This window comes from Leucopleurus acutus, assembly GCF_964270905.1.
Source record: "Leucopleurus acutus genome assembly, chromosome: 17".
In the NCBI taxonomy this organism is placed as follows: Eukaryota; Metazoa; Chordata; class Mammalia; order Artiodactyla; family Delphinidae; genus Leucopleurus; species Leucopleurus acutus.
Genome location: NC_139159.1, coordinates 41,824,451 through 41,968,629, shown reverse-complemented (window position 1 = coordinate 41,968,629; position 144,179 = coordinate 41,824,451). Strand labels below are relative to the sequence as shown.

Below are 144,179 nucleotides of genomic sequence, written 5' to 3'. Positions count from 1 at the left end.
ATGTAGTTTCACATTCTTACTTGTTAGGTGTAGTGGGTTGAATTGTGCTCCCCCAAAATGCATGTCTACCTCAAAATGTGACCTTATTTGGAAATAGAGTCTTTGTAGGTGTACTTAGTTAAGGATCTTGAGATGAAATAATTCCGGATTTGTGGTGGGCCCTAAACCCAATGAATGATGCCTTTATAAGAGAAAAGAGAGGGAGACCGATTTGGACACAGAAGAGACACGTAGGGACGAAGGCCACGTGAAGATGAAAGCAGGGAGTGGAGTGACGCAATTGCAAGCAAGCAACACCAAGCAATGTCTGGCACAACCAGAAGCTGCAGAGGGAAGGAAGGATTCTCCCCTAAAGCATTCTGAGGAACTATGGCTCTGCTGACATCATGATTTTAGATTTTTAGCCTCCAGAACTGCAAGAGAATACATTTCAAGTTTATGGTAACATCAGTAACCCTAGGAAATGAAATACACTGGGTTATTTAGGGCAATTTAGCCTCTATAAGCCTCAATTTCTTCATCTGAAAAACAAGGATGATACCCATCTCAAAGGATTATCACGAGGATTAAATGTAAAGCGCGAGAGTGACTAACCAGGAAGATAAGAGGGGAGCAGTCATAGACTACGTCAATTTTTCAGGCTGAGAAGTTTGGACTTGGTTCAGAAGGCAATGCAGTTTTTGAATATTGACAAATAGGGTGTGACAGATGAGTGGCGCCGCTTCAGTACGTGCCCCAGGAGAGCTGACCTGGCAGGAACCAAGAGGCACAAGACCATCCCCTCCCCGCAAGGAGACCGTGAGGAAGCCTCAGGAACATCTGGCCTAGCGTACCGAGTACTGTGCCCTGGCCAGAGGGAAGGAAGCCGTCCAGCAGGAGAAGCATCGATTTGTCCCTTGGATTTATGAGTACACATATCTGGCAGGGTTCAAAGTTTTGTACAAGGAGTGCTCCCAACGCGATCAGGCCTGATACCTAAATAGCCAGACAGCAATGCAAATGAGAGAGAGAGAAAGATAGAAGAACGGGGCGGGCCCAGGTGTCAGCTGAGGCCCTGGGTTACAAGATTATACCGGAGTAAGGGGGAGGATTCTGACTTTGTGACTGCCTAGGAAACAGCCACAGTACAAGAGACCCGAGACCATCAGTAATGGTCCAGTTTAACTCCTGAAGCTCTGAGGAAGTAAATATTATACACCTGCTTGCCCTGTCATGTGACTAGGGAGAAGGATGGAAACCAAGGGCTTGAGGAGTGCCGTTGCACATGCACGTGACTCTGCATGAGTGTGCGTGTGTGTGCGTGTACGTGTGCTGGTGCGTAAGTGTATGTGTGTGTGTTGAGGGGCAGAGGTGGGAAGGAGAGGGCTCACAGCTAAGAGAGTAGAGCACTGCAAGTAGAATAATTTCAAAAGTCAACTAGAGGGCTTCCCTGGTGGCGCAGTGGTTGAGAACCTGCCTGCTAATGCAGGGGACACGGGTTCGAGCCCTGGTCTTGGAGGATCCAACATGCCGCGGAGCAACTGGGCCCGTGAGCCACAACTACTGAGCCTGCGCGTCCGGAGCCTGTGCTCCGCCACAAGAGAGGCCGCGACAGTGAGAGGCCCGCACGCCGCGATGAAGAGTGGCCCCCGCTCGCCACAACTAGAGAAAGCCCTAGCACAGAAATGAAGACCCAACACAGCCAAAAATAAATAAACAATTAATTAAAAAACAAAAAACAAACAAAAACAAAGATATACTTGAAAGCAGTACTTTCTTTTTTTTGTAAGCATCAGGTTGGACAAGGCAATGAGGTAGAAGTGGAAATCCTATTAAAACAAAATCCAAAGGAAATTGCCTGTGATTCATCTGTTTGATTGTAAGATGGAGCTGGTGGCTGGCCATAATGTGTTACAGTATTTGGAAACAGCACTGTGAGGAACTTGGATTATTTGGGGAATGATTGGGCAAAAGGAATTCTGAGCTGAGGTGGAAAAAATAAGTGAAAACAGGACCTCCAGAGGTCTTTCAGACAAGACCTGCCACACTGTGAATGTGCCACCTGGGGAAGCAGGCCGGCAGCTGGGTGGTCGTCCCACGTGCACCTTCACCCAGCATTGCAGGAGGGCACATTTTAACTGTCCTGCATGCATTACCGGAGACGTGGCCAAGACGATGTTGTCCATAAGGATGGTGGTAGCAAATTGTTGTGACTTTGCTAACTTAACATTTGTTAATGCGACACAGAGTGCTGGATGGTGAACCCCAGTCAACAACGGACCACAAGACGAAGTGAAGTAGAGAAGTTTATTACTCACAGGTCCTGGAGGAAGCACAGCGTGCCTTGAGGGGCCACACAGGGAGGTCCAGGCAGGGTGCAGACAGAGTGGCTGGACCTGCACACACGCCTTTATTAAGATTCCAGGATGGAGGGCTCTGGGGTTCTTGGGGCAAGGCTGGATGGGTCAATTCAAACAAAAGAGCGGGAGTTTTGGTAAGCTCCATGGCGGTCTTATCTAATGGCTGCGGGGAGACTGTGCTCACAGGGCTACTGGGAAAGCCACATCAGGGACTTACATTTGCTTATGACTCTGTGGGCTATCTAGGGCATGCACTTGCATGAGGGGGGTCGTGCCAGTTTAAGACCTCCCACAGGTCACTTGGCCAAATAAAATGGGTGCAGAGGCAGCAATACCCTGGAGTAGAGTAGCTTAGCCAAACTCTGGACACGAATGTTTACTGAGCTCTCTTGGTCCCACGGCAGTACACGCAGACCTTTTGCCTCCAAAAGATGACTCCAGGTTAGAGCTTGAGATGGCCTAAGATGGCAGAGGGCCTCCTTTTTGCTCAGAGAGAAAATGAGACCCCGATAAGTGCGATTTTCTCGGTGACCCAGTTGGGCCAGCACTCAGGGTTCCTGATCCCAGTTCAATGCTCTTTCCACAAGAGTAACTGCCCTGCCACCTTAGTTGAAAGACTTAGATACAGGTCCTGGCTTTGCTAATTATTAGGGAGCCTCAAAATTCTCATACATAAAATAAGAAAAATGATACCAACCTCAGTGTTTTTAAGATGACAGAATGAGATAAGTAAAAGTGCTTTGCAATCTCTAAAAGGTCTTAAAATCTCTACAGGGTTATTAAAGTGCTTTGCACGTATGAGGTGGCCTTAGGGCTTGTTTGCCCATCCATGGCTTCAACAGTGTTTGAGGGAAAATCACTGGTGTCAGTCTGACTGGCACGTGGAGAAGATCTTCCAGAGTAGGTGGGTCTCTCGGTGCCCACCCACAGCGGATTGCCCACCCCCGGTGTAGACACTCACCTACTTTGCTGACATATTGGACTGGCCTTGATCACTGTCCCTTGGAATGTCTAAAGCCAGTTTAAAAACATTAGCAGTTGGGGAAATGCCAATGCTATCTCTTCTGGCAGCAAAAGGAGAGAACTTGTAATTTGATTTTCTTTATTGTGTCTTTGAGAGTCTCTGTACAGACTGGGAAATGAGAAATGTTATTTTAGGTGTGGAAGATGAGGATGACTGACTCGTAAAAACAATCAGATTGATAGTGACCTTGTCCATTTACCCGCTTTTGGGTGGAACAGTGTTCCACCCAACAGATAATTGAAACCCTAGGGTTTCATAGGTGCTTCGGGTTCTAACTGTGAGTATAGGGAAGAAGACAGAAGTGGACACAGGGAATCCACCCCCTTTATGAGAAGGAAGATGCAGACTGTGCAGCCGTGTGAGAGGGTGGCTGAAAAGATGAGATGAACCGAGAGGAAGCTGGGTTCTGAGTCCATCTGCCTGGGTTTGAATCCTGGTTCCACCTGTCCCAGCTCGGTAACTTGGGCGAGTAACAATCTTTCTCAGGTTCAGTTTTGTCATCTGAAGCAAGAAATTGAGTAAATGAATTAAGATTATCTACTTCTCAGGTTTTCGCAGGGAATAGTGGGAAAGTGCATAAAAAGTGCAGCTCCTGACACATGATGAAAGCTTTTAGTGATGTTTAATTATTTTCTTTATTCAAACAAAAACCAAGAGCCTTCAGAGACTAGTCTTAGGAGGGAAGCCTGGAAGTAGGGAGGGGCTGTTTAACAAGAGACTGTCCTACTCTGTTATTGTAAATTCTCATTTTCCCATTGGGCATTCAGTACAATTCTGATGGATAATCCAGCCTGAATGCCCTGCCCAAAAGGTGCCAAAAGAGTTCCCCTTAGCAGCTGAGAACAGGCTAAAAATTTCAAAGAGCCTTTAGTAAGTTCTGAGGTTGCTAAGTAGACTGTGTTCTGCATGTAAGCAGAGGCGGAGGGAATTAGCTCGCAGTCCCTGAGGATGTATGTGGGGGGCATATTGTCTCAGCCCTCTTGCCTGGATTTCTTGTTTCCAAGCTTCCGATCCTCCAAAAGAGGATTCCCTAAGTTCCCAGACTCAGGAACTACCGCCTAGGTATCTTGACATCAAGCTCCGGGGAAGCAGATACCTCCTCTGCTCCCTGCTGTTTAGTGTTTTCCATCTTAATCCTAGTTTACTGAGTGAGATACAGGCATCTTCCCTCCCTAGATGCCTGGCCCGATGTGTCTCTTCCTCATGTTAGGTGAGATTCTTGCCCTACTGCGATGCGGGGTTTTATCCTTGAAGGTCCAGCCTCCACGCCACATGCCAGCGTTTCCCATAGTGTGATCTCTGGTCCCTTGCACTCTGTGGTATTCAAGTGAGTTACGGTGAAAAGGGAGAATTCCACGGTCAAATGTATTCAGGGAAAATTAAGCTATAGAAAGTAAAATAGGCTTCTTTTTAAAAAATTGTAGTAAAATATACAGACCATACATTTACCATTCTATCCATTTTTAAGTGTAGATTTCAGTGGCATTAAGCACATTCATGTTGTTGTGTAACCATCACTGCTATTCATCTCCAGAACTTTTTTATCTTTCCCAATTATCCATTAAACACTAACATCCATTCCCCTTCCCCCAAGCTCCTGGCAACCACAATTCTGCTTTCTCTCTCTATGAATTTGATTATTCCAGGTGCCTCAGATAAGTGGAATCATATAGTATTCGTCCTTTTGTGACTGGCTTGTTTCACTTAGCATAAGGTTTTCAGGATTCATTCACACTGCAGCATGTGTCAGATTCACATTCCTTTTTAAGGCTGAATAATATTCCATTGAATGTATCCACAAATGTATTCCACATTTTTTTATCCATTCATCTATCAAGACACTTGGATTGCTTGTACCTTTTGATTATAATGAAAAATACCGTCATGAACATGGGTGTACAAATATCTGTTAGAGTCTCTGTTTTCAATTCTTTTGAGAATATACCCAGAAATGGAATTGCTCAATCTTTTAGGATTTCTATTTTTAATTTTTTGAGGAATCTCTATACCATTTTCCACAGCGGCTGCACCATTTTACATTCCCACCAGCAATGAATGTACAAGTGTTCTGATTTCTCCACATTCTTCCCAACACTTCCTCTATTCTGTTTTTTTTTTTTGATAACAGTCATCCTACTGGATATGAAGCAATATATCAATGTGGTTTTGATTTGCATTTCCCTAATGATTAGTGATGTTGAGTGTCTTTTCATATGCTTATTGGCCACTTATATATTGTCTTTGGAGGAATGTATATTCAAGTCCTTTGCTGATTTTTTTTTTTTTTTTTTTTTTTTTTTTGCGGTACGCGGGCCTCTCACTGCTGTGGCCTCTCCCGTTGTGGAGCACAGGCTCCGGACGCGCAGGTTCAGCGGCCATGGCTCACGGGCCCAGCCGCTCCACGGCATGTGGCATCTTCCCGGACCGGGGCACGAACCTGTGTCTCCTGCATCGGCAGGCGGACTCTCAACCACTGCGCCACCAGGGAAGCCCCTTTGCTGATTTTTTATTGGGTTTTTTTGTTGTTGTTGAGCTGTGGGAGTTCTTTATATATTCTGGGTATTAATCCCTCGTTAGACATATGATTTGCAAATATTTTCTCCCATTCCATGAGTTGTCTTTTTACTTTGCTTATAGTGTCCTTTGATGCACAAACATTTTAAATTTTGATGAAGTCCAATTTACCTATTTTTTCTTTTGTTGCCTATGCTTTTGGTGTCATATCCAAGAAATTGTTACCAAGCCAGTTTCATTTGCCTGACATGCAGCCAGCCAAATGCTGAAATAGAGAGGTTTGCAGCAGAGAAAGGGTTTATTCACAAGGCAGCCAAGTGAGGAGATGGGAGAACAAGTCTCAAATCCACGTCCCCAAAGGTGAGGGCCTTGGGATATTTATGGTGTAAGGAAGTGAGGTGGTCTGAGGAATGGGGAAAGATGATTGGAGGCAAGAAAAAGGTAAAGTAACTGGTGTTCTGTGGCGTATCTGAGTTACATGCTTCCTCATGGGATGCACGTTCAGGAAATGGCAGCATTAGCATGATCTAAGGGTGGAGTTTGGGGCCCTCTAACATCAAAAGTCATCCATCAAACACTCACGCAGTCCCAGCTGGATGGCTGGTAATCAAAATCGGTTTGATCTGGGCAAGACTAGCTCCATGTTCCTGAAAAACAACTTCAACAGCTGTTACTGTTGAGAACCATACATCAGAGGCGTTATTTATAGGGGACAGTTAAAGGAGTCTTGTGATATATTGTCTAAGCTCCATGAAGCTTGGAGGGTATGCAATTTGCAAGAACAGTTAAGGTGAGCTTGATCAGTGAAGGCAGGTTACAGCATATGATTTATTAAGCAAGTTATGGTTTAAGAGTTCTGACGACTGCCTTTGGTTTCAAAATCCTTGCGGAATCCAATGTTATGAAACTTTTCTTCTATGTTTTCTTCTAAGAGTTTTATAGTTTTAACTCTTATGTTTGGGTCTTTGATCTATTTTGAGTTAAGTTTTGTATGTGGTATAAGGTAAGGGTACAACTTCATATATATATATATTTTTGCATGTGGGAAATAGGCTTCTTGCATCATCTAGAATTCATTGGTTGCAAGCAACTGAAACTGAGAGGCTGATTATTGGTATAATTCTAGAGAGTTCACAGGAATTAAGGGAAGCTCTGAATGGTAAAATCTCTGGAAGTACAGAATATGGCAATGATTTAGGAATCTTAGTAACAGGAACTCATGGACTGTTTCTAATGATGCTGTGATATGAGAGACTTAGCTCCAAAAATCTTGTGTGTGTCATATTTGGCTGGGAGGCCTGTAAGTGGAAGTGTGTGTGTGTGTGTGTGTGTGTGTGTGTTTGTGTGTGTGTGTGTGTATTGAGGATGAGGCAGCATTGTTACTGAATTATCTCAACAAACAAGCCCAGATGAAATGCAGGGTTTGGGTGGGTGGAAGGGAGAGAGGGAGTGATTCCCCAAAGGAAAACCAGAATGCGGTTACAAAAGGAAGTGGGAAGGGGTACTGGCTAGGCCAAACAATAAATACTTGCTACTTTACCTCACTGAAAACTTTCTCAGAAGTTGACTGATAAGGAATACATTGTGAATCTCAAGTAGGCAGGAATAGAATATGGAACGTCTCCCATATCTATTTGTCTAAGATACTCTTAAGTGCATCTTACAGGATTGATGTTCCATAGAACATGTTTTGGGAAATGCTCTCATATGCTAGTAAAAATAGCTCTGTACTTGTACAATAGCCAGTTCAATCCAGGTTGACTCTTTTCTTCAGTGGGTAAATTAGACACAGCTTACATAAAGAGCAAGGACACATTCATGTCACATACATCCAAGCACTGAGCTGAAGTGGGTCTGGACTTCCCAAGTTCATGCTGGGAAGCTAGGGGTCAGATTCAAGTAATCCTCTTTCATAAACTCACAGATTTAATGATGACTTCACATAAGCCAAGCAGAAAAACAGTTCACAAAATTTTTTTGGTGTACGTATTATCTATGGGATGGAAATACGTTTCTCTGTGACACTGAGATGTGAGAAATGATACGTTTCTTTATTTTTTTAAATAAAATTAAATCTTAGTTCAGTACTTTCTCAGCAGGGCTGGTCTTTTTTGGGAGACCACCACTCCTTTGGCTTATTCATGATACTATGGGACTTATTCAAGGCCCAAACAGCTGGTCTCTAGGGAATGGTTATCTTCATCACTGTTCTGCTTTCTGATACACAGTACCTCCACTACGTGTTGATCCCCCATGTATTGGGCACTGACGCTCTAGGTGGGCTCCTGAGATGCCCCCACCACAGTGCTCTTCACCCCTGACCTCATACGTGGCATGGGGCTCTCAGTGTGGCTTCCCAAATCTCTTAGCACTGGCTTTTGCAGGCACCCATGAAGCCAAACCCAAACTCAAGTCCTCTTGTGTGTGGAGTGGCACAGTGGAATGCTGGGGTAGACCTGCAGAAGCCCCCTCCCCTCCCCAGGGTCTGGGATTCCAATCCCATTTGACACTGAGTCATTTCTCTTTCTTACTTCAAAGCATGAACACCTCCGTCTCCTCCTCCTCTGGCATTTAGTGATCCAGCACTTGGGGTAAGGGGAGTGCAGCCCAGTAATCAAATTTCAGTCTCCTGGGACTTTTGAAGATCCCAGGGCTCTGTCCCCAGAGGTTCTGATTCAGTTCCAGAGCGGTGGGACCCAGAACAAACTCCCAGGAGAGTCTGATTCAGCAGGTCTTCTGACCATACTTTATGAGCACTGGCCTAGATCTGGAGACAAAAGCCTGACAAGACTCCTGGTGGTGGAAAACGCTCAGTCTTTTGAGATGCCATAATTGGTCTCCTAGTTTCCAAAAATGGACAGCATGCTTCTAAAGTAGCAACATACAACCAATATGGTTCAATTTCCACATTCTCATTGAATTTGCCATGACTCACCTCTGTAGAGCTGTATTTGAAATCCCTGTGAACAGAGAGAAGAGAGTCTCGCTATTGTGGCCTGGCAGGACCTTGGCCAGGTGTCTGGTTTGCTAAGTCTTGATGTCTGACAGGCTGTGGGCTTGAAGTGATAGGAAGCAGATCAATGTGGGGGATGGACAGGGGCCTGTGTTCACGGGCATGGCTTGTCTTCCCCAGGGCACAATTGTGAATCCGCCATTAATCTGGGGATTCTTTGTGACTTTCAGAATGGTCAGAATGGGTGCCTTTTTATTTTGTTGCCAGCGCCTCTGCCTCTTCTTCCTGCTTCTCCAAATTCCATGCAGACATCCGTATATCTATTGTTTCACAAATCCTGGTGTTTGAGAAATGAATGGCTGTCCAGCAGGACTGCAGTAACCTCCTCAGCTCAGGGAAGGAGGGACTGATGTTTTCTTTTGGTGTTGTTTGTTTTTTGCATTAGTAGTTTTGTATTTTTTTTCTGTTTTTAAAAATTTGTTATCTATTTTATACATATTAGAATATACATGTCAATCCCAATATCCCAATTCATCCCACCACCACCCCCCACTTTCTTCCCTTGGAGTCCATACATTTGTTCTCTACATCTGTGTCTCTATTTCTGCCTTGCAAATCAGTTCATCTGTACCATCTTTGTAGATTCCACATATATGTGTTAATATATGATATTTGTTTTTCTCTTTCTGACTTACTTCACTCTGTATGACAGTCTCTAGGTCCATCCACGTCTCTACAAATGACCCATCTTCATTCCTTTTTATGGCTGAGTAATATTCCATTGTATATATGTACCACATCTTCTTTATCCATTCAACTGTCGATGGGCATTTAGGTTGCTTCCATGACCGTGCTATTGTAAATAGTGCTGCAATGAACAATGGGGTGCATGTGTCTTTTTGAGTTATGGTTTTCTCAGGGTATATGCCCAGTAGTGGGATTGCTGGGTCATATAGTAATTCTATTTTTAGTTTTTTGTTTTGTTTTGTTTTGTTTTGCAGTACACAGGCCTCTCTGTTGTGGTCTCTTCTGTCGCGGAGCACAGACTCCAGATGCGCAGGCTCAGCGGCCATGACTCACAGGCCCAGCTGCTCTGCGGCATGTGGGATCCTCCCAGACCAGGGCACGAACCCGTGTCCTCTGCATCGGCAGGCGGACTCTCAACCACTGCACCACCAGGGAAGCCCTATTTTTAGTTTTTTAAGGAACCTCTATACTGTTCTCCATAGTGGCTGTATCAATTTACATTCCCACCAACAGTGCAAAAGGGTTCCCTTTTCTCCACACCCACTCCAGCATTTGTTGTTTGTAGATTTTCTGATGATGCCCATTCTAACTGGTGTGAGGTGATACCTCATTGTAGTTTTGATTTATATTTATTTAATAATTAGCGATCTTTTCATGTGCGTCTTGGCCATCTGTATGTCTTCTTTGGAGAGATGTCTATTTAGGTCTTCTGCCCATTTTTGGATTGGGTTGTTTGTTTTCTTAATATTGAGCTACATGGGCCGTTTATATATTTTGGAGATTAATCCTTTGTCTGTTGATTCTTTTGCAAATTTTTCTCACATTCTGAGGGTTGTCTTTTCGTCTTGTTTATAGTTTCCTTTGCTGTGCAAAAGGTTTTAAGTTTCATGAGGTCCCATTTGTTTATTTTCATTTTTATTTCCATTACTCTAGGAGGTGGATCAAAAAAGATCTTGCTGTGATTTATGCCAAAGAGTGTTCTTCCTATGTTTTCCTCTAAGAGGTACATAGTGTCTGGTCTTACATTATATCTTTAATCCATTTTGAGTTTATTTTTGTGTATGGTGTTAGGGAGTGTTCTAATTTCATTCTTTTACATGTAATTTCATTCCTTTCACATGACCAGGAATGATGTTTGTTAATTCCAAAACTTAAAGCCAGGTGGCAGGTGATTCAGGGCCCTCTGAAGCTCGGTTTTAGAAGGCAGCAATCAGGGCTTTGCTGGGATCCTCTCAAGGCTTGGATCAGCCTTGCTTCTCAGAGGGTCAGGTTTGAGGATTAATGACCCACATGCCACGTGCAGTAAGCTGGGATCAATGAGGATGGGCAGTGGGAATATTCCTGGTAATGAGGATGGTGTTTTCTAGAATGTGAATCAGGAGGCAGGACACTGGAGGCCTGGGACAAGCTTCAGCTGTTCCACAAATGTCTCATCACCTCTATGCTTCAGGATATTTTCCTCTAGAAAGTAAGGAAGGTTGGGCTAAATCTATTAATTCAAAAGTAAATGTTTACTGAGCTTTGATGATGCACCAGGCTGTGTGCTATAGGGATGTGACATTAAATAAAGCCTGATGCATGGTCTTGTGATGATGCTTTCCAAGGTCTCCTGGCGCTCCTGCATTCTGTGAGTCTATAAATGATGCCTGCTCATGGCAGCCCTTGAACACTGTGTTTTCACATGCATTATCATGACTGTACTGTGAGATGTGTCATCCTTCCCACTGTATGGGGGTCAAGTGTCTTGTCTAAGGAGACACAGCTATGAAGCAGCAGAACTGGATTTGAATCCTGATTTTCCAGTGTGTCCCATTGTCCCCTCTCCCCTTACTGCAACCCTGTGATTTTCCTGACTTAAGGGTTCAAAGTAAGGAGGAGTAAACTGGATGTGAGTGAAGCCTGGATGGATCCTTATGGTGGGTGGCTGGTAACTGGAGAACTAATTGCCAATTGATAGCTGACCCTCCAGACCCTGGATTTTAATTATCATGTAAGCAGCCATGATAAGCTTAGACTCATTCATCAGCAAAAGGAAGTGTGTGGGATGTGCAGAGGCTTCAGAGGGACCTTTAAGGTAACCAACAGCTCAAGTGGAGTAAGCAGAACAGTCTAGAGATGAGTCTGCAAGCTGCAGGGCCCTAGGAGAGGGGGCTCTGACAGCCGGTGAAGTCATCATTGCATGACAGATGCTAATGGACAAAGGTCATGGCCTCCGTGGAGATGAGCATGAGGCATGCTCTGTGAGTCACTCACAGGCTTGCCCAGAAACCCAGGGACCCGAACCAAGCTGTCACCAGAGCCGCCCTCCTATAAAATACATGATTAATTATGATAAAAGCTTCTTAAAAATGTAAGGCTCCAAGCTGGGTTTGCAATTAGCATGAAGAGACGGTGCTTCACATTCAATTAATTTTTATCTGACCTGCCTGATCTCCTGCAGCAAAGCTTGGCCGCTGCTGTAAGGATTACATTCTCTGCCAGGGCCAGGGGGAGCTGCAGGTGGGGGTCCTTCCAGACTGGAGAGTGTATTTGTGAGGTATGCAAACCGATCAGATGGGGGAATAATGAGATTCACTGTCCTCTCCCCTCCACCTCCCCACCTCCTGGAAACCTGGGGAAGTGAAATCGAGCCTGTTCTTTTGGAATTTGAAAGAGAAATCAGGTGGCACAGTTTTTTCAAGAAAGCATATTTTTTCAATAGATGCAGAAAAAGCTTTTGACAAAATTCAACACCCATTTATGATAAAAACTCTCCAGAAAGTGGGCATAGAGGGAACCTACCTCAACATAATAAAGGTCATATACAACAAACCCACAACAAACATCATTCTCAATGGTGAAAAACTGAAAGCATTTCCTCTAAGATCAGGAACGAGACAAGGATGTCCACTCTCACCACTATTATTCAACATAGTTTTGGAATTCCTAGCCACAGCAATCAGAGAAGAAAAAGAAATAAAAGGAATACAAATTGGAAAAGAAGAAGTAAAACTGTCACCGTTTGCAGATGACATGATACTATACATAGATAATCCTAAAAATCCCACCAGAAAACTACTAGAGCTAATCAATGAATTTGGTAAAGTAGCAGGATACAAAATTAATGCACAGAAATCTCTTGCATTCCTATACACTAATGATGAAAAATCTGAAAGAGAAATTATGGAAACACTCCCATTTACCATTGCAACACAAAGAATAAACTACCTAGGAATAAACCTACCTAGGGAGACAAAAGACCTGTATGCAGAAAACTATAAGACACTGCTGAAAGAAATTAAAGATGATACCAACAGATGGAGAGATATACCATGTTCTTGGAGTAGAAGAATCAATATTGTGAAAATGGCTATACTACCCAAAGCAATCTACAGATTCAATGCAATCCCTATCAAGTTATCAATGGCATTTCTTATGGAACTAGAACAAATCATCTTAAAATTTGTACGGAAACACAAAAGATCCTGAATAGCCAAAGCAGTCTTGAGGGAAAAAAACGGAGCTGGAGGAATCAGACTCCCTGACTCCAGACTATACTACAAAGCTACAGTAATCAAGACAATATGGTACTGGCACAAAAACAGAAACATAGATCAATGCAACAGGATAGAAAACCCAGAGATAAACCCACACACCTATGGTCAACTAATCTATGACAAAGGAGGCAAAGATATACAATGGAGAAAAGACAGTCTCTTCAATAAGTGGTGCTGGGAAAACTGGACAGCTACATGTAAAAGAATGAAATTAGAAAAACTCCCTAACACCATACACAAAAATAAACTCAAAATAGATTAGAGACCTAAATGTAAGACTGGACACTATAAAACTCTTAGAGGAAAACATAGGAAGAACACTCTTTGACATAAATCACAGCAAGATCTTTTTGATCCACCTCCTAGAGTAATGGAAATAAAAACAAAAATAAACAAATGGGACCTAATGAAACTTCAAAGCTTTTGCACAGCAATGGAAACCATAAACAAGATGAAAAGACAGCCCTCAGGATGGGAGAAGATATTTGCAAAAGAATCAACAGACAAAGGATTAATCTCCAAAATATATAAACAGCTCATGCAGTTCAATAGTAAGGAAACAAACACCCCAGTCCAAAAATGGGCAGAAGACCTAAATAGACATTTCTTCAAAGAAGACATATAGATGGCCAAGAAGCACATGAAAAGTTGCTCAACATCACTAATTATTAGAGAAATGCAAATCAAAATTACAATGAGGTATCATCTCACACCAGTTAGAATGGGTATCATTAGAAAATCTACAAACAACAAATGCTGGAGAGGGTGTGGAGAAAAGGGAACCCTCTTGCACTGTTGGTGGGAATGTAAATTGATACAGCCACTATGGAGAGCAGTATGGAGGTTCCTTAAAAAACTAAAAAGAGAATTACCGTATGATCCAGTAATGCCACTACTGGGCATATACCCTGAGAAAACCATAATTCAAAAAGACACATGCACCCCAATGTTCATTGCAGCACTATTTACAATAGCAAGGTCATGGAAGCAACATAAATGCCCATCGACAATGAATGGATAAAGAAGATGTGGTACATATATACAATGGAATATTACTCAGCCCTAAAAGGAATGAAACTGAGTCATTTGTTGAGATGTGGATGGACCTAGAGACTGTCATACAGAGTGAAGAAAGTCAGAAAGAGAAAAACAAATATCGTATATTAACGCATGTATATGGAACCTAGAGTAATCGTACAGATGAGCCAGTTTGCAGGGCAGAAGTTGAGACACAGATGTAGAGAACAAACGGAGGGACACCAACGGGGGAAAAGTGTGGTGGGGTGGGAATGGTGGTGTGCTGAATTGGGCGATTGGGATTGACATGTATACACTGATGTGTATAAAATTAATGACTAATAATAACCTGCAGTATAAACAAACAAACAAACAAAACAACTAATACTAAACTTTCTTTGGGTTATTTGTATGGAAATATGTTAATATAAATGTTTCAGACATTACATGAAATTTCTAAAAATCTTATATGTTCTGGTATAATGTTATAAGTCATAATTCTAGTTATTACTTTAAAATGTATATCTCAGAAATAACTAAATTTCCTTGTCAATTGCATTATTATGAACTTTCATCAAATCTTTAACCATGGTCATTTTTAAGTCTTTTGTCATTTACAGACAGTTCTGGGTGTACTCTGATGCTTTTGCAAAAATGTTCCTACAAAAGGGTTTCATCTTCAAGGAATTCATGGAAAAGACTCTGACAAGTACAGGTTTCTGGTAACTGACTATACTGCTGAACTGAATGAATAAGCATTTTCAGAACTCTAATGGAAAACTGATGAATTCATAAAAGTGCTAACAAAAGATCAAGATAAAAAAATTAATTACATGGGACTGAGTGAACTGATGAGGATGATTATAATTTTTGTGACTTTCTGTTTGAATAAAAAAAATTGCACAAGGACTCAGAGGCAAAAAATATACAAATCAATTTTCACTGCAAAGTAAAGGAGCTGTTACAGTGGAGGATTACTGGACTGAATGTCAATATTATGACATAGTATGAGTGTGTTTCATGTTTGGTAATTGCAATCATTGTTGCTTTTGTTGTGGTCAACCATTTACAATGCTTGGTGTCAGTTTATTTATCTCTTGTAAAAATAAAATACAGTGTGTGTGTGAGAAAAACACACAAACAACAACAAAACAAACAAACAAGAACGCATTTTTTAGGGGAAAACTTCTAGTATCCAGAGATGATGTTGACCCTGCACTGGCAGAGGGAGAGGGGCAGGAACACAAGCCATGGGTTCCTGATGTTTTCTGTGATGCCCCAGCTTTAACTTGCCCATGTCTTGATTTTCCCCTCCCCTGCGCCACGCAGACGGTCGGTGCACATGCTGGAGTGGGTGAGGCTTTCTCCGGGCTGCACAGCCAAGCACAGGCTCTGGCGAGAAGTGCCGCATCTTGGGGCAGAATTGGACCACTGGGTTGAGCAGGGAATGCTAATGTGACCCCCGGGCTGGTCTCCTGATCTGAGGGCCCAGTCCTACCACAGGGGGGAGGACGGGGTGGTCACAGGAACCCGGAAGCACTGACTTTGGTTGAAAGCCGGGCGGATGGGATGGGGGAAGCCAATGGAATTGTTCACCAGAGAGAAAAGTCCGAGGCGGCTGGTTGGGATGGCACTTGAATGGGATGGGAGGATTTGGATCTCGGGATTTAGGGTCACTTTATTCAACCTTTACATAAGGCTGGGGTACAGTGGAATGCCACATTCTGGGAAGCCCGGAAGTTTTGAGTTTCAGGAAGAAGTGTTCAGAACTCCTACCTCCTCATCAGATTTGCTCAGAAAGCTTGAGTCAGACGCAGTTCCGCCTCCTCCCTGTTGAGTCATCTTCGGGAGGTTATTTAACTTTCTAATCCTTACCTTTATAACATGAGAGTAATAAATATCTCCCTGTTAGGGCTGATGTGAGGGTCAAATGGAATAATACCAGCATACCCATGGGTCAGCTGCTGGGGTGTCCTGAGCCCTCTAGCCTGAGAGACTCACCTTTTCCTTGATACCCTGAAAGTCTTACCTGAGGCCTACTCCACACACTGTGGCTTGTCCCATCTCCCCTCCTTCAGGGCTCTCAGAATTCTTGGGGTGATTTTGTTTTCCTCCTGATGGTTTCTCACTCTGATTTCCTGCCTCCAAAGAATTTTCAGGCCCCTTCTGCATCTTTCCTGCTGTAACTGCCCTCCTGTGACTCCCTGACCCCTGTCCCTTTTATTTACTAGGAAAAGCATCATTACCATGGTGGTTGTGTTTACTGAAGATCTGGGTCTAGTTGGGGGTGGTTCAAGAGGGTTTACAGCACAGACCAGACAACAACCTAAAGCTGAGTGTTAGGTATTACCCTTCTAATGTCTCTCAGCCATTCCACAGGCTGTCTCACTAGTCATCTGTATCAGTTAGCTATTGCTGCATAACAAACTACCCACAATTTTTGGTCACAATTCTGTGCATTAGCAATTGATGATCAGCAATGTGGTTCTTCTGGTTTCAGCTGGTCTCTCATATGGATCGTCAGTTAGCTGTGGTCAGTTTGCTGATCTTGGCTGAACTCTCACATGTCCGGGGGCTTGGTTGGGACAGGTAAGCTCTATTTCATGTGGTCTCTCAACTTGTAGCAGTTAAGCCCAGGTTTGTTCACATGGCAAGTGAATGGAAGCATGCAAGGTCTCCAAGATGTAGGCCTACAATTGGCAGTCTAGTACTTTTACTGTATTCTGTTGGTCAAAGCAACTCATAGAATCAGCCCCGATTCAAGAGGAGACAAAAAGGAATCTCCTTTTGGATACAAGGAGCTGCAAAGCCACATGGCAAAGGTGTGGATACAGGGCAGAGTGAAGTACTGTATCTATGTTTTGTAACCTATGGCTCTATCATTTCCCCTCAGGGTCTCTCCTATTGTCTTATTGTTGGATCTCCAGTCTCTCCTCCTGGACTGTCTGGATCTCTTTCCAAAGAGACCTCTTCTCCCTCTTCTAGGTTCCCCAACTCTTCTTCCTACTTGAAGAAGACTCCAACTTCTTGTAACTTTATTATGCAAAATGTTTATTTTTCTTTGTTGACAATGTTTTCCTTTCCAATCATGTTCTCACCAAAAATAGTCCTAAGTGTGTTGATGAAAGTATACCAGTGGTTCTCAACCTGGGCATTGGAGTCACCTGCAAAACTTTAAAAAATTACTGATGCCTGGATCCCACCCCCAGATGTGGGGTAGGCTTTGATGTTGGTATTTTAAAAAAATCTCTCCAGGTGGTTCTGATATGTAGCTAAGGTTGAAAACCAGTGGAATAAACAAAAACACCGTGTATCTCTGAGATGAATTTTGCTCCTTTTTTAAAATGTGGACATCTTAGAAGCTGGATTTTTTTTTTAATGAGCAAATTCCCTTTTCATACTAAGCTTGAGTAGTGTCCAGTGCATTGCAGATAGCTCACTAAATATGAGCCATCATCAGTGTTACTGTTGTCATCAAGGATAGGACAGTGTGTTGGTGAGGAACGTGGGCTCTGAAGTCAGACCATTTCACCTCTCTCTGCCTCAGTTTCCTCATCTATAAAATGTGGATAATTAAAATTCTTACTTCATAAATATCTACTTACCTCATAGGACTGTTGTGGGGATTGTCTTAATGGTTGAACTTAGACACAGAGTAAGTGTTCAATAAATGGTGGGTACTATGTAATTATTGTTTTATTCTTTCAGCACCCCATTTTTTTTTTTAACTGAGCTCAGTTTCCTTTCTCTTTGGACAAGTTTCCAAATCAAATGTGATGACAATGGATGGGGAGAGGTGGTGGTGCAGTTACACTGGAGCGTGCTGGGGCTGGAGGATGCGGAAGAGAGACATTTCCATTGCTTGGGGGAGCCCTCAGCTCTGCCAAGTCTAGATTAGTCACAGCATTAAGAAAATTCTTTCACAAACTTGGGAATTGTCTTTCTTTTCCAAGTTGAAGTTTTCTTCAGCCCAAACATTCATGTTAATGGAGGGAGCTTCAAACTTGTGCAATTACTTGAGTAGTGCATAGTTGGCACATTTAGCTAATTCAGATGTCCTGAAGATAATACATGTGAACTAGGATAGGAAAATCTGCCAGGAGCCTGGGCCGGGTCTGAGTGCCCGCCTGGGTGGTGGGGTACAGTCAGCATACTATGGGGTGGTGGGTAGGACAGAGGACATCTTGGAATCACAGAGAGAGTCAGCGGGACCCTTTGATGTCTAGACCCACATATAGGGTAACAGGGTCTTAGAAGAATTAAGCATATCCAAATCATAACTGTGACTGGTAGAGCTCAGACTAGGGGAATCATGCGGATGTTAACTGTCATTGTGTCCTTCCTTGTGCCAGGCTTGTGTTGGGTCTCTATCTTTACTACCTCAGTTACATCTCACAATTCCAGGAAGTAGAGATTATTGGCTACATTTTGTAGCTGAGAAAACTGAGGCTTCAAGTTATGATGCAGCAGCAACTAAATGAAGAGTTAGGTCACCACACAGTAAGCCTGTGACACAACAAGGACTGTTTAAAGCATTGGAATGACTTAAAAAAAACACAAGCTCCTATAAAAATTCTGTTCACCCAGAAACAAATTGCTCACCTATCTGTAGATGCAGAATGGAATTAGCTCCATGGTATGATTATAGGAAGACCATAAGTTAAAAAAAAATCCTTTCCAAAAACTGAAAATCAGAAAACCCAAATCTCACTTCAATTTCCTCTCACCTTACACATTGATATTGGAAAATAAATTAGAGCTCAACTTAAGGCTTTAATTTCTGATACAATGAAATCATTCTTGAAAGAAGCTAAAACTCAGTGTGACCTGAAAGAGGCAACATGGTATAGGGTAATGAGCAGTGTGATCTCATATTTTAAAGAACCCATTTGGGTTAAAACTTGGTCAGCCCAGAACAAGTCACATATATGGAAAATTCTGGAGGAAAGGGCATGGACAAGATCTTATTTGTTGGAAAAAAAAGTCCAAATTATAAAATATTTAGAAAATATACAATTTTATTATTATTATTTATAAACAAATGTATGTGGATAAGATGGGGATAAGGAAAAGATAAATCTCAACAGCCCTATTAATATCTCACGGGCATAAAAAAATTACAAAATTAGGATGCCGTATAGTAGAGTGGCTAAGTTTTTAGACTTGGGAGTCACACTTCCTGGTTTCATATCCTGCTTGTATCATGTTTCTAGTTATGTTACTTTGTGTAAGTTTACTTAACTTCTCTGGGGTTGGGGACCCCTGAGTTAATGTATTATTATCTTCTTCCCAGTGCAGGATTCTCTTAATAGAAATCCTCTCTGAATTGTTACCTTATTGCTAGTAATATGTTTTTTTGATTTTAGGCAACCACTTTCCTGGGTTCTGGTCATTATCTTTGCATCGGAATGTCTGGGATTACCTCTTGTCAACTTTAATTTACCACTTGCCCATGGTTTCCTTGGCTTAGACCAGCTGCTCTTGCATTGTTTTTCACATTAGTCATGATTTGCAGAGCTTTGGCAAATGTACACTGGCCCATTGTTTGCAGCAAGAGGCACTGTGGAGGGGAAGGCAGTTTCTCCTGTGTCAGTCCCACCAGAAGGTGGCCATGGCATATCTGCTTGCTCTGGATGTGTCTGTTGGGTGTGTAACTCATGGATGGGTGTGTTATTTTCATGTCTGCACCCAGTGGCTTTGCCAAGCACTCAACCTCTTACCTACTCCAGGTCCTCCTGGAGATAAGGCACTGTACTAAGGCAGGAATAGGGTTATCTGGGGGCCATACGGAGAAGAAAGAGATAGACTGCTTTCCTAGCCAAAATACCACCACAGACTTTTTATTAAATTAATTTTTTTTGGAGTAGAGTTGATTTACAATGTTGTGTTAGTTTCTGCTGTACAGCAAAGTGAAATCAATTATACATATACATATATCCACTCTTTTTTAGATTCTTTTCCCATATAGGTCATTATAGAGTATTGAGTAGAGTTCTCTGTGCTATACAGTAGGTCCTTATTAGTTATCTACTTTATTTATAATAGTGTGTATATGTCAATCCCAATCTCCCAATTTATCTCCCTCCCCAATCCCCCTTGGTCCAACACAAACTTTTAAAAGCAAACAGCACAAATGTTTCTATTACCATGTTCTTGGATTGGAAGAATCAATACTGTGAAAATGACTATACTACCCAAAGCAATCTATAGATTCAATGCAATCCCTATCAAATTACCAATGGCATTTTTTACAGAACTAGAACAAAAAATCTTAAAATTTGTATGGAGACACAAAAGACCACAAGTAGCCAAAGCAATCTTGAGGGAAAAAAATGGAGCTGGAGGAATCAGACTCCCTGACTTCAGATTATATTACAAAACTACAGTAATCAACAATAAGGTTCTGGCACAAAAACAGAAATATAGATCAATGCAACAGGATAGAAAGCCCAGAGATAAACCCACACACCTATGGTCAACTAATCTATGACAAAGGAGGCAAAGATATACAATGGAGAGAAGGCAGTCTCTTCAATAAGTGGTGCTGGAAAAACTGGACAGCTACATGTAAAAGAATGAAATTACAACACTCCCTAACACCACACACAAAAATAAACTCAAAATGGATTAAAGACCTAAATGTAAGATTGGACTCTATAAAACTCCCAGAGGAAAACATAGGAAGAACACTCTTTGACATAAATCACAGCAAGATCTTTTTTGACCCACCTCTTAGAATAATGGAGATAAAAACAAAAATAAACAAATGGTACCTAATTAAACTTTAAAGCTTTTTCACAGCAAGAAAACTATAAATAAGACAAAAAGACAACCCTCAGAATGGGAGAAAATGTTTGCAAATGGATCAGCAGACAAAGGATTAATCTCCAAAATATATAAACAGCTCATGCAGCTCAATATTAAAAAAATGAAAAACCCAATTAAAAAATAGGCAGAAGACCTAAAAAGACATTTCTGCAAAGAAGACATACAGATGGCCAAGAGGCACATGAAAAGATGCTCAACATCACTAATTATTAGAGAAATGCAAATCAAAACTACAATGAGGTATCACCTCACATGGGTCAGAATGAGCATCATCAAAAAATCTACAAACAGTAAATGCCGGAGAGGGTGTGGAGAAAAGGGAACCCTCTTGCACTGTTGGTGGGGATGTAAATTGATACAACCACTATGGAGAGCTGTATGGAGGTTCCTTACAAAACTAAAAATAGAATTACCATATGACCGAACAATCCCATTACTGGACATATACCCTGAGAAAACCATAATTCAAAAAGACACATGCACCCCAATGTTCATTGCAGCACTATTTACAATAGCCAGGTCATGGAAGCAACCTAAATGCCCATTGACAGATGAATGGATAAAGAAGATGTGGTACATATATACAATGGAATATTAGGAATGAAAAGGATTCTTGAAAAAGGAATGAAAAGGATTCCTTAAAAAGGAATGAAAGCCATAAAAAAGAACGAAATCGGGTCATTTGTAGAGACGTGGATGGACCTAAAGACTGTCATACAGAGTGAAGTAAGTCAGAAAGAGAAAAACAAATATCATATATTAATGCATATATGTGGAATCTAGAAAAATGGTACAGATGGACTGGTTTGCAAGGCAGAAATAGAGACACAGATATAGAGAACAAACGTATGAACATCAAAGGGGAAAAGCGGGGCAGGGGGTGATGGTGGTGGGATGAACTGGGAGATTTGAATTGACATATATACACTAATATGTATAAAATAGATAACTAATAAGAACCTGCTGTATAAAAAATGAATAAATAAGAAAAACAAGTTATGCAAGTGAAAAAAAAAGAAGAAGAAATAAAATAATAGTACCTTGAAATTGGTATGATGATGCTCTCATCAGGCAAGTGACCTCTTGGGAGGGCTCCAGAAGACCCCTGGTGCTTGGCATTATGATGTAGATACTTCCTTCCTCACTTTGTAATGAATCTTGATCAAGTGTGTGTGTGTGTGTGTGTGTGTGTGTGTAAAAGAGAGAGAGTGATTGTGACAGTTAAGGGACAACTTGGCTGGGCCATGCTGCCCAGATATGTTGTCAAACATATGTGTTTCTGTGAGAGTGTTTTTGGATGTGATTAAAATTTAAATTGGTGGGCTCAAAGAAAGCAGATTGCTCTCCCTAGTGTGGTGAGCCTTACCCAATAAGTTGAAGGCCTGAACAGAACAAGACTGATTTTCCCCTGGGCAAGAATTCTGTCAGTCGATGGCCTTTGGACTTGAACTGCTCTTCCTGGTTCTCCAGCCTGCTGGCCCACCCTGAAGATTTTGGATTTGCCAGCTTCCATAATTGCATGAGCCAATTCCTTAAAAGAAATCTCTTGCTGTTGGTTCTGCTTCCCTGGAGAACCCTGACTAATTCTGGTGAGACAATAGGAGTATCAGTGTTCTCTGCTGCCTTGTATCAGCTGAGGGACTTCACTTGACAACCCTGCTCATAGCACTTTTTTCACAAAGATTCTGCATTTTAGAAATACTGTAGTCTTTTTCTCTTGTGCCTGCTTTTCAGTATTTCCTTACTTGGGATAAATTAAAAGCATAAAGCAGGGAATAATATTATAATAATAATATAATATAATAATAATTATTATTATAATAATAATTATAATAAAAATATAATAATAATTATAATAATAATTATAATAATAATTATTATTAGATTGTACTATGTTCAAGGGAATCTTAATTCAAACTAAGACCAAAGACACACACCCACTCCTCTTCTGATGACAAAATAAAAGACAATATAAGCCAGTTTCCATCAATGTAGTTCTATTATAAGGATCTACAAGGATCTATAATTATTTAAATAATTATAATATGATAGTAATAACAATAGCTGCCACTTAGGAGCCCTTACCAATTATTGGGCATATACAGGACTTTACATATATTATTTCCTTAAACATGATAATAGATTTGAGCAGCCTCCCCAAATATACCGGGGAATCACTGCAGGCTCCCAAGTTGTAGTGTTTAGTATCTCCCTAGGAATGATACATTTTGAAAGGACTATCTCCAGATGATTTTCTACCAGATTCTTTCCAGTTTAGTTTTATGTATCTTCAACTCTTCATGTGGTAGAGTAAATATGTACGGTGGAGGTTTTGTTTACCTAGATCCAATGACAGAAAAGCCAGCATCATCAGAGAATATGTTTATTCTGGGTAATCAAGTATTCTGGTTACATAGATTTGACATAACCATGCAGCTGAACAGTTGTCAGATAAATTTAATTCAATAAGATATATTTAATGCTCTGCCTCTGGAATGTAATTGCATTTTGATGGGTCATAAACCTCTTTAGGATATCTCACTGCCTTTGGGTCATCTTCACAGTCTTCAATTCTCACTGTATTGTACCACTACTTTTTTTTGCAGGGGTATAAACTTTATTCCTAATATTTTATGTCATAAGCTGGGCAATAGTAACATGGGAGTTTAATATATAACTTACATCCTTCATGTCTAAACTGTTTTAAACAAAAAACAAGAACAAAGATTCATGCAGTCTCTGCTTCCAGAGAGACCTGGTTTTGAATCCTGGGTCTGTTACTTACAAGCTGTGCAATGCTGAGTAAATCACTGAACTCCCCTAAATGTTAGTTTGCTTTTCTGTGATTGGGGATAAAAATAGAAGCTATCACATAGGAATGCTATAGAATATTGAAATAACAGGATACTTAAAGCTCTTAGCATACTGCCCTGTTCTAGAATAAGTGCCAAAGAAGAATAACCTCTGTTTAAACATGCTTTAAATAGTCTCCTTGATTTTTTTTATGCTCTTTTTTTTTTGACATCTTTATTGGAGTATAATTGCTTTATAATGTTGTGTTAGTTTCTGCTGTATAACAAAGTGAATCAGCTATACGTACACATATATCCCCATATCTCCTCCCTTTTGTGTCTTCCTCCCACCCTCCCTATCCCACCCCTCTAGGTGGTCACAAAGCACTGAGTTGATCTCCCTGTGCTATGCGGCTGCTTCCCACTAGCTATCTATTTTACATTTGGTAGAGTATATATGTCCATGCTACTCTCTCATTTCGTCCCAGCTTACCCTTTCCCCTCCCCACATTCTCAAGTCCATTCTCTATGTCTACATCTTTATTCCTGTCCTGTCCCTAGGTTCTTCAGAACCATTTTTTTTAGATTCCATATATATGTGCTAGCATACGGTATTTGTTTTTCTCTTTCTGACTTACTTCACTCTGTATGACAGACTCTAGGTCCATCCACCTCACTACAAATAACTCAATTTCATTTCTTTTTATGGCTGAGTAATATTCCATTGTATATATGTGCCACATCTTCTTTATCCATTCATCTGTCGATGGACACTTAGGTGGCTTCCATGTCCTGGCTACTGTAAATAGACCTGCAATGAACATTGTCATACATGACTCTTTTTGAATTATGGTTTTCTCAGGGTATATGCCCAGTAGTGGGTTTGCTGGGTCGTATGGTAGTTCTATTCTTAGTTTCTTAAGGGACATCCATACTGTTCTCCATAGTGGCTGTACCAATTTACATTCCCACCAACAGTGCGAGAGGGTTCCCTTTTCTCCATACCCTCTCCAGCATTTATTGTTTCTAGATTTTTTGATGATGGCCATTCTGCCCAGTGTGAGGTGATACCTCACTGTAGTTTTGATTTGCATTTCTCTAATGTGTATCACTACTTTCTAATCAATAGGATGCTAAATAAATGAGCCTTTATTGCATTACTTGCCACAGGGGAAAAGGGGCTGTGTTTGTCTATAAAAATATCATTTGAGGTCTATTTAAAAGTGTTATAAGGTAATGGGAAAAAGGATCTGTGAAATATACTTTCTCCTTACTCACTGCCCACCAGCACCTGTTGGGCTTTCTGGATGTTTTTGTCCTGGATTTGCTGCCCGGATAGGCGACAGAGGCATACATTGTCTTCTGAACTCACTTAACTTCTGTAACAGGTATTTATCCTTTCCCTGATGGTGCTGTTGCCCTTATTTCAAGGGGTAGGATTTTCACCCAGGAAATGCTGTGTGCATGGTGCCTGCAGGGACACCAATCACTGGTGTCCACAAAGTGCTGCCCAAGGCCTACCAAACCCAGACAGTGGAGAAAGGGTTTTGCAGGCGGACTTCCCTAGGTTCGAGGACAAATGAAGTCACTTGCTGGCTGTGTGACCCTGAGAGGATAATTCGACCTCTCTGAACCTCCTTTTTCTTATCTGTAAAATTGGGGTGATACTTCCTGTGCCATGGGGGAGGGGAAGGACTGTGAAGATTCAGTGAGGTAATTAATATAAAATGCTTAGTACGTGGTCTGGAATGATAATTCATGAACGGCAGTGAGTCTAATTGCTTGTAAACCCGCCATCAGCTCAGATTTCCCTGACCATTGGAGACACAGAATCTCAAATTATGCTGTTAAAGGCTAAAGACATCCCCAAGATGTCTGAAAATTCCTGAGGCTTAATCCCAAGTGGACAGTCTGCCCCTTCCCCCTACACCCCCTTTGATTCCAGGTCTCCAGGTCTTCTGTCTACAAGCACTACTTCTGTTTAGACGCTAACAAAGGAGAACAGTTCTTCTGTTTCAATACTAATATTGTAGTACTTTGACCTCCAAATTTACCTTCCAGTTCAGGAATCTTCATTTACTTTTTCTGAAAGGCCAGATTCAGAATGTGAAATTAGAGGAACAGCACATGGGGTGACGGTGGAACCGTCTCTTCTCCGGCAGCTTTCCAATGAGAATGTGCTCATCACTGTCTCTAAAGAAAGAAATGTCTTGATTGTTTGAACAAAAAAAATCACCACTCACTCATGATTGACCCAGATCCTTTACTCAAAACATGATCAAGAAGGTAGGGAAAGCCAGAGTGTGTGTGTGTGTGTGTGTGTGTGTGTAACAAATTTTTTCGTTTTAAAGTTTTCTAATAGAACATGTCAAAATAAACAAAAGTAGAGAGAATAATGTAATAAACTCCCATGCACCATCATTGCCCAGTTGCTTTGGCAATTATCAGCTCACGCCTAGTCTTGTTTCATTTCTGCTGCCCTCTACTATACTACCCTCCCCAACTGCCGGAAGGGATTCTTTTGAAGCAAATACAAGATAGCAAACCACTTCATCCATAACTCTTCTTATGTGTATTGCTAAATGAGAACCTTTTAAGAACTGAAACCACGTAACCATTTTCACACCTCAAAATGGACAACAAAAGAATTTCCCTATTTATATATATATTTTTCAAAAAAGAATTGGTTTGGGGAATTTCCTGGCAGTCCAGTGGTTAGGACTCTGTGCTCTCACTGCCGAGGCCCTGGGTTTGATCCCTGGTTGGTGAACTAAAATCCCACAAGCCTCAGGGTGTGGCCAAAAAAAAAAAAAAAAAGAAAGAATTGGTTTGTTTCAATCAGGTTCAAATAAGGTCCACACCTCTTAAATTTCTTTTAATCTATAATCTTTTAATCTTTTTTTCCTTTTCAATTTATACATGGAAGAAACAGAGTCATCTGTCCTGTAGTTTCTCACATTTTGTATTTTGCAGCCCTGAGTGTCATTTCAGCTGTAACTTGTTTCTCTGACCAACATTTCCTATAGAGTAATTCTTTAGACCTACAGTCTAGAATGGAAGGTTTGATCTGATTTAAGTATAATTTTCCGTCAAGAATTCTTCGTAAGTGGTATTGCATACTTCTTTCAGGAGGCAAACTGGGCGACCCGTTGTCTGTTTGTTGTAGTTCATCATCTTTGATTAGATCCGATTTTTGAGTAGGGATTGCAAAACGGTAATATTCTAATTCTATCATTCCTTCATTTATTCACTGGAAGACTTCTAGAAAGAGAAACTTTTCCTTAAAACTATTTGGTTACCCTGAGATACAGTTTGTATGGCAAGGGCAGGTTAAATCCTTGATTCTTAACATGTGTTCAGAATAATGAATTGGTTCTCAGGCATCCTCCAAAGGTGATCAATGAGTTTTGTTGTCAAGTATAATTACAACCTCATGGATTTTAACATATTTGATGTGTTTCAGTTCATTGCAGTCATTATTCTTGTTGGTTTTCAAAAATTTCGCCTTTTGCCTCTGAGAACCTCTTTCTGTTTGCTTCTGAATCCTTTGATACAAGCCCAGTATTTTTTGATAACTTCCTTGCTGTCCGTTATGACAAATGTTCTAGGTACATTTTGTACATTTCCTGCTCCAGACCTAGAATCAGCAGTTTCTCCAAGGAGGCTTAGTTCCTTCTGTGAAAAGCAATATTGAAAGATCACAAGCTGGCTTTAGGGCTGCTCAATGCTTATGAGTTGGTCATTGTTTCTAGGATGTTTCAGTGGGCAGAATGATAAAAAATATTTAGGAGAAAATACATCATGAGTTCCTGCTAATATTTTGAATTTGAACTTAGTACTGCAGGACTTTAACTTCTTTGATTTTGTATTTGTATATTTCCACTCTTCTGCCTAAAATCTTGGTTCCAAACAATATTAACATAATTACTTTTGACTTTACTATCTACGTTTCAGAATGATGATATTAATATAATTGCTAGCAGAATGATTTCTGAAAACAGTTCAAGATTTTTAAAGTGATTTTTGTCCTTAGGTTCTAACCCACTAGGGTTCACAGAAATATTACTGTTTGTTTTTTTTCTTCCTTTTTTAAAATTTTATTTCATTTTAATTTATTTTTGCTTGTGTTGGGCTGTGCGCGGGCTTTCTCCTGTTGCAGCAAGCTTGGGCCACTCCTTGCTGCGGTGCGTGGGCTTCTCATTGCGGTGTCCTCTCCTATTGTGGAGCACGGACTCCAGGAGCATGGGATTCAGTAGTGGTGGCTCGCAGGCTTCAGTAGTTGTGGCATGTGGGCTCAGCAGTTGTGGCTTGCAGGCTCTAGAGCCCAGGCTTAATAGTTGTGGTGCATGGGCCTAGCCACTCCACAGCATGGGAGATCCTCCCGGACCAGGGCTTGAACCCATATCCCCTGCATTGGCAGGCGGACTCCTAACCACTGTGCCACCAGGAAACCTGATATTACTGTTTTTAAATTACTTGGATTAGTTCCTCTCAGGTTATGCTTCCGACTCAATACGCAGCAAAGTTCATTTGTTTAATTTGCTTTCTATTTTTAGGAATAGCTTCTTTTCATTTTGATTTAATGTTGTTTTGTAGTTATGTAAAGAATTTACATGGTTCCAGTGTCAAATCTATACAGTCAGTTATATTCAGAGAAGTTCTAGCTTCTGTTTTTATTCTCTCCGCTTTGATCCCTCGCTTCCCCTAAGGTAACTATTAAACAAATATGGTTTATCCTTCTAGTTTCTGAAGTATAAGCAAATGCACACTTACATGTGTTTATATACGTACATAATTTTATATACATACAAATATATAAATTTGTGTCTTCCCCTTCATTATTAAATGGTATCATACTATATATACTTCCTTCAATCCTGCTTTTTTCACTTAATAGCTATCCTAGAGATTGCTCCATAATGGTATATAGAAATCATCCTTGTTCCTTTTAATTGCAAACTGTTCATCGAGTGGGTGCAACACATTTTATTCAACCAGAACCTTATTGTGGGTATTTTGCTTGCTTCTAGGTTTTTTGGTTTTTGGTAATAACTAGTGCTGAAATAAATAACCTTGTACATACATGTTTGGATAATTTTTCCAGTGTATCTGTGGGATATATTCCTAGAAGTGAGATTTCTAAGACAAAGGGTAAATGTAATTTTGCTAATATTGCCAAATTCCCATCCACAGCGTTGTAATACCATTTCGCGTTCCCGCTGCTCCCACTAGCAGTGTACGAGAGTAGTTCTTTCTCCATAGCCTCTCCAACAGGACTTGTATTTTAGGTTTTTATTAATCTGATAGTTAAGAAATAGTCTTTAACTTACAATTGTTTTTTATTTTTAGTGAGGTACAGTGTTTTTCTCATATGTTTTAGGGCTATTTGCATTTCTTTCCTGTAAACTAGTGTTCATATTGCTTGTCCTTTTTTTTTTTTTTTTTTTTTGCGGTACGCGGGCCTCTCACTGTTGTAGCTTCTCCCGTTGTGGAGCACAGGCTCAGTGGCCGTGGCTCACGGGCCCAGCCGCTCCGCGGCATGTGGGATCTTCCCGGACCGGGGCACGAATCCATGTCCCCTGCATCGGCAGGTGGACTCTCAACCACTGCGCCACCAGGGAAGCCTAATTCTTTGAACAATATTGGCTGCTAGGCCTGGTCTGAGCTGAGCTCCAGTAAAGCTAACCACTTCCTCATTAGCTCAGAGAGAGGGTGACCTTCCTCCAGACCAGCTGAGAGACAGACTGGATCCAAGTCAGCCAGGTGATGCTCTTGCTGCATGACAAGGGAGGTCAGGGGGACATCTAAGACGACACAGCTGGGGAAGAGATCTGGGGAGAAAGCGCTCTATGGGATAAAGCGGTTGGTGTTATCAGCGCATGGAAATGACACCCGGGCAGGTTTCACAGCCCGGGCAGGATTCCCAGCGAAGTAACTCTCAGAAAAGGTGGAGTGGAAGGACAGCTGGTGAGAATGCTCCTAGGGTGGAAGTGTTGACGTTTTGGCTGTGGCTCTGTGAGCTGATGCATCTGCCTAGCGGACTGAGCTGCGCATCTGATTGTCGTGCCTGGTAGGTAAGTAGATCTGCGTAGGAGACGCATTCTACAGGAGTTCAGCCCAGGGCAGCTGTGAAGTGCTTTGATTTTTTTTTTTTTTAATTCACACCTGGATTCAAGCCTTGGAGAGTCCATTTTTATCTTCTTTGTTCCTCAGTTTCCTTATTTGTAAAGTAATAAAAATGATGACCTCCCAGTTTCGTTGTGAGGATTAAATGAGATACTATGCTTAGACCAATTAGGAAAGTGCCCGGCAAAGGCCCGCATTAGATCGGTGGGTCTCAACCTGAGCTGTGCCTTTGGTACCAAGAAGAACCTAGAGATGGTTGCTGTCAGGTCACCAATCCTATCAGAATCCCTATGATTCCACGCAGCCAGGGCTAAGAACCTCAGTCCTGAAAATTTATTATTTGTCTTCAGAAAATTCTTTCAGGGGTTAGAAAAGAGTGGTGGGTTTTGGTTAACTTTTAGTCAAGTCCTGTGTTGTTAACTGTTATTAGTTTTCTTTTGTATTTGTAACTTAGAGACGGTACAGCCACCTCTGTCTTGTAAGTCTGTTTGGATATAGTCCTGGTTCTAGGCAATCCCCATTGTTTCTCATGTTCAGGGAGCAGATTTAAAAATAGTCCCTCTGGAGCCCTGCCTCTGTGACACACTGGTCAAGCTCATCAGGTTTAAATTAGGGGCATGGGGGTGAGTGGGATTCTAGCAGTTTAATTCCAGATGCTCTGCAGGGCCTCCCCCATGCTTTGTGAGGGAGACCTGGCGTTTCCTGAGCGTTCATTGGTGACCCCCGAGAATCTCTTCCCAGTGGCCCCCCTCCTCCCCTCCTCTGCACTGTGAGAAGCTCCTGAGGACTGGCAGAGGCAGGGGAACTAAGTGGATCGTAGATGTGAGATTTCAGTTCCTGGATTTTCTCATGTAGCAACTGGGAAATTTCAGGCTTAAGATAACAGAGGTTTTCCAGAAATTCTCCTGGGTTGTTACTGACACTAGGCTTAATATTACCCTGAGTGGAAAGACCAAAGGGAGAAAAAAATTTCTCCATTTTCTTCCGAGTTGCTAGGTGTGGTCATGTAGAAAGAAAATTTTCTTCCCTTTTGGGTGGGCAGTGAGTTTAAAGGATTTCTCTAGTGTTGAACTGCCTGACCTGAAACACTAGGAGAGAGACCGAAGGGCCTGTGGTCGGTCACACTGTCTTCTCCTTCCTTCTTTGCTCAGGGCAAAGATAATCTTCAAGTACTGAAATGTTCTTATTCACATTTTTAAAAGTAAAACATGAAAGAGGAGATCAAATAATAAGTAAACTAAGTAAAACAAGTATATTTAAGTGAAAATAAAATGATTAAAAACCCTCAAAACATCTATGATAATAGAACACAATGAATATGTTCTGAAATGCCTGGTCTGAGGTAACTGCAAATGTTTAGCCTGTGTCTTGTATTTCATATCAGGGTGGGTTTGGCTGCAGGACTTACCTCTTCCTTTTTTCTGTTAACAGCTTTATTGAGATAAAATTAATGCACATAAAATTCACCCATTTAAAGTATAGAATTCAATAGCTTTTAGTATATTTACAGAATTGTGCAACCACCATCACAATGAATTTTAGAACATTTTCACCAGCACAGAAAGAAACCCCAGATCCTTTCACTATAACCCTCTACCCCATCCCCCTACTCCCTGACCTCAGGCAACCATTAATCTACTTTCTAGCTCTATGAACTTCCCTGTCATGGACATTTCACATGAATAGAATCATACAGTACTTGGCCTTTTTTTGTCTGGCTACTTTTGCTTTATCCATGTTGTAGCATATGCCAGTGTTTCATTCCTTTTTACGGCTGAAAACTATCCTATTATGTGGATATACCACATTTTGTTTATCCATTTGGCAGATGAATGGACATTTGGTTGTTTTTACTTTTGGTTATTATGAATAATGCTGCCAGGAACATTCAGGTACAAGTTTTTGTTTGAACATACGTTTTCATTTTTCTTAGATACATACCTAAGAATGAAATTGCTAGGTCCAATGGTTTAAGTTTTTGAGGAAACTTCCAGATTTTTTTCCCAAAGTGTCTGTATCATTTTACATTCCCACAAGAAGTGTAGGAGGATTCTGATTTCTCTACATCCTCTCCAATACTTGTTATTATATGTGTCCTTTTTATTATAGCTATCTTAATGGGTACAAAGTAGTATCTTATTGCGGTTTTGATTTACATTTTGCTGACGCCTAATCACGTGGACCATCTTTTCATATATTTGTTAGCTATTTGTGTACCTTCTTTAATAATGTCTATTCTTACCCTTTGCCTATTTTTATTAGATTTTTATGTATTTATTTTTGAATTGTAAGAGTTTTTTTTATGTCTTCTAGCTACAATTCCCTTCTCAGATATGTGATTTGCAATATTTTCTCCCATCCTGTAGGTTGTCTTTTCATTTTTTCAATAGTATTCTTTGAAGCACAGATTCTTAATTTTGATGAAGTCCAATTTGTTTTTTCTATTGTTTGTGCGTTTGCTGTTATATCTAAGAAACCATTGCCAAATCTAAGGACGTACAGATTTACTACTGTTTTCTTCTAAGGGTTTTACAGAGTTCTTACACTTAAGTCTTTAATCCATTCTGAGTTAATTTTTCTGGATGGTGTGAGGTAGGAGTTTGACTTCATTCCTTTGCATGTGGATATGCAGTTGTTTCAACACCATTTGTCGAAAAGGCTATTTTTTTCCCCAGGAAATACTTCTTAAGGACAACATTTTCAGAGGCAGTCCCAATGTTTTGTTATCTAGTGAGAGACTCATAAGCAGAGAAGGGAAACCAATGTTTATTGAGCCCCCAATATCCAAGTCACAGAGTCCTCCTAGACAAGGTTGGTGATTTCCAGGCATATCCATTGCCAGTCTCCTATTTGTCCCCATGACAGGAATTACTAATCAATCACAGCACACGTGTTACCAGGGCTAGCATGAAGCAGTGGTGTCCCAGGAGGATCTGTTTGGGAGGAATTAAAACCGTGTGGTTAATTTTGGATATGTTGAGTTCGTTTTGTGTTTGGGAAGTGTAGATGGTGCTCTGGCAAAAATTGGTTGGACTAAAAAGACTGAAGCCCAGACCAAGAGAGAGATCTGGGCAGTGAGAGAGACTTGAGACTTTGGTGTACAGATGGGAACAGATCCAACCTCCTAGAATGAGTGATGAGGCCAGACAACTTGGGATTGACCCCAGGAGTCTGGTGAGGCTACAAATAGGACTACCAGGGACTGGCTCGAGAGGTAGAAGAAAAACCAAGACTGAGTACTGGCAAACAAACCAAGGGTAAAGGGCAATTCAGGGAGAGCTGTGGATAGTGTCAGATGTTTTAAGAGGTCTGGTAAGGTGCAGCCCGGAGAGCGTCTCTGATTATCATGAGGAGGTGTTATCACTTTGGCGAGGGCAGTTTCAATGGGGTACAGGAGGTGGAAACAACATGCAATGGTCTGGGCAGTGAACTGGATGTGAGGAATGACCCATGCTGGTGAAATCTGAAAAGAGAGACAGAGATAGGTCTCAGAAAACCAACAAGATTATTGTAATTTCTTGGAATTAAGAAAAAAACTGAGGTCAAATAAAACATTCAGTAGACTGTGAAAAAAAATGTCTGAGGCAAGATGAGCATCTTTGTGTCTGCCAGATTCAGTCTTCATGTACAACATCAAGTCAACTGCAGTGTTGTATGAGACAGATCCTGCAGAAATGGATCCTAAATGATGGGGGAAATTACTATTGAGCACAGGCCTTGCTAAAGAATATTTATTGGTGGATAAAGCAGAGAATCCTTAAGCTGTGTTTCTCAGAGAAGGGTCCATGTGATTACCCACATAAGGAATCCAGAGGGCTTTAAAAATGTTGATCCCTGGGATGCACCCCAGACCTACTGAACCAGGATCTCATGATATAAGGCCCAGTTTTAATAAACTCTCCAGATTTAGAAAGCTCTAGAAGGCATTTGTCCAATGTATGGCTGATGTGGATATTTCCTAACCATTCCAGTCACAGGATTCTCTAGCAGTTTCCTAACATGGGTAACTAGCGCCAGATCAAGGACCTTGTCTAATTGCCGGGAGCAACCATCTATAGATGGAGTAAAAATATTTCTGAAATAAACAACTGCAAACCGGATCTACTTCTGTCAGAATAGAGAGCAGGGGAAAAAACCTCTTGATTAGCCTCAAACTGTCTTTTTTGAATATTTTTAGGTTGAACACAGGTGACTCTTAGCTAAGATTTTGCAACTGCATTATGTATGGTTCGGTGTTTCTTGGCATTAGTGATTTATTTTCTTATCTGACTCTTAAATCATTTAATAATTCCTTCAAGTGTCCTGGTTTGGAAAATTGCCCAAAACAACAAAAGAATCCCAAACTCAAACAAACCCACAGACTAGTATAAGAGCTGTAAAAGTAGGGGGTGTATTGCTTATATTTAAACGCACACTGTCCTGGCCAGTGAAAGGATAGGGAAAATTCTGCTTCAGCCTCAAACATTCACTAGCAGAAAATTAGTTTCACCTCATCCCACTAAATAAATATGGAACAAAAGATGTAAAATATTGGTTTGAGGGGGTACAAAATCGTTCACTTGTCTGGGTTCCCATCAGCCTTGGTTGAGCCTGCCTGCAATCCTATTTGGAAACATGGAATTAAACAACTGAAAGGAGTTCAATTCTAAAAAGTATTTACTGAGTGCTAATGGAAGACAAAGTTTCTGCCATCATTAAGTTAACCTTAAGAGACAGATATCGAGTAATTTAAAAATATTATTGTGACGTATGTATGTATTATCCAACTTCTGTCAGGTGAGGCTGTATGTTGATAGGCTCATGATAAAATGTTCTCAAGACACATGATATGTAATGCAAATAAAGTCCATGTTGAAGTGCAAGTGCATGAAAAATGGAAAACTTCAGCATTCGTAGACTTCGTTTACCATGAGTTTTAAGTAATAGGAATATTAAAAATGTAACATACTTTGAATTTTAAGAATCATTCCAAATTTCATAAAGTTTTTATCTGGGAGGCTTTCCAAACTTTATTCATTGCTGACTAGCACTGTCCATAAATTAAATATTACTTACATATTTTCTAGGGCTAATGTTTGAGGAATGGTTAAAACATTATAGACAGAAGTGCTAATATGTTTTAATACCATGAAGCTGTTCGTCAGAAGTATTTGCCCAAATCTTTCCAATTGTTCACTTGTTTCCATCGTATACATAATTTATGTCTACTTCGCTCTGATACAGGGAATTAGTAATCTTCATCAATTAGATTTTCCTTATTATTCCTGAGTCAGTATTAAACTACTGAACTAGAAATGCCTCAATTTTGTGTGACAATGGGTCCTAAAATGCAGTGGTGTTCACTCTGAAACACAGGGCAAAGCGTGCATGCTCTTAATCTTTGGATTTAATCTAGAATTATAAAATCCAGATAATTTTATAAATTATAAATGCATAATTTAATACATAAACGATGAAACACACAGCTCTGAGCACCATGCTAACCTGTTATCATGGAGAGCACAGGAAAAGCCTTTATAATCCGGAGATGCAATCACCTATTAATTTCTCTGATGGCTTTTTTAGAGTTTAATCAATCTGATGTCCTGACTTGGAAGCCACAGCCTAGAGGTAGCATAAAATATATAGGAAAGCCCAGTTCAGGAACTTGGCCATCTCCTGTCAGTAACGGCCTCACACAGAGGGATTTCTTCCTGTAGATTTTTTTATTACTTGGAGCCAGAAGGAAAATAATCTGGCAAGTTCAACACTTGTGGTGAATAGGTTGGGCTTTGACTCAGACAGACGAGGGCTGGAGTCCTGATTCTGTAATCACAGGCTGTGTGACTTGGGCAAGAGGTAAAACCTCTCTGTGCCTTTGTTTTCTGTTTATAAGATGGAATCCACGTCAGGCCATGTTGTAAAGACTAAACAAGAAAACATCTTTTTTAACATATGCTATGAACATAGCTGTATAATATTGCTAAGAAACAAGGATTAAAAGTGATACATACATCCTTTTACAGAAAACTTTATAGATTTAAACGTACTTTTTGCATACCTTATTAAAAAGTACAAAAAAATTTCCAAAGAAGAAGCAAACTCCTTTCAGAGCAATGCCATGAGATGCTTGTCATTGATTCGGGAAGTGAAACATACAAGAGGAAGCTATTTGATTTTGTGGAACCGGGTCATTTCATTCAGCTCAGGGGAGGGCACAGATGTTAAGAATGTGAGAGCTGCTTAGCCTCACTGACCTCATTTCCCTCAATGTAGTTATCTTGGCTGTGAGACAGAGGAAGAAGGATCTTCCCTGGGCCTGCTGGTCCACTGAGTATGCTAACCACTGGCACGCAACTAGATGGTTTCATGTCACGGTCCCCAAGATAAACGAGGCTTAGAGCAATCACTGAGTCTTCTCAAGGGGGTCTGGGAAGCAAGAAGCCCATCTAGACAGTGGGCTGTGCTCTTGTGCTTTCATTGTGCTCGATGCCCACCTAGCAGATGGAAAACACAACACAGCTCGGGAGAAGCCCAGAAATGAATATCAGAATGGATATCAAATTTGACACAAAGGTGACCTTGATTCTCATCTTTAGTGTAGATTCCAAGAGTGACTGAGGGGTGGGAATCAGGGATCTGTCTATAAGAGCCCTTGCCTTAAGAAATCTGGGGCCATGTTGTTTAATCGGAAACCTCATTCTGAGTGAAAAAAGTAGTAACTTGCTCTCAGGCAAATCCATTCTCAGAGTGGTGAGAAAAAGGACTTGGTTTGTGGTTTGGGGGAAGGCTACTGCTGGTTGTTTCATGCAGACTTTGAAGAGGACCCTTGGGTTTCAGAAGCAGGTGCAGCCCGTTTACGTCATTGACTGTACCTTCTGAGTCATTTCCCATGTCTCTCGTGGCTGGTTATCAATGAACTGAGTCACTGCTCAGACATGGCACCCTGTGCTTGTCTGTGTTTAAGACGGAATCTACACAAATATATGTCAGCTGAGTCTTCTGTGCTAAGTGGTGGGGGAGCAAAATATGGATGAAACTCTTGGATGTCATGGACCTCACACTCTACGATAGTTGAATACACAGAGAGTTTTTCCACTTTAACTTCTTCTTGTCTTCTAATTTATTAAACCTACATTCCAAAATTCAGAAACCTGTTTTGAGATGTATTAGATGTGAATTAACTTCTTTTGGTACAAACGCATTTCTTTCCTGGAGTACAATACCTTTTATGACATCTGATGGTTCCTGAAAATCAATAAAGCCAGTCGACGGTTAATGTTTGACTGAAGGTGAAGGGAGAGGCTGGGGAAGCAGAGCAGAGCAGGAGAGTCCTCTGGGGAAGATACTCAAGTCCCAGCAAGAGTCTCAACAGCTGAATGGAAGAAAATAACTCTTAACAACCATTTTGTTACTTACAGAAAGGTAAGCGTTGACATGTCTTAACTATGTCGATAGCGTATTTCTTTAAGAATGACAGAATAGATGGTGGAGGGGTTACTTAAGTTGCTGGACAAATTGATTCCTTGAGGGGTGCTATGTTATCATTTGCTGGGAAGGAAAGTTTATTCCTAGTGTGATAAGTTTTGTTTACCGAGCATAATTTCTTTCGTGGTTTCTTTTTATTAGTCTATATCTTTTATAAATTCATTGGATGAAGTGGTTTGGCTTGAATCTAGCTTGGTAGTGACATTAAAGAAAAGAATAAACTTTTGGATGTTTAAATGTGGATTACACCCATTCTTTGTAATTAAAATATAAAAAAAGTTCCTAGCCCTGAGATGCCCTGGGGCTCTTATACTCTACAAATCAGGGCTGGAATCTCATTTTCACAAAGTGTCATATCTCAGATGTGGTCTTCAAAAATTAGAGTGAGATTCAATTCAGAATTCTTTTTTTTTTTTGCGGTATGCGGGCCTCTCACTGTTGTGGCCTCTCCCGCCGCGGAGCACAGGCTTCGGACGCGCAGGCTCAGCGACCATGGCTCACGGGTCCAGCTGCTCCGCGGCACGTGGGATCCTCCCGGACCGGGGCACGAACCTGTGTTCCCTGCGTCGGCAGGCGGACTCTCAACCACTGTGCCACCAGGGAAGCCCCCAGTTTAGGATTCTTAGGACTGACTGCCCAGGACACATCAGGGAAGGGGAAAGTCATAGGAGGAAAAACGCCCTTTCTTAAAAGAAGCGGAATAAGATTTGAAAACAGACAGATCTGCCTTCCCAATTGGAAAAGCAAGGCTGGTGTGTATGTTGGTCAGATTCTGGTCCTTCTTTTGGCCACATTGGCAGATGTAACATCAACTAATGTGTGATTATTTTGAGATGTCAAAACGTGTACAGCTTATTGGTGTCTTCAAAGGTCCAGCCCCTGCCTCTGTCTCAGTTTTTTCTTCATTGTGAGTGACTTTCTGGGAACAGATTCCCTCTGTGATGGGGGATACCAAACAGGAGATTGGAAGAGCAATGTATTCTCTAATATTTTCTTGTCTTTATTTTTCTTCAAAAACTTAGATAGCAAGAGAGAAATAATTTGAAAGAAGAAGAAAGCATATGTTTAGGTGACATGGAAAATGGATGGCATTCAGCTCTCACCAGGAAACAAATGAGTCTTACTGAGTGAGGGTTTATCATGGACTGTTGGGTATATAGTTTATGAGTCTTCAGGGTTGGGCAGATGGGTTAGGCCAGTTTCATCATTTACCAGCCAGCAAGCACTGAACAGATTGCTTAAGCTCACTGTACCTTAATTTTCTCATCTACAAAATGGAGATATTTGCCTAACCAAGAGATTGTGAGAGTAAATTAAATCAGCGTGTAAAGAACTCATTACCTTATCTGACACCCAACAGACGTTCAATGAATATTATCTCTTCTTTCCATGAGAAAGTTCAAGCAGGTGATGCAGGTCAAACTGAGAAGTTGCTGTTTCATTCTCTAGGGGAAAAAGCCCAGTAATGCTGCAATAACTACATTATCCATTGTGCAAGGGAGAAACCAATTCTATGCCAAAGAAGTGGGGTCTAATAATATGAGAGGATGAGAAAACACTTGAGTTTTGCTTTTTTTTTTTAATGAGGCATTTTATTTATTTATTTTTGAGGTTTTTTGTTTTTTTTAGCATCTTTATTGGAGTATAATTAAGCAATTATAATGGTGCATTAGTTTCTGCTTTATAACAAAGTGAATCAACTATACATATACATATGTCCCCATATCTCTTCCCTCTTGCATCTCCCTCCCTCCCACCCTCCCTATCCCACCCCTCTAGGTGGTCACAAAGCACCAAGCTGATCTCCCTGTGCTATGCAGCTGCTTCCCACTAGCTAGCTATTTTATCTATTTTGGTAGTGTATATATGTCCATGCCACTCTCTCATTTTGTCCCAGCTTCCCCTTCCCCTTCCCTGTATCCTCAAGTCCATTCTCTAGTAGGTCTGTGTCTTTATTCCCTTCTTGCCCCTAGGTTCTTCATGACCATTTTTTTTTTTTTTTTTTTAGATTCCATATATATGTGTTAGCCTACGGTATTTGTTTTTCTCTTTCTGACTTACTTCACTCTGTATGACAGACTCTAGGTCCATCCACCTCACTACAAATAACCAATTTCGTTTCTTTTTATGACTGAGTAATATTCCATTGTATATATGTGCCACATCTTCTTTATCCATTCATCTGTCGATGGACATTTAGGTGGCTTCCATGTCCTGGCTATTGTAAATAGAGCTGCAATGAACATTATGGTACATGACTCTTTTTGAATTATGGTTTTCTCAGGGTATATGCCCAGTAGTGGGATTGCTGGGTCATATGGTAGTTCTATTTTTAGTTTTTTAAGGAACCTCCATACTGTTCTCCATAGTGGCTGTGCCAGTTCATATTCCTACCAACAGTGCAAGACTGTTCCCTTTTCTCCACACCCTCTCCAATATTGGACCTGCCCACCAGAAAGACAAGATCCAGCCTCAGCCACCAGAACACAGGCACTAGTCCCCTCCACCAGGAAGCCTACACAACCCACTGAACCAACCTTAGCCACTGGGAGCAGACACCAAAAACAACGGGAACCATGAAACCTGCAGCCTGTGAAAAGGAGACCCCAAACACAGTAAGTTAAGCAATATGAGAAGACAGAGAAACACACAGCAGATGAAGGAGCAAGGTAAAAACCCACCAGACCTAACAAATGAAGAGGAAATACCTGAAAAAGAATTCAGAATACTGATAGTAAAGATGATCCAAAATCTTGGAAATAGAATGGAGAAAATACAAGAAACGGTTAACAAGGACCTAGAAGAACTAAAGAGCAAACAAACAATGATGAACAACATAGTAAATGAAATGAAAAATTCTCTAAAAGGGATCAATAGCAGAATAACTGAGGCTGAAGAACAGATAAGTGACCTGGAAGATAAAGTAGCGGAAATAACTACTGCAGAGCAGAATAAAGAAAAAAGAATGAAAAAAATTGAGCACAGTCTCAGAGACCTCTGGGACAACATTAATGAGGCATTTTAAAGCCCCTCTGATGTTTCACTATAAGCCTTCTGGTGAGGTGTGGCCGTGGCATCCTTTGAAACTTGCTAAGATGTCCCCTGGGAAAAGTCACTGTCATTCAAGGTGAAGATTGCATTTCTGGTACCTCCTCCATTCTTTCATGAAAGGCAAAATATATCCTGGCAGCAACTCGACTTCCTATTCCTTTGTCAAAGGAACTCTCTGGAGAGTGTGCTCTCGCTTTTCTTCCAGGTCAAGAGAGATGACTCTGAGAAGGAAAGCTGAGCACTACTGTGTCCCTTTCTCCAAAGGCTGACAAATAAGTGCTTTTATGGTTCTTAGTTTACACAGATAGAAATATACATATTTACTTGTTGGCATACAATTGTATTCCTTCAGAAACCTCTGGTGTTGAATTTAGAAGGAGCTAGTTGTTCTGTGGTCTCCCCAATGATTAAACAAGGAAAGAGTACTGACTTTTGTTAGGGGAATATCTATCTATCTATTTGTTACTTGTGAGAACAAACATGAATGTTTATTTAGGTATAAGAAATATTAACTTAATAAAAGCAGACATTCACCTAGTGGTGGAGGTTTTAACCATACTCAAGATGATTTTTTCACTTATGCATATATGACAGACAAAGCTATCCTTGGCTATTGTGTATGTGACACAAAGAAAACTTAATTTCTCTTAAAATATTCTGTAAGCCTGACACTGAGTTCTCTCATCCATGATATTCTGAATCAATGATTTCTTACCGTATGTTAATTATTTTAAAACATTAGGACTTGTGTTTCTGAGTAAGAGATAAAGAGAAATCAGAAAAGTAGATTTATGCCCTTAAAGAATATTTAAACTAAGGATGAGCACATCTTCCTCACACAGAGGGTCTGTGCTTGGTCTCTGCAGTCAGACTGACACTCTGTCCTCAACCTCACTGAGCTGTTTCCTGTCCTGTGGGATGACAACAGGACCTGCCTATAGGATTGTTGTGAAACTTAAATGAAATAAGTCTTCCAAAGTACTTAGCTTAGTAAATGTTCATTAAATGCTAGTTTTTTAAACTTTCAATTATTAAAAAAAACTAGCTAATGAGTGAGATTTCATAGTGGTATGGCATCCTTTATGAAGATAGAACTAAATTTATTTCCACCTTACTCTCTTCCCCATCCCAGTTGTCAATTATGATTTAATTACAGAAATCAGAAAGTTAGCCTACTACACTTGAGCATGACTGTGCATTTTTGTCATTGGAGTCCTTGCCTCAAGGTCACCTCATAAATGAGCTAGTATTATAGCAAGTCTTTTGTTTTGTTTTGTTTTAAATCTCAGTGTTTAAACCATATGGGATGGGATCTAATTGAGATTTACCTCATACTGAATTTCTAAGGCCAGAATGTGTAGTTTTATTATCTTGACAAAATACTCATCTGTGCACTTTATAATACACAAAGAAATGTTGTATAATGCATGAAGCAACACTTTGTCAAAAATAATTAAGCCACTTTTTTGAGAAATAGTGATTTCTACCCTCCTTTTTAGGCTAGAAAAGACCCTTGTGATGTTGTTCTGCTAGATATGGAAGAAAGAAAGTCCTCCCTCTGTCTCCCTTGTAGAGTTTCTGGGGTGGAAACCTGTGCACCTCAGAGAACTCAACACTGACATCCTTACTGCCAGCCTGCTTAAGATGTCAGAGAAGCACCACGGGGTGGGGGGGTCGCCATCTGTGTCCCCATGTGGGGGGCCTCCCTTCCCTCTGACCTCCTCACCCCTCCTGCCCCTTCCCTTGCTCATGCTGGGGGAGTGACGGGTGGGACAATAGCCGGCTGGGAGTAAGAGTGAGCACACTTCCTAAAATATCCCTTAGAACTCATTATTATTTTCTTTAATAATTATGCTTGTAATTTGTATTTAAGTCAATCATAGAAATTTAAAATATTTTAAGAGGAGCCATCTATCCTCTCATAAGACTATTTACCTGATCATGAACCTATTGATTAAGTAAGAAATCACCCTCAATTTTGCATATGTGTAAGTCCAGGTTTTCATATGCTGAAAGATTGGCATACTTATTGCGAAGTTTAGGGAGAGGACAAAGTGCTTACATTTATGTGTACGTTGGGTGGGGAGGGGGCAATCCACCCTTCCTTTTCCTTCCTTGGTCCTTCCTTCCTCCCTCCTAATCAGTCTGAAGTGCAAGGCAGCAGCCCAGATTTTATGCCTGCCTGTCCGTTTCTAGCTTATTGATGGTCACTTTCATTGGGTCCTTAATTTGCCAAGAGTGCAAATTGGTCAGATCCTCCTGTGATTTTTTTCTAAACCTTAAGTGATATAATTGGTACCAGAGGTTCGTGAGTGAGAACACAAAAGATGGGCATGATTGATCTGAACATTACTTGAGGAACAATGGTGTGAGCAGGTTTTTTATCTGATCTTTATTCATATCTGGCCTTGCTGTATAAGTTATGCTGCTCTTAGCAATATACAGTGCAGAGGTAAAGTAAATGGCACACAGGATTATTTGGTGCTGTTTGGTTCTGGTGATGTTATGAATTCTAGTCACATTCTTTCCTGTCCACATCACCTATGACATTTGAAGACAAATTCTGCAGTCCTCTCCTCTGTACCTTCTTTGTTCTTTGGAAATGTGTGGTTTAGCCTTAGAGCATGGTGAAGTGTTTTAATTCAAAGCCCTTAACATTTTTTTTTTAACAAAAGGGATGAACCATGACTGACTCGATTTAAGGTTTGCCTATCTATCACTTAGCTTTCGTAAGAGGGGGGGAAAACTCAATGCTTATGTATTGATTTACTTGCAGAGTTTGAGAACTGGGACCTAGAAATTTCCTGTCCTTACTCAGATAAATGGCAAAATGACAGGAGTGTCTAAAAATGCCTCTTGGAGTCTCTGGAGCCCAGCAGGAGATTCAATCAAGCTTGGAGTGGACCCCCTGGGATGCCGTGGGCACTGCATGTATAATAACTGGATAAAGCCCCATCCGAGGCCACCCTATCCTGGGACGGCAGTGCCTTTATCAGTCAAAACTAGAGTTCCTTGATATATTCGTTTGCTAGGGCTGCTGTAACAAAGTACCACAGACGGAGTGGCTTAAGCAATAGAAATTTATTGTGTCACAGTTCTGGAGGCTCGAAGTCCAAACTGAAGGTGTCTGCAGGGCTGGTTCCTTCTGAGGACCATAAGAATTGGTCTGAGGCCTTTCTCCTGGGCTCTCAGACGGCTGTCTTCCCCATGTGTCTTCATGTTGTCTTTCCTCTATGTGTGTCTCCACATCCAAGTTTTCCCTTTTGATGAGGACACCAGTCATATGGGATTAGGGCCCACCCTAATGACTTAGTTCTAACTTCATTACCTCTGTAAAGACCCTGTCTCCAAATAAAATCACATTCTGAGGTACTTGGGGGTTAGGCTCCAACATGAATTTTGAGGCAGGGGACACCATTCAACCCATAACGCTTGGCTTGGTTGAAAAATGAGAGACTGCTGAGGTGAAGGTCAGAAGGAAATGAGGAGAGAGGGTACACATCAGAAATAGATGTGCTGTAGGAGCCAAATCTCCTAGACTGATGGCCCTCTGAGAAGACAGACTCATGTCAGCGTCTGAAGAAGAAGGGCAGCTATGGAGTGAAAAAAAACCTTTTTGAATTTTTGGAAAGATGTGTAATAGATTCAGTGCCGCTAGATGTCTTCCTTATCAGGATGCTTGTGCTTTCATAGAGAGAATAATATAGGAATAGAGTACAGGTGTGCAATTAGCCAGGCAGTGTGATCTTGGACAAGTCTGGTAACTGTTCTGACCCTCACCTCTTGATTTTTGATCTTTGAGAGAGAAATTTTAACAGTACCTGCTTCATAGGGTTCTTATGAGAAATCAATAAGATAATTCGTATAAATCTCTCAGCATCTGCTGAGACAAAGGGCTTCTAGTAGATGTTAGCTGCCTCTGTGTTGTTATCCTGGCTGGACACAGATTCAGGATATGGAGGGTTTCAGTGTTTTCTGGGCTATGGTGAATTAAACGAAGGCTTCAGCCCTAATCTGCAAGTCCAGCAGCCCTGATTATGCATTTGTGAGTGGTCCAAGATTAAAGCAAGTGGTGGTGGCTTTTTAAAACTCCCCCTAAACCTTTGACCTCTGTTGCTAAGGATGTACTTGCCATCTCAGATAGTTGCCATAGAAACTGTCTGAATTTAGTCTTTGTACCTGAGGAAACCCTGACGAATAGCAAAAATTCCCAGCAGATGGTTGGATCAACTATTTCAGGTAGTTCAGAAGACATGTCACTGAATTATCTGGAAATCTACTCCAATCCTTTGCCGGGTAGGGTTTGTGAAATAATCTATCAAGTGTGTATGGCTTGGTGATTTTAGGCCATTTGAGTTATAAACCATGGTTTCCCTCCAGCATCATTATGATCCAGGACGTGGTATTCATTAGTGAAATGATGTCTGTAGAAAGAGGAAATATAGGCAAGACTTGTTTGAGAGGCTGAAGTCCTCTTCTGGAATCATCCTAGCAGTGGTGTAGTTTGCCTCGGATCATTCAGACGAAGGCTTTGCCTGGCCACTTCATCTGGCTGTGAGGGTGTTGCTGTGAAGGGTGCTTCTTGAGTATCCTTATGGCCAGGGCCGTTGAAAGCTGGGAATTGTGATAGGAGCTGTCCTGTGGGACAATATTTAATTTCTGACTAAGCAAACTTGGGTGGCAGAAGGAATTTTTATTTGACAAACACTGTTCAAAATATTAACTTATTGAGTCCCATAACTCTCAAAAGTAGATACTATTATTATCCTTGCTTTACAACTTTACAACTTACAATCCTTGCTCAACTGCTTTACAGTTGAGTAGACATTAGTCAGTGAAGGAGCCAGGATCCAAACCAGACAAACTAACAACCACATGGTATGATAGATTTGTCCACAAAGAAATCACGAGACCCTAGGCATGGGAGCAGAAAGCAATTACTTCTGTTTCCCACCAGAAACCCTTCCGTGAAGGATGAAACTGAATGTAAATGACAAAAGAAAGGATGAGTGTAATGCTGCGTTTACTTTTTAGGTTCCATTAAAACACCCAGGACGGTGGCCTGTTTGAGCATCTGACTAAAATAAGGCATTTAATTTATTTTTATTTGCTTTTTATCATTCAACTTACATGTCTTTGGAAGATTGAAAGTGCTAAAAAAATCATTTCAAGTGGAGATGGTATATATATCAACCAGCTCTTAACCTATTTACTGAACAGAAATCTGTTCATGTATTTAAAAGAGAAATAATCCTCTTTGTCAACAATAAAAATGTATTACTTTGCATCAAAATAAATCTTTAGATTTCAAATTAGTTTCCTTTAACATTTTCTGTTTATTCTGAAAGCTCTTATAGCTTGGACAAATTCATAGAATACCAATGTTAGACAATCACAAGTGTTTTAGAAGTTAAGAAACATCTGTTGAGAGCTTAGTATGTGCAAGCCATACTATGAAGAGCCATGAGAGGTTCAAAAAAATATAATTTTAAAATGAGGCCCCTGTCTTGAAGGACTTTGTATTCTAGTAGTGGCAGCAACACAGACATGTAAATACGTGATAAAAAATAAAATGCAGGCAGGAGGGGCCTTGAAAGGAAGATGCTTCTGGCTGGAAATCAGGGAGATTTCATGAAGGATGTAGGTTCCAACTCCATGAAGCAGACCTTGTACCCCTTATTTTGTCACCCCCGTTCTTAGCACAGTATCTGGCACATAATAGAATGATTAAATTCAGTGATTTTAAAATAAATGAATAATTGGTCTTAGATGGTAGGGTATGAGAAGTAAAAGTAGAAGTGAGAAAGGATAATCTCAATCCAGCTTGATTCAGAAAATATCAATTGTCATTTACTCCAGGTGGGGCCCTGTGCCGGGTGGGGAGAACAGCCAGTGACAAATTGTGGAGACAGGGAAGCTCGGTGCAAAGTCCGTGGGGTGCTCAGCATTACTGGGTGTGGTGGGTGTGGGAGATAAGGCCAGACGAGTAAAGTGGAAGCAGCATTTAAAGGATCTTGAGGGACTTCCCTGGTGGCTCAGTGGTTGGGAACCTACCTGCCAATGTAGGGGACACGGGTTCGAGCCCTGGTCCGGGAGGATCCCGTGTGCCGCGGAGCAACTAAGCCCTTGCGCCACCACTGCTGAGCCTGCGCTCGAGAGCCCGCGAGCCACAACTGCTGAAGCCTGTGCGCCCGGAGCCCGTGCTCCGCAACGGGGGTGGGGGGCCACAGCAGTGAGAAGCCCGCGCGCCGCCATGAAGAGTAGCCCCCGCTCACCGCAACTAGAGAAGACCCACGTGCCAGCAAAGACCCAACGCAGCCAAAAAAATAAAAATAAAAGTAAATAAAAGTTCTTGAACGCTGAGGGGTTTGAGGAGAAAGATCCTCCAATGTGTCATTATTGTCTGTATTTTTACTTCTCTTAAGCAAATATTGGTTGACAGCTGATCATGTTTATTTGGCTAATATAAAAAAAGACCAATTAGACTTAAGAATACCAATTTATTCATTTAGATACATTTCATATTGCAATATGCTAGAACCTGCGATTCTTATTGGTTTCTGTGTGTTTCCAAACCCCGTGAGCAGTCTAAAGCAGCAGAAAAATGTCTTGTTTGTGTTTGACAAGGAGCCAATTCTAAAATGATGTTTGGACACAGCGACCAGACTAATTCTGTTGCAAAAGCTCATTTCTAAACATTCACAAAATTTACAGCTCTAATTGCACTGAAGGGTTGTAGTCTTAGCTCTTCCTTAACACAGCTGTAGATCCTTGGGACAAGTTGCTTCATTTATATAGCATATACAAGCAATATGTACATTTTATACGTCTCTACATCTCTACACCTACAGCGATGTCTGTCCAGCTATCACACTGTGTAGGGTATAGCAGAAAGACTCGAAAGGCTCTTTGGACTTCGGCATCTGACAGATCTGGTTGGAAACATGGCAATATCACTTCCTAGCTATGTGTCTTTAGGTGAATGGCTTAACTTTGAACCTCAATTTCCTCATATACAAAATAAGAGTAACATTTCCTAACTCATTATGTCTGTGAGAAACTCATAAGAGCACTCATTTATTACTGAGCAATTGCTATGTATTTTCCATTTGAGGAAACTGAGGCACAGAGAGATTAAGTAATACACCCATGGCCACACAGCTAATGAAAGGCCAAGCTGGGTTTCTGGTCCAGGCTGACGCAGAGTTTACCTTCTGTACCTCTGACATCCTGTTTGTAAAGGTCCCTCCACTAATCTACCCTATAGAATGCTGCTTAATAAATGCTCATTTCTATCTTTATCTCCCAGGGCATTTGTGAAGCTAAAATGTGATAGTACTTTGACCTCTATCAAGTTCAAATATAAGCTATCCAAGAGTAAGGAATTAAACAATTTCAGGGTCTAAATTTTTAGAGTAGTTAGAATTTTATAACCATTTTCCCATGCTGATTATATTGATGATATAAGTTCAATGCAGAAAACTTTAAAAAATAAAGAAATAAACCAAGATCACCCACAATCCCTAGAGGCAATAAAATAATTGGAATTTTAGTGAAGTGAATGCATTCTTCACTTCCCTGGTTTTTGTTTTGTTTTGTTTTAGCAGTCCAATATTATGATAGGCAGCAACACTGCTTTCCAGGCCATGTGGAAAATTTATCTCAGATCTTAAAATCAGTTAGTCATGATGTGTCTTAGGGTGAAAATTATAATTTCTGTGAAATGCAAAGGCACGAGGAAAAAGGAAAAATAACATTGAACAGAATAGAAGAGGGGCAGAGTTTGGATTTTTACTGGGTTGCTTTTGAAGTAATAAGAAGTACATTTTTTCCTTAGATGTATGGCATAGTTAACAGCAAGGTTTAGAAGAGCAAAGAGGCAGCTGGTGAGGTCTTTGAATGAAGGGTTGTGAACATTCTTGGGCTCTTCCTGCTTGAAGAAGCTCATCTATTTGCAGGTTTGAGTCAGCACCACTAACATTTTAGTATCTACTTATTGTGGCATTTGCCAAAACATATCCCCCACGCATATAATGAGTGAAAATTATACTTATTGCCTATCATTTAAGACTCTTAAATGAAGAAGACTAATAAAGTGAAGTGGTTAGTAAAGATGGAATTAGCAACGCTTGTTTCCGGATGTTGACTTGTGGTCGCTGTGGAGGACAAGGTATCAGGAAGCTTCTGGAAGGCCAGGCTGTTCCACAGAGCAGAGGCTGAACTTCAGGGATGCCTTCTACTAGGTTTATAAATGAATATGATCCAATGATCCTTTATGCTTGGAGAAACATGGTTTTAACAGGATCGGCAACTAATCAACTTATCTCCGGTTTATTCACAGGAGTTTGAATAAAGAAAACCATGACGATGCAAGCCCAACTGCACTGCTTGTGTCTCTTTACACTTTACTTGGTAAGAGAAGAGAATGTTCTTTATTTATTTAGTAGAATATTCCCAGTCATCCTTCTACCCCGTACCAGGGAAGCAACGGCTATCATGATTTAAAAAATAGTCTATCAAAATTAACTCATTGTGAGCAAAGGACACTTTGCCCCGATGGACTATTTCTGTTGAAATAGCTACAAGTTGGGCTTCTCTGGTGGCGCAGCGGTTGAGAGTCCGCCTGCCGATGCAGGGGACACGGGTTCGTGCCCCGGTCCGGGAAGATCCCACATGCCGCGTAGCGGCTGGGCCCGTGAGCCATGGCCGCTGAGCCTGCGCGTCCGGAGCCTGTGCTCCGCAACGGGAGAGGACACAACAGTGAGAGGCCCTCGTACCGCAAAAAAACAAAACAAAACAAAACAAAACAAAACAAAAAGAAATAGCTACAAGTCATATGTCCAACCTTTAACCAGAGGTGTGCTTTCTCCTCAGCTCTTAAAGGCCAATGCCACTTCACGGGCAAGGTTTAAGCAAATCCGTCTACTTAGCTTTAGACCATTGCATACAGCTCAGGGAATCTGGAAAGAATAGTATACTGATACATGTGTTAGTCTATGTCCCTTAATCTTGACTTTTTTTTTTTTTTTAACTTTGACCATGAGAAATTACCACCGAAATTAAGAAAAGCATTTTCTCCATTTTTGACCCTGCTCTGCTCTGTACTTTTCTTCCCATATATGGCTTGGAGTTTTCTGACCAAATTTGTGCTTAGTCACTTGTTGAGCTAACCCTATCGACTTGGGCTTCTAGAAGTTGGAGCTGGATGGAACCTGGGGAGACCAGACCTTAACCTCGGGTAGAGACAGGGATGCTGTCTTCGCTTTCCTTATGAAGCTCATAAAGGATGTACACTTGCCAAATCTGTTGCATTATGAAGCAAGATTATGGGGAAGCTTTTGCTTTCTCCTTAGAAGGAAGCTACTAGATCCTCATACCTCTAATCTTGGTTCCTTTCTTCTGAAACCCAAATATACCATATTGAATTTCAAGTTCCAGAGAGCCCCTGAGAACCCACACAGTTCAAAATATTTAGAGTGAAATACAGCCAAACTTGTAAACCTACCAGAGCTCTCCCCTTGGGGGGAAAATCTGCAGTTCCAACCTTACGAGCAAGGTGCATCCTCACAGACCAGGGCTTGAAGCGTGTAGCTAAGACTGCCTAAGGACTGGGTCTAACATCCCCACTTGACTTCTCTCCTCTTCCTACCCTCTCAGGTGTCCTTTGCTATCTGTATTATCTCAGAATGGTGGTGAAGTCAGTGCCTAGTTCAAACTTGGCACTGCTATTGATTGGTGATAAGAACTTGGGTGAGTTACGAAGCTCTGAACCTCAGTTTTCTGCCCTGTGAAATGGGTCTAATAATAGTACTTGCCTTATGTGGCAATTAAATGAGATAATGCATTTATCAAGCCCTTGAATCAATGACTTGCACAGTCTAAGGACTTGATAAATGTTAGCTATTATTATTACTACCATGTTTTAAATATCCAGCGTCTACACTCAGATGGACTCTGACCTCCATGAGGAGAACTGTGTTTTAGTCATCTTTGCAGCCTCAGCACATAGCACAGTGCCCGGAACAAGTTAGAACTTAAATACATAACTATGGATTTATATTAGGAAACATTAGGAAACAACAGTGAGACCTAAGAGAGAGAGAAGATTCTGTCATGATAATTTGACATTAGCAGGCTCATCAGCTTCTTGTCTGAGAAGGGGACATGCATTTTTCTTCCTAGATAAAGGATGAAAGTAAGTTTTCCTTTTTCCCTACTCTCACCCCAGTGGGATTTTTACCTGGAGTAAGAAATACTGCTCAAATTACTGCTGGCAGCAAGAGCCTTGCCCAGGAGACAGCCACATGCACAGCTGTCTCCGGGTGAAGGAGGGAGGCTGAGGCCTGTGTGCTGGGATTTCAGGGGCATTGGGATGGAGCCATTTCTCTTCTGCCTTCACCGACCCCTATGCCCAGACCCTCTCCTGTGAAGGCTGGAAGTTCGGTTGGAGCATCTTTCCTTCAGCATAAGGCTTTATTCAGCAGAGGTAGCCATTTAAAGTGATTGCCAGTCATTTATTCTATACTATGAGTGGCTCTCCTGTTCTTTCCTGAGAACTGGTTCTCATAGGGGGTTAGAAACACTGCACGAATATATTGTAAGGGCACTGATGAGAGGGTTTGGGAGAGAGTGCTGAGTAGGGAGGCAGGGAAATCAAGGAGAAGCCAACTGTTTTGGAGTTTTGCCTGGGACTATGCTTCTTCTGGAAGGAAGAAGAGCTGACATACATACTATATAAACAGAGAACTCTTGCTGGAAAGTACAATGACGGTGGCTACTAGGCAGGCAGATCTGATAACAGCATGCGTCCTTTGCTGGCCCGGAAGGCAGTGGAGCAACGTGGTGTAGAGTTGGGGCTTGGTGGTCCAACAGAGCTGGTACCATCCCACAGCAGCACCAGTTATATGTGCCTCTGCTGTGGGACTCCTCCAGAGCTTTCCTGATATTGTTGAGGATCAGAAGAAATGACATGTGTGGAGGTTCTAGTTCCATAGCTGCCATACAGGAAACACTCAAAAATATCAGTTCCATTCTCTTCCTACTTTTCACCTCCTTATGCAAGATGGTGGGTTTTATTCTTCCAACTCTTTTCACAAATTTCCACCACAGCATTCTTCCCAGTTATGGATGTATGGCTTGATGACTCATGACGTGCCCATGCATTTTGAAATCTTTATAGCTCAGATAGCCAGGTTAATGGGCAGGAAGAGAGATTTGTTGCCCTGATACGAGAACCCAACCCAACTTTGAACATTGCAACAGAGACTTATCCTTTATTTCTCATAGGTGAGCCAGCTCGTCTACCTGGGAAAAATGCAGGCTTATTTGTGAGGTTTGCCTGACTAATGTAGTTTTCCTATAGATGCCGTCACTGGTGTGATCAGCTGAAAGATGGGCTGCTTGCTGATGCGAGCAGAAAGTTGATGAAGACATTTGCTGTTAAGCAGTAGCCCCTCAAAAAGCACTGCCCTCGTCCTGTACAAACCATGGCACCTACTTCTTGTGTCCTGCCTTGCAGAGGAACTGCTGGAGCTGGAGAAGATGTGGAAAGGAGTGGAAGGGAGGAAGAGCCCCCAGAGGAAAATACACTTTGAGAGGAACTGATGAGCTAGAAGTCTGTATAATTATTGTGTCAGTTAAGAATGCTTTTAGCTACAAGCAACTTTAGAGTCTTTCCAGTCAATAGGGATTTATTTTTCTCAGACAATGAGAAGCCTGTCGTGGGCAGTCCCAGGCAGGTTTAGCAGTTCCGTGATGTTATCAGAGATTTGGGCTTCTTTCTCTTTGCTCCACCATTGTTTGAGCTGGTTTATCTCCTTGTGGTTTCATGATGGCGGCCACAGCTACAGACATGAGGTCCATTGCTTGAGCAAGACGAACAGGGCAGAGGCCAGCCACATCTGTCTTTCTTAATCAGGAATACAAAATCTTGACCAGAACCATTCCCTCACCTCCACCTGGGCACAGCAGACTCCACCTTTTGTTTAACAAACCAGAACTGGGTCACTTGGTCACCCTCCTAGCTGCAAGGGAGTCTGGGAAAGAGACCACTTGTCTTCCCAAGGGAGAGAGGCTGGCAATGGCTGGGGACAGCTAACCCAAGGGCCTGACACAACTCTGAGGGAGAGGAGACCAAATTCCAAAGTCCTCAGTGTTCTTTTTGTTTGTTTGTTTGTTTTTTACATCTTTATTGGAGTATAATTGCTTTACAATGATGTGTTAGTTTCTGCTTTATAACAAAGTGAATCAGTTATACATACACATATGTTCCCATATCTCTTCCCTCTTGTGTCTCCCTCCCTCCCACCCTCCCTATCCTAACCCTCTAGGTGGTCACAAAGCACCGAGCTGATCTCCCTGTGCTATGCAGCTGCTTCCCACTAGCTATCTATTTTACGTTTGGTAGTGTATATATGTCCATGCCACTCTCTCATTTTGTCACAGCTTATCCTTCCCCCTCCCCATATCCTCAAGTCCATTCTCTAGTAGGTCTGTGTATTTATTCCTGTCTTACCCCTAGGTTCTTCATGACATTTTTTTCCTTAAATTATATATATATGTGTTAGCATACGCTATATGTCTTTCTCTTTCTGACTTACTTCACTCTGTATGACAGACTCTAGGTCCATCCACCTCATTACAAATAGCTCAATTTCATTTCTTTTTATGGCTGAGTAATATTCCATTGTATATATGTGCCACATCTTCTTTATCCATTCAACCGATGATGAACACTTAGGTTGTTTCCATCTCCGGGCTATTGTAAATAGAGCTGCAATGAACATTTTGGTACATGACTCTTTTTGAATTATGGGTTTCTCAGGGTATATGCCCAGTAGTGGGATTGCTGGGTCATATGGCAATTCTATTTGTAGTTTTTTAAGGAACCTCCATACTGTTCTCCATAGTGGCTGTGCCAGTTCACATTCCCACCAGCAGTGCAGGAGTGTTTCCTTTTATCCATACCCTCTCCAGCATTTATTGTTTCTAGATTTTTTGATAATGGCCATTCTGACTGGTGTGAGATGATATCTCATTGTAGTTTTGATTTGCATTTCTCTAATGATTTGTTATGTTGAGCATTCTTTCATGTATTTGTTGGCAGTCTGTATATCTTCTTTGGAGAAATGTCTATTTAGGTCTTCTGCCCATTTTTGGATTGAGTTGTTTGCTTTTTTGTTATTGAGCCGCATGAGCTGCTTATAAATTTTGGAGATTAATCCTTTGTCATTTGCTTCATTTGCAAATATTTTCTCCCATTCTGAGGGTTGTCTTCTGGTCTTGTTTATGGTTTCCTTTGCTGTGCAAAAGCTTTGAAGTTTCATTAGGTCCCATTTGTTTATTTTTGTTTTTATTTCCATTTCTCTAGGAGGTGGGTCAAAAAGGACCTTGCTGTGATTTATGTCACAGAGTGTTCTGCCTATGTTTTCCTCTAAGAGTTTCATAGTTTCTGGCCTTACATTTAGGTCTTTAACCCATTTTGAGCTTATTTTTGTGTATGGTGTTAGGGAGTGATCTAATCTCATACTTTCACATGTACCTGTCCAGTTTTCCCAGCAGCACTTATTGAAGAGGCCTTCCTTTCTTCACTGTACATTCCTGCCTCCTTTATCAAAGATAAGGTGACCGTAGGTGTGTGGGTTTATCTCTGGGCTTTCTACAGTCTTCCATTGATCTATCTCTCTGTTTTTGTGCCAGTACCATACTGTCTAGATTACTATAGCTTTGTAGTATAGTATGAAGTCAGGGAGCCTGATTCCTCCAGCTCCATTTTTCGTTCTCAAGATTGCTTTGGCTATTTGGGGTCATTTGTGTTTTGATACAAATTGTGAATTTTTTCATTCTAGTTCTGTGAAAAAGGCCAGTGGTAGTTTGATAGGGATTGCATTGAATCTGTAGATTGCTTTGGGTAGTAGAGTCATTTTCACAATGTTGATTCTTCCAATCCAAGAACATGGTATATCTCTCCATCTATTTGTATCATCTTTAATTTCTTTCATCAGTGTCTTATAATTTTCTGCACACAGGTCTTTTGTCTCCTTAGGTAGGTTTATTCCTAGATATTTTATTCTTTTTGTTGCAGCGGTAAATGGGAGTGTTTTCTTGATTTCACTTTCAGATTTTTCATCCTTAGTGTGTAGGAATGCCACAGATTTCTGTGCATTAATTTTGTATCCTGCTACTTTACCAAATTCATTGATTAGCTCTAGTAGTTTTCTAGTAGCATCTTTAGGATTCTCTACGTATAGTATCATGTCATCTGCAAAGAGTGACAGCTTTACTTCTTCTTTTCCAATTTGGATTCCTTTTATTTCCTTTTCTTCTCTGATTGCTGTGGCTAAAACTTCCAAAACTATGTTGAATAATAGTGGTGAGAGTGGGCAACCTCATCTTTTTCCTGATCTTAGTGGAAATGCTTTCAGTTTTTCACCATTGAGGACGATGTTGGCTGTGGGTTTGTCATATATGGCCTTTATTATGTTGAGGAAGTTCCCTCTATGCCTACTTTCTGCAGGGTTTTTATTATAAATGGGTGTTGAATTTTGTCAAAAGCTTTCTCTGCATCTATTGAGATGATCATATGGTTTTTCTCCTTCAGTTGGGTAATATGGTTTATCACATTGATTGATTTGCATATATTGAAGAATCCTTGCATTCCTGGGATAAACCCCAGTGATCATGGTGTATGATCCTTTTAATGTGCTGTTGGATTCTGTTTGCTAGTATTTTGTTGAGGATATTTGCATCTATGTTCATCAGCGATATTGGCCTGTAGTTTTCTTTCTTTGTGACATCCTTGTCTGGTTTTGGAATCAAGGTGATGGTGGCCTCGTAGAGTGAGATTGGGAGTGTTCCTACCTCTGCTATATTTTGGAAGAGTTTGAGAAGGATAAGTGTTAGCTCTTCTCTAAATGTTTGATGGAATTCGCCTGTGAAGCCCTCTGGTCCTGGGCTTTTGTTTGTTGGAAGACTTTTAATCAGAGTTTCAATTTCAGTGCTTGTGATTGGTCTGTTCATATTTTCTATTTCTAACTGATTCAGTCTTGGCAGGTTGTGCCTTTCTAAGAATTTGTCCATTTCTTCCAGGTTGACCATTTTATTGGCATAGAGTTGCTTGTAGTAATCTCTCATGATCTTTTGTAGTTCTGCAGTGTCAGTTGTTACTTCTCCTTTTTCATTTCTAATTCTATGGATTTGAGTCTTCTCCCTTTTTTTTTGATGAGCCTGGCTAGTGGTTTATCAATTTTGTTTATCTTCTCAAAGAACCAGCTTTTAGTTTTATTGATCTTTGCTATTGTTTCCTTCATTTCTTTTTCATTTATTTCTGATCTGATTTTTATGATTTCTTTCCTTCTGCTAACTTTGGGTTTTTTTTGTTCTTCTTTCTCTAATTGCTTTAGGTGCAAGGTTAGGTTGTTTATTCGAGATGTTTCCTGTTTCTTAAGGTAGGATTGTATTGCTATAAACTTCCCTCTTAGAACTGCTTTTGCTGCATCCCATAGGTTTTGGGTCATCGTGTCTTCATTGTAATTTGTTTCTAGGTATTTTTTGATTTCCTCTTTGATTTCTTCAGTGATCACTTCGTTATTAAGTAGTGTATTGTTTAGCCTCCATGTGTTTGTATTTTTTACAGATCTTTTCCTGTAATTGATATCTAGTCTCATAGCGTTGTGGTTGGAAAAGATACTTGATACAATTTCAATTTTCTAAAATTTATCAAGGCTTGATTTGTGACCCAGGATATGATCTATCCTGGAGAATGTTCCATGAGCACTTGAGAAAAATGTGTATTCTGTTGTTTTTGGATGGAATGTCCTATAAATATCAATTAAGTCCATCTTGTTTAATGTATCATTTAAAGCTTGTGTTTCCTTATTAATTTTCATTTTGGATGATCTGTCCATTGGTGAAAGTGGGGTGTTAAAGTCTCCTACTATGAATATGTTACTGTTGCTTTCCCCTTTTATGGCTGTTAGTATTTGCCTTTTGTATTGAGGTGCTCCTATGTTGGGTGCATAAATATTTACAATTGTTATATCTTCTTCTTGGATTGATCCCCTGATCATTATGCAGTGTCCTTCTTTGTCTCTTGTAATAGTCTTTATTTTAAAGTCTATTTTGTCTGATATGAGAATTGCTACTCTAGCTTTCTTTTGGTTTCCATTTGCATGGAATATCTTTTTCCATCCCCTTACTTTCAGTCTGTATGTGTCTCTATGTCTGAAGTGGGTCTTTTGTAGACAGCATATATATGGGTCTTGTTTTTGTATCCATTCAGCCAATCTGTGTCTTTTGGTGGGAGCATTTAGTCCATTTACATTTAAGGTAATTATCGATATGTATGTTCCTATTCCCATTTTCTTTTTTTTTTTTTTTTGCGGTACGCGGGCCTCTCACTGCTGTGGCCTCTCCCATTGCAGAGCACAGGCTCGGGACGCGCAGGCTCAGTAGCCATGGCTCACCGACCCAGCCGCTCCGTGGCATGTGAGATCCTCCCGGACCGGGGCACGAACCCGTGTCCCCTGCATAGGCAGGCGGACTCTCAACCACTGCGCCACCAGGGAAACCCCCCATTTTCTTAATTGTTTTGTGTTTGTTATTGTAGGTCTTTTCCTTCTCTTGTGTTTCTTGCCTAGAGAAGTTCCTTTAACATTTGTTGTAAAGCTGGTTTGGTGGTGCTGAACTCTCTCAGCTTTTGCTTCTCTGTAAAGGTTTTAATTTCTCCATCAAATCTGAATGAGATCCTTGCTGGGTAGAGTAATCTTGGTTGCAGGTTTTTCTCCTTCATCACTTTAAATATGTCCTGCCAGTCCCTTCTGGCTTGCAGAGTTTCTGCTGAAAGATCAGCTGTTAACCTTATGGGGATTCCCTTGTGTGTTATTTGTTGTTTTTCCCTTGCTGCTTTTAATATGTTTTCTTTGTATTTAATTTTTAACAGTTTGATTAATATGTGTCCTGGCATGTTTCTCCTTGGATTTATCCTGTATGGGACTCTCTGTGCTTCCTGGACTTGATTAACTATGTCCTTTCCCATATTAGGGAAGTTTTCAACTCTAACCGCTTCAAATATTTTCTCAGTCCCTTTCTTTTTCTCTTCTTCTTCTAGAACCCCTATAATTCGAATGTTGGTGCATTTCATGTTGTCCCAGAGGTCTCTGAGACTGTCCTCAGTTCTTTTCATTCTTTTATCTTTATTCTGCTCTGCAGTAGTTATTTCCACCATTTTATCTTCCAGGTCACTTATCCGTTCTTCTGCCTCAGTTATTCTGCTATTGATCTCATCTAGAGTATTTTTAATTTCATTTTTTGTGTTGTTCATCACTGCTTGTTTCATCTTTAGTTCTTCTAGGTCCTTGTTAAATGTTTCTTGCATTTTGTCTATTCTATTTCCAAGATTTTGGATCATCTTTAGTATCATTATTCTGAATTCTTTTTCAGGTAGACTGCCTATTTCCTCTTCATTTGTTAGGTCTGGTGGGTTTTTACCTTGCTCCTTCAATTGCTGTGTGTGTTTCTGTCTTCTCATTTTGCTTATCTTACTGTGTTTGGGGTCTCCTTTTTTGCAGGCTGCAGGTTCGTAGTTCCTGTTGTTTTTGGTGTCTGTCCCCAGTGGCTAAGGTTGGTTCAGTGGGTTGTGTAGGTTTCCTGGTGGAGGGGACTGTTGCCCATGTTCTGGTGGATGAGACTGGATCTTGTCTTTCTGGTAGGCAGGTCCACGTCTGGTGGTGTGTTTTGGGGAGTCTGTGGATTTATTATGATTTCAGGCAGCCTCTCTGCTAGTGGGTGGGGTTGTGTTCCTGTCTTGCTAGTTGTTTGGCATAGGGTGTCCAGCACTGTAGCTTGCTGGTCGTTGAGTGAAGCTGGGTGCTGGTGTTGAGATGGAGATCTCTGGGAGATTTTTGCCATTTGATAATATGTGGAGCTGGGAGGTCTCTTGTGGACCAGTGTCCTGAAGTTGGCTCTCCCACCTCAGAGGCACAGCACTGACTTCTGGCTGCAGCACCAAGAGCCTTTCATCCACATAGATTCGAATAAAAGCAAGAAAAAGTAGAAAGAAGGAAAGAAAGAAAGAAAGAAAGAAAGAAAGAAAGAAGGAAGAAAGAAGGAAAGAAAGAAAGAAAGGAGGGAGGAGGGAGGGAGGGAGGGAGGAAGGAAGGAAGGAAGGAGGGAAGGAAGGAAAGGAAGAAAGAAAGAAGATAAAATAAAATAAAGTAAGATAAAATAAAATAAAGTTATTAAAATAATTATTATGAAAAAAAATTTAAAAAAAAAAAGACCAAAAACAAAAAAACAAGCAAAAGCAAAACCAAACCAAAACAAAACAAAAGGACGGATAGAACCCTAGGACAAATGGTGGAAGCAAAGCTATACAGACAAAATCTCACACAGAAGCATACACATACACACTCACAAAAGGAGGAAAAGGGGAAAAAATAATAAATCTTCCTCTCAAAGTCCACCTCCTCAAATTGGGATGATTCATTGTCTATTCATGTATTCCACAGATGCAGGTACATGAAGTTGATTGTGGAGCTTTAATCCGCTGCTTCTGAGGCTGCTGGGAGAGATTTCCCTTTCTCTTCTTTGTTCTCACAGCTCCCGGGGCTCAGCTTTGGATTCGGCCCCACCTCTGTGTGTAGGTCGCCGGTGGGCGTCTGTTCTCCGCTCAGACAGGACGGGGTTAAAGGAGCAGCTGATTCAGGGGCTCTGGCTCACTCAGGTCGGGGGGAGGCAGGGGCACGGAGTGCGGGGCGAGGCTGTGGTGGCAGAGGCCGGTGTGACTTTGCACCAGCCTGAGGCTCGCCGTGCGTTCTCCTGGGGAAGTTGTCCCTGGATCCCGGGACCCTGGCAGTGGTGGGTTGCACAGGCTCCCCGGAAGCGGGGTGTGGATAGTGACCTGTGCTCGCACACGGGCTTCTTGGTGGCAGCAGCAGCAGTCTTAGCGTCTCATGCCCCTCTCTGGGGTCCGCGTTTTTAGCCACGGCTCGCGCCCATCTCTGGAGTTCCTTTAAGCAGTGCTGTTAATCCCCTCTCCTCGCGCACCAGGAAACAAGAGGGAAGAAAAAGTCTCTTGCCTCTTCGGCAGGTCCAGACGTTTCCCCGGACTCCGTCCCGGCTAGCCGTGGTGCACTAACCCCTTCAGGCTATGTTCACGCCGCCAACCCCAGTCCTCTCCCTGCGCTCCGACCAAAGCCCGAGCCTCAGCTTGCAGCCCCCGCCCGCCCCGCCGGGTGAGCAGACAAGCCTCTCGGGCTGGTGAGTGCCGGTCGGCACCAATCCTCTGTGCGGGAATCTCTCTGCTTTGCCCTCTGCACCCCTGTGGCTGTGCTCTCCTCCGCGGCCCCGAAGCTCCCCCCTCCGCCACCCGCAGTCTCCGCCCGCGAAGAGGCTTCCTAGTGTGTGGAAAAGTTTCCTCCTTCACAGCTCCCTCCCACTGGCGCAGGTCCCATCCCTATTCTTTTGTCTCTGTTTTTCCTTTTTTCTTTTGCCCTACCCAGGTACGTGGGGAGTTTCTTGCCTTTTGGGAGGTCTGAGGTCTTCTGCCAGCGTTCAGTAGGTGTTTTGTACGAGTTGTTCCACGTGTAGATCGTCCTCTGTGTTCTTGTTTGTTACTATTTTTTTGTTGGACAACCCAGATCAACTTAATCAAGATTCAATTAACCAAGGGATATAGTACAAGACCTTTTCCCCCATGATTTCATCCTAATTGTTTTTGGGTTATTCCCAGTGTTTCTATACGATAAGAGCGTACTAGCTCCTCATAAAGAAATGGAAAATAAATTCTCTTCTCACTAGTTCTTCTTTCTTTTTTGGTTTTACCTGTCCAGTTCCCCAAACCATTAACTTTCCATATCGTACTTCTAATTCTAACCTATTCCAGCCCTGATTCCCATAACAAGTAGGAGACCTGAAGAACCACTCGGGAAGGAGGGGGCACTGGCATCGGTGTGGGTGCCAGATCCTTCGTTCCAGAGGGTGCTCTCTGTGGTGGGTTTATGGCTGGCTGCCCCTTCCTGCGTTCCGCCTGCTCCGCTCTGCCTCACGACTCCCGTTAGTGACCATTCCTGGTGGGAGACGAAGGGATGGCAGGAACTACTGCTGAATACACCCTCCTGCACATCCCCATGCTGCCAGCTTCCCACCCCCTCCCCCCCCACCCCAGGCTGTCTCGGCTGCTTCTGCTGTTGTGTAGTGGGGGTAGTGGCTAAGAGGGCCGGGTCTGGAGTTGCAGGTTCGAATCCTGCTTCCTGCACTACCTGGGCAAATTATTTAACCTCTCTGCATCTGAGTCTAATCACCGGTGAAACAGAGCTGGCAATAATAATCTACCCTGTAGGGCTGTTGTCGGGATTCAATGTGTTTAGGACAAAGCTCAGCATATACTAATTTAGCAAGTGTGAGCTCTTCTTGTTGGGTGCCAGGCAAGCATTGTACTCAACACGTCTACATATTTTTTCCCCTTAAAAATTCAATTGTCTTTGAGGTGCCTGAACTCTAGCGTGCTGGGAATCTGCCATGGATTTCCTTATAAACTAACAGGAGTGGAATAGAGGGGTTTTAAGAAGCTGGTGTAGGGGCTCCTTGGTGGTGCAGTGGTTAAGAATCCACCAGCCAATGCAGGGGATAGGGGTTCGAGCCCTGGTCCGGGAAGATCCCACATGTTGTGGAGCAGCTAAGCCCGCGAGCCACAACTACTGAGCCCATGTGCTGCAACTACTGAAGCCCATGTGCCTAGAGCCTGTGCTCCGCAACAAGAGAGCCACTGCAGTGAGAAGCCCTGGCACCACAACGAAGAATAGCCCCTGCTCACTGCAACTAGAGAAAGCCTGTGTGCAGCAACGAAGACTCAATGCAGCCAAAAATAAAAAAGTTAAAAAAAAAAGAAGCTTATGTAAAACCATGTAGAATTTAACAGCATAGTGGCATTGTGGGAAGATCATGAACTTTCCTTCAGCTAGAACCCAGTGTGTGTGCCATGTCCACTGCTTATGGGTTTTACTCTGGGCAAGTAGCTAACCTGTGTGAGCTTCATGTATAAACCGGGAGTGTTAATTTCTCCCCACAGGGTGATTGCTTGAATGGTTAAATGAGAAAAGCCGTTTTAGGCTCTAAGCAAACCATTTGACATAGTAGAGCCTCAACAAATATTAGACCCCTTCCTGCCCGTTTTGACTAGATTTCACATTGTTTTGAGCCAGGTTAGAATCTTAGGTTTCATATGTCAGTCCTGGAACCATAAGAAAATCAGCAAGTGACGCCTATACATTCATAGTAGATGGTGATGCTAATTTTTTTTTTTTTTTTGCTAATTTTCTTTTTCTTTCTGTTTTTAACAGACAACTGGATATGGCCAAGAGGGAAAGTTTAGTGGACCCCTGGAGCCCATGACCTTTCCTATTTTTGAAGGCCAAGGACCGAGTCAAATCATTTTCCAGGTAATGGCTACCCTTGATCACTGTCATCTTGATTTTGCAGGCTCTCTCTTTTACTCCTTTATCTACTGTACACCCAGAAATAAAATATAGGCATAGTAGATCTCATTATCAAGAATGATTTCAGAAGCTAAGTTAAACACAGAGATGAGTGGCTTCAGTGTTATAAGACGTTGTACCTAACTTCCTCATTCGGACTTCCTCAGTGGTGTCTAGGGCAAGTACTCCCATCTCTGGGGCGGGGATCTTGGTGCCTGTAGACTCTGCCTCTTCCCCCAGGGTGGGAAGGGAACCTGTCTCTGGAGTGACATGGCCATCTGAGTATCTGTCTGTTCAATGAGCTGGCTGCTTGAAGCATTTGAAGATGCGGGTTCTCTGGATTACTGCTGGAATGGCCTGCTTTCCTCACCGCCTCCTCTGAGCCCATCCCTGGGCCCTCACCCATGGGTTGGACAAGGCACAGTGGGAGGCAGTCATCTCATTTAGTTAGTTAACTGAGAAAGCATCGGGTTGAGGAGTGGACTGCAAGAGACTTTAGCTTTAAGGGCCCTGAGATAATCCCGGAGATGTAATGGAGAGAGGGAGAAAAACATACTACTGCATGGACCAGAAATCCCCTGGGGAAGCCTGCTTGGCCTTGGAGTGGCTGAGGGTGCTTTGATGAGCCTCTGGGTGTGCCCATGATCTCCCATCCCATGCACTGGGGGAGCGACAGAGGGTTGCTAAACTACCATCTAAGGTGGATGCCTTCTGTTAACTGTCCAAGCATTTTTTTCGGCAGTTCCCGTCCACAGAGGAGAGACTGAAAGCTGCCTCATGCCACCTTCTGTCATTTGGTACCAAAGTAGTGCAAAGGGGCTCCATAGTACGAGCTGTTGGGGGTGCACGGGTATCTCTGTGCCCTGCTGTGGGTATTTTAGGGGCTTTGACCTCTCCAGTCAGGGAAGCCGGCACTGAGCGACGAGCAAATGCTTTGAGAGCTGGAGGCTAATAAGAGAAGGGTGTTCCAGCAAAGGCACAGCTTGGACACCTGCCCTGTGCTGGGAGAGGGCAGGGCATGCCCCGAGTTTTGGCAGAAGGCCAGCAGAGAGCCTAAAGAAGAAGGTAGGAGAGGAGGCTGCAGGGACAGGAAGGGCCCTGACTTCTAAGGCTCTTAGATTTTCTCCTCAAAGCAACGGGCCTGAATCAAATTTCCATTCAGGGCTACAAACTGGAGGGGGGCGGGAAACGGAAGAGGTTGCAAAGGAACTGGTTGGGAGTCTATGGCAGGGCTCACACAAGAGGTGATCTTGTTAACTAACTTTCCCTCCCTTGCCAGGGAGCACTTAGTTATAGATATCTTGTTTACATTTAAAAAATTCTGTTCAAGATGTAGAGAACAAACATATGGGCACCAAGGGGGGAAAGGGGGGGTGGGATGAATTGAGAGATTGGGATTGACATGTATACACTGATACGTATAAAATAGATAACTGATGAGAACCTACTGTATAGCATAGGGAACTCCACTTCGCTGTACAGTAGAAACTAACACAACATTGTAGAACAACTATACTCCAATAAAAAAACATTCTGTTCACTTGTGTATTTTTATGCTTCATAAGCTGGTAAGAATGCTGTGGGATAGGCACACGTTCATCTCTTTTTTGGAATTTGATATATTTGTATTTATTTATTTATTTTTATTGGGGTATATTTGCTTTACAATATTGCATTAGTTTCTGCTGTACAACAGAGTGAATCAGCTATACGTATACATATATCCCCTCCCTCTTGGACCTCCCCCTCCCATCTCACCCATCTAGGTCACAACAGAGCACCGAGCTGAGCTCCCTGCGCTATATAGCAGGTTCCCACTAGCTATCTGTTTTACACATGGTAGTGTATATTCCCAATCTCCCAATTCATCCCATCCCCTACGCCCCCGCCCCGTGTCCACACGTCACTTCTCTATGTCTGTGTCTCTATTCCTGTGTTGCGAATAGGTTCATCTGTACCGTTTTTCTAAATTCCACATATATGCGTTAAGATACAATCTGTATTTTTCTCCTTCCGATTTACTTCACTCTGTATGACAGACTCTAGGTCCATCCACGTCTCTACAAATGACCCAATTTTGTTCCTGATGGTGCCTATTGTTATAAGGCACTATGCTGGGTACTGAGGATGCAAGATGACCCCAACACCATCCCTGCCCCCGCTGAGCTCATAGGGTAGTAGAAGGAGGCTAACAAGTAAGCAAACAATGTAGTGAAGGGTTCTGATTGGAGTCTGGTGGGCTGCAGAGGGAACCAAGCGCAGATGGAGAAAGAGTGCTCGATTTTAAGTGTGGGCGGTAGTGGTTGAACAGAAAAGGTTTCACTGACCCCTCAGCTGAGTATTTAAAGTTGAACAGGCACTCACAGACAGAAAGCAGGCCCTGGATACAGTATGGGAAAAAGCACGGGGGTGTGCAAATCAGCAAGAGAATGAAAGATAACAGGTGGTTTAGGGTGTGCAAAGGCGAGGCTGCCGAGGTCGAGGGGTGGGGATGGGTGTCCAGACCGGCCCTTTAACCTGTGGTAGGGTGCAGGGCACCTGTGGAGGGTTAAAGAAGGTGTGACAGAATTAGACTGTGCTTGCACAGACCTACTCTGTGATCACTGTAAGTGTGGGATGAAGGGGGTGAGCCTAGAGGTGGGAAGGCTCTTAGGACAGTTTGCCATAGACCAGTGGCAAGCGGTGGAGGCCTGGTTTAAGTAAGTATAAAGGGGGAGTGGAGGGAAGGAGAGGGGTGGGAGCAATGCAAGGAAGTCACACCTTCTGGGGTTGGTGACTGAATGAGTGCAGTGGGAGAGAGGAGGTGTTTAGGGTAACTCCGAGGCCTCTGGCTTGCTTCACTGGCTGGTTAGTGGTGTCATTCAGAGAGAGAGGAAATGAGAGAGAGAAGGAGGGGAGGGGAGGGAAGATTTATGGGAAAGTCAGTAAATAAGTGTTAGGCCTATTGAATTTAAGGTAATATGTGGCGTTAGCTAGGTGGAGATGTTGAGGAGACAGTGGCCATGTGGGTCTGGAGATACAGACTGGGGAGCCTTCCTCACACAGGTGCTAACCCAGTGCTTGGGTGTGAAAGTCCATCTGTAGTAAGTATCTCAACAGCCCACAAGGGCCAGGTAAGTGATGAATGATGCTATCTTGGGATAAGACAGGCAGTGGCAAAAAACAGATGTAGAAAACCCCCAACTGTGCAAACATGAAATTAACAGTCTTCTGATACTTGGCTCCAGTATGTGGAACACAGGGAATAGTGGGGACTGTGACAAACTGAGGGTACCTCAAAAAGTATAGCCTTAATTCAATTCCAAACGATTTCACAAGTCAGAATTTGTGTACAGTATTACTGGATTCTATAGTTTTTCCACAAAAGTCAGAAATTTTTATATTTATGTAAAATTTCCTGATCTAAGAATATTGGCACAGTAAAAAAAGTCATCTTATAATCTAAGCAAAATGTACTTGTGGGCCAGAGAGTCTGTGGTTACTTCTGCAACCTCTGTTTGAGGAGACTCTTGAGCAGAAGGGAGTAGATGTTCTGTGAGTACAGGTCCACGGGCCACTGAACAGAATCAGAACTGTACCTAGAGGCAATGTCCAGCTAACAAACATCACACACCTGGAAACTGCTTCATAGGATCCTTCTGCAGTCTCTCAGGAGCCCAGCCAGTAAAATCATTCCTTGGGTTACTTCACTTCTTTTTCTGTTCTTTTTCCATTAGCCACACTACAAAGCTTGTCTCTTCTTAACAGAAAATGATAGCCCAACTGCCATGGCTGAATGCTTCTTGTTTATGGGTGTGTGTGTTGGAGTGGAGGAGTGTAGGCAACGAAGGGGATTTCCTTCTAGAATCTCAGAGTCTTTGTTCTAGAAAAGACCTTAGAGACTTTTTGTACCAACTGCTTGTTTTACAGATAGGGAAACTGAGGCTTAAATAAGTTAATGGCATAACTGATATTAGAACACTGATATTCTCATTTTCTAGTCAAGCATATCATGCTACTTAACACCATATACAAAAATTAACTCAAGGGCTTCCCTGGTGGCACAGTGGTTGAGAGTCCGCCTGCTGATGCAGGGGACACGGGTTCGTGCCCCTGTCTGGGAAGATCCCACATGCCGTGGAGCGGCTGGGCCCGTGAGCCATGGCCACTGAGCCTGCGCGTCCAGAGCCTGTGCTCTGCAAAGGGAGAGGCCACAACAGTGAGAGGCCCACGTATGGCAAAAAAAAAAAAAAAAAAAATTGACTCAAAATGGATTAAAGACCCAAATGTAAGACCGAAACCATAAAACTCCTAGAAGAACACATAAAGAGAACACTCTTTGATATAAATCGTAGGAATATTTTTTGGATCTGTCTCCTAAAGCAAAGGAAATAAAAGGAAAAATAAACAAATGGAAACTAATTAAACTCAAAAGCTTTTGCACAGCAAAGGAAACCATTGACAAAATGATAAGACAAACTACTGAATGGGGGAAAATGTTTGCAAATGATATGACTGATAAGAGGTTAATATCAAAAATATAGAAAGAGCTCATACAACTCAACATCAAGAAGCGAACAACCCAATTAAAAAATGGGTAGAGGGCTTCCCTGGTGGTGCAGTTGTTGAGAGTCCACCTGCCAATGCAGGGGACACGGGTTCGTGCCCCGGTCTGGGAAGATCCCACATGCCGCGGAGCGGCTGGGCCCGTGAGCCATGGTCGCTGAGCCTGCGCGTCCGGAGCCTGTGCTCCGCAATGGGAGAGGCCACAACAGTGAGAGGCCCATGTTCCGCCAAAAAAAAAAAAAAAAAAAGGTAGAAGACCTGAATAGACATTTTTCCAAAGAGGACATGTAAAAAGCCAACGGGCACATGAAGAGGTGTTCAACATTGTTAATCATCAGAGAAATGCAAGTTAAAACCGCAATGAGATATCACCTCACACCTGTCAAATGGCTATCACTAAAAAGAACACAAATAATAAATGTTGGTGAGGAGAAAAGGGAACCTTCATGCACTGTTGGTGGGAGTGTAAATTGGTGCAGCCAAGGAAAACAGTGTGGAGCTTTCTCAAAAAACTAGAAACAGAACTACCATATGACCCAGCAATTCCACTCCTGGGGTATATATCTGAAAAAAAGGAAAATACTAATTTGAAAAGATACATTCACCCCAATATTCATAGTAGTATTATTTACAGTTGCCAAGATATGGAAGCAACCTAAGTGTCCATCGGATAAAGAAGATGTAATCTGTCTATCTATCTATCTATCTATCTATGTGCACACACACACACACAATGAAATACTACTCAGCATAAAAAAGAGTGAAATTTTGCCATTTGCAACAACATAGATAGACTTGGAGGGTATTACGCTTAGTGAAATAAGTCAGACAGAGAAAGATAAATACTGTATGATATCACTTACATGTGGAATCTAAAAAATAAAACAAACTAGTGAATATAACAAAAAAGAAAAGACAGATACAGAAAACAAACTGGCTGTTACCAGTGGGGGGAGTGCAGGCGAGAGGGGCAAGTTAGGAGTAGGGGATTAAGAGGTAGAAACCATTATGTATAAAATAAATAAGCTACAAGGATGTCTTGTACAACACAGGGAATACAGCCAGTGTTTTGTAGTAACTATTAGTGGAATATAACCTTTAAACATTGTGAATCACTAAGTTGTACACCTATAATTTATGTAGTATTGTACATCAACTATACTTCAATTTAAAAAAAGGCCAAAATAAAAAGTAGGTTACATAGCAAAAAAATAAAGTAAAACCTGGCATATACAAAAAAAAAAAAATAGAATACTGTGCTCTCTCCATCTTCTTATGTGGAAATGATGTGGAAAACCCAGCGTTGGTAAGATGTACTTTGAGTTCTTTATTACAGTGGTGGGAAGGAGTTGTCCCAGTTCCCTCATCTGTATCCCTTGAAATATTCTTACCTGAAGTCAGGGAGGAACAAAGCAAGCTTTCTGCCCCATGAGGTTGATCCTTGGGTTATTAACATGTCCTCCAAAAAAAAAAAAAAAAAAAAAGAAAGAAAAAAGAACTAAACACCTATAGACTTGTCTCACTGAGGATTTTCAACTATCCCCAGCTCTGTACTCTCAGGGGCTTCTAGATCTAAGGATAGTATGATACATATCTCAGATAGGTAATTACTTTTCTTCTTCTTCTTTTCTTTTTTTGCTTCAAAGGAGTAATGTTATTTTATAATTCTCCCCATTTATTAGTTGCTTAGTACTTGATTTTTAAAAGTGCACATTAAAAGAATGAGAGTTGAATGACTTTGGAATAAAGAGGTCAGGAATACCAAATAAATTGAGTCCGTTTTTAGTTTTGTTCATGATAATTAAAGATGATTCAGCAATGATGGCCATTTTATGCAGCTCATTCAGGAGGGCTTCTAGTACATGCAAGTGCATGCACTTGATACAGAGGAGGATTTCATGAAGTTTCAGTGACGACTAGAAATATCATAAGGTGACTATGGACAATCTATAAACACCTGTTGTTGTCACTGGACAGAGAAGGCGTCCAGTTTTCCAATTCACAGCTGGAACCAAGCTCTCGGATCTTCCACTCGTCTTCACTGGCCAAAAGAAAACTTTGTAATGGCTGATATTTTTTCCTTACAATTTCAATGAAGCCTTAGATTGGATCACATGAAAATGCCTCCGTGTATCTTCCAGAACTCCCCAATACCTTCCTTAATAGTATATTCAGCACAGTTCTTGCACTCTTGGGGTGTAAATCCAATTAATGCTCTCCCTGTAGTACCAATTCCCCGATCACTTGTCAATTTTTTAATTTGAGCTTCTATGTAATAAGGAGATACATAATAAAAATGGTCCCCAAGGACACTGTAAGCCATGTATTGAGAGTCTTCTGAGGTTTCTGTAACTTCTTGATCTTCAAAACTCTCTACATTGCAAGCTATCTCCATTTTCCTTTCGTGAGGAAAAGCCATCGTTTGGACGCCCTTCAGTCCATTCACATTTGAGCCCCGAATGGCACTAGCGATCTCTTTTCCCAGAGCCAAGTCTTGAGATCATCTTTGGTAACATTGCAGTTCATCACATATGGGCTAGCTACGACGCCTGATGTGAAAGTTTGCTTCTCAGTTTGCGGTTTCGCTCAGCTCCTGCCTCCCGCAGATTGGCTCTCGTCTGCTCTAGCGGCAGCATGAATCTCCTCACTGCAAAGCTGAAATTCCAATTTTGTTCCAACGCAACTGTCACAACACCCTGAAGCAAGCTGTTAAACCACATCTTCGGGCAGGTGCAGCTCCCAGGTTAGGTTTAAGAACACTGAAATCCCTCCTTGTGAACCAGCCCAGTTGCTTCCTTCTCTGGACAAGACTGTGCTTCTCAGGCAGGTCAGCCTCACCAAAGAGAAACACACTGCAGCCAGGAACACGTTGGACCAGATTCTCAACAAGGCTTCTAGCCACAGCTCCACACTCTTCCACTCCAACACCAGAGAGAGGGTAAATGGGAATCGGGTCCACTGCTCCCAGGCAAGGATGGATCCCCTCTTGTACCTCCATATCAATTGACTGGAAGGCCTCCAGGCAGGCAGCCAGAATGGAATTGCGTAACTCAGCAAGAGTCTTACGTGTTGCACCTTTTTTTTTTTTTTTTTGCGGTACGCGGACCTCTCACTGTTGTGGCCTCTCCCATTGCGGAGCACAGGCTCCGGACGCGCAGGCTCAGCGGCCATGGCTCACGGGCCCAGCCGCTCCGCGGCATGTGGGATCCTCCCGGACCGGGGCACGAACCCGTGTCCCCTGCATCGGCAGGCGGACTCTCAACCACTGCGCCACCAGGGAAGCCCTGTTGCACTCTTGATCAGAAAATATATTGAGGACTGATACCTCAGGATGTTTCTGTCCATTTTTTTTCAAGAAAATCTGCTTTCGCTGCGTTCTCAACAATGTATTTTCTTCTGGCTTCTGAAATGTTTCATAAACAGGCAGCCAAACGGCGCCCCAGTCCGTGTCCTGAGCACACACCACCGTTAGCACTTTTAGGGCGGCAGAGGCTCTCCGGGGAGGTCGTAGTGCGAGGTCTGGGCAGACACCGGCACTGGGACCCCCTGCGCTGTCCCGCCCAGGTTCTGGTGTGGAGTGGCCCAGACCCACGTGGGCCGAAGGGTAACCAGAGGGACTCGCTGAGGGCCCCGGGAGACTCCAGCAGGCGGATCAGCGTCCGCGGGCGGCGGGGCCCGGAGCGAGGGGCGGCCGGCGGCGGCGCTGCCCCAGGCCCGCCTCCAGCCTGCAACCACGCCGGCCGCTCCGCGGTTTGGGGGGACGCACCTGCGGGCGCGGAGGACGTCGCTGTAGGATGGCCTCTATTTTCTTCGTAATGTGTGAGATATAGCTTATATATCATAAGATCTACCCTTTTGTTTTTGTTTTTTTGTTTGTTTTTTTTGTTTTTGCGTACGCGGGCCTCTCACTGTTGTGGCCTCTCCCGTTGTGGAGCACAGGCTCCGGACGCGCAGGCTCAGTGGCCATGGCTCACGGGCCCAGCCGCTCCGCGGCATGTGGGATCTTCCCGGACCAGGGCACGAACTCGTGTCCCCTGCATCGGCAGGCGGACTCTCAACCACTGCGCCACCAGGGAAGCCCTACCCTTTTAAAATGTCCAATTCAGTGGTTTTTAATATGTCACAAAAATGTACAACCACCACCACTATCTGATCCCAGAACACTTTCACCAGCCTCAAAGAAACCCTGTACCAACCAGCAGTCACCCCCTATTCTCCTCTCCTCCCAGCCCCTGGCAAACACTAATCGACTTGCAGTCTCTAGAGATTTCCTTTATAGACATAAATGGAATCATGTAATATGTGACCTTTTGTGTATAATTTCTTTTACTTAGCATAATGTTTTCAAGGTTCATCCATATTGTAGCAGGCATTAGTACTTTTTTCCCTTTTTATGGCTGATTAATATCCCATTGTATGAATATAATACATTTTGAATATCCAGTTATCATTTAACGGACATTTATAGCTATTATAAATAATGCTATTATGGACATTCATGTACAATTTTTGTGAGGATATGTGTTTTCCATTCTCTTGGATATATACCTAGGAGTAAAATTTCTGGGACATAGTTAATTCACTTTTTAACTTTTTAAATAACTGCAAATCTGTTCTGCAAAACAACTGAACCATTTTACATTCCCACCAGCATTGTATAAGTGTTCTGATTTCTCCACATCCTTGCCAACACTTGTTACTTATCTGTTTCTTTATTGTATTGATAGCTATCCTAGTGGAGTAAAGTGATATTTCTCTGTGGTTTGGGTTTGCATTTCCCTAATGACTAATGTTAATATCTTTTAATGTGCTTATTGGCTATTTGTATATCTTCTTTGGAGAACTGTCTGTTCAAATCCTTTACCTCTTTTTAAATTGAATTATTTGTCTTTTTATTGTTGTAAGAGCTCTTAACATATTCTGCATAAAGTTCCTTATCATACACATGATTTGCAAATATTTTCTCACATTCTATAGGTTACTTTTCACTTTCTTGATAGTTCATTTGAAGCACAAAAACTTTTAATTTTGATGAAGTTCAATTTATTTTCTTTTTTGTTTGTGCTTTTGCTATAACATCTAAAAAATTCTTGCCTCAGCCAGAGTCACAAAGATTTATCTTCTCAGTTTTATAGTATTAACTCTTAACATTTATGCCTTTGGTCTATTTTTAGTTAATTTTTGTGCATGATACGAGAGGTAGGGATCTAACTTCATTCTTTTGCATGTGGATATCCAGTTGTTCCAGCACCATTTGTTGAAAACACTATTTTTTCCCCATTGAATTATCTTAGCACCTTTGTCAGAAATTAATTTGACCATAAATACAAAAGTTTATTTCTGTACTCCTGATTTTGAATCCACTGATCTATATGTCTGTCCTTATGCCAGTGCCACACTCTCTAGAATACTGTAGCTTTGTAGAAAATTTTGAAATCAGGCAGTGTTAAGTCTCCCAACTTTGTTCTTCTTTTTCAAGATTGTTTTGGTTATTCTGGGCCTTATACATTTTTATATAAACTTTAGGATCATCGTGTCAATTCTACAAACAAGACAAAATAATTTTGATAAGGATTGTGTTGAATTAGTATCTCAACTTGGAGAATAGTACTATCTTAACAATATTAAGTTTTTCAAGTTTTGTGCACGGGATGTTTTTTCCATTTATTTAGATCTTCTTTAATTTCTTTCAACAATGTTTCGTAGTTTTCAGTTTACAAATCTTGTATTTCTTTTAAACTTATTCTGAAGTATGTTATTCCTTTTAATCCTATTGTAAATGGAATTGTTTTCTTAACATCATTTTCAGATTTCTTTTTGCTAGTGTATAGAAATACAGTTGATTTTTTTTTTTTGTATATTGATCTTTTATCTTGCAACCTTACTGGACTTGTTTATTTGCTGTAAAACTTTTTTATACTCCTTAGGATTTTCCATATGTAAGATCATGTCATCTGTGAATAGAGATACTTTTACTCATTTCTTTCCAATCTGGATGACTTTTATTTCTTTCTCTTGCCTAGGATTTCAAGTACAATGTTATATAGAAGTGACAAGATTGGGCATCATTATCTTGTTCCTGATCATATAGGGAAAGCTTTCAGTCTTTCACATTATGTATAATATTAGCTGTGGGTTTTTCTTAGATGCCCTTTATTAGGTTGAGGAAGTTACCTTCTATTCCTACTTTGTTGTGTATTTTTTTATCATGAAAGGATGCTGGATTTTGTCAAATGATTTTCTGCCTCTCTAGAGATACTCATCTGGTTTCGTCCTTTATTCTATTAATATGGGGTATTAAATTAATTGATTTTCATATGTTGAACCAGCCTTGTATTCTAAGATAAATTCCACTTGGTCATGATATATAATTCTTTTTATATGTTGCTGGATTCAGTTTGCTAGTATTCTATTGAAAACTTTTGCATCTATATTTATGAGATATTGCTCTGTAGTTTTATTTTGTTATTTTTTTTTCTGTTTTGCATATAAGGATGACACTAGCCTCATAGAATAAGTTGGGAAGTATTCCATACTCTTCTACTTTTTGGAAGCATTTGTGAAGGTGTGATGTTAATTCTCCCATACTTGTTAGGTAGAATTCACCAGTGAGTTACCTGGTCCTGGGCTTTACTTTGTGGGAATTTTTTTGATTACTAACTCAAGCTCTTTAGTTGTTATAGTTCTATTCAGACTTTCTACTTATTCTTTGGTCAATTTTGGTAGTTTTTAATCTAAGAATTCATCCATTTCACTTAGGTTGTCTGATTTGTGGGAACACAATTGCTTATAGTATTCTATTTCATCCTTTTTATCTCTGTAAGTTTGGTAGTACTGTCCCCTCTCACATTCCTGATTTTAGTTGTTTGATTCTTGTGTTTTTTTAAAAAATATTTATTTGTTTATTTTGGCTGCGCTGGGTCTTAGTTTTGGCATGCGGGATCTTTTTTTTTAGTTGCGGTGCGCGGGCTTCTTAGTTGCGGCATGTGGACTTCTTAGTAGTGGTATGCATGCGAGATCTAGTTCCCTGACCAGGGATCAAATCCAGGCCCTCTGCATTGGGAGAAGGGAGTCTTACCCACTGGACCACCCGGGAAGTCCCTCTTGTGTCTATTTTTTTCTTGGTAAATCCAATTGAAGATTTGTCCATTTTGTTGATCTTTTCAAAAGACCAACTTTTGGTTTTGCTGATTTTCTCCTTTGCTTTTGTATTCTCCATTTTATTAATTTCCACTCTAATTTTTATTTCCTTCTGCTTGCTTTGGGTGAGTTTATTCATCTTCTTCTAGTCTCTTAAGGTAGAAAATTATTGATTTGACATTTTCTTCTTTTATAGGCATTTACAGCTATAGATTTGCCTCCATGTACTGCTTAATCTGTATCCCATAAAGTTTGGTATGCTGTGTTTTCATTTTCATTCATCTAAAAGTATGTTCTAATTTCCCTTTTAATTTCCTCTTTGACCTATTGGTTATTAGAGTGTATTGTTATTTCCATATATTTGTGATTTTCCCACATTTCCTGTTATTTGGTTTTAGTTTCTCCATTGTGGTTAGAGAACATATTTTGTATGACTTCAATGATTTAAATTTATTGAAACTTGTTTTGTGATCTATCATATGATCTAGCCTGGAGAATGTTTAATGTATATTTAAGAAGAATGTGTGTTAGGATTTTGTTGGATGGAGTGTTCCATAGATGTCTGTTAGCTTCTGGTTGGTTTACAGTGTTGTACAAGTCTTCTATTTTCTTGTTGATTGTCTGTCTCTTTGTTATATTCATTATTGAAAGTGAAGTTTTCAAGTCACCAACTATTATTGTTGAATTGTATATTTTATCTTCAATTCTGTCAGTTTTTGCTTCATGTATTTTGGGGTCTGTTGGTAGGTGCATGTATGTTTATAATTGTTATAGAATCTTGAGAGATTGACCCTTGTATCAGTATAGAATATCCTTCTTTTCTCTAGTAATAATTTTTATCTTAAAGTTTGTTTGTTCGAATAGTAGTATAGCTTAATTTCACCCTCATTTTGAAGGATAGTTTTGTTGCATATACAATTCTTAGTTGGCAGTCTTTTTCTTTCAGCACTTTGAGTATGTCATTTCACTGTCTTCTGGCCTCCATGAGAAATCAGCTGTTCAGTTTATTGAGGATCCTTTGTATGTGATGAGTCTCTGTACTTCCAAATTCTCTTTTTTTTTTTTTTTTTTTGTGGTACACGGGCCTCTCACTGTTGTGGCCTCTCCCATTGCGGAGCACAGGCTTGGGTCTTGCAGGTTCAGCGGCCATGGCTCACAAGCCTAGCCGCTCCACGGCATGTGGGATCTTCCCAGACCGGGACATGAACCCGTGTCCCATGCATCGGCAGGTGGACTCTCAACCACTGCACCACCAGGGAAGCCCTTTTTGTTTTTTTTAAATAAATTTATATATTTTTATTTATTTATTTTTGGTTGCATTGGGTCTCCATTGCTGCATGCAGGCTTCCTCTGGTTGCGGCGAGTGGGGGCTACTCTTCGTTGCAGTGTGCAGGCTTCTCATTGCAGTGGCTTCTCTTGTTGTGGAGCATGGGCTCTAGGTGCATGGGCTTCAGTAATTGTGTCACACAGCTCAGTAGTTGTGGCTCACAGGTTCTAGAGCACAGGCTCAGTAGTTGTGGCACATGGGCTCCATGGCACATGGGATCTTCCTGGACCAAGGATCGAACCCATGTTCCCTGCATTAGCAGGTGGATTCTTAACCACTGCACCACCAGAAAAGTCCCTGTTTGTTTGTTTTGTGTTTTATTATGATGAGTCTAAGTTTGAGTCTCTTTGAATTTATTGTATTTCAAGTTCAGTGAACTTCTTGGAAGCATAGATTAATGGTATTCTCAAATTTGGGAAGTTTTTGATTAGTATTTCTTCAAATAATCTTTCTGCCCCTTTCACTCTTTCCTTTTCTTCTATGACTCTCATTATGCATGTTTGCTTGATGATGTTCCGTTTGTCTCTAGGGTTCTGTTAATATTTCTTCTTTCTTTCTGTCAGGGTGGATAACCTCAATTGATCTATTATCAAATTCACAAATTCTTCTCCTGCTAGCTAAGACTTACTGTTGGGCCTTTTCTAATGAATTTTTCATTTCAGTTATTATGCTTATCAACTCTAGAATTCTTATTTGTTTTTTTAAAAAATAATTTCCATGTCTTTATTTATATTCTCTATTTGGTGAGACATTGTTATCATACTTTAGTTCTTTAGAGATAGTTTCCTTTTGTTTTTGAACCTGTTTAAAATAGTTAATTTAAAATCCTATTTAGTAAGTCTAACATCTAGACTTCCTTGGGGACAGTTTCTGTTGACTGCTATTTTTCCTTTATATGGGCCTTACTTTTCTTTTATTTGCATGTCTCACAATCATTTGTTGAAAACTGGACTTTATAAATAATATGATGTGGCAACACCAGAAATCATATCCCATTGTCTTCCCAGGATTTGTTGTTGTTGCTGTTTGTTTAATGACTTTCCTGAATTAATTCTGTAAAGTCTGTATTCTTTGCCATATGTAGCCACTGAAGTCTGTTTGGTTAGCTTAGTGTTCAGCTAATGATTGAATTAAGATTTCCTTACAAGCCTAGAATCAATAAGTCTTCCAACCTTTGCCAACAGGCTCTGTGTACTTGTTGGGTACATCTTCGAAGATGTGGCGAACAGTTTACAACTCTGCATTAGCCTTTACTTCCTGCTTGCACAGCGCCTCAAGGTCAGTCAGAGGTGAGAGATTAGGGCCTTCTAAGGTTTTTCCTGGGCATGTGCACAGCTCTACTTATGAATGTGGCCTTTTAGACTCCCAGGAATCTATTGGAGATTTTTGATGTTCCCCTGGCCCCTGCAAGGGACATCTCATTCTCAAGCTTTACCTTTTAAGTGTTTTAGTTAAAGTCTTATTTGCATCAACTGCTATCACTGTCTCAGGCAGCTGCAGTGTTAAGCAACTGCTGATGATTATTTTCAACAAATTCCCCAGGAAGAAAATTGTTTGCAGTGAGTGAGCTCTGAGTTGGGTCAAATAAAGACAAGCTGCATGAATAGGTATTTCCAGGGAACTTCCAGATAGGTTAGATAATATCAGTTCTTTGGGGACAGGACTTCTGGGAAACTCCAAACTCCAAACTCCTTCTACCCCCTACATAGTACCATGGTTGTGAGGCTGTTGGTTTTCAAGGCCACTGCATATCCTGAGAAAGGATGATGGAATTAGGGCAAGTCAAAGCAACTACAAAGCTTGCTTCTAACTGATAGTCAGTAATTTTCTTAAATAAACAATCCTTGGATTTTGCAAGCCACAGTTCTACCCATGTAACACATCAGCTGTTTGTTTTTTTTTTTTAAATTCCATTTCTTGCCAACCGACATGAATACACTTGGTACTGTTACAATCATTATCTAGACTTACTCATGTTCTCCTTTTGTTACTTTACACCATATCATTGTTCTTTTGCTGATTCATAATTTATAGAATGAACATTTTAATGCTTAAAATTCATTAAGTTTATGTGTTATATAATTTTATACCTTTCTTTTTTTGACCATTTAGGAGTTTTCAACTTTACCAGTATTGTAGGCTACTATACTACAAGCATGCAGTTTATTGTTTAAAAAATATTTCCTTAGAATAAATTCTATTTAGTAATATTTGCTATCAAAGGCTACAAACATTTTATGCCTCAAGTTATTTCCAAAAGGATTATACTAATTTATATTTTCATCAATAATATGTGTGTTTATTTACATCCTTTACAACATTGACTATTAGTTTTTATTTTTTAAATATATAAAAATATATTAGGGGCTTCCCTGGTGGTGCAGTGGTTGAGAGTCCGCCTGCCAATGCAGGGGACACGGGTTTGTGCCCCGGTCTGGGAAGATCCCACATGCTGTGGAGCGGCTAGGCCCGTGAGCCATGGCCGCTGAGCCTGCGTGTCCGGAGCCTGTGCTCCGCAACAGGAGAGGCCACAACAGTGAGAGGCTCGTGTACCACACACACAAAATATATATATATATAATTATTAATGAGGTTGAACAACTTTTACATCTGCTTTATTTTATGTGAATTTTCTATTCTTGTGGTCTTAAAAGTATTATAGCTATCCAGCTATCCCATGAATAATCATTGGTATTTTCTTTACTTCTGAAAAAGTGAGATTGTCATATAGAACTTTATCAATTAAAGCCACTTTTAAGTTGTTTTCCTTAATATTAAAATTTCTTTTAATCTTTGTCACAATTTGTAGAAGTACTAAATGACACCTTTTTTATCCTAGCAATGAAGCTACCCTTTTTAGTGTTACTTAAAAGCTAATAGTATTATAGCTTTCCGATATTCCCAGAAAAATCTCATCTAACTTTAGCTACAATTTAAAGCATCTATTGGCTTTCGTCAATGTACTGAATTATGTCACATATTGTTTCTTGAGGAAAATGTATTTTGAATGTACATAGCTAACGTTCAAGCAGACTTTTAGAATGTATCACTTTAAAAGCTTAGAATTTCTTATTTTAGTGAAACGTTACCTGAAATTGGTGACTTACTACAAATTCTACAACATTGTTTTTCCTTACAACCTAATCTAATGTTTGCTTTTCCCCAGTTTAAGGCCAGTCCTCTTGCTGTGACTTTCAAACTCACTGGGGAGACAGATGACATATTTCAGATACAACCAGATGGACTTCTGTATTACAGCAAAGCCCTGGACAGGGAAACAAGAGCTGTTCACAAACTCCAGGTAAACTGAGACCAGACAAAGGACACTAACTCTAATCTCTCTGAGCACTCTTTGTCCTGGAAATATCACTGGCACCTTCTTTCCTAGCACAGAATCCTGTTTCAGCTCTCCTGACACTAATGACATGCTTTGCAAATCTCATTTGTCTTTTTAAATTTTATTTTATTTTTTAACAACTAGAGAGGCGTGTGGCAAAGGTATCCTCTTTTTTAGGCTTTATGACCAGAGTAACCCAATTTATATTGCTAAGGCTCTTAGATGGCATTACTCATCAAAATGAGTGGAAACCTGGATGGCACATGGATCAAAACTAGCCAGTACTTCTCTGCTATTACACTGGTGTCTGCCTATGGCTGTTGGGTGGTCTCTGGACCCACAAAGAAGGTGGCAGTGGTACTAGATGGAGCTCCTTTGGGCCTTGCAAGAAGCAGAAGTAATCAATGACCAAAGTCAGAGGCTGCCTAGAGAGACCCTTCTCTCTCTCTTTCCCCCTTAGTTTTCATGGTTTGTATCTCTATCTGAATGATAGAGAGCTAATTGTGGGGAAAAGAGCAAGCCAAAAGCTTTCTGTTTAAATTTTACTACTGGCTCTGCAGATCAACCACTAAAATGCCTCTGTAACAGGACATATTTTCATACCCTCAAGGGTCAAAGTGTTCTTATTTTACTGATTCCAGCTATTTAGAAAAAAAGCATGTCTAGTGTCCAGCCAACCTCACTGCTGGAAAAACACAGTCATGATTAGATTGATTTAACTGATAGGGCCTCTATTTTAGCAGCTCCCAATTTGGGCTCTTATGGGTGTCTTTCTCCCCTGTTGTGACCAGGTTATTGGTTATTTGGGCTCTAATTTCTTTCAAGTGACTTTTGAGTGTGTGATATGAGGTCCAGACTCACCAAGGAGGTTTCCTTCTCCTGTCAACATCAGGTCTCAGCCCTGGATGCTCACGGCAATACAGTGGAGGGCCCGGTCCCCATCACCATAGAAGTGAAGGACATCAACGACAATCGACCTGTGTTTCTCCAGTCAAAGTATGAAGGCTCAGTAAGGCAGAATTCTCGCCCAGGTAATAGGCAGGAGCCTGGAGATATCTGTGGAAAGATGCAAGTGTAACAGGCAGAGGGGCAGATTTGTGTGGCTAACATGTGTAACTAGCATTCGTTAAGGACTTACCATCTTATTTAAATTTTATTTATCTTATTTAAACTTCACAGCAATCCTCTGGGAGTTGTTTTATTATCCCCACTGCTCTGGGACACAACTTCTCAACGTTGGCACTATGGACATCTTGGGCCTGATAATTCTTTTTTTGTTAGGGGCTGTTCTGTGCATTATAGAATGTTAGGCAGCATCCCTGACATCTATCAATGCACCAGATGCCAGGAGCAACACTTCCCTTTCAAATTGTGACAGCAAAGATGTCTTCAGACATCGCCAAATGTCCCCTGGGGGACAAAATCACCCCTAGTTAAGAATCACCATTTTAGGGTGAGAATTTAGAATACCTTACAGCTTTAGAACACTCTAGAACACTCTGGAAAGGTAAGCTTACTCTCCCACATACTCCCAGAAATCCACATTCTCATGGTCACTGCTGGCTTCCAGTTCTTTTTCTTCTCTGACTTCAGCTCCTAGCTATGACTCATCCCTTCACTCTTTTACTTTTCATTTCTACAAAAGCCCCTCATCAAAGCATAGGTGTGTGTGGCAGGCTTTACTGAAGATTTAGAGGAATGAAGGAGCATCATGTCATAACAGTGCACAAAATAAACATGAATATTAGACTGTGAGTTCTCAGAAAGACTTTTGGCCATTTCCATCAACTCACTGTCAAACTTCCCTCTGTGTCACTTAATCGCTATCTCTCACTCTTCAATGCCCACTTCCAATAACTCAGGAAGAATATTCCTTCCACTTTATTATGTGGAGCAATTTCACGTGTCTCTGTCCCTGAGGTTGCATACCAAAGGCTCACCACTAAACTCTGCCAAGTAATAATCTTCCAGGTCTTATTCTTTACCAATAGGGTTTTCTAATTCAGTGATTCTCAAACTTTTTGGTCTCAGGGCCCTTGTATTCTCATTAGAACTATTGTGGACTCCAAGAAACTTTTGGTTATATCCAGTGGTGTGCTAGTAAATTTTAATAGCTGTCTCTCCGGGGAGAAAAAACCCTGATTTGTAGAATTTGTCAATTTCTGTGGTATAAGTACTCTCACCATAACCTATTTTAAGCTACCACTGGTGTTAATAATTGGCTCACAAAATTTCTGAAAATTCAACTAGGTCTCACGAGTTGACTCCAATACGTCACTGGTTATATCTATCAATATTTATTGTATTTGAAATTAAAACTGAGAAATTAAAAAATATTTATTTAGTGATTGATTTAAAGTAATAAGCATATTTTAATAAAAACAACTATTTTCAAAGACAAAAGGAATGTTAAGAAGAATGGCATTGTTTTAATCTTTGCACCTCTCTTTAATGTCTGGATTAATTGAGAACAGTTGGATTCTCATTTCTGTTTCTGCATTCATTTTGTTGCCATATGCTGTTTTGGCTGAAACATTTAAAGAAAAACTCTCCTTACACAGTGTTAATAGTGTAATAACGCTTCAGATAATTGTGGATATTCTTTGATACTAGACCAAAACTCAACAAGTGGTGGTTTCTTAAATGTTATTTTCAATGTAGAATCCGAAACCATATTAATGCCTTTTTTGGGATACTCCTTTATGCTAAAATCCATCAAATTATGTTTTTTTGTTTTGTTTTGTTTTTTTTGCGGTGCCCGGGCCTCTCACCGCTGTGGCCTCTCCCGTTGTGGAGCACAGGCTCCGGACGCACAGGCTCAGCGGCCATGGCTCACGGGCCCAGCCGCTCCGCGGCATGTGGGATCTTCCCGGACCGGGGCACGAACCCGTGTCCCCCGCAGCGGCAGGCGGACTCTCAACCACTGCGCCACAGGGGAAGCCCTTATGTTGTGATTTGAATGGGTCTTTCACACATGTATGACCCTAAAAACAGTCTCAAAGACCTCTAGAAGTCCCTGGACCATACTTTAAGAAACCTCATCCTAGAGGAAAGGGGCAGAATAAAGAATTATTTCACCACTGATATGAATTATGGCACCTTCCTCCATTCTATTTCTGCCTCTTAGAAGGCAAATGTGTCTGTGGTTGGTTTGGGTTTCAATTAATATCTTTTTTTTCTGGGTACATTTTGTTAAACAGGAAAGCCCTTTATGTATGTCAATGCTACAGACTTGGATGATCCAGCCACACCCAACGGCCAGCTTATTTATAAAATTATCATGCAGCTTCCCAAGGTCAACAATGTCATGTACTTTCAGATCAACAACAAAACGGGGGCAATTTCACTTACTCTAGCAGGTAAGTTAAGTGATGTCCTCATATGACTCTCTGAGGCAGTTAAAAGGACCTAGATCTGTATCACCTTCAGAGACATTTGCTTTTCTTTTCTCTCCTACTTCCCATAGGATCCCAGGACCTGGATCCTTTGAAGAATCCTTCCTACAAGCTAGTGGTCTCAGTGGAGGACATGGGAGGCCAGAATGAGCATTCCTTTAGTGACACCACATCTGTGGATATTATGGTGAAGGAGAATATTTGGAAAACACCAGAACCAGTGGAGATTGAAGAAAATTCAACTAATCCTTACCCCATTAAAATCACTCAGGTAGTGCCCAAGGAATGCCTAGAGCCTACCCAGTCAATCAGCACTCACATTGTAGGGGCCACCCTCATGGTCTTCACTGACATTTCTGCATAGCGTCATTATGAAGCAAACTAAATAGACAAGGTCTCTGGCCCCAAGTCTCTGGAGTTTGCCATCATGGGTAAACTCTGGACTTTACAACTTGGATTCAGATATTATATATATGAGTTTTAAAAGAGAACTTCACTCACCTTCACCTTCCAAGTAGATAATACTGTTGTTCCCTGTCAAGACTGTAGGATATGGCTGCCCTAGAGTGGGCTGTATGTGGTACATGTACATGATTCAAATTTGGGGCTGCAAATTATTTTTGAAAGGCTGTTTCTTATTCCTTTGGGAAAAATCTCTATGCGAAAGACTCAACCCATCACAGGCCGAGGAACAGAGATAAGACTGGTCAAGTGTGAAAGCTGAGTAGATGACCTTTACCTTTGGAGCCCACCCCTGCCAACTCCATCTCCTGTGGGTACCTCTCCCCTCCATTCAAACCCTCCCCCGGTCCCACCTCTATGGCTGGTGTTCATCCTGAGCCCCCTCCTCTTTCTTTAGCTCCTGGAAATCCACTCTGGGGTTCACCCAGATCTGATCTTTTCTGGAAGATCAGGAAGTTTCTTGATGCAAAAGCTGTGAGTTAAGTGGGAGAGCACTGGATTTGGAAGCAGATAAACTCTTATGAGCCCCAACTTCTCACCAGTAAAATGGGGATAATAACAGATCTTTGGGTTGTTGTGGAAATTAATTAGTATCTGTGGAAGTGAATAAAAGGTATTAACATTATGAAGGAGTTGTAGTCTGTAGTAGCCCTAATTTTTTTTAAATGACACTGTTGTTGTTAAGGGGTCCTGGAATGGCCTATCCCACCATATCTATTGTCTAACTTAAAAGGATTTTTATTTATTAAACATTGAATTAATGAATTTCACCTTCAGAGGAAAAAACAAAAAGAATGAAAGCAAGAAATATTCTGCTTTACCAGCTAAGAAACTATGTCAGGACTCTTTACCGTGAGAATTTCAGATTGGGTTCCTTTACTAAAGTCTTCCCGTTTATTGTTTAGGTTACCTTCATAAGGATTTGTAAATGCTAAAAAGAACACATACACTTGTTTTCACTTAGGGCTGCCAAAGAAAAGAAAATCTAAAGAGCCACACCCAATACCTAGGCCTGGGGAAGGTACTTTGTGTGGCTTGAAACTGAATAAGAGTGGAGGGGGACAGCTCAAGAGAGAACTTAGGCTGAATTTTTAGGACATCAAAGGAGCTCGCTTACAACTAAGAACATGGTTTTTGTCTTGGACAGAGGGTGTGCTTAAATTACTAGAAAGGGATACCCTTCCCAAGCTGGTTTGAGAGAATAGTTTAGTGTGGAAATTTCAAATGGCTGTAAGACTAGAGGCAAGTCACTTAAATTTTTGTGCCCTAGTTTCCCCATTTATAAGGTGGGGATAACAATAGTCTCTACCTCATGGGGCTGTTTGAGGATTTAATGAGATAACATATAAACGTGTTTAGAATTATGTCTGGAATGGGGTAAAACCCTCAGTACGTGTTGTTATTAGTACTAGACTATCAGATAGGCCAGGCTCTGTCTGTAGCAAGTAGACAGGTCTTAGTATTGAGTTTACTGATTTTTTTTTCAAACACCTTTATTGGAGTATAATTGCTTTACAATGTCGTGTTAGTTTCTACTGTATAACAAAGTGAATCAGTTATATTCACTTATATCCCCATATCCCCTCCCTCTTACACCTCCCTCCCACCCTCCCTATCCCACCCTTCTACAGTGGTCACAGAGCACCGAGCTGATCTCCCTGTGCTATGTGGCTGCTTCCAACTAGCTGTCTATTTTACATTTGGTAGTGTATATATGTCCATGCCACTCTCTCACTTCGTCCCAGCTTACCCTTCCCCCTCTCCGTGTCCTCAAGTCCATTTTCTATGTCTGTGTCTTTATTCCTGTCCTGCCACTAGGTTCATCAGAACCATTTTTTTTCTTAGATTCCATATACATGTGTTAGCGTATGGGATTTGTTTTTCTCTTTCTGACTTACATCATTCTGTATGACAGTCTCTAGGTCTATCCACCTCACTACAAATAACTCAATTTCGTTTCTTTTATGGCTGAGTAATATTCCATTGTATATATGTGCCACGTCGTCTTTATCCATTCATCTATCAATGGACACTTAGGTTGCTTCCATGTCCTGGCTATTGTAAATAGTGCTTCAATGAATATTGTGGTACATGTCTCTTTTTGAATTATGGTTTTCTCAGGGTATATGCCCAGTAGTGGGATTGCTGGGTCATATGGTAGTTCTATTTTTAGTTTTTTAAGGAACCTCCATACTGTTCTCCATAGTGGCTGTATCAATTTACATTCCCACCAACAATGCAGGAGGGTTCCCTTTTCACCACACCCTTTCCAGCATTTATTGTTTCTAGATATTTTGATGATGGCCATTCCGACCGGTGTGATGTGATACCTCATTGTGGTTTTGATTTACATTTCTCTAATTATTAGTGATATTGAGCATTCTTTCACGTGTTTGTTGGCAATCTGTATGTCTTCTTTGGAGAAATGTCTATTTAGGTCTTCTGCCCATTTTCAGATTGGGTTGTTTATTGTTTTGATATTGAGCTGCATGAGCTGCTTGTATATTTTGGAGATTAATCCTTTGTCAGTTGCTTGGTTTGAAGTATTTTCTCCCATTCTGAGGGTTGTCTTTTCGTCTTGTTTGTGGTTTCCTTTCCCATTTGTTTATTTTTATTTCCATTTCTCTAGGAGGTGGGTCAAAAAGGACCTTGCTGTGATTTATGTCATAGAGTATTCTGCCTATGTTTTCCTCTAAGAGTTTTATAGTGTCTGGCATTACATTTAGGTCTTTAATCCACTTTGAGTTTATTTTTGTGTACGGTGTTAGGAAGTGTTCTAATTTAATTCTTTTACGTGTAGTAAAAGTTTTCCCAGCACCAGTTTATTGATTTTTTTTGCCAAGTTGTTTACAAAACAACTCTAGGAGTTGGCAAATATTCTTTGTTTTAAAAAAGTAATTAATGAGTTAATTTATTTCTTTTTGGCTGCGTTGGGTCTTCGTTGCTGCACGTGGGCTTTTCTCTAGTTGCGGTGAGTGGGGGCTGCTCTTCGTTGCGGTGCGCGGGCTTCACATTGAGGTGGCTTCTATTTTTGTGGAGCATGGGCTCTAGGTGAGTGGGCTTCAGTAGTTGTGGCTTGTGGGCTGTAGAGCGCAGGCTCAGTAGTTGTGGTGCGTGGGCTTTGTTGCTCCACAGCATGTGGGATCTTCCCTCATCAGGGATCGAACCCGTGTCACCTGCATTGGCAGGCGGATTCTTAACCACTGCGCACCCAGGGAAGTCTGTTGGCAAATATTCTTATCCCTGAAGTCTTTAAGACTAAAGACTTAAGGGAGGAATATTCTTTATTTATGTGTCATTTGTCTTGCTTAAATAATAGCATGGTGAAGAACTGAAAGTGTCTCATCATCTTCACTGGTGAGTTCTGGGAGCCTGTTGTCCATCATGGCTTAGTGCTCAGATAATGCCGCTACTAAATACATTGTGTTTCTTAAATTGGTGTTTCGTGACATGAAATCTTCACATTCGGACTTCCAAAAGAACAACCCACAAACTCTCTAGAGGGTTCACAAAGAATTGCTTTAGAGAAGAAAAATACCCCTATATGCTTATTTGGAGCAATATAACAGTACAAAGGAGAAAAAAGCGGAGGGATTATTTTAAGCTGAAAACGAAAAATGTAATTTAGTAGTTATAAGAAACCACAGATATCTAAACAAGGTTGTCAGAAATTTCAAATCGAGAACCAGAAAATTGTTTATTTCCTTTCCAGTTCTCTCTGTCCGGATGTATCTTTCCTAACAATTCACTTTGGGCCCTGTAGGTGCGGTGGAACGAACCAGGTGCACTATATTCATTAGTGGAAGAGGAGAAGCCATCAAAATTCCCATTTTTAATTGACCAGGAAGGAGATATCTATGTGACTCAGCCCTTGGACCGAGAAGAAAAGGATGCGGTGAGTAAAATTAGTAGGAGTTTCACAGGTGATGAGATCCTGGGCCCATGGATATCTGAGAGCAGAAACAATTTTACTTAACACCCAGCCCCCCACCAATATCCCCCAAACTGTGTTCTGAAGCTCAGTGCATTATTGCTCTCAGAGACATGATAATACCCTCACAGATTCAGCCCATTTCATATTTTCTCATTTCCCAATTCTAAGCGAATTGATGATAAGGGGATAAATGAAATAGCATTGAAATCGTTGTTTTCTCTGCCTTTTAAAGGGGATGATGAAGGACTCATGTCTTAACTCTGATCTCGTTGTAGTATGTTTTTTATGCGGTTGCAAGGGATGAGCATAGAAAACCACTCGCATTGCCACTAAAAATTCAAGTGAAAGTTAAAGACATAAATGATAATCCACCTACCTGTCCATCTACAGTGACTGTACTTGAGGTCCAGGAGAATGAACAAATAGGTAAGAAACCGTGTATCTGTCCTCCCTATGTTAACTCTGTAATCCCTTTCTCCTCTTTGTCAAGTAAACGGTGGGCAGGTAAACCTGATTGGGGATCAGTGGTCCATGCCCAGCACAGCATAAAGGTAGACTAGACTTTGGGACTCACATAGGTACAGTATTTAATTTCAAGCAATATCTGGGAAGAGTTTTTCAAAATTGGACATTTTATAACTACTACTCATACTCCTAGCACTGTTACTGCCACTACTATTACTACTACTACTACCACCCTTACCACTACCACTACCACTAGCACTGTAACCATTTACACCAGTATCCTGTATACATGTATAAGGTTATCTCTTTGCAAGGTTTGTTTTTAGATTTTATTTATTTATTTATTTATTTATTGGCTGCGTTGGGTCTTCCATTGCTGTGCGCCAGCTTCCTCTAGTTACAGAGAGCGGGGGCTGGTCTTGGTTGTGGTGCGAGGGCTTTTCATTGCAGTGGCTTTTCTTGTTGTGGAGCACAGGCTCTAGGCACACAGGCTCCAGTAGTTGTGGCACACGGGCCTTAGTAGTTGTGACTCATGGGCTCAAGAGCACAGGCTCAGTAGTTGTGGCGCACGGGCTTAGTTGCTCGGCGGCATGTAGGATCTTCCCGGACCAGGGATCGAACCCGTGTCCCCTGCATTGGCAGGCAGATTCTATTTTTTTTTTTTTTATAATTCATCTATTTTATTTATTTTTGGCTGCAATGGGTCTCCGTTGGTGCGTGCGGGCCCTCTCCAGTTGTGGAGAGCATGGGCCACTCTTCATTGCGGTGCACATGCCTATTGTGGTGGCTTCTCTTGTTGCGGAGCACAGGCTCCAGGCTCACGGGCTTCAGTAGTTGTGGCACGCGGGCTCAGCAGTCGTGGCACACAGGCTCAGTAGCTCCGCGGCACATGGGATCCTCCCAGACCAGGGCCCGAACCTGCGTCTCCCGCACTGGCGGGCGGATTCTTAACCACTGCGCCACCAGGGAAGCCCCTGCAAGGTTTCTCCGTAGATTCTTATTTGCCTTCAACAAACTCAGTGACAGGTAAAATCCCATCAAACTTGCTAAATAATTTAAACAAACATTCACACCCAATGTCAGATATCCTGCAATTGACCCTTGATTGTCCCTCTCTAGGAAGCTGATAATAGCTCATGAGGCTGGAAGATGAAGTTCAAATCCTATCTGTTTTTGACCTTTTGTTCTTGACCTGTTTTGTTTCCTTGTACTGTGCCAGGATAGCTTTAGTTTTGTACAGGGACGACTACTATTACAGCACTGTGATTTCTGGGAGTTTTATGACTTTGCTGGATTTGGGACACCTATTGTCTATTACCCCTTGGTGTTGGGCCCATTGGCTGAGCCGGCTGGCATTGCTTGAAGTGTTTTTGTCTGTTTCGTGTACGTTTCAGGGCTTACGGGGTTAGCAGGCTCTCGTGACTACCATTCCCAGGGCTTGGCTGCCCTTGTAGGCAGATCCTCACCTGCCTCCTGGGCATTCTCATCATTTTCTTTTGATCTCGTCACTCTTCTTGCCACACACTTTCCACACAGCGGGTGCTGTCCTGGTGGACACTGCTCACATGGCCTGCTTGCTCAATGCTCACTTCTTTTCCTTCGTGCTGTCAAGAGTCATATGTAGGCTCTCTATTGTCACTGTGTTCTGCTTAGGTCTTCCGTTTTTCATTTATTCCAGTTATTCTTACAACCGGAAGTATTAAACGACAGTTTGAAGGATTTCAGTTAATTTTAAGGAAGGATCTTCTAAAGTGACAGTGGAGTAACAATGAAATGTGTGACAATAGCCAAGAAACACCTATGGCATCACCCTTTTTGAAAATATGGGATGGTCTGTGATGCTGAATGAAGGCAGAAGATCTTTGAAGACCTTTGTAGATGATACCTCAAGTCTCTTTGCACAGGGCCTAACATTTAGTGTATCAGTCATCCATGTTGCATAACAAATTGTCCCAAAATTTAGCAGCTTAAAACAGCAAACATTTATTATCTCACAGTTTCTGGAAGTCAGGAATCTGGATATGGGGTGCATGCCTTTGATTCAGAATCTGGATGTGAGGTGAGTGCCTTTGATTCAGAGAGAGAGAGAAAGAGAAAGAGAGAGAGCTCAAAAAATGGCAAGTAAGATGGAAGTCAGGGGCTTCCCTGGTGGCGCAGTGGTTGAGAGTCCGCCTGCCGATGGAGGGGACGTGGGTTTGTGCCCCGGTCCGGGAAGATCCCACATGCCGCGGAGCGGCTGGGCCCGTGAGCCATGGCCGCTGAGCCTGCGCGTCCGGAGCCTGTGCTCCACAATGGGAGAGGACACAGTGAGAGGCCTGCGTACCTCAAAAAAAAAAAAAAAAAAAAAAAAAGATGGAAGTCAGTCTTCTTATAACTAATCTTGGAAGTAACATCCCATAACTTTTGCTATATTCATTAGAAATGAGTCACTAGGCCCAGTTCGCGCTCAAAAGGAGGAGTTTACACCAAGGCATCAATATCAGGGTTGGGGAGATTGCTGGGAGCCACCGTAGAGGCTGCCTGCCTTATTTGGGAGGAGGGCAGTACTAGTTTTCTGAAGCTGCTGAGGATGTCATTGTTGGTAAAACAAATTGTTCAGGGATGCTGCACGCTCTTTGCATCTCCAAAAGTGAGAATTTATTTTGTAACAATATTTCACAAAGTCTTGAATTGTGGACTTAATGGACCAGGAATTCTTATAAATCAACACAGATTGAGTCTATTCTCTATATGTAGCCCAAAGGGGTAAAAAAAATGTCCCTGCCTTTTGGGGGCTTACTGTCTAGCTCAATAAAATACTCAATTATTCCTTAGTATATTTATATTCTCCTGTTTGGTGTCTTATATTGGCCAGAATCTTGTGGGACTCATGTCCCCAAGTCTCAGCCATAACAACATTAATTCTGAAATCCCACCTGCTACCAAGACCTTTGTGTTCGTACAGGAATTCATCCTCTTATAAAAGCCCCACCTCCCTAAAGTATTTCCGAGTGCCCCAAGAGTTGCTGTATGTACCTCTGAATCAGTTTGGGCTGCCACTTGTTCCTGGCCTTTGTCACTCAGGGACACTTCTTTGACTCCTGGCTCATTCATAAGTTCTCTGCTCCCACTGAGTGGTGTCTCCTACTGCGATTTCCCTGTCACTGACGTCAACAGTCTTCACGGTGCCTCTGACAGCTGGAGGTTTCCTCCGTGGTGAGAGAAGGGTAGTGTCCTCTGTGTTATGCTCACTTGCTGGGGGGAAAGGTCCAGAGCAGGGCTGCTCAGACACCAAACAATCACAGAAGTTAGCAAGACACTCTTTCATTCCAACACACAGATGCTTTTCTTACAAGGGCAGATGCATGTTCCAAAGGTGACTCGGTTGTGTGTGAAAGCGGAAATGGCAGCAGCTGCAACACTAGATACGTGTTCTCTTCTGCTACCCACGTTGCCCCGCCTCCCCAGCCCATGAGACACGTCTGCACGTGCCAGCTCCATGATAGACATAACATAGGTACTTCCATTCCTCCCCTCACAAACGCTCCAAATCTCCCTGTAAATCAGTAGATGCAAAGTAACATGGGGAGGGGATGAAACCGACCTCCGCAAGTGGGGAATACATATTCAAGTTTTAGCCCTCACGTGGGAATCTGGCTGTGTGTAGAGAAACCCACAATTCTCATTTCACAGAGCAAGATGAGCCAGCACCTATCAGAACTCAGCCAGACCTGGGTGGAGCACTGAGTCAGAGCAGGACTTCTGGAACTCCCTGGACTGAGACGTCAACAGAAATAAAACTCAGGACCATAAACTGCAGCAAGGCAGAGACGGTCCCTGCTCTCCGTCCCGCACCCGTCTTTATCTTTGGGATGGAGTCAGTCTCTGCCATTCTTCCAGGAAGTTACTTAGAAGTAACCACGGTTGGCTTGTCCTTGTTTAGTTTTACCATTTGCCTTGTGTATTAGTGTCTGAGGGTGGCCGTAACAAATTACCACAGACTTGGTGACTTAAAACAACAGAAATTTATTTGCTAAGAGTTCTGGAGACTAGAAGTCTGAAATCAAGGTGCCAGCTAGGGGAGAATTCTTCCTTGCCTCTTCTGGCTCCTTGGCTGCTTGTGGCAGCATCGCTGCGGTCTCTGCGCTCTCTTCACGTTGCCTCCTCCTCCGCGGGCATCTCTGTGTCTTCTCTTCCTCTTACAAGAAAGCCCATCACTGGATTTAAGGCCCACTCCAAATCCAGGATGAGGGACTTCCCTGGTGGTGTAGTGGTTAAGAATCCGCCTGCCAAGGCAGGGGACACATGTTCGATCCCTGGTCTGGGGAGATCCCACATGTCGCGGAGCAATTAAGCCATGTGCCACAACTACTGAGCTTGTGCTCTAGAGCCCGCCAACCACAACTACTGAGCCTATGTGCCATAACTATTGAAGCCCGTGTGCCTAGAACCTGTGCTCTGCAACAAGAGAAGCCACCGCAATGAGAAGCCCACACACTGCAACGAAGAGTAGCCCCCTCTTGCCACAACTAGAGAAAGCCTGTGCACAGCAAGAAGACCTAACATAGCCAAAAGTAAATTAAAAAGAAAAAAGCAAATCCAGGATGATTTCATCTCAAGATCCTGAACTGTGTCCTCCCAAAATTCATATGGTGAAGTCCTAACCTCCAGCAACTTAAAGGGTGACTATTATTTAGAGATAGGGTCTTTAAAGAGGTAATTAAGTTAAAATGATGTCATTAGTGTGGGTCTTAAGCCAATATGACTGGTGTCCTTCTAAGAAGAAAAAATCTGGATAGATACAAGTACGGGGGAAGACCATGTGAAAACACATGCACCAGACAGCTATCTACAAGCCAAGGAGAAAGGTCTCAGAAGAAATCAACCCTGCTGACACCTTGATCTCAGACCTCTAGTGTCCAGAAACTGTGAGAAAATAAGTTTCTGTTGTTAAAGCCATCCAGTTTTTGGTACTTAGTTATGGTGCCCCTAGCAGACAAAGACACTTCTCCACACACTGTACTACTGAAAGGGTTAGAAGAACCAACATCGATCTAAGAACTTTAGTCTGCTACTCAAAGTTACTTCCAGTGCTTTCTAGGAACCTGATTCTTTGGTGAAATCATTTTTTAACAGAGTAAAAAGAGCCTATAATGGATGGGTTTCCTTCTTTTCTTCTCTACAGGGAACAGTATTGGAACACTTATTGCTCATGACATGGATGAAGAAAACACTATCAACAGTGTTTTAGGATACAGAATTGTGGATCAAACCCCCAAAGTTCCTAGAGATGGACTCTTCCTGGTCCAAGCCTACTCAGGAATGTTCCAGTTAGCCTTGCAGTCCTTGCGGAAGCGAGACACTCCGCAGTACAACTTGACAGTAGAGGTGTCTGACAAAGGTTAGTATCACCTTCCCTGTGTCAAGAGTGATAACACTTGTTTTCTTTCTAGTTGTGATTTGCTAGGCTGCTCTGATGCCTGGGTGTATTACAGAAGGATGCTGTTTAAGGGTTCTTGCTTCCTATGTAAAACACAGCACAGAGGCAGCAGGTCCAACATGGTAATGGCCAGAGTGACAGCTTAGGCAACATTATTACGTTGGTTCCCTGAGAAGAAGATGCCCAAGAGGGGATTAAATATATAAGGATTTTATTAGGGGAATTGCCTATGAGAAAAAACGGGGAGGGATACAGAGAAGGCTGGGAGAGCCATCAGACCTCAATACAAGCCGGACGCTGAGTGAAGGAGAGAAGGAAGGACAGTGGTGGGAGCACCATAGACCACTAAGCAGTCAAAGGGAAGCTCAGCAAGGTCATTAGGGGTCCAAAGTTGGCCGTGGAAGGAGTCTGTGATCTCCAAAACAGGCCTACCTTAACCTGCTGGCCTTGCTCTGTCACTGGCTTGGGCCAGCCAATGGGAAGCAAGGCCTTGGTGCAAATGTGGTGATGGGTTTCAGAGCAAGGTGGCATGTTGTCAATTAAGATCCCTGGTGTTAGGGGTTGGCAAGGCACGTTGTTATGGCCACCATGGTCACAAACAATAAAATTAGTTGTATTTCCCAAGTCTCCCTTTCAGACTCAAAGGATTCTACTGTATGACAGTGAAGGAAAAATGTATCGTTTGGGAAGATTTGTCTTCTTATATTAGCTTCTAGGTGGCCATTTGACGATATCTGGAGACATTCTTCCTTAACGCCTTATACAATTTCAAAACAACTGGTTTTTAATCTTTGTTAAGTCATGAGACCCTTTGAGAATCTGATGGAAACTATGAATTCCTCAACAAATGTACACATTATCAACAAATTGCACAGACACACAAACTTACATGAACTCAGGGACAGGCTTATTTTAAGATCATTAATACTACTAGGCTAAGAATCGTTCTTTAACTGGCACTGAATCTTAGATTACCAAATAGTTCAGTAATTGTTATGCTACGAGAGAGAGATTATACAGGTGTGCTGAAGTAAAGAGCACCATCTCATACTGTGCTTCACATTTTTTTTTTCATTCCACAGTTGCTGAGATACTGAAGAGAGCTGGGGTTTAGCAGGCCCCCAAAGCAGAATGTTTGAGACGTAGTGATTAGGCAAATATTGAGGGCCTAACATAATGTCTAGCATGATGTTAAGAGGTACAACAGAAGTGGGTATAATAAATCATCCCTGCCCATGATGAGCTGACAATCTCACACCATTAGCCAGCCATTCTTTCAGCAGTTATTGAGCAGTTACCGTGATTGAGGCACCATTCAAGGTACTGGGGATACACAAATGAATAAGACCCCGTGTCTGTCCTCAAGGAGCATTTGTGGTAGAGGAGATGGACATGGGAATAAATAAATTGTAAGAAATATGTACAAGGTAGCCCATGAAGGCAATGAGGGACTCATTGGAGAGGTAGAGAGCTGATAAAGCTTTCTGGAAGAGGTGTCATTGCTCTGAACTTTGATGGATGAATATGACAAGTTACGAAATAGTGTAAAGGCTTACAGAGGAGAAGAAAGCCCATGTGAAAATGCACGGGGACCTGAAGCAGTTTGAGGCTGCAAGAGCATCAGATTACAAATTGTCTATGTACCTGAGTACATCTATAGACTATATGGACCAGATTATACAGTATATTTATATATAACTATATATGTGTATTGATGGAGTTAAACATCCAGTTGCGTACTGTAGAAAACTAGACTGGTAGGTGGTAATTAACATAGTTTTACCTAAAATCAGGGAAGGTCTGTTAGCCAGGAGGTCCACTGCTGGTCCAAATAAGGTTTGTGCAGAGCAGGGAGCCAGTGAGTTCAGGCCCTGGGACCTCCTGAAATCTTCAGCCATTCTTGCTGTCTACAAATGTTCTGGGGACTGGACCCAACTTGAGTTAACATCCACTTATTTGTAATACTGTTATTATTAGATTACATGCCTGGCTTTGTGTCCAGTGCATCAAGCACAAGCTTTAGAGCTAGGCTGTGTGAGTATATTTGTCAGGACCCCAGCAGGAAACAGACAGCCCCCTCAAAAGAAGTAACAAAAAGTGTTTAGAGAGGGGATTATTTGTAAAGGCTGGGGGTAGGGGTTATGGGAAACCAACAGGGGGTGTGAAGCACAATGGCAGCCTTTCTTACCTGAAGGTGAGAAGGGATGAGGGAAGGTAACATCCCCTGAAGGAACAAAGCCTGTTCCTGTGACTATAGAAGAGGCTGCTGGCAGTGGGGAACTAGACCCTGACCCTGTTCCTCCTGCCCTTCCTTAGATCTCCTGCCAGTGCTACCACTGGTGGAACCCAACTTCTACCCAGAGGGCCAGGATGCCCACTGATGCAGTTCCTAAGGTCAGCCTCCAGGGCACAAAGCAGGGTGAAGGGCGGAGAGTGGACAGAGAGGGAAAAGGAATGCATGGATTTGAATTCTGGCTTGAACACTAGTTAGTTGTATGACCTTGGTCAGGTCACCAACTTCTCTGTCCTTTGGCTTCCTCATTTGTGAACTCAAATGATGTGTGTGAGCTCATCATGTGTGTGAACTCATTTGAGTGTGAACTCAAACTCAAATGAGAATGATAATTGTACCTACATCACGGAGTTAGAATGAAGATGAAATTAGTCATGGAAGCAAAGCACTTAATATGGTGCCTGGTACATAGAGAGTGCTAACAATGTCAGTTAGGATGAGAACCTTGGCTCTGTTGCAATCTACATTTTCTAGATAAACTGACTACTGCACAGAGATTTTGAGTGACATTCCCAAGCTCTCACACGTCTGATAAGTAGCAGAGAAAGAATTTGAACAGTGGGGTTCCAAAGCCCAGAGTCTTAGCCTTTGTATAATATACTACTTCATAGATAGAACAATTGAAACCCCAACAAAAAACCTATCATGTTGGTTCTCACTGTGGATATTTCCCTGGGGATCCCATCCCCACCTGTACTCCATGCTCATCGTGGACCTAGGTTGAACCTGCTGTCTCTGACTAGGTCTCTGAATTGTCAAACCCACCCCTCAAAGCCTATGCCATCTCCTAGAGTTTTATGAGCTACCTCTGCCTCTGTAGGCTGGGCAGCCAGGCCTTTTGAAGGGGGCTAATTATACCTTTCCTCCCTCACTTGGGCCTTCCCTTTAGGGGGTGGTTCAGAAGGGATACAGGACAGTAAGTGCTGGAAGTGTTCAGAGTAGGAAAGGCAACCCTCTGGGATGCTCAAAGAAGTCTTTCTAGAAGGATAGTTTTGTACTGGGCTTTGAAGGCTACATAAGTTTCACTAGCCAGAAAAGAGAGGCTGCTTCACAGAAAAGAAGGCATCTTGCTCGGGGACAAGCCTTACTGAGGAGGGGGCAGGTAGAGGGAGTGGGAAGCCCAGGGGAGCCTCTCGTGGGGTTTTCTTCAGCCCTTGGTGACCTGCTCATGGGTGCAGGTGGGGAGCAGAGAATCCTCTCACCACACAAATTGCATGTCAATAGTAAAATTGTGGCTATGGCTGTCACTTTACTTGCCAACTGTTTTTCTTGCAGATTTCTGATTTTTATGCATAATTTTCAGTGAAAATTTCTGTGATGTGACTTTGATTTTCAGATTTCAAGACCCTCTGCTTTGTGCAGATCAACGTTATTGATATCAATGATCAGATCCCCATCTTTGAAAAATCAGATGTGAGTAGTTATCACCTTGCTTTTTCTTTACTTTGTTCATATTTACCTGACCCCTACTTCTGGAATAAAGACACAAACAGTAGTTCGGGAAAATGCCAGACTTAATATCTTAGTCGATGCACTGGTACCAAACTCAAACACCATCTTCAGTGGAACTCTTCAGGGAACAGTAACATTCACGGTTATAGTATCTGGAAGCATCTGGGTTTTTTATTAAAAACTTTTGCCAACAGCTCATTTATTTCAAGGACTGCTTGGAAGCTACAACCAGTGTGTAGCAGGACAATAAATAGATTACTCCTAGGTCTCAAACAAGCATGTGTAGTCAGAGTTTAAAATTTTGAATATTGCCAATTTAAACTCATTTTGTAATTATTGGATAAGAGAAAAGGGGAAGGAAAAACGAATCTCTGGTTTATGCCAAAAACTGTGCCCAAGACATCTGCAGGAATTAGAATTGGGAAAAAAGAGCAGGAGGAAAATGATCAGTTGAGTATATCAAGAAGAATTCAAGTTAACTTATTATTAATGTGGGGGTAGTTTGATCGATGCTTCCCTTAAAATGGACACCTCTATTTATTTATTCTGGAGAAGAGAGAAGCCCTTTTGGCTAGATTGTTACGTTTGAAGTCAGTTTATGAGGCGGCCCAGAGCCTTGTGACGATGTTCATAAAACACAATAGGGATAAGGCAGGGATAAGGCAGTGACAAAGAACGGGAATTGATTTATGGGAGGGTTTGAGGAGGTAAAAAATGTGACAGTATAACTTGTATAGTAGGCACTGAGGTTAAGCAAACGTGAGAGTAAGAGCCTGTTTCTACTCTGCCTCCATTCTCTTGGGCATTTGATCCTTTCTGTGTGTTGTAGTTTCCTTGCATTACATCTAGACAGTGTTTTTAGATTGAGGGTAAGAGTCCTGCATTGGGAATCTCAGAGCTTGGAAAGGCAAACTGGGCCTTAGAAAGGTGAGTCCACTTCTTTCATTGCCGTGGTCCTTTCCTGGACCCTGCCTGTTACCATCTTCATGATCATCATGCCAGGAGACATGATCTGGGGGGTTTTCAGCGGAGGAGTGGAAGATGGTCTAGGTCAGTGTTAATTAAGAGCACCTGCTTTGGAGTTGGACAGACATTGGTTTGAATCCCAATTCTGTGACCAGCGAGCTGTGTGGTCTTGGGTGGGTTTTACCTCTCCAGTCTTTTGCTCCTCTGTCAAATGGAGATGATAATATAGCTACTCAGTAGGGTGCTTTTTTTTTTTTTTTTTTTGCGGTACGCGGGCCTCTCACTGCTGTGGCCTCTCCCGTTGCGGAGCACAGGCTCCGGATGCGCAGGCTCAGCGGCCATGGCCCACGGGCCCAGCTGCTCCGTGGCATGTGGGATCTTCCCGGACCGGGGCACGAACCCGCGTCCCCTGCATCGGCAGGGGGACTCTCAACCACTGCGCCATCAGGGAAGCCCGGGTGCTTTGTTTTGTTGCTTATCTTTATTGACCACTTATTATGTGCCAGGCATTCAGGGGTTTTATATGCATCGTCTCTGTAAATCACCACAGCACACATGAAGTAGGTTCTGTTTATTATTATTATTATCATCATTATCATCTCCAAGGACAGATGATGAACCTGAGACTTTAAAAAATTAGATAACTTATTTCAGTTCACCCAGGTCATAAGTGACAAGCCTAGGATTCATACCCAGGCCGTTTAACTCTGAAGTTCAGGCTCTTAACCACTATTCCCTGATTGATTTAAGAATTAATTAAAATAACGTAAAGTGCCTGACACATTGTAGGTAGGCAATACATAGTAGCTATCTATTTGTCTCAACTATAATGATAATTACAGTTATTAAACATATTGGATGTGAGTGGAGGGATATGTTTTAGAATCCTATCAGATCTCTGAGACGTTGTGTTTCCTGGTACAATGGATATCAGTCTACAAGTATGACTGATGTCAAAATCAACTGTAACCCACTCATTAATAGAAAAAAACATGCTTGGTAAGTATTGATGCAAACTGTGACTTGTGTCCATTCTGAAACCAAGGAGGCAAGTTTGCCCTTTGACAATTGTACTCGATGACAATGGACATTCTCATTGTTTCCTTCCCCTGTTTCCTTCCTAGTATGGAAACCTAACTCTCCCTGAAGATACAGCCATTGGAACTGTCATCTTAACCATCCAGGCCACCGATGCTGATGAACCGTATACGGGAAGTTCTAAAATCTTGTACCGAATTACACAGGGAGACAGTGAGGGACATTTGGAGATTGAAACAGATCCCGAAACCAATACTGGATATGTCAAGGTTAAAAAGGTAAATAGCACGTTGAATGGAATTTGTCTTTTTCAAAGGTTAATTTACTTAGGACCATTCAAGGACTATAAGCAGAGGTGACATATTAGCAGTGACCTCTCAGGTGTGTGATGGACTCCCGGAACACTCTCAGTCATTCCTGTCCTCCCAAAAGACAGAAGGCAGGATTCTTGTTCTGGGTCTGTCACTAACTGACCAAGTAGCCTTTGCAGAGTGAGGTAGGATTGACAACTAAAATATATAAACTACAAGATAGAAAATTTTTTAGTATAAGTATGTCCCATGAAATACTTGGGACATACTTATACTAAAAAATTGCTTGCTGTTTACCTGCAATTCCAATATAACCAGTTGTTCTATATTTTTATTTGCTAAATCTTGGGCAAGGTGGTGCTCCGGGCTTTATTTCTCTCTTTGCAAATGTGGGGTATTAGACTAGATGAACCCTGTGAGCCCTTTAGGCTGTTAGACTCTTTATTCTAATGGGCCAGCCATTGGCTCCTCTTTAATAATGACTGGAAATTGGTAGGTCTCCTTTAATAGACAAGTTTTAATAAACAAGTTTATTCTTTCATGGCTTCTTCCCTGCCTACCCCTTACTTTCATCTTTTATGGTATTGCTGCATCCACTGGCTCTTGCTTCTTCTCTCCCTTTGTAAGGACTGGGTAGTCTAGAGCCAAAATCTTGATTACCATGATACTTGCTTTTTAATAGAGGGTCTTCCCATCCTTCCCTCAGTCTAATCCCATCCCCTACTGTGTACAGCTGAAGTTTGACCCTTTCCTCCATGGCTGCCTCATTTATGCTTTAGAGCATGTAAACCGTTTACCAGATGACTCAATAGGAAGCAGCGCTTGTCATCCAATGTAGTTAGAATTAAAAGGGGTCAGAGTTACAGCAATTGAGACTTTGCAGACATGGTTGGATGCTGAAGGTTTGTAGGGCAGTGTGTTGGAGGCTGCAAAAGAAAGCTCTGGAGGAAAGTTTTGACCCAGAATAAAGGAAAGCTGAAGTAGAGGCTAAAAATGAAGACAGAATAATTTCACAGAAAATAGATAGAAGCACAGGGAGAAAAGTGCTAATGCTGAAGGAAGCCCTGGGGCAGAATCTCAGAATTCTGATACCATTATGACTATATAACCTACTTCTGACAAAGGGCCTCGCTGAGTTTTAGCTGCGAGGTTTTTGTGTGGACCTACTCAAGACATTAGTATTTTGTGTGAGTCTGACATTTGGAAAAGGTGCCGTAACATCTTCCCCCTCTATTCATGGCTGCCTACATGGAGACAAAGAACCCAGAAGGAAAGGCCAATCTTCAGAGTTTGCAGTGGGTGGTCCAGGCAACATACGTGATCTTTTTGCAGGAGGTAGGGGCAGATAGCTTCTATTCTCCCACAGGCCCAGAGCTCTCTAGGCATCTAAGAGAAGATAAAGCCCTGTCCATCTCAGTATGAATGAGTCCCACATGTCAGTAATTTTTCATGGTGGCTTGTTGTGAATCAAATTAATTGGACCATTTGTGGCTAAAGGGCACCTCTAGGGAAAAATTGGTAACCTTGATGATTAGCGGTAGGTAAGGGCTGGAAGTATCCTCCCACGTGCTCTTGACACGAGGAGGTATGTTACAGTACAGCAGGCCTCTGGCCAAAAACTTTGTCACATCCTTATTTTGTTTGTGGTTATATTCCAAGTGTCCAGAATATCGCCTGGCACATAGTGGAGGTTCAATAAACATTGGTTGAGTTGAATAGATAATTGAATTCTGTGCCATGTACAATTAATAACAAGCTGGGACAAAAAACATCATCCAACTTGTGCTTTAGGCTTGTGACGTCCCAGTTCTCTGTCCCTCAGGCACTGTGGGCACAGTACTCTATTGAGGGGATTCATCTGACTGTCCACAGAAAAGGTGTTGATACACACAACAGAACTGGCGTCCTGGAACTATGAAGGCTATAAGCTGCTGGACTAGCCAGATGCCACACTCTTGTTCATTTAATGACCAAGAGATATACTATATTGTTAACCAAACTGCATGTCTTGAATACCACTAATATCACAAAATCTCTTTGTAGGATCACTTTGCTAATTAACAAACCTTCTAGTGCAGCTTGAGATAGTGTGAGCTCAAAAACTGTAGAAGCTGCCTCTGGAGTGTGGATCTCTGATTAGGATCTGTCAAATGCTAAGTGACAGCCAGCCCAGAGGTGTGGATTCTTGATGAGGATACACTAGATGTTAGCCAACTGCCCCTAGGATGTGTGTACTTACACTGGCAGATGTATGTATTCATACAGTTTTCAGTATTTTAAATAAATTAGACTCTATTATGTGGTTTTTCGCGTGTAGCTTAGCCTTACTTCTAATTCCCTCCCCATTAAGCCATCCATTGCTTCAGGACCATTGTGTTGATCATTTTCTAAAAATTTAAAATCCCAATGTAGACTACTTTTTTTTTTTTTTTGCGGTACGCGGGCCTCTCACTGTTGTGGCCTCGCCCGTTGCGGAGCACAGGCTCCGGACGCGCAGGCTCAGCGGCCATGGCACACGGGCCCAGCCGCTCCGCGCCATGTGGAAACTTCCCGGACCGGGGCACGAACTCATGTCCCCTGCATCAGTAGGTGGACTCTCAACCACTGTGCCACCAGGGAAGCCCCAGACTACTTTTATTTCCTAATATTTTCTTCATTTTTTTTAACGTCTTTATTGGAGTATAATTCCTTTACATTGTTGTATTATTTGCTGCTGTATAACAAAGTGAATCAGCTCTACATATACATACATCCCCATATCTCCTGCCTCTTGCGACTCCCTCCCATCCTCCCTATCCCACCCCTCTAGGTGGTCACAGGGCACCAAACTGATCTCCCTGTGCTATGTGGTTGCTTCCCACTAGCTATCTATTTTACAATTGGTAGTGTATATATGTCCATGCCACTCTCTCACTTTGTCCCAGCTTACCCTACCACTCCCCATGTCCTCAAGCCCATTCTCTACTTCTGCGTCTTTATTCCTGTCCTGCCCCTAGGTTCTTCAGAACTATTGGATTTTTTTCTTTAGATTCCATATATATATGTTAGCATATGGTATTTGTTTTTCTCTTTCTGACTTACTTCACTCTGTATGACAGACTCTAGGTCCATCCACCTCACTACAAATAACTCAATTTCGTTTCTTTTCATGGCTGAGCATTATTCCATTGTATATATGTGCCACATCTTCTTTATCCATTCATCTGTTGATGGACACTTAGGTGGCTTCCATGTCCTGGCTATTGTAAATAATGCTGCAATGAATATTGTGGTACATGACTCTTTTAGAATTATGGTTTTCTCAGGGTATATGCCCAGTAGTGGGATTGCTGAGTCGTATGGTAGTTCTATTTTTAGTTTTTTAAGGAACCTCCATACTGTTCTCCATAGTGGTTATATCAATTTACATTCCCACCAGCAGTGCAAGAGGGTTCTCTTTTCTCCACACCATCTCCAGCATTTATTGTTTGTAGATTTTTTGATGATGGCCATTCTGACCCGTGTGAGGTGATACCTCATTATAGTTTTGATTTGCATTTGTCTAATGATTAGTGATGTTGAGCATCTTTTCATGTGTTTGTTGGCAATCTGTATATCTTCTTTGGAGAAATGTCTATTTAGATCTTCTGCCCATTTTGGGATTGGGTTGTTTGTTTCTTTGATATTGAGCTGCATGAACTGCTTGTATATTTTGGAGATTAATCCTTTGTCTGTTGATTCATTTGCAAATACATTCTCCCATTCTGAGGGTTGTCTTTTTGTCTTGTTTATGGTTTCCTTTGCTGTGCAAAAGCTTTTAAGTTTCATTTGGTTCCATTTCTTTTTTTATTTTTTAAATTTCCATTTCTCTAGGAGGTGGGTCAGAAAGGATCTTGCTGTGATTTATGTGATAGAGTGTTCCTACTATGTTTTTCTCTAAGAGTTTTATAGTGTCTGGCCTTACATTTAGGTCTTTAATCCATTTTGAGTTTATTTTTGTGTATGGTGTTAGGGAGTGTTCTAATTTCATTCTTTTACATGTACCTGTGCAGTTTTCCCAGCACCACTTATTGAAGAGGCTCTCTTTTCTCCATTGTATATTCTTGCATCCTTTATCAAAATAAGGAGACCATATGTGCGTGGGTTTATCTCTGGGCTTTCTATCCTTTTTCATTGATCTATATTTCTGTTTTTGTGCCAGTACCATATTGTCTTCATTACTATAGCTTTGTAGTATAGTCTGTAGTTGGGGAACCTGATTCCTCCAGCTCCATTTTTCTTTCTTGAGATTGCTTTTGCTACTTGGGGTCTTTTATGTTTCCATACAAATTGTGAAATTTTTTGTTCTAGTTCTGTGAAAAATGCCATTGATAGTTTGGTAGGGATTGCATTGAATCTGTAGATTGCTTTGGGTAATAGAGTCATTTTCACAATGTTGATTCTTCCAATCCAAGAACATGGTATATCTCTCCACCTGTTTGTGTCGTCTTTAATTTCTTTCATCAGTGTCTTATAGCTTTCTGCATACAGGTCTTTTGACTCCTTAGGTAGGTTTATTCCTAAGTATTTTATTCTTTTTGCTGAAATGGTAAATGGGAGTGTTTCCTTAATTTCTCTTTCAGATTTTTCATCATTAGTGTACAAGAATGCCAGAGATTTCTGTGTATTAATTTTGTATCCTGCTACTTTACCAAACTCATTGATTAGCTCTAGTAGTTTTCTGGTAGCATCTTTTGGATTCTCTATGTATAGTATCATGTCATCTGCAAACAGTGACAGTCTTATTCCTTCTTTTCCAGTTTGGATTCCTTTTATTTCTTTTTCTTCTCTGATTGCTATGGCTAAAACTTCCAAAACTATGTTGAATAATAATGGTGAGAGTGGGCAACCTTGTCTTGTTCCTGATCTTAGTGGAAATGGTTTCAGTTTTTCACCATTGAGAATGATGTTGGCTGTGGTTTGTCATATATGGCCTTTATTATGTGGAGGAAAGTTCCTTCTATGCCTACTTTCTGGAGGGTTTTTATCATAAATAGGTGTTGAATTTTGTCAAAAGCTTTTTCTGTATGTATTGAGATGATCATATGTTTTTCATCCTTCAATTTGTTACTATGGTGTGTCATATTGATTGATTTGCATATATTGAAGAATCCTTGAATTCCTGGGATAAACCTCTCTTGATCATGGTGTATGATCCTTTTAATGTGCTGTTGGATTGTGTTTGCTAGCATTTTGTTGAGGATATTTGCATCTATGTTCATCAGTGATATTGACCTGTAGTTTTCTTTTTTTTGTAACATCTTTGTCTTGTTTCGGTATCATGATGATGGTGGCCTCGTAGAATGAGTTTGGGAGTATTCCTCCCTTTGCTATATTTTGGAAGAGTTTGAGAAGGATAGGTGTTAGCTCTGCTCTAAATGTTTGTGAATGTTCTAAATGTTTCGCCTGTGAATCAATTGGGTCCCGGGATTTTGTTTGATGAAGATTTTAAATCACAGTTTCAATTTCAGTGCTTGTGATATGTCTGTTCATATTTTTAATTTCTTCCAGTCTCAGTCTTGGAAGGTTGTACTTTTCTAAGAATTTGTCCCTTTTATTGGCATATAGTTGCTTGTAGTAATCTCTCATGATCCTTTGTATTTCTGCAGTATCACTTATTACTTCTCCTTTTTCATTTCTAAGTCTGTTGATTTGAGTCTTCTCCCTTTTCTTCTTGATGAGTCTGGCTAATGGTTTATCAATTTTGTTTATCTTCTCAAAGAACCAGCTTTTAGTTTTATTGAACTTTACTATCATTTCCTTCATTTCTTTTTCATGTATTTTTGATCTCATCTTTATGATTTATTTCCTTCTGCTAACTTAGGGTTTTTTTGTTATTCTTTTTCTAATTGCTATAGATGTAAGGTTACATTGTTTTTTGAGATTTTTCTTGTTTCTTGAGGTAGAATTGTAGTGCTATAAACTTCCCTCTTAGAAATGCTTTTGCTATATCCCACAGGTTTTGGGCCATCGAGTATTCATTGTCATTTGTTTGTAGGTATTTTTTAATTTCCTCTTTGATTTCTTGAGTGATATCTTGGTTATTTAGTAGTGTGTTGTTGAGCTTCCTTGTGTTTGTATTTTTTACAGTTTTTTTTTCCTGTAATTGATATCTAGTCTCATAGCATTGTGGTCAGAACAGATAGTTGATACGATTTCAATTTTCTTAAATTTACCAAGGCTTGATTTGTGACCCAAGATGTGATCTATCCTGGAGAATGTTCCATGAGCACTTGAGAAGAAAGTGTATTCTGTTGTTTTTGGATGGAATATCCTATAAATATCAATTAAGTCCATCTTGTTTAATGTATCATTTAAAGCTTGTGTTTCCTTATTTATTTTCATTTTGGATTATCTGTCCATTGGTGAAAGTGTGGTGTTAAATTCTCCTACTATTATTGTGTTACTGTCACTTTCCCCTTTTATGGCTGTTAGCATTTGCCTTATGTATTGAGGTGCTCCTATGTTGGGTGCATAAATATTTACAATTGTTATATCTTCTTCTTGGATTGATCCCTTGATCATTATGTAGTGTTCTTCTTTGTCTCTTGTAATAGTCTTTATTTTAAAGTCTGTTTTGTCTGATATGACAATTGCTACTCCAGGTTTCTTTTGGTTTCCATTTGCATGGAATATCTTTTTCCATCTCCTCACTTTCAGTCTGTATGTGTCTCTAGGTCTGAAGTGAGTCTCTTGTAGACAGCATATATATGGGTATTGTTTTCATATCCACTCAGCCAGTCTATGTCTTTTGGTTGGAGCTTTTAATCCATATACGTTTAAGGTAATTATTGATATGTATGTTCCTATTACCATTTTCTTAATTGTTTTGTGTTTGTTATTGTAGGTCTTTTCCTTCTCTTGTGTTTCCTGCCTAGAGAAGTTTCTTTAGCATTTGTTGTAAGGCTGGCTTAGTGGTGCTGAATTCTCTTAGCTTTTGCTTGTCTGTAAATGTTTTAATTTCTCAGTGAATCTGAATGAGATTCTTGCTGGGTAGAGTAATCTTGGTTGTAGGTTTTTCCCTCTCATCACTTTAAATATGTCCTGTCACTCCCTTCTGGCTGCAGAGTTTCTGCTGAAAGATCAGCTATTAACCTTATGGGGATTCCCTTGTATGTTATTTGTTGCTTTACCCTTGCTGCTTTTAATATTTTTTCTTTGTATTTAATTGTTGATAGTTTGATTAATATGTCTGTTGGCATGTTTCTCCTTGGATTTATCCTGTATTGGACTCTCTGTGCTTCCTGGACTTGATTAACTATTTCCTTTCCCATATTAGGGAACTTTTCAACTATAATCTCTTCAAATATTTTCTCTGTCCCTTTCTTTTTCTCTTTTTCTTCTGGAACCCCTATAATTCGAATGTTGGTGCATTTTATGTTGTCCCAGAGGTCTCTGAGACTGTCCTCAGTTCTTTTCATTCTTTTTTCTTTATTCTGCTCTGCAGTAGTTATTTCCACTATTTTACCTTCCAGGTCACTTATCCATTCTTCTACCTCAGTTATTCTGCTATTGTTTCCTTCTAGAGAATTTTTAACTTCATTTATTGTGGTGTTTATCATTGTTTGCTCTTTAGTTCTTCTAGGTCCTTGTTAAAGGTTTCTTTATTTTCTCCATTCTGTTTCCATGGTTTTGGATCATCTTTGCTATCATTATTCTGAATTTTTTTTTAGGTAGACTGCCTATTTCCTATTCATTTGTTTGGTCTGGTGGGTTTTTACCTTGCTCCTTCATTTGCTGCATATATCTCTGTCTTCTCACTTTGCTTAACTTACTGTGTTTGGGGTCTCCTTTTCACAGCCCACAGGTTTGTAGTTCCTATTGTTTTTGGTGTCTGCCCCCAGTGGGTAAGATTAGTTCAGTGGGCTGTGTAAGCTTCCTCGTGGAGGGGACTGGTGCCTGTGTTCTGGTGGATGAGGCTGGATCTTGTCTTTCTGTTGGGCAGGACCACGTCCAGTGGTGTATTTTGGGGTGTCTGTGGACTTATGATTTTAGGCAAACTCTCTGGTAATGGGTGGAGTTGTGTTCCTGTCTTGCTAGTTGTTCTGCAGGAGGTATCCAGCACTGGGGCTTGCTGGTCATTGAGTGGAGCTGGGTCTTAGTGTTGAGATGGAGATCTCTGGGAGAGCTCTTGCTGATTGATATTATGTGGGGCCAGGAGGTCTCTGGTGGCCCAATGTCCTGAACTCAGCTCTCCCACCTCAGAGGCTCAGGCCTGACACCTGGCTAGAGCACCAAGACCCTGTCAGCCACACAGCTCAGAAGAAAAGGGAGAAAAAATAGAAAGAAAGAAAAATAAATAAAATTAATAAACTAAAAAGAATTTTTAATTATTAAAATAAAAAAATTTAAAAAAGAAGAGAGCAGCCAAACCAATAAACAAATCCACCCATGATAACAAGTGCTAAAAACTGAACTAAGATAACCATATAAATCAGAAACTAGTCAGTCGCATACAACAAACCCAAAGTCTAGAGTTGCTCCCAAAGGTCACCACCTCAATTTTGGGATGATTCATTATCTAATCAGGTATTCCACAGATGCAGCGTACATCAAGTTGATTGTGGAGATTTAATCTGCTGCTCCTGAGGCTGCACAGAGAAATTTCCCTTTCTCTTCTTTGTTTGCACAGCTCCTGGGGCTCAGCTTTGGATTTGGACCTGCCTCTGCATGTAGGTCATCCTCTGGTGTCTGTTCTTCGCCCAGACAGGAAGGGGTTAAAGGAGCTGCTGAATAGGGGGCTGTGGCTCACTCAGGCCGGGGGGAGGGAGAGGTATGAAATGCAGGGAGAGCCTGTGGCGGCAGAGGCCAGTGTGACGTAGCAACAGCCCAAGGCACGCCGTGTGTTCTACCGCGGAAGTTGTCCCTGGATCACAGGACCCTGGCAGTGGCGGGCTGCATAGGGTCCTGGTAGGGGAGGTGTGGATAGGGACCTGTGCTCGCACACAGGCTTCTTGGTGGCGGCAGCAGCAGCCTTACCATCTCATGCCCGTCTCTGGGGTCTGCACTGATAGCCGAGGCTCGCACCCTTCTCTGAAGCTTGTTTAGACGGTGCTGTGAATCCCCTCTCCTCGTGCACCCTGAAACAATGGTCTCTTGCCTCTTAGGGAGGCCCAGATTTTTTCCTGAACTCCCTCCCGGCTAGGCATGGCGCACTAACCCCTTCAGGTTGTGTTCACGTCACCAACCCCAGTCCTCTCCCTGGGATCCGACCTCCAAAGCCCGAGCCTCAGCTCCCAGCCCCGCCCACCCCGGGCGGGTGAGCAGACAAGCCTCTCGGGCTGGTGAGTGCTGGTCGGCACTGATCCTCTGTGCGGGAATGTCTCCACTTTGCCCTCTGCACCCCCGTTGCTGTGCTCTCCTCCGTGGCTCTGAAGCTTCCCCGCTCCGCCAACCGCAGTCTCCGCCCGCGAAGTGGCTTCCTAGTGTGTGGTAACTTTTCCCCTTTCACAGCTCCCTCCCAGAGGTGCGGGTCCCGTCCCTATTCTTTTGCCTCTGTTTTTTCTTTTTTTTTTTTTTTGCCCTACCCAGGTATGTGGGGAGTTTCTTGCCTTTTGGGAGGTCTGGGGTCTTCTGCCAGTGTTCAGTAGGTGTTCTGTAGGAGTTGTTCCACATGTAGATATATTTCTGATGTATCTGTGGGGAGGAAGGTGATCTCCACGTCTTACTCCTCTGCCATCTTGAAGCTCCTCTCCCTGATATTTTCTTAATCACAATTCTATCAGCACCTGTTCATCTGAATTACAAATGTGCTAACGCAGGTAAAATTCACCGAGGAGCACACACTCCACAACTGAAGCCCCTTGTGCTTCATGAAGCACTTCTGCACAGGCTCCTTTTCTTCTCGCGCTGACTCTGAGGGAGGCGGAAATAGCCCCGCTGTACAGATGAGGTTCAGGCCCACAGCAAGATACAGTCAGTCCCCCAGGGATGGCAGAGTTGGGAACTTGACCCCAGGCTTCTGACTCCCTTCAGGAAATGATTTCTGTTGGGGCCTGGCATTGCCATTTACTAGCTCTGCGACCTTGACCGAATGTTGTAACCTCAGACCTCAGTTTTCTGATCTGAAACATTGGTGAAATGGCAGCACCTTCTTGATAAGCACATTGGAAGATTCAGTGTGAAAATACATATATAGCTCTTAACACAGCCCCCAGCAGGTAGCAGTCAATTTAATGAATGTCCAGCATTATCTTAATTCTAATTAATTAGAGTGAGGGCAGAAGCCAGGATTCCGCCTGTGGATAGATGTGTTTTCACTTCTTGCCAAGGGGACCAAACTTGTCTAATCCAAGAGTCAAATGGTGCCCACTGGGGACTGCTGACTCAGCCTCTCTATGGGAGGACCTGGAAATCAGTAATTTTAGTGCCTGCAAAGTGTTTCTCCTTTACTCTTGCATTACTACCACACTTCACTTTTGACACCAGGTTTGTGGGTTTTCCACACCTCAAGCCATTATCCAACACCAGGCTGATGTCCTACAATTTAACTCAGTTCTGACACTGTCTACCTGGAGATAGCATCAGACCCCACAGGTTAAGGGCTCAGTCCCACAAGACTCCCCCGCACCCCACTTCAAAAGTCAATTGCAAGTCCTAGGTTTTCACCTGTACTTCTGACTGACTGGCTATAAATCAGAGGTTCCCATGACTCTCTCCTTGGGTTGGATCATTTGCTAGAACAGCTCACAGAGCTCAGGGAAACATATTTACCAATTTTTATTTAATAAAAGATATGATAAGGGATATAGATGAGCAGCCAGATGAGGAGATACATAGGGCGAGGTCTGGGAGGGCCCCAAGAGTAGGAGCTTCTGTCCCATGGAGTTAGGGTGTGTATCCACTTTCCCAGCACATGGATGTGTTCACTAACCCACAAGCTCTCTGAAGGCCTTACTTTGGGGATTTTTACTGAGGCTTCATCATGTAGACATGATTGATCATTAACTCAATCTCCAGCCCCTCTCCCCTTCCAGGGGCAGGTGTGTGTGGGGGGGGGGGGCTGAAAGTTCCAAGCTTCTAATCATGGCTTGGTCTTTCTGGTAACCAGCCCCCATCCTGAAACCATCCAAGGAGCCACCAAGAGTCACCTCATTAGAATAAAAGGCACTCCTATCATCCGGGAAATTCCAAGGGATTTAGGAGCTCAGTGTCAGGAGCCAGGGGCAGAGACCAATATATACATTTTTTATCGTTTCACTTGCCCCAAGTGATGCTTAGGATTAAGCAAGTTTTAGAAGCGCTGTCCTCTCTCTGTTTACTGCTGCCCCAAGCTCTCGCCTGTTGTGTGGTAGATCATCATACCCTTGGGACCAAGCAGGTGTCAGGAGCCAGGAAGCCTATTTCTTTGAGCCCTGCCTGGCTCATCAATAACTCTCCTGGCACCCCCTTTCTTGAAATTCAGGGGTTTGTTTTGGCTTTAATTTTTTTTTTATACAAATTTTTGTCACTTCTTCATTATGGCTGATTCTTTTTCATTCTTAGTACGTGACTTATTTTTGACCAGCAAGGGTATCATCTGGAAAACTAATGTGCACTTTTTCCTCATCACTGATGATTGGTGTAAATGTTAAATATCCCCAGTCTCAATTCCTTTCCTTCGGCACTTTATCTCTGCTTCCAGGTTGAATCTAAATCATGGGGTTTGACCTTTTGAGCAGTTGTATGCAGAAGAGCGATGGTGGCATGAGCATGTGTTTTCAGCTTACCTGAGGAGTAAGTTGCCCAGATGGGCCCGAGGTAATCCCAAGAGGCCGTGAGGGTCTCTTGACCTGGCTTTGCAGACCTGCCATGTCATGAAAGACAGTGTACGTGGTTTGACAAGGCTCGTCCTTGATTCAACTCTGCTGATTATCATTTGCAAATTTAGCATCTTCCATTTCTAATTTTATCCCTGGAAAACTTGGTTCAGTGTTTTTCCTGGTGTGAAAGTTAAGCAGACTGATTGATGGCAGGCTGATTCTTCCATTCAGTAAGTGTTTCAGGAGCACTGACACCCTCTCCTAGGAGGGTGACTCCCAAGAGACTGACAGTGGTCTCCCTGCCCAGGTCAGATGAATTCAAATCCATCCCTCCCATGGCTGCTCCCAGAGTTAACTTTCTACAACACAAATCCCCGCCCCTTGTCAGTCTTGTGCTCACCACCTCTCTCTGCTCATCAAGGATAAAGTCCCAACTTCTTAGCTTGATGCATATCTTCTCTGTCATCTCTCTCTTCTCTCAGCTTCACATGTTCTGTTCTGGTAACACAGGCTGCTCCACCTCTGCAGATATACCATCTCATTTCTTTACCCCTCACCTCTGGTGACCACATGAAGGGATGGAAAAGCCAGGGAGGGGCCTTAGGACCTGATGGTAAGAATGGGGGGTGTGCATCCTCTGCCTGAGCACATAGAATGCTGTGCTGCCTGTCTGAGCTTGGGTGTGGCTGGACCCACAAGGAACAGAGTGCTGTGTCCTTTATCCGCACGGCAGGCTTGCTCTGGGGGCCGCTGCCTTCCTGCTCCATCAACCAGATCTTCTCAGTTTGACACCCCTGCCCTTATCCCCTGAGATGATGAATGGGTCCCTGGAAGTCAGATGCTCCAGCTTGCACACACCTCCTCACAAACCCCCAGGTGAGCGGCCCTTTCAGACCACGTGGCAGTGATCAAGAGGTCATCATGGGGTTGTGCCCTGCGGGCAATGGGTGCTTATGTCTATGAAAAACCTCATTTTTACATCGTAGCTAGCTTACAAAATTTTATATCCTGTATTTTAACAAAAGTCAATTGATTCTTATTTTCTATCTCAAATGACCTTGAGTCTTCATACTTAATTCTTTCTCTTCCATATGGGCAAACTTTCTATTATACTTTCTTTTGAACTAGAAATTGGGTTGTGATGTCGTGTGTGTTTGTGTGTACGTGGAGGAGAGGGTTTCTAGAGAGTGGGGATTTTCTCCAGAATCTCTTTCCCACTGGAGTCTGCGAGGGCTTGAGAAGGACCAAGGCCTTCTCATTTTTATCTATCCTAATGGATATACTATGGGCACTGCATGTCAGGGAAGTGATGAGAAGCAAAGAAGAATATAACACAGTTCCTCTCCTCAGAGAGCTCATGGTCAATAAGGATCTAGAATACATAACCAAACAATTAGAATCCTGAGTTAAGTATGATGCGATTACAGACGACATGGAGCTCACCCATTTGTGGATAGAGAGGAAGGTCCAGGGAAGCCAATATGGAGAGGACAGCATTGAGTCAATTTTTGACTGAGTGGGAGAATTTTTTCAGATGTTGGGGAAGGGCAGGCCAAGCTAATGCAATCATGTGTCAATTTTTCTCTTCATGAAAGGATACTACCATTTTTGTTTAACTGATGAGAAACTGATATAAACTCAGGTTAAAGAGCTGACAGCTCACCAGGAGATCCTGGGTCCTCCAGGCCTGGAAGAGTGAATAAAACAGTGCAGTTCCCATAATCTATAATGTGCCTTTTGGGCTTTACTTTGGTTCCTTCATCCTTTTTGAGGTCATGGGTACCTTTGAGACTCTGACAAAAGCTATATATCCTCCCCCTACCAAAAGATTCACATATGAACATATGTATTGTTAAACAACAAAAATTCAATTGAGTAAACTTAAGGATCAAATTGGCTTTATTAAATACTTCATAAATCAAGTGTCATCCCGTTTAGCAATTAGAAAGAAGCTCCACCAAGCTGTAGAAAAGAAAAGATTTTTTAAAGGCAGAAAGGGGGCGGACAAAGGGATTTATTAGCAAAGAATGCATTGTTTCAGACAAGGCTGCCCCCCTAAGGGGAAAAAAAGGGCCTATGGGGTGGATTACCTCACTAGTGCTGACCAGATAATTCAAGACTGACTGGTTAAAGGTTGCATTCCTGGAGCAGGGATTGAAACTGCAATAGGTTAGTTATTAAGTTTTGATTTGCTTACATGGGGTTTAGCACAAGTGACTCCATTTTGGGCCTGCTGTTTCTTTTTAACAATTTTCCCCTTTTGATCAGACTCTCAGCTTAACTGAGAGATGTGATCAAAATGTAAGGCATTAAATGCCACTATCACATACCTCTCTGTAGTTCTCTCAGCTTCTGTCGATCCTCTGTGTGGTACTCACAAGTCATAATGTTTTTTTTGCTTAATCTCTGTGATAGTCACAGGCATCAGCTTCAGGTTCACAATTTTTAAGTTGGTCATTCTCTTTGTCTCTTTTCTGATGCTCTAGTCTTAGGGAGACTTGGTAGTTAGCAGTTGTGAGCATGCATTTAATGCTTTCTTTTTCTTTTTTTTTTTTTTTTTTTGCGGTACGTGGGTCTCTCACTGTTATGGCCTCTCCCGTTGTGGAGCACAGGCTCCGGACGCGCAGGCTCAGCAGCCATGGTTCACGGGTCCAGCCGCTCCGCGGCATGTGGGATCTTCCCAGACCGGGGCACGAACCCGTGTCCCCTGCATCGGCAGGCGAACTCTCAACCACTGCGCCACCAGGGAAGCCCTGCATTTAATGCTTTTGAGAGAATACAGCACATGAGGGCGAGTACTCTGATTCTAACAAGCAGGATAATTCCCAATGTTTGGAGAGCACTTTGGAGCCATGGTCCCCAAGACCCAAACCAATCAAATCAAATAAGTCAAAGAAAGACTCCATGGCAGAAGTAACCCTTTTAAGCCAAGAGGAGTGGCTTGCTCAGTGATCTTATGGAACTGAATTTCAGCTTCCCCAGAAGTGTTACTCCAGGTGCAGCAGGTGGTGTTGGCCACAGTGCAGACACCTCCTTGCTCAGCTAAAAGAGAATCAAGGGCTATATTATTATCAAGAACAACTTGGGCCAGAAAGTCTAAAGATTTTTTTGTTGGACAGCTATTGCTCTAACAGAGGATTTTTCAATATGTTTCAATATTTTCAAGAGTTAAGGAAAGGTTCCTGATCTAGTCTCATTTACATATACTCTTTTTTTTTCTCTCATTTACATATACTCTTAACTGGGGAAGTATGGCCCTGCTAAAGGAAGTGAATCCTGAGTCATGAATACCTCTTGATAATTCCTTTCTAACTCAATGATGTAAATCCAGGGGAGTCAACCAATGAGGTGTCTCAGTTTGTTTGTGAACAGTTAGGGGAGCAGTTAGATAACCTAAGAGACATTGCCTGATATGTACCAGCCGTCTACGTACATAAGAAGAATGACAACCACCACAGACAAAGATAAATCCTGTCGGGACACAAATCACTTCCACCAAGGTGGCACTGTTAATAGATTCACTTGCAGGGATAGTTGCATTTGCCTGTTCAAGCTAGATGTCAGTTAGGTTTTCTCCTAGCCTGAAATAGTAGTTGTTTTAAACTTCAGAGGTTACCTCCCTTAGCAATGGCCTGGAAGATACAGATGATGGTGTTACCTTTCCAGGCTAATGCCAGAGTAAAAGAAAGGGAAAGAAAAAAAAAGTTTCTTGTTCAGTTGAAGTGTGAAGTCTTGACGTGGTGTCTTGGAAGGAAGCATCTACCTCAGGGTCAGCTACTTCTCTTCCCAGTCAATTTGATTTGGAGATTTCCAGCATTTGTATAAGACCAGATGTCAGGTGGAGTCTTCTTCAGCTGTGAGATGTGTATCCAAGGTTTAAGACCCTGAAGTTTGGCTGCCATCAGGGTAGTGAGGAGGACCTGGTATAGTCCCTTCCAAGGAGATTCAAGGGCAGTCTTTGTTCTTAGTGATTCCAATTCAGAAGGGTGGGAGAAAACTGGAAACATTAGTTTGGAAAGTTGTAGCCAGATATTTGAGGAAAGTAGAAAAATTCAGGATCCAGTCCAGTTTACAGGTATATAACAAATCCTTAAAGATAATTAGCAGGATTAGAATCTAATATAGATAAAGATGCAAACATAATTTATTAAGCAGTTAATAAATTTAAGCACTTATTCCTGTTTTTTAAAAAAATTCTTTTTAAGGATAATCTTACTAAAACTTAATTTGTTTGCATTAAATTTGCCTTGATTATTTACATAAGTGCAGCAAGAATAGTGATTGACTATATAAGCTCTTTTTAAGATTGCTTTGCTGGAACCTTGGAAGCAAGGTACTCTCTGAGTCTATGTACATCTCTCTCAAATGTGACAATTCAGTCCAAGCCTTGGTAATATGGTCAATGTTTCCAGTTGTGTTCCATTACAGGAGAACAGATTCTTATTGAACTTATGTGAATGACTACCTATATTGCCATGAAAAGAATACATTAAGAGTTTCTAAATTCTGGAAAGATCATGTAGAAAAAAATGTCATTTTTGTTTACAAAGGTATAGTGTATCAATTGCTGTAAGTCATAGATTGCTTAAGTGAAAAGATTTCTTTAAATCTGGAAAACCAAAGCATTAAGGAACCAGCAGTGTTTTAAAAGTCATACAAATTATAATCAATCATCCTCCTCATTTTATTTAATCCAATGTAATTAATACTTGCTCTGTTTGAATCGAGTTTTTCCACTAGTTCTGGAAATTCTTACTCAGTTTAGTTTTATGATCTTAAAATGATCAGAGGGCTTCCCTGGTGGCGTAGTGGTTGAGAGTCCTCCTGCCAATGCAGGGGACGCGGGTTCGTGCCCCGGTCCGGGAAGATCCCACATGTCACGGAGTGGCTGGGCCTGTGAGCCATGGCTGCTGAGCCTGCGGGTCCGGAGCCTGTGCTCCGCAATGGAAGAGGCCACAACAGTGAGAGGCCCGCGTACCGCAAAAAAAAAACAACAACAAAATGATCAGAAACCTCTATTCTAGAATACCTGTCAGAGTCCTTTTTATGGATTTCTCTGAAGATGAAGCAATTTTATAGGAACGTTTTTTGCAAAAGCATTAGAATAAAAAAATTAACTATCTGTAAATGACAAAATCCTTAAAATGCCCATTATTAAAGATATGATGAGAATTCATTATAATGGAATTGACAAGGAAATTTGGTTATTTTTGTAATATGTAATGTTTAAGATAATAATTACAATTATGACTGATAACATCATACCAGGAAATAATAGATTTCCAGGAATTTTATCCCATTTCTGCAACACTTATAACATGTATCTATACAAATATAACATAAAGAAGGCTCAGTATTACTTGTTTGACGATTTTTCCCATGTAATTTAACATATCAAATAAGCCTAATTAGTGTCACATCTCTCTTTTTATAAGGAGAAAGAAGAAATCTTTTCTGATTTTTCCAAAGGCCCTATGGAAAATCCCAAAGTTATTTCCAGGTCAAAAAGACTTCACTTAGAATTTGATTTGAGGAAGTTTGCCAAAAAATTCAAAAGGTTTTGGACACTTGGCTAAAAAGGATCACAGATCATTATGAAACAATACTTAATTATCCACTTAATTATCCAAAGTGACAATAAAAGATTTCAAGAGCAAATGCAATAAGTTACATACTTCTGAGCCAAACTTTGCTCTTTTAATATTGAGAAGACTCAGTTTACTTAAGTAATCAAAGACCTGATAATAAAGATATAAAACACAAAAAATTATTTTGATAAAACACAAAATCTTTGCTTTCCAGGCAGGTTATTTTAAAGATAAAGAAAATTCTTTGTTTAAATTTCTTATTAAGAGTAGATCTCATTTATTAGTAAATCTAATAAAACTTTGTCCTTTTAACAGAGGAAAGAAAATTAAGTTTTAGTTTTACATAAGTATACTACTGGTATTAAAGCTTATTTTAAAACCCTTATAATAACAATTTAATTTTTAGCCAACTTGGCCACACAAGATTTCCTCATTTTCCCTCTCTTTTTCTGTTTCTCTCTTTCATTCTTCTTAACTTCCTATATCCATAGTTTGTCCTTTTTTTCCTTCCCATTTTGAAATAACTAGTTTTACTTTAGAGCAAAATCACTTTTATTTCCCTCAACAAAATGTATCTCCATACTTCATACCCTTTTAACCAAAAAAAAAAAAAAACTCCAAAACAAAAAACATATCCAATTTTCCTTGCATACAGAGTTGTTTCTTATTATTTTTATATATTGCATATTATATAATATATATAATATATATTATATATTGCATATATTAGAATTCTTAACCCTTAGAAACCTTAATTTATAGTGAAAACTTAGTAAGCAGTTGTGAACTGTTCCACTAGCATTCTTTAGATTAGCAAATTTGTGAATACATTTCATAATTTTTAGAAATACATGCTTCTTCATAGTAAAATTTTTAATGTGGCAAAAACCATATATACTAATAGAGCCAAATGTCTTTAGTTCCTCTGCAAAAGGAAACCAAAAGTAGGTAAAAATCTACGTTCAGTAATTAATGTTTTAGTATTTTATATTATTTAGAAGTGATCTAGATATTCAATGAACTTCTATCATTTAATTTAGCAAAATGCTAAGGGTGTAAGTTATTAAAGAGAGACTAAGTACACATACCATAAAATATAATTATTGCAGAAAAAAGTTTACCTAAAAACTCTTATCCCACTTACATCTATCTAAATCACTTGCTCCCAACTATTATGTTTAGATTACCCATGAAAACTTCATGAGACATTAGACAAAGTCAATCATCACCATAAGCTTTTTTTTTTTAATTTTTTGCTGACAAACTTTGTAACAGAGATAACATGGACTTATTTGACTAATAAACCCATGTAGAATAAAATTTGTGTGCCTGTATTATATTCAGTGTAATTCTAGACACATTCTATTTTAATCAAACCAGCAACTTTAAATTAACTTTGATATAAAATATTTTCCCAGGATATATAAAACTGAAAAACATTTGGATTAGCCTCTATTATATTTTTGAGACTTTCTATGAAGACTAAATTTATATAAATGCTTGTTTGTTTAAGCCAGCTAAATAGAACTCTTTTGTAAATGAGTTTTAGCAATACCATACATCTGCAACACACGTATATGTAGACACACACGAACATACAGATGGATGCAGAGACCTTATCACATCTGTTTTACTAGTTATTAGAAGAGTTGAATTTAAGTTGCTTTTTTTGGTCCTAAATTTCAAATGACCTTTCCCCTTTTTGTTTTTCTTCTGATAAAACTTACCTCCCTGAAGTTTGTACTTTAACATTTACATCTCAGAGGCACAGGGAAAGAATGCAAGTTATAAGCCTTTTAAGATAAAATAGGGGCGGTTTGGAGATTGGTAAAAGGAATAGGTGAACTTTGAATCGCCTCTAGAGCTGCATATCTAGTTTTGCAAAGATTTGTAAGATGAAAAGAATTGCTCTTGATTCCTCAAGGGATTGGTTTGAAACCTAAATGACATCATCAATAGCTTGTCAGTTTCAGCCTGTTTAAATGGTAAATGCTTCTGGCAGTATTAAAGAACTCCATGGACCCAAGAGGTATCCTCAAAGAGGGTGCAAAGGTTACTACCTTTCTAGGATCCAGAGTTACTCCAAAGATAGCGAAAGGAAAAAACTGACAGCCTGCTTGCCCTAGGCAGGCAGAAAGCCAAGCTAAGCTCTTATTTTATTAATAAAAGGTAACTAATTAATAGTTTCTTCAGAGTGGAGAGGCAATTCAGACAGAAGATTACCAGAATGAATATTCAAATAAAGGAGGATGGAGGGGAGCAGTAGGAATTATATCAGTCCTATAGTCTTTTTTGGGCACCTTTTATATCTCTAATTTTTTATTAGCCTTTTGCAATGAAATTTGCAATGACACTATTTTGGAAATTTTAAGTCTTTTGGAGGCTTCTGCATGCCCATTAAAATAGGTATTCCTTGATTTTAAGTGCAATTCTTTTTTTTTTTTTTTTTTTTCGGTACGCGGGCCTCTCACTGTTGTGGCCTCTCCCGTTGCGGGGCACAGGCTCCGGACGTGCAGGCTCAGCGGCCATGGCTCACGGGCCCAGCCGCTCCGCGGCACGTGGGATCTGCCCGGACCAGGGCATGAACCCGTGTCCCCTGCATCGGCAGGTGGACTCTCAACCACTGCGCCACCAGGGAAGCCCTAAGTGCAATTCTTAAATGCTTTTATCTAATTGGAACGTTTGCTAGGACCCTTAGCAGCAAATGGAGTTCAACTTCCATTACTTTCCGTTCAGCCATATTTGGGACCTCAGTCTGATGGTTACCAAGCCAAGTTCTTATGCACAAAATTCTAGGTTGTCTTTAGTAAAATTTTGGCCATTTTTTGGTAGGTATTTATAGCTCCTGAGACATAGTTTTTAGACATAAAATAAGCAGGTATGCTGGAAGGTGGCGCACTTAACTCTTTAGCGTTTATGGATCCCATTAGCTATGCTGAACTAATACCTAAAAGGGCTGTGCCACTGACCTGGGGATTGTGCATTGTTTTACCATGTATTGTACCTTGTTGCACAGAAATTTTCTTTAGGTTGGCAGGTGGTCTGTATCAATCTAACCTGTTCTATGACCAACTTATCCTAATACAGGAGTCTTTGAGTTAGGTGGTGAGCATTCTAACAGCCCTTAAATGCTCCATCTGTACCCACCAAATTTTGCAGCTTTTTTTTTTTTTTTTTTTGGCTTCTGAGATCTCTGCTAGCAATAGCCCTTATCTACACAAAATAAGACAAACAAACATGTACACCTTAACACACCAGAGGTAACCAAGAGAAGGTTGTGCACACCATCAGCAATTCCCAGCATGGATTAAGTCAACAGATTGCAGTAAATGGGGACTGTGGACTGGAACTAGGGAAAGGGATGCTATACAACCGCGGGGAACTTCAGACAGAACCAAGGCCTAGGGACTCAGATTCTGCATGGAACCATCAGCCAGCTCAAGTTGACCCACTGAGCCCTGGACTGGAAAGCCAAGTGGATCAGGAGCTAAACACAAAGAGAGCGGAGCTCAGAGGGGTTTACCCCCAGCTCTTGGAAATGGCAAGAAGGACAGTGAACTTAGAGTTTTTGAGGGGTACCACACCTGTGTCTCTCATTGTCGTCAAAGCTGTTGTAAGTCTCCTTCAATCCCACCACTGCCACCAAATTTGTTAACAAAAATTCAGCTGAGGAAATGTAAGGATCCAATTGACTTTAAATGGATTGGGCATTAGGAATCTAGCACACAGAAGGAACCTCCGCCAAGCTGTAGAAAAGCAGAGGTTATTAAAGGCAGAAAGGAGGCGGAAAAAGGAAATTATTAGCAAAGAATGCATTGTTTCAGGCAAGGCTGCCCTCCTAAAGGGAACAAAAGGGCCTATTGGGCAGATTACCTCACTAGTTCTGATGAGGTAATTCCAGGTTGATTGGTTAAACGTTGCATTTCTGGGCAGGGGTTGAGACTGTAATTAGGTTAGGTATTAAGATTGGGTTTGTTGACATGGGGTTTAGCACAAGTGACCCCATTTGGGGCCTCCTGTTTCTTTTTAACAATGCAATATTTAGATTTTGGTTTCTAGGAGTTCATGGATCCCAGGAAACCCTTTCTTTCCCCTTTAGAAGCCCTACTTTAGGGTCTGTCTCACTCCTCAGCAGGTCTCTAGGATTAGGACTTTTTCCCCATAGAATTATGGATTCTGCCTTGAGAGGAACCTTAAAAGAATGTAAACCAATTGTTTGGGTGATATTTAAAAAAAAGCACAATTGCTTAAATGATACTTAAGTCCTTTTATGCTAGCCTGACATGTATTGTTTAAGCCTATTCTTTTTTTTTTTTTTGCGGTACGTGGGCCTCTCGCTGTTGTGGCCTCTCCCGTTGCGGAGCATAGGCTCCGGACGCGCAGGCTCAGCGGCCATGGCTCACGGGCCTAGCCGCTCCGCGGCATGTGGGATCTTCCCGGACCGGGGCACGAACCCACGTCCCCTGCATCGGCAGGCAGACTCTCAACCACTGCGCCAGCAGGGCAGCCCCTATTCTTTTTTTTTTTTTGCGGTACGCGGGCCTCTCACTGCTGTGGCCTCCCCCATCGTGGAGCACAGGCTCCGGACGCGCAGGCTCAGCGGCCACGGCTCATGGGCCTAACCGCTCCGCGGCATGTGGGATCTTCCCGGACCGGGGCACGAACCCGTGTCCCCTGCATCGACAGGCGGACTCTCAACCACTGCGCCACCAGGGAAGCCCTGTTTAAGCCTATTCTTGAAAGCTTCCAGAGTTAGGAACTTGCTTTTTGAAGCAACTCTTTCTGTCTTGGGTAGCCCTAACCGTTAAATTCTTCCTCAAACTAAACCAAAATTAGTTTCTTGATTTTCATTCCTGGTCCTGTCCCACATGGCTTGAACCAGAGCAGATCATCGATCTCTTGATTGTGTCTGCTAAACTCTCCCACCCTCCATGAGTTTAAAGTCTTTTATTTTGAGGTTTAAGTCCTGAGGTTTCTGGGAAATCATCCTCCACCAATGTGAAAATCTTGCATAAGCACTTCCCAATGACTTCTGAGAACCATCTTGAGAGAATCAGTAAGTTTCTGCTAAATGAATGAATTACTCAAGGGTTAATAAATTTGAGGAGTGCTGCACTGATTTCCTCTTCTAGGAGAGTCTGAACACACATTAGCATATTAAAAGTCCTGAGAAGTCCTGCAGCAAAAACTTTTCCATGGCTCTATTATCCTGAAACGTAAGTTTTTGCTGACACTAGATTAAGAACTGCTGCTCTGTAAGCGTTTTTTCAAGGAACATAGGGAATGAATCTTAAGAGAGCTAATTATCCCCCAATTAATTTTCCTTCTTTTTTTTCCCTACACAGCCTCTTGATTTTGAAGCAGCAGATGTTTACAATATTGTGTTCCAAGCAGAAAACCCAGAGCCTCTGGTGTTTGGTGTACAGTACAATGCCAGCTCTTCTGCTACATTCAGACTTACTGTGACAGATGTGAATGAGGCACCGCAATTTTCCCAACAACTATACCAAGCAAAAGTCAGAGAGGATGTGGCTAAAGGCACCAAAGTGGGCAACGTGACTGCCAAGGATCCGGAAGGTCTGGACATAAGGTAGAGGAGAGCAGTGCTGGGCAGGCCTAGCCGTGCGCTGTGACCACAGATGGTGGGGAGGAGGAAGGGCCGGGAAGGGCAGAGAAGCTGGCCTGACTCCAGGACTCTCCCCTAAGGGAGCAGCCAGCAATCTGAGGCCATGTCCCAGTGTACTTGGTGAATCTGCCCTTGGCTCTGGCAGGTGCCAGTACCCTGGGGGGCATCAGTGAGAATCCAGGCTCGGGCAAGCGGGAAGCGGGTCAGATTCCACCCCAAGCTGCCTACTGCAGGTCCCGGCTGAGAGCTGGTGAGTTCAGGAGGTGGGGTCTAGAGACTGGGCTGTCCAAAGCTAGGCCCTCTGTCTGGACCAGTCGTGGGACCAGGGTCTGGGGAAGAGTTCCAGCCCCTAAGGCGGACTGGAGTTCTAAACAGAAGAATAAAGCAAAAACCTGACTCGGCAGACTCAGCCACCTGATAGGGTGAAGGGAATCTTCTCAAAGGGGGTCGTATAGGATCCTCAGCTTTGCAGAGAGCAAGTCTGGGGCAACAAGACTCATTCCAGAACTCAGCCCTGGAGAGATGAGTACATGGGCTGAGAAGGTTAAACAAGATGTGTAACTCTTTCTACCTTAGCAATTCTCAATCTTTTTTTTTTTTTTCAGTGCAATAGAACCCGCACAGATTTGCCTTAAATATGTGCAATGATAATAATTTTTCTAAGATAACATATGTATGTGTATGTATCCGTATCTGTATTAATATCTATAACCTTTTTAAGATCATCTAGTTAATAAGCACACAGATAGGACTTGAACCCCGATCTTTTGCTTCTATTGTAGAACATCAGTCCTACTGTCCATGGCATGACAAATATTTTAGCATAACTTAAAACCCATGCATGTGGTTATGAATGACAATTCCTTAAGTGCCTCTAAACATTTAAGGAGAGTTTTGCCTCCCATTGAGCGATCATTTAGGCAATTGGAATCAGTTCCAAGACCTTTTTCTTATTGTCTGTCTAAGATCCCACCTACTGTTTTGCTCTGCAAGCACTTGTCAACTTTCATAAAGACAAATATGAGGGCTTCCCTGGTGGCGCAGTGGTTGAGAGTCCGCCTGCCGATGCAGGGCACACGGGTTCGTGCCCCGGTCCGGGAAGATCCCACATACCGCAGAGCGGCTGGGCCCGTGAGCCATGGCCGCTGAGCCTGCGTATCCGGAGCCTGTGCTCCGCAGCGGGAGAGGCCACAACAGTGAGAGGCCCGCATACCGCAAAAAAAAAAAAAAAAAAAAAAGACAAATATGAGAAAGGAAAGAAGACTTGGGTTGTACTGTATGGATAGTGTAGATACTGCTCCGTACATCAGTCACTAATTATGATGGGGCACAAGATGTTCCTAATTTAACAACCATTTATTGTTTAACAAATGCTTCTATCTCCCTTATGAGAATGCTATGAAAGTTATTAGTCAGAGACAAGTGAGTAAAAATTTGAGTTTATGAGTGGAGAAAACAAAGGCATTTAAGATCATTCCTCAGATGGGTCCAGGAAAAGATACAACGTATGTACTATTAAGTTAAAATCAGGAAGATGAGAAAGAAGACTGAGAAAGGGAGTGTCCTGTAAGAGACAAATGAAAAAAGTACTTCATGAATGAGGAATAATCAATAGATCAAATGCTAGTAATGAGTCAGTTAAGAATTAAGGATGACTCAAAAGCTGCCAAAGCCTGAGCAATTTAATTCTTTTCTTTCTTTCAGGTCCACAAACTTAGAATCCATTAGCACCCAGTGGCTCCTAATCCAATGTATCAGTAAATATTAGAGATTCTTTCATCCACCTGCTTCTCACCACTTCTGCAATGGTCCAGGTCACCATAATCATCTCCTCCACCTCCCCCCCCCCCCGAGTCCATTCACTGCAATCAGAGTGTGGGTCTTTAAAAAAGTAAATCAGATCATGTGACTCCTCTGAAAACCTTCCAACGGGTGTCTGTCTCACTCAGAAATCCCGACTACATAGGAATTTTTAATTCACCGACCATACACATAACCTAACACAGTGCTTGGCATATAGAATATTCTAACACTGGGGAAAAATTAATTTGAACTAACACATTATAACTTCTTAATCATTCTCCTACTACTGGACATGTAGGTTGCTTCCAGTATTTTTTTTTAAATTCTAGAAAAGTTTTGAATGTATGTATATAATTCTTTTTCTTAACTTCGATTCAATTGTTTTTTATTTGGAGAACATTTCCAGAGGTGGGATTCTTTGACCTAAAGATATAGACATCCTTATGGCTCCGATGTGTTGTTCCCAAAAGGCTATAGAAATTGGTTTTCCCGTGGTTCTAGGCTTGTCTCTCTCAAATTCACCTTTCATACACCTACCAATGAGTTCCACTGAAGACACAAACATGACTAGGTCACCGTCCTGCTTACCACCATTCCCTGGCTGCCCACTGCTTCTCATGATTCAGCTCTTTCCAATCCCTCTGGCTTCATCTTTTGCCATCCACTGCGTCCTATTGATATTTTATCCCACCACTGCTGGAACGTCTGATGCCTCCACACCCTAAGCTACTCCTTAGCCTCTCAGCCTTAGTTCATACAATTCCTTCTGCTTAAAGCATCCTTCTTTGTCTTGCTTTAGTTAACATCTACTCTTTCAGAAAGACTTCTCTGATTCCCTTTAATTTATTTGGGATTCCACATGGCCTCTTTGTATTCACCACATTTTACTGGAATTATCTGTCTCTGTGTCTGTCTCCTCCACCGGCCTAGAACCCCTTTGTGTAATCTCCTCTCTTGGTCCACAGCATGATATTTGCTAAGCCCTCAATAGATGTCTGCTGAATGAGGAATTCACTGCGCCACCCCCCAGTAGCCTCTGAGTATCCACCCATTCACACATTTCCACCAATGAGTGTTCAAGTTTTCTGAGAGGGGGCGGTTTGCTAATCAATTTTAAAAGATAATTCCAGGTTGTTTTAATTGAAATTCTTTGATTGCCAGAAAAGTTTAACTTTTTTTCTGCTAGAGTTTGTGACGATACCTTTTCTTTTAAAACAAGTACAAAAACCACTTTGTAAGGATGAACAAATCCTCCCTTTGAAGGCAGATGGTTTGCAAATAAAGCAGTAATAATATTAGATCATGTTTCTTTAAATATGTTGTCAGTAATATGCAAGGGATAGTGCTGATATAATAGCATAGTGATGCATGAACTATCTTTACATTTTCCTGCAGAGTAATGTGGGCTTCCTTTTGCTCTTTTCTCTTATTAAAGTTATTCACTAAGAGGTGACAAGAGAGGTTGGCTAAAAATTGACCCCGTCACCGGCGAGATCTTTAGTGTGGCTCCGCTGGACAGGGAAGCTGAAAGTCTGTATCGGGTACAAGTGGTGGCAACAGAAGTAGGTGAGCTGAAATAGATAAATAAATTAAAAAATAATAATCGGGCTTCCCTGGTGGCGCAGTGGTTGAGAGTCCGCCTGCCGATGCAGGAAACAGGGGTTCGTGCCCCAGTCCGGGAAGATCCCACGTGCCGCCGAGCGGCTGGGCCCGTGAGCAATGGCTGCTGAGCCTGCGCGTCCGGAGCCTGTGCTCCGCAACGGGAGAGGCCACAACAGTGAGAGGCCCGCGTACCGAAAAAAAAAAAACAAAAACAAAACAAAACAAAAAATAATAATCAATAAAAGGTAACACAAATGATTAGGGGCTACATCAGTAGAAATGGGAAGGAGGGTGAGGTGGGTGGGAAACTGGGTCAAATTGTCAGAATACCTTACAGTGGAAAAATGAGAAGGGTACAAAAGTGGAGAGGAGTGCTCACACCTTCTTGGCTTTGTTCAGTATGAGAACCCCCGTGCCCGGTAGCAGGGCTCTTTCAGGCAGGGATGCACCCGGAGGCTGGCTAGGCTTCAGGGCTGCTGCTCACTCTGTGGTGTCCTGAAGGGACCACAGCTTCTAGGTAGGTTCCTGTGTCCCCACTGAGCTACCTCCCTTCCTCCAAAGTGGCTGTGGGTTTCTCCAGGGAGCAGGGTCAAACCACTGACCTGCCTACCTAGACTATTACTTGCTCCTTCGGGCTTAAATTGCAGTGACCGAGGTCTCATCCTTTTGAAGCATAAAATGTTTTGTTCAATGTTCTCAACTTTATATATGCCAGAATCACCCGGGAGCTTGTTCCATACAGATAGGAATTCACCTTGCAGATTCTGATTTGGTAGATTTGGGTGGCCCTGGATACCTGTTTTGATGAAACCAGGTGAACTTTTGAAAGGAAAGATTTATTATAAAGATGAGCCAAGGATGTTTGAATCTTATATAGCTATAAAAATAAACTCACAGGAATATTATGCTTACCAGCGATAAGGCTCGTGATTAAAACACTGAGTTTCTTTACGTTTAAATGGAATTTTCCAACTTGGAGTCGGGATTCTGTTGATCTTATGCTGGTCAGAGCCTCGAATTAGACAATAAATATATCTGCCTGGCTTACCAAAAAATTAGAATTGAACAGATTATGACTAAATATAGTTTTATACCAAAGAAGGAAACTTTCAAAACGTGAAGCCCAGGGTTGGGAGCTGGAATGCGGAACATTCCAATAGGTGGGAATCATGAAAATGGTCCCTGTGTGTGAAAAGATGAAGAAAAACAAAAGTGCTGCAGGCATGTTAAACCAGTGAGGGCAGACATGCAGAAGCGTGTGTCGAACTTGGAATGGTGGTGTGTGAGTGGACGGGCCTCGCTGAGGCAGGTTGGGGACTGGCTCTCTCTCTTACTTCTAGTTGATGTGCTTCTTTCTAGCACATACCACTATCACACTCCATAAATTTAACTCTCAATTTAAAAGTTCCTGATTTAATCAGCAGGAAGTTTCTGGCTAAGCCTTTGTGCTGTGCCTTCCGCTAAAATGTACTGTGGGGTCAGCACTTCGCTTTGGATGTGTCCTAAAGGCCTCTCACATTTTAGAAGTTTCATGAATCGAAACCAGGGTTCAAAACCCTGCTCTGTTTGCAGTTGTTGGCCCTGAAATGACACACATTGATGAAATGACTTCCTCCTTTGGTTAAGGAGACAGCCGACAAGAAAAGCAGGCAAGTAGTGTTTACTGGAATTGAAGCAGGTCTGAGTCAGAAATTGTAGAAACATCAGGGAGAATGAGAACAGTAAGTGTTTACGTTGTACTGACCGTCCTGTTCTAAGCACTTACCCCTCATACAACACTGTGGGGTAGGTACTATTATTGACCGTATTTGATGTATGAAGAAACCAAGGTACTGAGAAGTAACTTGCCCATGATCACACAGTTACCAATTGTTCAGGCTACAGAGGTCAAAATTTTCTCCAGGACACCACAGCAAATAACATTTGTACAGCTCTGTACAATTTTCTAAGAATACATGTCAGATCCTCATAAAGTCACGTTTTACAGCTGAAGAAATGAGCCTTAGAAAACTTAACGAACATGCCTTTAGAAAACTTAACGAACATGCCTAAGTCAGTGTTGAGTGATTAAAGGTGTGGGCTCTAGAGTCAGATCCCCTGGGTTGGAAGCCTCTCTACCGCTATGTGACCTTGGGCAAGTCACACAACTTCTCTGAACCTCAGTCTTCTCATCTGTAAATGTACACCAGTGTTGTTTTGAAGTAATGTATATAAAATGTTAGCACATAATCCTTATTATTATCAAGACTTTCTAAGCAGAAAATGAAACTAGGTCTGAATTGTAAATTTTTTTTTTAAAGAAAAGGAAATATCCTTTCTTATTGAGAGGAGAATGAGAAAGCAGATACCATATTTCAATGATTCAATTCCTTAGGCGGATCCTCCTTGAGCTCCGTGGCGCAATTCCACCTGACCCTCATGGATGTGAACGACAACCCCCCGCGGCTGGTCAAGGAGTACACAGGCTTGTTCTTCTGTTATCCCCCGAAAGCACCCGGAAGTCTCATTTTCGAGGCCACCGATGATGATCAGCAGTTATTTCGGGGTCGACACTTTACATTTTCCCTTGGCAGTGAAAGCTTACAAAAAGACTGGGAAGTTTCCACAATCAATGGTGAGTTGTCAAAAGAACATCGAGAAAAACACTGATGGGCGATGGAATGAGTTTTTATTTGCCTTGGTATGCATGCAGCACTCAACACAGAGCTTTCTTCCACGCTCCAGGAAGGAAGTTCATGCTGTGGAAACTTGCACAGGCAAGCTCTCCAGAGGGTTGAAAGCCCCCGGGGTTTGGAGGAAAGAAAGATTGTTAATACACAACATCTCTCTTAGGGTACATGAATAGTTGGACAATCAGAGCAACATTGCCAAATTTCCAATGGCAGCTGAGAAACAGGTTTCATCATGATTATTTTTAAAATAAATTTATTTATTTTATTTATTTTAATTTTTGGCTGTGTTGGGTCTTCCTTGCTGCGCGGGCTTTCTCTAGTTGCGGCGAGGGGGGGCTACTCTTGGGTACGGTGTGTGGGCTTCTCATTGCGGTGGCTTCTCTTGTTGCTGAGCATGGGCTCTAGGCATGAGGGCTTCCGTAGTTGTGGCGCACGGGCTCAGTAGTTGTGGCGCGCGGGCTCTAGAGTGCAGGCTCAGTAGTGTGGCACATGGGCTTAGTTGCTCCACGGCATGTGGGATATTCCTGGACCAGGGCTTGAACCCGTGTCCCCTGCATTGGCAGGTGGATTCTTAACCACTGCACACTAGGGAAACCCGCTCATCATGATTTTGAAAAAGAGATTTATTGAAATATAATTGACTTACAATTAACAGCACATATTTAAAGCATACAATTTTATAAAAATCAATATATGTATATACCATTGAAGCCATCAGCACAATCAGATAAGAAGAGTTCCACTCCCCCCCCACAAAGTTTTATTCATGCTCTGCTGCAATCCCTGTTTTCCACCCCACACTGTCCATCCCTCACCCCAGGTAATCACTGATCTGCTTCCCGTCACTATAGATTCGTTTGCATTTTCAAGAATTTTATCTAAATAAAATAACAGCATGTACTCTTTTTTTGTTTGGTGAATATCACTTAGTATACATATTTGGGGATTTCACCATGTTGTTGCATATATCAACACTTTACTCCTTTATACTGTAGAATAGTATTCCATTGTATGACTATATCATGATTTATTATTCATTAACATATTGATTATTACTTAAATTGCTTCCAATTTTTGCTATTTCAAATAAAATTGCTATGAACATTTGTGAACAAGTGTTTTGTAGGAGCTATGCTTTCATTTTTCTTGGTTAAATACCTACAAGTCATCATATGGTAGCTATACAGTCAAATTTATAAGAGAATATCAAATTGCTTCCCGAATAGTCTGTAACATTTTACATTCCCACCAGTGAATGAGAATTCTAGTTGCTTAATATTCTTCCCAATGCTTGCTATGCTCAGTCTTTTTAATTTTAGCCATTGTAGTGGGAGTGTAGTATTTCATTATGTTTTTTTTTAATATGGTTATATGAGTTGTTAACATATTTATTAACTTGTTTTTTTTTTAACGTCTTTATTGGAGTATAATTGCTTTACAATGGTGTGTTAGGTTCTGCTTTATAACAAAGTGAATCAGTTATACATATACATATGTCCCCATATCTCTTCCCTCTTGGGTCTCCCTCCCTCCCACCCTCCCTATCTCACCCCTCCAGGCGGTCACAAAGCACCGAGCTGATCTCCCTGTACTATGTGGCTGCTTCCCACTAGCTATCTATTTTACGTTTGGTAGTGTATATATGTCCATGCCACTCTCTCACTTTGTCCCAGCTTCCCCTTCCCCTTCCCCGTATCCTCAAGTCCATTCTCTAGTAGGTCTGTGTCTTTATTCCTGTCTTACCCCTAGGTTCTTCATGACCTTTTTTTTTCCTTAGATTCCATATATATGTGTTAGCCTACGGTATTTGTTTTTCGCTTTCTGACTTACTTCACTCTGTATGACAGACTCTAGGTCCATCCACCTCACTACAAGTAACTCAATTTCGCTTCTTTTAATGGCTGAGTAATATTCCGTTGTATATATGTGCCACATCTTCTTTACCCATTCATCTATCGATGGACACTTAGGTTGATTCCATGTCCTGGCTATTGTAAATAGTGCTGCAAGGAACATTGTGGTACATGACTCTTTTTGAATTATGGTTTTCTAAGGGTATATATGCCCAGGAGTGGGATTGCTGGGTCGTTATGGTTTTAATTTATATTTTCTTAATGACTAATGGTGTTGAACATCTTTTCATATGCTTATTTGCCATCCGTATATCTTCACTGGTGTAGTGTCTGGTCAAATATTGTGCCTGCTTAAAATTTTTAGCAGTTTGGCTTCTGGTGTTGAGTCATAAACATTATTTATATAGTCTAGATTCAAGTTCTTTGTCAGATATATGTTTATAAATATTTTTTCCCAGGCCATGGCTTACACTTTTATTTTGTAACAGTGCCTTTTGAAGAGCAAATTAAATTTCTTTCTTTTTTTTTTTTTTTTTTGCGGTACACAGGCCTCTCACTGTTGTGGCCTCTCCCGTTGCGGAGCACAGGCTCCGGACACGCAGGCTCAGCCGCCATGGCTCACGGGCCCAGCCGCTCCGCGGCATGTGGGATCTTCCCGGACCGGGGCACGAACCCGTGTCCCCTGCATCAGCAGGCAGACTCTCAACCACTGCGCCACCAGGGAAGCCCACCCCTAAATTTTTTTGATGACATCTGATTTACTGACTTTTTTCTTCTATAATTTGTGACTATTTTGTGTATTGTTTAAGAAAGTTTTGCCAAGGTCACTAAAGTTTTCTATTTTTTTTTCTCCCAGAGGTCTTATAATTTTAGCTTTTACAGTGACGGCTATCTAATTGTTTAAACACTATTTATTGAAAATATCATTTTCACATTGAATTGTCTTGGCATCTTTGTCAAAAATCAAGTGACCACATATATATGAGTCTATTTCTGGACTTTCTTTTCTGTTTCATTGATCTCTTTGTCTTTATAGCAATACTCTAATGTTTTGATTACCACAGCTCAATAATAAGACTTGAAATCAGGTAGTGTAAATGTCCTTGCTTTGTTCTTTTTCAAAACATTTATTTTGCATTTCTACATAAATTTTAGAATGAACTTGTCTATTTCTACCCAAAAAACCTATGCAGATTGTGATTGAGATTGTGTGAATCTATAGCTGAATTTGGGGGAGAATTTACATCTTAACAAAGTTGAATTTTCCAATCCATGAATATGATTATGTCTCCACTTATTTAGGTCTTCTTTACTTTCTCTGAGCAATGTGTTTTAATTTTCAATGTATAGTTCTTATAGAATTTCCCCTAAGCATTTCATATGTTTGTGCTATTTTAGATGTTTAAAATTTTTAAGTAATTCCAGGATATGGAGATATAATTGATGATTTTTGTATATTGATCTTGTAGCCTTGTAACATTGCTGACCTCACTTGTAAGTTCTCTCTCCCTCTTTTTCTTACGTTTTCATAGATTTTCTACATAGACAGTCATGTTGTCTGTGAATTATAGGTTTTATTTCCTTTCCAGTCTGGATGGCTTTTATATCTTTAGCTTGCTTTCTTAGCGGCTAAAATCTTCAGGACAATGTTGAATGAAGGTAGTGAGAGCAGAAACAACTTGGCTTGTTCCTAATCTTAGGGAGATGGCATTCATAGTCTTTCACCATTAAGTATAAAGTTAGCTATAGGTTTTTTGTAGATACCCTTTATCAGACTAAGGACTCTATCTTCTATTCTTAACTTGCTGAGAGGTGTTTTTGGTTTTTTTTTAATTAGGAATGGGTGCTAAAAATTTCAGGTGTATTTTTCTGCATCTATTGAGATGATTGTATGGTTGATTTGGGGTTTTGGTTGTTGTTGTTATTGTCGTTGTTTTGGGGGGGTACGTGGGCCTCTCACTGTTGTGGCCTCTCCCGTTGCGGAGCACAGGCTCCGGACGCACAGGCTCAGCGGCCATGGCTCATGGGCCCAGCCACTCCGCGGCATGTGGGATCTTCCCGGCCCGGGGCACAAACCCGTGTCCCCTGCATCGGCAGGCGGACTCTCAACCACTGCGCCACCAGGGAAGCCCTGGTTGTTGTTGTTTTTGTCTGTTAATTGGAGAAGTATATCAATCAACTTTTGGATGTTAATTCAGTCTTCTCTTCCTGGGATAAAGCTTACTTGGTGGTGAAATATTAGCATTTTAATATGCGGTTGGATTTGATCTGCTAAAATTATAAGGTTATTTCTATCTATATTCTTAAGGGATATTGGTCTGTATTTTTCTCTTCTTGCAGTGTCTTCGTCTGATTTTGGTATCAGAGTAATGCTGGCTTCATAGAATGAGTTAGGAAGGGTTCTACCTCTTCAATTACCTGGAAGTTTGTGCAAAATTGTTTTTTATTTCTTCCTTAATGTTTGATAGAATTCACCAGTGAAGGCTTCTGGCCCAAAGTTTTCTACAGTAGGACTCAGTGCCTACTGTAGTCCTTACCCTCTTTCAACTGGTGTCCTTACCATGAGTTAACTACAAATTCAATTTCTTTAATAGATATAGGGCTATTCAAGTTATAGATTTATTTTTGGTTGAGCTTGTTAGTTTGTATCTTTCAAATAATTTCTCTATTTCATTTGATTTGTCTAATTTATTGGCACAAAGTTATTCATAACGTTATTTTATTATTCTTTTAATATCTGCAGAATATGTAGTGATATCACCTCATTCTGATATTGGAAAAATTTGCCTCTATTTTGGTCCTGATCAAGCTGGCTAGAGGTTATTAATTTTGTTGATATATTCTCAATGAACCAGCTTTTGGTTTCATTGATTTTGCTCTATTTTTTTTGTTTTGTATTTCATTGTTCAGATCTTTGTTATTTCCTTTATTCTTCTTATGCTGTATTTAGCTTGTTCTTCTTTTTCTATTTTTATTTAGATGGAAGTTGAGGCAATTGAGAACTTTTTCTTTGTTAACATAGGCATTTGGTGCTATAAATTTATCTCTTAGTGTCATGTTAGCTGTATTCTATAAAGTTTGATATGTTTTCATTTTCATTCAGTTCAAAATACTTTCTAATTTCCCTTTAGATTTCTCCTGTGACACATGGGTTATTTAGAAGTGGGCTATTTAGTTCTCATATATGTGGGGATTTCCCACATATTCCTGGTTACTGATTTCTAATTTAATTCTGGGGCTTCCCTGGTGGTGCAGTGGTTGAGAGTCTGCCTGCCGATGCAGGGGACACGGGTTCGTGCCCCAGTATGAGAGGATCCCACATGCCGCAGAGTGGCTGGGCCCGTGAGCCATGGCCGCTGGGCATGCACATCCGGAGGCTGTGCTCCACAACGGGAGAGGCCACAACAGTGAGAGGCCCGCCTACCATAAAAAATTTTAAAAAATACTTTAATTCTGTAGTGACCAGAGAACATTTGACTGGAATACTTTTTTTTTTTTTCTTTTTCTGTATGCGGGCCTCTCACTGTTGTGGCCTCTCTCGTTGTGGAGCACAGGCTCCGGACGTGCAGGCTCAGTGGCCATGGCTCACGGGCCCAGCCACTCTGCGGCATGTGGGATCCTCCCGGACTGGGGCACGAACCCGTGTCCCCTGCATTGGCAGGCGGACTCTCAACCACTGCGCCACCAGGGAAGCCCTGACTGGAATACTTTTAAACTTATTGAGACTTTTTTCTTTCAGTACTTTAAAGATATTTCTCCTTTGTGTTCTGGATTGTATTGTTTCTTCTTCGTTCCTTTGAATGTCATGTGTCTTTTTTCTCTGGATGTCTTTACGATTTTTTTTTTCACTAGTTTTATGTAATCTGAGTATTATGTGCCTTGGTGTAGTTTTGTTCGTTTTTCTTTTTCCTAAGATTTGTCTGTCTTCTTGGATCTGAGGATTTAGACTTTTCATCAAATTTGGAAAAAAAAGTTAGCAGTTATTTCTTCAAATATGTTTTCTCTTTCTAATTCAGTGTTTGCGGCCACTATATGGAACATAACTATCACGAGTAATGACAACCTACTATGTTTAGTATTCATTTCTAAAGAGAAGTCATGAATTGAGAACTTGAAGGATGTTTTAGCATCCTTTTTGACATTTTGGAGGGTACCTGCGAAGTGGTAATACTTTTGGTAGTTTAACTCATACTTATATCTAACTATTTCCTAGTCAACTTTAGTATTATATGATACAGAGATGAACTTTATTCCTGCTCATCCAGGGGCCTGCAGTTGTGTTCTCACATCAGTCATTTTTCCCATATTCTGACAGGAACTCATGGCAGGCTCTCCACCAAGCACATGGGCTTTGAGGAGAGAGTTTACCACATCCCAGTCCGCATCAATGATGGCGGTCGGCCACCCTTGGAAGGAACTGTCTCTTTACCAGGTAGATATTTTGCTGCAGGCAACTTGGGATAATGTCTGTCAATATGGTAGTTTGTAGGAATTCTTGTCTTTGAGATGGGATTCTGCAATTGTTCGCTCAAAAATTTATCTACAAAATATGGTTCTGTTTTTCAGTTACTTTCTGCAAGTGTGTGGAAGATAGGTGTTTCCAGCCAGCAGGTCACATGCCTGGGATACCTACTGTGGGCATAACAGTTGGTGTACTCCTTACCACCTTTTTGGTCATCGGTGAGTATAATTTCTCAGATTCAAGGATTTCTGTTCTGGGCCTTGGAAACATAAGCTCACATCAGGGTGTGACTTCATGGACTGGTGTGGGGCTGCTCAAATGGCAATCTAGGCAATCACCAAGAATATAGATCACCAGTAAACCATATCCAACTTTCCTGATTGGGAGCTACTGCTTTAGTACCACCCTCTACCTATCACTGCCTTGCTGGTTAGGTTGGGAAATACAACATAAGAGACTTTAAAGAATAAATTATTGTATTTTATGCTTAGTTACCAAGCTTTCATGATGAAGGAGAAAGAAATGCAGTCGCTGTGCCTCTGCTATGTGTCAGGCACAGTGCTTGGTGGGGAACACAGTGACAGATATACACAGATCCATCACTCACAGAGCTTATGGTCTAGTCTGCCATTGTTGGAATAGGTAGAAGCTAGCCTTCCAGTGGAGATGCTGGCATACCTGAAATGTTGCAGAACTCCCCTTTTTATGTTTTGTGACTGTGGGCCTTGATTCTTTATTATCTCAGAATAATTCCACTGCATCACAGGCCTCACTCTGCCATGGCCCCTGGCCTGGCTGGATAGCAGAGTTCCCTGTCTTCTTTTTTGTAAACAGCTCAGTACCTACTGTAGTCCTTACCCTCTTTCAACTGGTGTCTTCACTACAAGTTAAGTATTAGAAGTAGATACTTCTTCTGCCCATTTTTTAATTGAGTTGTTTGTTTTTTTGCTGTTGAGCTCCATAAGCTACTTGTATTTCACCAAAGAAGACATATAGGTGGCCAAGAGGCACATGAAAAGATGCTCAAAATCACTAATTATTAGAGAAATGCAAATCAAAACTGCAATGAGGTATCACCTCACACGGGTCAAAATGGCCATCATCAAAAAATCTAGAAACAATAAATGCTGGAAAGGGTGTGGTGAAAAGGGAACCCTCTTGCACTGCTGGTGGAAATGTAAATTGATACAACCACTATGGAGAACAGTATGGAGGTTCCTTAAAAAACTAAAAGTAGAACTACCATATGACCCAGCAATCCCACTACTGGGCATATACCCTGAAAAAACCATAATTCAAAAAGAGTCATGTACCACAATGTTCATTGCAGCACTATTTACAATAGCCAGGACATGGAAGCAACCTAAGTGTCCATCAACAGATGAATGGATAAAGAAGATGTGGCACATATATACAGTGGAATATTACTCAGCCATTAAAAGAAACGAAATTGAGTTATTTGTAGTGAGATAGATGGACCTAGAGTCTGTTATACAGATTGAAGTAAGTCAGAAAGAGAAAAACAAATACTGTATGCTAACGTATATATATATATGGAATCTAAAAAAAAAAAAAAAATGGTACCGATGAACCTAGTGGCAGGGCAGGAATAAAGACGTAGACACAGAGGATGGACTTGAGGACACAGGGTGGGGAGGGGGAAGCTGAGGTGAAGTGAGGGTAGCATCGACATATGTACACTACCAAATGTAAAACAGATAGCTAGTGGGATGCAGCAGCATAGCACAGGGAGATCAGCTCGGTGCTTTGCGATGACCTAGAGAGATGGGATAGGGAGGGTGGGAGGGAGGCTCAAGAGGGAGGGGATATGGGGATATATGTATGCATATGGCTGATTCATTCTGTTGTACAACAGAAACTAACACAGCATTGAGAAGCAATTATACTCCAAAAAAGATGTACTAAAAATAAAAAGTAGATACTTCATCAATTCACCTGTGTAAAGGGGTTTATACAGTTCCACATCCTTTCTCTTTTAAAGGAAGAGCTGGGACTATTCTAAGTCTTCTTAAATGCTCTCTTGGCATCTGGTCTTTTCTGCCACCATCTAGTCTACCACATTGGACTCTGATTCACAGCTCTAAAAGGGATCTCATTTCCTTATACCCTTCCATTCGAATTCCTCATTATTATGGCATAGAAGGCCCTTTGTGACATGACCATTACGCATCCTAATATTGCATGGTGACCATCATTTCTCTTTGAGAACCACAGTTTGGTGCACACCTTTTATACTAATTGAGCTGGCTTTTGAGGTTTACTCACTTATCAAACTCCCCTCTACTTCTATGCCTTTTCTTATTCTATTTGTCCTCTCATCTTGAAAGGATTTTTGAGTTTTTATGCCATGGTTTTCTAACATGACCATTTACTCTCATACTTTTACAACAAGTTAAAGATTGGATGAGTTTGGTGATCTAAAGATAGAAGTAATAGGATCTTGTAGTTTCATATCCTTACTTTTTTCAAAATAGGAGGGTTGGGATTATTGCAAGATTCTTAATGGGCTTCTGAGCATGCAGTCTTTTTTGCCATGATTCCTCTTGCAAACTTACTGCCAGGTTAATTTCTTAAAAACAACTTACTTTTCCAGATAAGTCTCTGATTTATAGTATACATAGTGCTAAAATGCACAATGTAATTTTGTAGTAGGTCAGAGGTGGGGGAAACCAGAGAGGTTAGGTAGTCTACTCAAGCTGGAGCGACAAGGAAGATGGCAAAGAAAATGTAATACTTGATGTGGACATGGTGAAAGTAGGCTTTAGGTAGGTGAATTGGTCTAAGAACAGCTTTCTGGTTTTTCTCATTGGACTACTTCCTCTAGGGAAGAGGAAGAAGAACTGGAATCAACATTTATTGACTGTGTCTGAAGTTCAGGAATTCTGTCTAATGCTCACGCACTTAGTCTTCAGGGTAGTGTAGGCATTAAGTCCTGTATTCCTTGATAGAGACTCAGTGATAGCTACCAGCTTCGATATGACTTGGGACTTGTTACATATTTACTGACAACAAGATAAGTGGTAAGCTTACTTATCCAAGAAAGCCCATGCCTAGAATCTCTTAATCACCAGGACAATGAAACTTTGTTGGACCACAAACAAAAATGAAATTATATGAGTTATTTTTTCCTATGCAGGTGCTACTTTATAAATGAATGTGACAGTACATTTTAAGACTCCATCTCTTTGACGCTGAATTTTCTCTTTTAGGTATAATTTTAGCTGTCGTGTTTTTCCAGATAAAGAAGAATAAAGGCCAACATAATGTTGAAAGTGCTCAGGCATCTGAAGTCAAGCCTCTGAGAAACTGAATGTGAAAAGGAATGTTTGAGTCTATGTACCAAGTGCTATTTCAGTAACACAACCATTTAATCCCATAATTTTGCTTTTCATCCAACATGTGCACTATAATTTTTTACGATATACCTTCTTGCCCTTTACTATTTTATTACTCTTAGATATTTCATGTGCTGTAGACATTAGAGATATTTTCCATTTTCTCATGACACTTTTCCACTCTGCAAAAGCCTTAGCTATTCATCCAAACACAAAAATGTATGTGCTTTTCCCTCTTAGGGAAAGAGGGGCTGATGAAATACTCTGTGCATTTTTTCTTCATTAAGATCTATCAGTCATCCATCACAGCACATCCTGGATTCCATTTATGCTTTTGCTAATTCCATCCCGTGTCTCCTTCCTCCACATCTCCTTTGGTATTTCACTAATTTTAAAACATTTGTTGGAGGAAAGAACAAAGCTAAGTCTCAGGAAAAAAAATTAAAGCGCAGACCTGTCCCTCAGTTTGAACAGAAACTTTTTGTTGTTATTCGCCTCCTTTAGCCCCACGTGGCTTATGTTGCTTTTCGTTGGAGGATTTTGCACTTGGGAACAGCATGAGACCACAGCAGACCGTGCAGAAGCCTGCTTCATAAACCCTGGTGCCAACACCGGCCACTCCCTACCACGCTCACATGCTGCGCATGTTTTCTTTATGTGTATATTAATAAAGTTCCGGTTATTATATATTTAACAGTAGAGGAAGATAAGGAAGCCCAAAAGATGTAGTGACAAAAATCAAGAATAAACATTGGCTTTGGTTTTGTTTCTCGGATCTCTTTGTCTCTGCTTCCTGGTTCTCTGCATTTGTTGAGGGAAGGACTAGATAACAATGGTTATCTATCATTTATCAAAATTGCCTCCCATGTAGAATTAACCCATAAAGAGTGGGTCCACAATGAAATAAAAATTCCCTGTGCTCACGACTGTGGATTGGGGTGTTCGAGGCAGATACACTAGGAATTTTAAAATTTTAAATAAGAAAACCTTAGAGATTTGGAAGCATTTCGAGGCCCTGGAGCTGTTTTCTGGCTTCTGATTTGAGGCTTGAAAGCATTCAACATTACACAGCCTCTCAGAATTTTCAAGAATGTTTGGGAAAACAACTTGTATCTGAAAAGGTGCTCCTACAATGACGGCTGAAGCAGGCCATGGAGTTCTGTTTTTCATAAATAATCCTCTTTGAGGGCTTTTATTATATTTTTTTAAGGCAAAAAAGTAAAACGAAAGAAAATATCCGAACTCTATTTCTAAGACCTCAGTATTACTTTCTTGTATTGATATAATGTTATCCTGTGCTTCAGGATAATATTGAGCTCTCTTACCTGTTTTTTTTCCACACAAGGCTTATTGGAAAACTCATAACGGGCGAGGTTCTCTCTTGTCTCACCATACGCTGAAAGACAAAACAAGAAAACAAAAATCTAAGAGCACCAACAGCAAATTATATCCCAACCTAAGGAATGGTTTAACTTTCTCAGCAACTTCTGTAGGTATTTTCTTGTGTGTTTTTGACCAAGAGTGACTGTGATATGACATTTGGTTCACTTAAAATTGCATCATTGCTAGCCCTGCTTATTTTCCGGAAAGCACTTTATCATTCCTGAAAGACTGAGGCAGTCCCAAGGCAGGTCTGCTCAGAGGGCTTAGGGATGCCTCCTGCCTCAGTTCAGGGTTGTTCTCTCTGGACCAACTTGTATCATCGAATAATAGACTGATCACACATAACCTTCTCGTCTAAAATCACTGATTAGTATTCACATTTCTTGTGCTGCTCTTCCTCTGGGTGGGCCTTCCCTCTAAACCTTCTCTTCCTTCCATGACCAGATCCCACCCATTCCTAAAGGCTTAAAGACCAATTTATATACTGGTCCCTTTGGGAAGCCTTCTCTTAGGAAACTACAGGGTACCAGGCCACTACCTCATCTAAACTACTATACTGTGGTGAGGAAAATTCTAGGATCTATTCCCTCTTCTGGTAAAGATGGTTCCATTTCCACTGGAAAACATCTTCTCCTCCCCTTCACCTGGCTCTTCTACACCTAGTCTGTATAGTTTGAGTAGAGTCAACTTCCTGTTTTTCCCCATCTCCCCATCTCTCACTTCTAGAATTGTGTTGAAGCTCTTAGAAAATAGCTCTCTTTAAGTGGAATTTGCTAAACTAGTAGAAAATAAACTCAGAGCATTCTAGTTACCACAAAAGGTAAGCCTACCCCAGAACAAGGACCACACAGAGTTGAGAGAAGATTCTGAAGATGTTGAGTGCCTGGATCCAGCTGTGCCTGAAGGCAACCTTGCCCTGGACTTTCCTATCCTGTGAGCCAGTACATTCCTTATTACTTAAAGCTCAATATATTTCTGCCCTTGCAACCAAGAGTGCATATTTGTGCCTTGCTTATGGACCTTATGTTCTACAGTTAGGGCCCATTTGATCTCCTTAACTAGTCTGGGACTTCTTGGAATCCTCTCAATGTCTCTATGACAAGTCTTGGCTCATAGTACTTCCTCTATAAGTTTTTGAAGAATGAATACATGAAATAGCTGATTCATGTAGGCCACTTATGCTACCATCGTCTTAGAGCCACCCACCTGACAAAATTGAAACTAATCCACTCTCTGTTTTTAGTTACAGTATCCTCAAAGAGGCGTTAAACTCCCACTTCACTACACTCCGTTTCCCTACATACAAACTCTGACGCTCCGTTCAAACATCCTCAGAGCTGAATGCAATGGTGAATGAGGCTGTGAGTGACAAAGCCCTCAAGAATTTCTGGATGGTTAAGAAATAGCAGGGAGAGTGAGGGGGTCTCAGGGTGGGGGTGGGAAGTATAGGGGCAACTCCTGTGAGTAGCTACGTAGAAAGTCTCAGGGGTTTCTGGAGAGCAGTAAATTAAGAGTAGAGATCTCAGGCTGCTGGTCCATGGTCTAGACAGCTCACAAGCAGGAAGCTGAGATTACCTCTGAAGCATCTAGGGCAAAAAGGAAATAATTTGTTTCCAAGATTCTGTATAATGCCATATGCATCATGGGAACTTGTTAAACTTGGAACCTTAAAAGTTACCTGAAAAGGTACAATATCTTACAATTTGATTTTAAAAACTCATTTCAACTGTCTTGAAATGTACAGTTCAGTTGCATTAAGTCCATTCACGTTGTTGGGCAATCATCACCATCATCGACCTCCAGAACCTTTTCATCTTCCTAAATGAAACTCTACTCATTAAATAAGAACTCCCCCGGGCTTCCCTGGTGGCGCAGTGGTTGAGAGTCCGCCTGCCGATGCAGGGGACGCGGGTTCGTGCCCCGGTCCGGGAAGATCCCACATGCCGCCTAGCGGCTGGGCCCGTGAGCCATGGCCGCTGAGCCTGCGCATCCAGAGCCTGTGCTCTGCAACGGGAGAGGCCACAACAGTGAGAGGCCCATGTACCGCAAAAAAAAAAAAAAAAAAGAACTCCCCATTCCTTCCTACCTCCAGTCCCTGGTAACCACTATTCTAACTTTCTGTCTCCATGAATTTGAGTGTGCTAGGTATAAATGGAATCATACAATATTTGTTCATAATATCAATGTTTTAAAACAGGTTTTACAATAGTAAGAGAGAAAAAAATAGCATTCAAGCCTAAAAGTTATCTTATGAGGAGACTCTCTCAAGACTGATGCTATTTTTGATTTTGTTGCATTCAAATGTGTCCCACATTGTATATACTTAAATATACATTTTGCACACCTGTGAAGATATCACACAATGTATACACCATGCAGGTGTGTTCTCCAAACACCACTCATTGCTCCTAAATTTCTTCTCACCAAAGCCTGTCTCATTCTGACTGAGTCCCAAGACTGTGGTCAGGTGTCGGGTGCCCAGCTCTCTACCACAGGGGTGCCCAGTGGGTGCAGGTTGGAAACACCTGGGGGAGTTTTTCAAAAATACTCATTCCAGAGCCCTACCCCCAACTGAGTCAGCATCTCTGGGCAGGGGGCCCTAGCTTTAATATTCTGAAAAAATATCCCCATATGAGTCCAATGTGCAACCACAGCTGAGCTCCCTTATTCCAGACAATCCCTAGAGGGGTTAGTACCAGTCTGGTGTGGAATATGATCTTTTGTAGGGTCTGAATCAGCATCTTTCTTCAGAACATCACCTTCCCAATCCTCTCAACTTTCTGGGCACCTTTAATCCTAACCAGGCCTGCTTAGACCCTTTCCCAGATGCAAACATGGGCCATGCCCCAGAGTTCAGGGAAGGTAGGAAGGGCTGCTGTCAAGAGAGCCATTGCTTGGCCCATAGAGATCCTTCAGCTAAGAGCAGCCTGGTGGGTCCAGCCCCAGGTCACTCTTGCCAGCACATCGGAGCCTATGAACTCCAGCCACGAAGCTGAGAAGAAAGAAGCTGGTTTCACCTGCAGGAGAGTAGCCCCTTTGTAGACCAGAGCAAAAATTACTGTGAAAACACACATTTCTGTAAAGTGATCTTCTTGTGCTTGTGCTTGGAGAACTGGCTATTTAAAGGGAAATTCCTGACAGTGTTAACAAAAATAAATAACATTTTTTATAACACAATTATTTCGCATTTTATTGGTTTTCCACTTTTACCTCCTAGCATAGTTCAGGCTCCATTCGACATTTCAGAGTGACTATACGCTATGTGTTAGTCGTGTGTCAGCCATCTGGGCCCTTAAGACAAGGAGGACGGCCTCCTGAGATGGTAGATAATTCTAAAGGGTAAGGGGCTGCCCTGGAATCCAGGGCTAAGAATGTCAATGGCTAAAGCACAAGTCCCACTTTAGGCCTCCACAAGTTACTCGCCACGAACAGTCATTGGTTTCTTTGGACGGAAATCAAAACTCCCCTTTTTTTCATGTGATCCTTATCCTGGAAGGGCCGACTGAGTGCACAGTGGGACAGGAAGGGGTGTGACGAATGGCCGGTTATGGAAACAAGTGTTCATCTGATTGAGAGAAAGAGTTCTCATTTTTTCCATTGCAGCACTTGGGCTGAGAAGTCCAGGATTTGGAGGGCTGCATTTGGAAGGGGAGGAGGGTATGCAGAAGGAGGTGGGAATAAAAATAGGCCCTGTGTGTACCCAGCATTTCAGTTAGTCTCTTGAATTAAGCACAGGACAGGGGGAAACAGAATATATTTTTAGTAACAGAAGTCAAACTGAGCCTCTTTGGCTCCTGGCCAAGAAGAGATCCCGGAGGCAGAGTTTCCGGGGGCTCTGCTCTGGGACAACCAGAGTCAGCTGTGGCCTCGGTTGGCGGTGGACGCAAAGAACCAGGGAAAGGTCCACTGTGGGGCAGGAGGGGAGAGGCCCCAGCTGAAGTTCCCTGCTGCGTTTTGCCTTTTGTGGTGGGGTCTCAGACAGCCTTCCTGGGGCCTATGAGGGGGAGGGATTCCCCTGAGTAAGCAAACGGGGCTTGGTGTATGCTCGCAGAAATCCCAGCACAGGGATTTTGACCCTGAGCCGTGATGGAAGGTTGATGGGTGTTAAAGAAGAGAAGGGACTCAGGCCCATTATACAGCTCTGAGAGAGCCTGGGCCAGGCAGGAGCTGAGCCCCGAAGCAAAGACTGATGGAGGAGCCCCTGTTCGGCAGAAACCACTGATCTTAGAACCCCTACTCTGCCAGGTCGCTGACTAGGGGTGTGATCCTGAAGGTGAAGATGGCCATCAGCCAGCGGGGGCCTCTTGAGGGAAGGTCTGAGCTTGCCGCCCCATGGCAATTCATAGTTAGTTTGCTGTTTTCGTCTTTTGCTTATTTGTCAGATCTTTATCGAACCCCCATCATGGCCAGATACTGAGTTGGTCACTAGGAACACAAAGAGCAGTAGCTAATAATTCTACCTTTATAATGTGCCCTGAACTATTCTAAATGCCTTACAAAATGTTGTCATTGAATCCTTACAACAACTGTATGAGTGAGATACAATTATTATGTCTATTGTACAGATCAGAAACTGTGATAGAGAAAGCTTAAGCATGTAACTCGCTCAAGGTCACAAATAAACTATCTCAGAAGTCTTACTCTGAAGGTCACGCCCAAAGCTACCGTATTTCATCTAATCTATGGAACCGAATATTGTAAGATGTGTTATTTTATGTGACACTAAGAAAGAAAAGAGCACTATCAGTTAGCTTTGCCGTACCATTATAGGATTGCATCCTCAACTTCAGAGATGTTAAAATGTGAAAAAATGTGAGTCTTGAATTGACAGCTGTTACACAGAGGCACTGTCTCTCTTCTCATGGGCTGCACAATGGCACAGGAGAGACCACCTAAACAGTCATCATGCAATGAGGTGAACATCAGGTATCACCAAGGTGGAGCACACAGATTGCTGCAGTGATGAGAGAAGAGAGACCTTCACTTTTTTTTTTTTTTGCGGTACCCGGGCCTCCCACTGTTGTGGCCTCTCCCGTTGCGGAGCACAGGCTCCGGACGCGCAGGCTCAGCGGCCATGGCTCACGGGCCCAGCCATTCCGCATCATGTGGGATCTTCCAGGACTGGGACACGAACCTGTGTCCCCTGCATCGGCAGGCGGACTCTCAACCACTGCGCCACCAGGGAAGCCCTAGAGAGACCTTCACTTTTGCCTGAGGGTCTTGGGAACCCATCACAGAAGTGACACCCAGCTGTGCCTTAGCGTTTCTCCAAATACAGAAGGGGAGGATGAAATGGGAAATCTGGGGCATTTTAAGAGCCATGGTTGATAATGCTAATGCGAATAATATAGCAATAGCTAACAATAGCTAATCATTAATAGCTAATCACTGTGTGCCAGGAACTGCCTAAGGGCTTTCTACGCATCATCCCATTTAATCCCCACAGAAACTCTGTGAGAAAGCGCTCTTGTCAGCCAGAAACCTGAGGCTAAGGAGGTGAAGCAATTCACCCGCAGGGCACAGCTAGAGGGAAATATACCAGGATAAGGATCTCCGGAAGCCTGACTCCCAAGTTTCAGACTTTAACCACACTGCTGGACCACCTCTCAGAAGTAAATCAGTCTGATAACACTGTACTGTATAACTGAAATTTGGAAGACAGTAGAACTTCAATGTTCTCACACATACACACAAAAGGTAAATATGTGAGGTGATGATTGTGTTAATTTAAATAGTTCAATGGGAGGAATCCTTTCATAATGTGTATGTAACTCAAATCATCACGATGTACACTTTTGAATACTGGATTGGCCAAAAAGTTCATTTGTAACATCTTACAGAAAAACTCAAACGAACTTTTTGGCCAACCAAATTTTATTTGTCAATTACTATACATCTCAATAAAACTGAAAAGAAGAAAAAGAAAAAGAAGAGAGTTAGTGATGAGACACGTTCACCAAAGTCATTCTCATCCACTGAGCTCTCCATTTCCTGGGATAAGCACGAGTGAGGGCTGGACATTGTCAAACACAAGGATTGAAGAGAGACCTCTGGGAGACCTGACTCTGAAGTTGGGCAGAGAATGACTGATGGGCGGGAGGTTCTGGAAGGGTTGCTCAAGACG

General features: G+C 41.6%; 1 protein-coding gene across 1 annotated transcript; it reads left to right on the top strand.

The window, feature by feature from the left end:
• Positions 1-48,755: 48,755 nt before the first annotated feature.
• CDH17 (cadherin 17) lies at positions 48,756-136,647 on the top strand (the record flags this gene model as incomplete). Its single annotated transcript, XM_082858957.1, has 17 exons — positions 48,756-48,806; positions 61,733-61,831; positions 78,046-78,180; positions 79,109-79,247; positions 81,417-81,575; positions 81,683-81,882; positions 85,837-85,968; positions 86,283-86,433; positions 91,637-91,852; positions 95,521-95,597; positions 97,727-97,918; positions 120,644-120,888; positions 124,163-124,293; positions 126,704-126,943; positions 133,170-133,286; positions 133,421-133,534; positions 136,547-136,647. The coding sequence occupies 17 exons, from the start codon at positions 48,756-48,758 to the stop codon at positions 136,645-136,647; spliced, it is 2,499 nt and encodes an 832-aa protein (XP_082715083.1).
• Positions 136,648-144,179: the final 7,532 nt, after the last annotated feature.